The 144,179-nt window shown below is 45.9% G+C and overlaps 2 protein-coding genes across 12 annotated transcripts in view; both read left to right on the top strand.

The window, feature by feature from the left end:
* Positions 1-49,527, top strand: part of LOC146064651 (serotransferrin-B-like) — a 60,261-nt gene extending 10,734 nt beyond the window's left edge. Inside the window, exons 4-17 of the mRNA XM_083178409.1 lie at positions 11,022-11,213; positions 16,555-16,693; positions 19,545-19,597; positions 21,403-21,566; positions 22,704-22,857; positions 28,866-29,014; positions 30,062-30,155; positions 33,386-33,421; positions 34,520-34,678; positions 35,856-36,006; positions 38,660-38,724; positions 42,517-42,701; positions 42,800-42,986; positions 49,338-49,527. Coding sequence (XP_083034535.1) covers positions 11,022-11,213; positions 16,555-16,693; positions 19,545-19,597; positions 21,403-21,566; positions 22,704-22,857; positions 28,866-29,014; positions 30,062-30,155; positions 33,386-33,421; positions 34,520-34,678; positions 35,856-36,006; positions 38,660-38,724; positions 42,517-42,701; positions 42,800-42,986; positions 49,338-49,378 — 1,769 coding nt within the window. The 3' untranslated portion in view covers positions 49,379-49,527. The remainder of the gene's footprint in view (positions 1-11,021; positions 11,214-16,554; positions 16,694-19,544; positions 19,598-21,402; positions 21,567-22,703; positions 22,858-28,865; positions 29,015-30,061; positions 30,156-33,385; positions 33,422-34,519; positions 34,679-35,855; positions 36,007-38,659; positions 38,725-42,516; positions 42,702-42,799; positions 42,987-49,337) is intronic.
* Positions 49,528-61,767: 12,240 nt separating this feature from the next.
* On the top strand, positions 61,768-143,708 carry LOC146064649 (uncharacterized). 11 transcript variants are annotated; one of them, XM_083178398.1, is made up of 29 exons: positions 61,768-61,901; positions 65,498-65,661; positions 69,687-69,795; positions 72,260-72,475; positions 74,165-74,389; positions 77,517-77,738; positions 81,009-81,233; positions 84,674-84,898; positions 87,743-87,967; positions 93,281-93,505; positions 100,844-101,068; positions 104,297-104,521; positions 107,308-107,532; positions 109,280-109,504; positions 112,343-112,567; positions 113,039-113,230; positions 115,814-115,952; positions 117,402-117,457; positions 119,970-120,133; positions 121,969-122,119; positions 122,607-122,752; positions 123,695-123,791; positions 127,537-127,578; positions 129,555-129,719; positions 131,395-131,545; positions 132,768-132,832; positions 134,958-135,142; positions 139,326-139,518; positions 143,000-143,708. In XM_083178398.1, exons 1-29 carry the CDS (start codon positions 61,859-61,861, stop codon positions 143,032-143,034), a joined length of 4,785 nt encoding a protein of 1,594 aa, XP_083034524.1. In that variant the 5' UTR covers positions 61,768-61,858; the 3' UTR covers positions 143,035-143,708. The 11 variants fall into 11 exon arrangements, with proteins under 11 accessions (XP_083034524.1, XP_083034525.1, XP_083034527.1 ...); XM_083178399.1 differs by having other exon boundaries at positions 77,514-77,738; positions 84,677-84,898; XM_083178401.1 differs by having other exon boundaries at positions 77,514-77,738; positions 104,300-104,521.
* Positions 143,709-144,179: the final 471 nt, after the last annotated feature.

Here is a 144,179-nt window from a genome sequence, read left to right as displayed (position 1 = left end):
TTATTTGGGGGTCAGAGGCTGAGAGTCTTGCAATAGGTTTGCTAACTGAAAACAGTGCAAGGCCAACTCATTTAGGTGTTCTCAAATCCTTAGACAGGGCTTGGTTAATGCTGAATCCCACATTCAAAGCATGAAGGGGTTAAATGAAGTCTCTGCATTCACAGTCTACTGAGAGATCCTTTTATAAAGGTTACAGTCTTTTTAGGGCAGTCCTGTTATACTCTGCTGGGGGGTCTGACAGGGACCCACTTCTATAGCCAGGAGCTATCTTTTGCCTGAGTTCTCTGTGGATTCTTTCCTCTGTTAATACTGGAGTTGGGGTGAGTGGTGCAAACTTGGATCTAGTGGGGAGCACACTTTTACACAGGGGTGTTATAGTCAGACTCACGCTTTATTGGATGTTGCTGGTACAGGCTGTTACAGTGTCCTCCACTCTGCATGCTGTCCTGCTCTGCAGGGTCTCCTCTGAGCACATAGGGCTCTGTGTGTCTTTGCACCTTGCTGCTGCTGCTGTTAGCAGTTATTTCCACTGTGTCCCACTCAGTAGCCTGCACTTTTATTGCTAGCAGGGATGGCTGGCAGATTAGCTGGGGAGATTAAGAACTCTCTCTGTGTCACTCTCTTCACACCTCAGTTCCATTCAGCTCAGACACCATGCTGCTGCTGCTCTCTCTCTCTCTTCCACATGCATTGCTTCTTCCTGCTTCACCTCTTGACCCCACACTCTGTTAGCCAATACAGCTACCTTTTCTTCAAAGCTGTCAATCATCCTGCTGGGTTGATCCCGCCCCTGCTGGTAGCATTAAAGGGGCCTGCACTCAATTTACCCTCAGTGCTCCATACCTTAGGCAGATACTCACAATGTCAGTTTATAGTGATTAGCAACCCACTGGGGTGCTACATTCGCCCACGCTTTTTCATGTGCGTGTCCTCACGCATCAACAGCTAATGGCAACGGGAACCATCAATCCCCATAACTGGCGGGCAAGATATTCCTTGTGCTTCTGGCTGGTAGAAATTCCTTTTGGATCTTTTTTCTTTCTTTCTTGATGCCTGCTGTAACCACAAGGTGACCTCCTCCTTGCTTATCGTGTGGTACTCAACGTCGGGCCCATGCAATTCTGGGAAGAGCCATGTCACCTTCTCCTTAGCTGCACTAGGGGTTTGTTCCGGGGCCTTACACTCAGACATTGATACATCTGACTCTTTGCTATTGGTTTCCAAGGCTCTAGATCTCTCTGCCAGAACAAGTTGCCCCACAGCTTCAATGGCTCTTTCTCTGTGAGTTGCACTGGAATCTGTTGGTCTGGGGTTGGCTGTGCTGGAACCAGTGTGCTCTATCCTTTTTCTGCCCTCCCGTTCTCTTGGTTCTGGGGGAAATTGCCATCTGACTACATCCTGCAGCTTCGGTTGCATCTTGTTACCTCCCCGGGGTCTTTCCTCAACCAGCAGAACTTCACTTGGTTCCTCTCTACTTTTACTGTAATGGTAATCTTGCTGGCAGTAGCGTGAATGCTCTCTGAAAGGTGGACAGCGCCAATGCTGGCTGCCCTCTGCAGCATGCCTGTTGCCTTGCACCTGAGCCCCATTTAGACTGATCACGTGTACAGCCTTGATACCTTTCTTTCCATTTGCCAACTCAAATTCCACCATTTCGCCACTTCTCAGGCTCCGAAACCAGTTTCGGTTGGTTTTCTGAATGGCAGTAAAATGTACATACACGCTTTGTCTGGTGTCTGTTCTCTTGATGAACCCGTACCCACGTGGTACACTGAACCACACGACACGACCAGAGATCCTTCTTGGGTTGGTTAGCTCACCAGCCACAGCATTATGTACCCCAGACACTCTCATTTGGCTTTGGAATACTGCAGATGGGCCTGCATTTCTGGGTCGTCCTTCCCAGGGTGGTCCTCCTCGTGATGGTCTTCCTGAGGACTGTTGACAATGCCTCTCAATATGACCACTTTGTCTACATTGCCAACATATTGGCCTCCCTCGAGCATGAAACTGATTAGTCCCCCATCTTCCCATCTCCTGGGTAACGTCCCATCTGGATTGGTGCTTCACTCTGCGTTCTGAACGCCATTCCCAGTTTCTGTATACAGTCTGTTCTATTCTCTGGTTGGCTAGGGTCTTCCTCATCTCTGCAGTCATTTTGAGGAGTCCATCCAATGTTACAGACAATTCCCTAAAGGCTTTGTCATCTGCAGTGGGGTTGCCTTTATGCACTTCCATGTCCGATCCTGTTCGTGACACCATATGTGACACCCCCAAGGCCAGTGGTGGCCCGGTTTACCTGAACTGGGTGGAGTTCACACTGTGAGGTTACTTCAGTTCTTCTTTTCCAATTCGGTCAGGAGTCTTTCTGCTCACAATGAATGGACAAGTTGGTACAATTATAACGGTTTATTTTGTGACTCTTGGTGAGGGTATAAATGATCACCTTCAGTAATAACGGCAATTATGGTATCAAGCAAACAAAGCACTGCACACTTCTGTACACATCTTTAGCGGAAGAGTACAATATATCCAATCCGATGAACAATTCAATTCTTGTAACACAATCTGTGTCTCTGCAATATATGCAAACTTCTCTTCACAATACACTTACTATTATGTGCAATAGCTGCATACATTAACTAGACTCTGCTATATCATCCTACTACTGGGTACCCAGATACAACTCAAAAGTCACTATTCCTTGTAATGATCCTGCAGATCAAATGATGTGTAACAGTCTCTTCAGGTTGGCTCAGTCAGCAGTAAAGCACAGTCTTTATTTGGGGGTCAGAGGCTGAGAGTCTTGCAATAGGTTTGCTAACTGAAAACAGTGCAAGGCCAACTCATTTAGGTGTTCTCAAATCCTTAGACAGGGCTTGGTTAATGCTGAATCCCACATTCAAAGCATGAAGGGGTTAAATGAAGTCTCTGCATTCACAGTCTACTGAGAGATCCTTTTATAAAGGTTACAGTCTTTTTAGGGCAGTCCTGTTATACTCTGCTGGGGGGTCTGACAGGGACCCACTTCTATAGCCAGGAGCTATCTTTTGCCTGAGTTCTCTGTGGATTCTTTCCTCTGTTAATACTGGAGTTGGGGTGAGTGGTGCAAACTTGGATCTAGTGGGGAGCACACTTTTACACAGGGGTGTTATAGTCAGACTCACGCTTTATTGGATGTTGCTGGTACAGGCTGTTACAGTGTCCTCCACTCTGCATGCTGTCCTGCTCTGCAGGGTCTCCTCTGAGCACATAGGGCTCTGTGTGTCTTTGCTCCTTGCTGCTGCTGCTGCTGTTAGCAGTTATTTCCACTGTGTCCCACTCAGTAGCCTGCACTTTTATTGCTAGCAGGGATGGCTGGCAGATTAGCTGGGGAGATTAAGAACTCTCTCTGTGTCACTCTCTTCACACCTCAGTTCCATTCAGCTCAGACACCATGCTGCTGCTGCTCTCTCTCTCTTCCACATGCATTCAGTGTTGCCAACTCTGAAACGTAAAACAAGCAACTGATGACCAAAAAACAAGCCCAAAACAAGCCCAATCTAATCCTAAAAAGCCCCAAAACAAGCCCAACTTACATTTGACTATAGATAGGTAGATATTTTACGTATTATTTATACAATCTACATGTAATGTATTTACAATGATATTTTATCAGCACAAAACTGGCTTTTAAAGAATACTATAACACTTCCTGCTTCGCCTCATTGATGAGGCAAAGCAGGAAGGGACATCGACAAGATGTATTAACATCTTGTCTGCCGAAGTGGGCGAACACAAACTTGCGCGCTGACTCCTTCCCCATGGCCGGCTGTACTGGGCATGCGTGAGATCTCGCTACTCACGTGAGATCCCAGCGCAGCCCGAAGCCAGCAGCAGGGACAGTGATGTCACTGGTTTGGGTATAGGGCTTCGTCACCCTGCAGCTGTTGAAGCGGATAGCAGCAGGGGATGGAACAGTCAGCGCTGTGGACCGTTCATACATTTACCTTACATAGCGGCCTGTGCACACCGGCTCCTTCTTACATGGGGGAGAAGCGGTATCGGTGCACATAACATGCACTGATTTCCCCTTCTCCCCCATAGCGCGCCATCATACATCTGCCCCAATATGAGATCTTTTACTTTCATTTTTTTCTCTAAAGAAAAATCTCCAGTGAACATTGTCCTTTGTACGCACTGAGAAATATTTACCATACATGGTGCGACAGGCGATGTACGTTTTGTACTAGATCGCATGCGTTTTGAATGCGCTGCAATGCAATCTAGTGAGCACATACTTTTTGTGCTGTGCGATGTGAGCGGGATAAATTGTACCATGTGTGGACATCTTAAGAAAAGATAGAACAATCTTACTACAAGCATCATTGCTAAAATCAGATTAGCCCTAGAGAATACACACCAGCCGCAACATAGATAATGAGAGTCATTACCATTTCTATAAGCCTAGTTCTCACCTGTGTTTGTCCCTTATCTCTGTGCTGAATAACTGAATTACAGAGAAGCCCAAAATAAAACAAGCCCAAAACAAGCTACTAAAAAAAATTATAAGCCCAAAAACAAGCAACAAGCAACCATCAAAAAAAATAAGCGACTCACGAAAAAAACAAGCCCAAATCCGCTTGTTTCAAGCTGACTTGGCAACTATGCATGCATTGCTTCTTCCTGCTTCACCTCTTGACCCCACACTCTGTTAGCCAATACAGCTACCTTTTCTTCAAAGCTGTCAATCATCCTGCTGGGTTGATCCCGCCCCTGCTGGTAGCATTAAAGGGGCCTGCACTCAATTTACCCTCAGTGCTCCATACCTTAGGCAGATACTCACAATGTCAGTTTATAGTGATTAGCAACCCACTGGGGTGCTACAGTTGCCTCCCTAATTTCTCTCCCTTTTGAAAAAAAAAGTCGGTCTTGACTGACCTTTATTTATAAGATGGGGCGGGCGCTTACATCCTGTGACATCAGCCCACCCCAGGCATCGACCAAGGGAACACCCAGCATTTTCATGGGGACACCATTAAAAAGCTGGACATTGCCCTGCTACAGCCTTGTTTCCACCCCTGTCCATCCCCAGCCCTCCCTCGCCGCAACGAACTGCCCGGTGAGTGTGTAAAATAGGACCTTAATAATTGTAGTAAAGATACAGATATCTGGAAGTCTATAATTTCATGTACTGTACATTTTCTGATAAATCTTTTGCAAGGAGGTTGGGTATAATCGCACAAGACTGTATGTTTATGATTATGGAAACCCTATTCTTTATATTGCTGACACATTTTTATTATCAACTTCTTACTGCAGGACAAAACAATTCTTTGCAGTAAGAGTTTTTTTTTTTCAGGGACACTGACTTGAATATTATCAATAAAAAGGCTCATTGCCGATACACAGTGAACCAGTGTGCTGATTGTAAGCAATACTGTGAGAGATAAAGTATGCGATAAAGTCATAGTTCCCTTATGTATGTATGCTAATACTTATATAAAGATTGTGGTACTTGTGTAGTTTCACGGCGCCAGCATGGCCCCGTGCTACTTCCGGGTTCTACGCTCGCCACAAACTATGTAAAATAAAGTAACTTAACTCCATGCCAACATGGATAGTTCATACCTCCACTATCCATGTTGGCATGGAGTTGATTTTAAATAGCGTGGCGAGCGTAGCGAGCCACCGAGCCCGCAGCTTGGGCGAGCGAAGTGATCCCTGCAAGGGGACTCAGACTCACGGCCAGGGGCGAATTTAGGGGTCAGGCCGCCCCTAGGCACAACATTTTTGACTGCCCCCCCCCCCCCCTTTTTCTATTTTAACATAATTGTTAATAACAAATATGGGCAATGGTGACGTGGCAACATGGAGGGTGGGGAGGTGATGGGGGCAACAGAGAGGGTGGTGAGGTGATGGGGGCAAGATAGGGAGGGGGGTAAGGTGATAGGAGTGAAAGGGAGGGGGTTGTGAGGTGACGGGTGAGATTGAGAAGACAATTGAGAGAGGGGGCAGGTCTGCTCACCAGCATTGGCAGTCTCCTGCTCCCCAGCAGCGTGCTATGCTCTCCTGCTCCACGGCCACCAATCGCCTACTGCTCTCTGCCGTCTCCGGCCACCTGCTCCCTGGCTACCAGACGTCTCATGCTCCCTGGCTGATGACTGCCTGCTGCTCCCTGGGCAGTTCCTGCACTCGCTCCCGGCCCGCGAGCATCTTCTGATTTCCGGACGGCTCCTAAACCCCGACCACCAGACATCTGCTGCTCTACAGGCAGCCATTGCTGTTCTGCCGCCGGGCGGCTCTTCCACCCCGGCCGTCGGGCATCTACTGCTCCCCGGGAGACTACGGTTTGAGAGATTACTGGCTGAGGTCTAGTAAACTCAGCCTCAGCGGTGTTGTCAGCGCACGGCAGGTGGAAGACAAAAGGGCAGTGCGTATTTAATAGTTAATAAAACAGGAGTAGGGCATGGCGCGGCTTGTCACTCACCACTGATTGCTGTCTCCGCCGCTGCTGCTGCATGGTCATGTCAATCAGACTGGACTGGACTGGTGATAACTATTAACATAACATATCAGACTCACAGGCAGCCTGCCATGCCTCCCCTAATAGGTGCCGCCCCTAGGCCCGTGCCTCACTGGCCTAGTCACAAATCTGTCCCTGCTCACGGCGCCATGCTGGCGCCGTGAAACTACACAAGTACCAAGATTGTTATATCTAGAGGACTCTAATATAGGGTACACAACAGGACGATTAGGGCTCAATCCCATTAATCTGGATCCAATTCCAACCGATTGTATGTAGATTGTATGTAGATTGGGCATGTTTTTGCATGTTTAGGTCCAATTCCAATCCGATTCGCGTCCCGCCGTCGTTTGGTCGTTTTACAGATCCTACCTGCTGCTGGTTGGATCTGTGCAAGACCCATTCAACTAGATACAGACTCAGATTGGACTGGGATTGGATGTAGATAGTTAGAATATCGTTAGCAGATTGTGTGCTCCAACAGATCATGCGACCATTGCACAATCTGCTAACAATCTACTAACAATCAGGATCGTTCTGGTGTGTACCAGGCATTAGAGGCACTTGCTATACGTGCACTTTCGGGGGAAATTTACTAATATGAAAAACCTAGTTTTTCGTATTAGTATTTTCCCTACGACTGCATACGACTGTTTCAGTTGTATGCAAAGTCGTGTTCCGGAGGGGAAATTACAAAGCAGTCATATACGACTGCTTTGTAACCCTCCGATGTCGTATACATTCGTATTAGCGGCACATATATACGGCCGCTAATACAAATTTTTCTGGCAGTCTGCACGGATCAGTCAGATCCGTGCAGGCTGCAGTGTGTAAAAAAAAGGTACTCTTTACTTAGAAGGGCGCCCATCATGGCCATCTCGGGCATTGAATGCACTAAAAAATCGAGTGCGATGCGACCGACGAGATGCCCGAGATTTCCCATAGGGAACAATGTTAAATGTCTCAATTGACCAGATTTTCCTGTTCAATGCCTCAATTGACCCAATTTTTCCATAGGAAACAATGTTAAATGGGCCACAGAGGCCAAATAGGCACCCTGAAGTGTATAAAAGCCACCCGAATTGTTAACGCCACCCCACGATCAACGTCAACCCGAAGCGTGGCGAGCGCAGCGAGCCCGCGAGGGGCGGCGGTACGCGTCCTACGACCTTTTCATACCCCCACTATCGACGTCGGCGTGGAGTTGAGAATAGAAAGTGTGGCGAGCGCAGCGAGCCACCGAGCCCGAAGCGTGGCGAGCGCAGCGAGCCCCGCGAGGGGACGCGGATACCTTCACAGGTATCCGCGTCCCCTCGCGGGCTTCACAGCTGTCCGCGTCCCCTCGCCACGCTTCGGGCTCGGTGGCCCCCCCCTCCAGGACTTACCTGACCAGGCTGAAGCCTGGTGCTGTCCCCGGTGGCCCTGTGCGGTGGCCACTGGGCTGATCTTGGTGTAAAAAATAGAAATATAAACTATTGTTTTAAACTGTGGAACTATGAGTCCCAGCAAGCCTCCCCTGCAAGCTGGGACTTAATGAACCACAAGTCCCAGCCTGCGGGGCATTAAAGGGCCCGCGGGCCCCCTTATGCACCATACGGGGGCGATTATTGCAAATACCGCTGGAACTATGGTCGCTAAGCGACCATAATGCCAGCGATGGGATAAATTGCCGAGTGCGCGCTCCCGTTTTCAGCCCCTGAATGGTCGCTTTTCGGAGGAGCATGCTCCTCCGACCAGCAACTTCCACTGCCTCTTCTTCCGGCAGTGTGACATGGGACACTGAGCAATATGATTGCTGAGCAATATATTGCTTGCAATATATTGATAGCCCCGTGTGTACGCACCTTAACACCTACATTGACTGCTTTAACTTTCTTGAACACCAGCTTAATTGTCAAATCAAGAATTCGAAATTGATTTCATTTGGGTATCAATTTTCAAGTTAATTCAATGTTGTCTGAGCAGAAATAAAATGAAATAATGACCAACAGAACACGAGGACATGCACTGAAACTAGAGGGAGGAAGATTCAGGGGATATTTGAGGAAAAATTACTTCACAGTGGTGGATGAGTGGAATAGCCTACCATCAGAGGTGGTAGAGGCAAATACAGTAGAGCAATTTAAACATGCATGGGATAGGCATATTGATATCCTTACAAAGAAATAAGGATCAAATATGGTTTGAGGTAACATGTTTAAAAAAGGGGCAGACTAGATGGGCCAAGTGGTTCTTATCTGCCGTCAATATGTTTCTATGTTTCATGCAGGCCATTAAAGGTCCCGTTGGGACTTGTAGTTCCACAAAATGACAAATACAAGTACAATTCGCATTCTATTACATTTGCGATTTTGTCCAAAATTTGTGCGATTCTGGAACATGACTAAAAATCTCATTCTATTACATGCCACCCACAGTTTCTGCTGCCATTAAACCATACCTCCCAACTGTCCTGCTTATAGCGGGGCAGTCCCACTAATTGCAGTGTCCAGAGGGTGGCGGGAGAGCCGGAGGTCACCAGTGCTCTGCAGAGCAACCAGGGATCACTGAATAGATGCCCAGCTGCTTATGGAGCACTGAGCATGCCCATCAAACCAGTAAAATCCAATTTGAAACATTTATAAATGTTCAAGCATTAAGTATCACCTAGGAACTAGGAACATCTTGACATCATCGGGGTATCCAGACTCATGATAGAATGACTCTAGGTCGACAGTCATAAGGTCAACCACTATTGGCCGACAGTCAAAAGGTTTACAGGCTCAAAAGGTCAACAGGGTCCAAATGTCGACAGGGTCAAAGGGTCGACAGGCAAAAGGTTACAGGGCCAAAAGGTTAACATGGTCTAAGGTCGGCATGGTCAAAAGGTCGACACGAAAAAGGTCAACATTCATTTTTTTTTACAAATTTTTTATAGACGACATATGCCGACAGGCAGTATTTCATACCCTACCATCCACTACGACATGGAGGGATAATACAATAGTGTGCCGACAACAGCGAGGCACCGAGCCCAAAGCATGGCGAGTGTAGAGAGCCATGCGAGGGGACTCGGAACACTTAGACTGTGTCCATGTTGACCTATGTCGACATAGACACCCAAAAACCATGAAAAACACATGTCAACCTTTTGAATGTCGACCTTTTGACCATGTCCACCTTTTCACTGTCAACCTTTGGACCCTGTTGACCATTGGACCCTGTCAACCTTTTCACAGTCGACCTTTTCGACAGTTGACCGTTTGACCCTGTTGACCATTTGACAGTCGACGATTAGTGGTCGACCATATGACTGTAGACCTATAGATATAAAATTCCATAACCCATCATTGGTGCCCCCCCGGGCCGCTTTATCATTTAGTGCTGCGGGCTGCCTGGTGGTCCAGTGAGTATTGTCCACATCTTCTCTTGTTTGCAGCGCCGGCCACGGCTTTAATAACATGGCTGCGGCTTTATGAATATGGCCGCCGGCCTCCTGCACTGAGGAAATGTCTAGTGCAGGAGGCCACAGCCGCTACAGAGGTGCGTTCACCTTACTTCTCCCTAGTGCTGCAGCCTCACCGGTGTCGGTCCAACGGCATTGTCATCCTCGAGATCAGCCCCGGGTCATTGCATCTCATCTGTTCAGGGGGAGAATCCTGTGGTGTATTCTCAGTCCTGTTATTATACAGTGAGAGCAGCCTGTGGTGTCCTCTCAGTATTGTTATTATACAGGGGGAGCAGCCTGTGGTGTCCTGCTATTATGCAGGGGAGCAGCCTGTGGTGTCCTTTATTATTCAGAGGGAGCAGCCTGTGGTGTCCTCGTATTATCATACAGGGGGAACAGCCTGTGGTGTCCTGATAATATTATACAGGGGGAGCAGCCTGTGGTGACCTGTTGTTGTTATTATTATTATTATACAGGGAAAGCTGCATTTGGTGGTCTCTTATGATTATTATACAGGGGGAGCAGCCTATGGTGTCCTGTTATTATTGATATACAGGGGAAGCTGAGTGTTGTGCTCTGTTATGATTATACAGGAGGAGCAGCCTGTGGTGTCCTTCTGTTATTATTATTATTATTATTATTATTATTATTATTATTATTATTATTATACATTGGGATGGATTTTCATCATGTTGGGTCATGATTGTAGCTCAGTCCTCTTACTGAATTATTCTCCGCCTATTTGCAGCAATATTTTTTTTGTTTGGGGGGGGGGGGGGGGATCTTCAGGAATCTATGATGCACTGTTACTTATGGGCCAGTGCTCTGGACTTGCCCCCCAGGCTAAAAGTTGCCAGACAGCCCCTGGATGTCATACACCTCCGAGGTCACCAGAGGTGTGGGATGCTGACGGAACTCTGCCTTTATAAATTGTCCCCGTTCGGCCAGCATGCCACACAACCAGCGACCTGGAACTGTGTTCCATCCCGCCGCATGTCTCAGTTATGTCACTAGTTCCCAGCTAATTGAATAATGGCTAATAAGCAGCTATTGACTAACATTGTAATGCATTCATATCTTTTTTTGCAGAAATAGATACGTGCTACTATGTCGTGGCTCTCGTGAAATCATCAAGTAAATTTACGTTTGACGAACTCAAGGGCAAGAGATCCTGTCACACTGGGGTAAATAGAGCAGCCGGCTGGGTCAGTCCAATTGGAAACCTACTGGCATCGGGTCAGATACAATGGAAAGGACCTGAGGAACAGTCTATTGAGAAAGGTAAAATCTCATTCCTTAAGCTACACTTATAGGTTGGATACATTTCAGCGGCATAACAGCCCCCATTCACATTCAGAAAATTGCAGCAATGCCCAGATGCATCCAGCCACAAAGGCTTTACCATGCCCCTAAATCATAGCAGCCAACCCTCCTGAATTCTACAGCTGACTTCATAAAATAGCAGCAATCAAGGGCGTAACTACCATAGGTGCAAGCAGTGGCGTAACTTCAAAAATTGCGCCCCCCCACAAAGGTTTCTGGTGCGCCCTCCCAAATACCCCACCCACCCCCCCGCCCGCCACCCGCCACATATACATACATACTACATGTATACTTACATACTCAGGAGTCCGGCTGTCAGCAATGCGGGTGGGAGTCCGGCTGTCATCGGCGCGGGTGGGAGCTGGGATGCCTGTCAGCGCTACAGTGGTCCTGGCTCCCGTCCTGGCTTCATTCTGATATGAAGAACGGACCAGCACAAAATGTCCGCCTCCATACAGCAGACAGTTTCAGAGTCTGCTATAGTATCTGCTCTGGGGCTCATCTACATTTGGATGTACAGTAAGTCATTGATGACACGTCTCTCAGATGTAGCAGTACATGTCCACGCTTCTAGGTGTCACCTTCACAATCTGCCTGAAATATTTTTCAAACGTAGATTTTTAAGCCCTAAATTATAAGGACACTAGGTGATTCATCGCGCCCTAGGGGCGCTCTTCACACCGTCGTAAGGGGCTCTGCCCCATAACATGTGAACACCTTTATTGCGGAAAATATGGTTTGGGCTGGTGTGTTTGTATAGCAGGTGGTGTAGTTGAAGGTGTGTGTGTGTTGGGGGGGTGTTGTAGGTGTGTGAGGTGCTGGGGCGAGGGTGCTGTAGGTGGAAGAGTGGTGGTAGGGGTCGTGGGTGTCGGAGGTGTTGGAGGGGTGGGTGGGGGATTTTGGTGTGGCTTAGGGAAGGGGTTTGGTGTACTGTGGATGTGGTAAAGGTTGGTGTACTATTGGTGGTGGAGGGGTGGGTATGGGTGTACTGGGGGTGTGGGAGGTGCAGTTGCTGTGTTTGTGCAAGTGGATGCGCGGGTGGTGGAGGGGGGTTGCATGTGGGTGTGGTAGTGGTGTGGGTGGGTGAGGGTGGTGGGAGGGTGGAAAGGGTGTTTGGGTGGGCTTGTGTAAGGTGGAGGGATCCTGTGGGTGTGTTGGTTAGGTGCGTGGGTGGACTGGTTACGAACGGGCAGTGGCATGGATGCTTTGGGTGTGTGAAGCGTGGGGGTGGTGGTGGTGTGGGTGGGGGAAGGCTGGGTGCATATTCAGCGGTACCCCTGGTGCGCTGACCACAAACCTGTGGTGTGCTCTGCCGCTCCGCTGACCCATACAATCTTCACTGGCCAGCTCCCCGTGGCCTCTGATGTCCCCCCTGCCGCTGCCGAGCGCAGCGAGACCCCTGGTGAGCTGGCGGCTGTGTGCTCTGGTGCTCCACTCCGCTCTGCTGACAGAGTAAGGAAACTGGCGGCACTGGCCAGCTCCCCGTGGCCTCTCATGTACCCCTGCCGCTGCCGAGCGCAGCGGGACCCCTGGTGAGCTGGCGGCTGTGTGCTCTGGTGCAGTGGCGTAAGTTTGTCCATGTCACCTGGAGGCAAGCTAATAGTTGGTGCCCCCCATAGATAGATAGATAGATAGATAGATAGATAGATAGATAGAGAGAATGATAAAAAAGAGGTAGCGAGCAAGAGCGAGAATCATGGAGAAGAGAGAAAGAAGGGTGTCAGCGACAAAGAAAGAATGTCAGGGGATAAGGGAAAGTGAGGAAATTATAGGAATAGAGAGAAGGGGGTGAGAGAGGATTTAAGGGTAAGAGAGAGAGGGGTCAGGTACAAAGAGAGAGGGGAAGTCATGCAGAGAGAAGGGGGGTTATGACCGAGAGAGTGAGAATGGGGTCAGGCAGAGCGAGGGATGTGGTGAGAGGGGGGTTAGGCAGAGAGGGAGAGAGGGTTACGCAGAGAGAGGGGGGTCAGGTAAAGAGAGATGGGTTACAGAGGGGCCTGGCAGAGGGGGATTGGGTGGGTTTGGCAGAGAGAGAGGGGGGATTACATAAAGAGAGAGTGGGGGTTCATGCAAAGAGAGATGGGTGACAGTGGGGTCAGACAGAGAGAGAGAGAGAGGGGTCAAGCAAAGAGATGGGAGACAGTGAGGTCAGGCAGAGAGAGATGGGTGACAGTGGGGCCTGGAAGAGAAGGATTGGGTGGGAGGGGGGTTAGGCAGAGAGGGGGGGGGGGTCCAGGCAAAGAGATGAGTGACAGTGGGGTTAGGCAGAGAGAGAGGGGGGTCAGGCAATGAGAGATGGGTGACAGTGGGGCCTGAGGGGGGGGGGGAGAGGAGAGAGAGAGAGGGGGAGAGAGAGAGAGAGGGGGAAAGAGAGAGAGAGAGAGAAAGGGAAAGGTACCTTCTCCATTCTCCAGACGGTGGTGCAGGGCCTCAATCAGTCCTGCTTAGATCTGGGCTGCTGTAGTGGCCTCGGCAGGCCCTGCGCAGCGGCTGCAGGGTGGCGCTTTTCTGCAGGTGATAGCAGATTAGCTGCTGCTGCGGAGGTGGCCGGCGGCACGGATAATATTTGCACAGCGGACATTGATGGGGGAAGGTGTCATGGGGATGCTTCTCCCCGGAGAGCCCTCAATAGCGGCTGGTGACGGGAGGCGGGGCTGACACCCAGCAGAAGCTCACGCACACGCCGCTAGGTTACCGGACCTGTCTCTGCTGCCAGAAACTGCTGCGTTCAGGCAAGGTCAGATTTATGGAGCGGGGGTGACGGGGGGACGCCACCGCTGCATAGAAAAGGGTGTTTGTTTGCGCAAGGCAGATGATCCGTGCGGGTGTGGGGGGGTTGTTCCTTGGATGGGGTGTAGAGGCTGGGCTGAGTGCCTGGCATCTAGGGGCGGTGAGGGTGTCCGTCCGGAGAGCGAGGCTGGGGGGGGCGCGGTGTGTAGGCGTGGGGCGGGGTTTGGCCGTGGATGGGTGGGCATGGGGAGTGTTGGGAGGCTGTGTGTAGGAAGGGATGCGTGGGGGGGGAGCGGTGTGTAGCCGTGGGGCGGGCTTTGGGCGGTCATGGGGAGTGGCGACCGAGGAGGGGGCGGATAGTGTGGGAGCTGCTGTGTAGAATAAAATAGTGTGTAGAACGGAAGTGGCCAGGTTTTGCAGTGTGGCTAACGGTGGACGGGCCTGTCAATCACCCGTGGAAGCCCGCCCACCGTTACCTACACTGATTGTGAGTGACGGTTCTGGCTAAATATATAAGAGATTCCGTCACTGTCATGTAGATTTAGGACTGTTCAACAAATGAGGCATTAGGTAGATGTATGAAGCAGTGATAAGGGAGAAGAAGTGAGCCAGAGGAGAAGTGGCCCATGCCAACCAATCAGCACTGAAGTAACTATAGTAATTTGCATAATATAAATTGCATAGAGCAGCTGATTGGTTGCCATGGCCCACTTCTTCTCTGGATCACTTCTCCTCCCTTATCACTGATTCATGTATCTACTACCCCACTGTCAAATATTGGCCTAGCAGGTGAAAAATATGTACATAGGCATGGTATGCGGTTATTAAGTCGGCAGTCAAAAGGTCAACCACTAATGGTCGACATTCAAAAGGTCGACACATTAAAAAGGGAAACATGCATTAGGTGGACATGGTCAAAAGGTCGACAAGAGTTTTTCTTATTCATACTTTACCATCCAAGTGGATATAGCATAGACTTATAGTGTGTACACACTGTACTTTTTGCCTTCCGATGTTGACGATATAGTCAACATCGGATCGGAATCGGATGCAGATCGCAAGGGTTTTAACACTTGCGATCCCGATCTGATTCCGATGCGCGTTCACGTATCGCAAGGCAGAAAGTCTTGTCTGCCCTGACTATATAGTGCAGATCTGCACTATATAGTCAGACTTGTATGCAAATCGGATGTGCCTTGCGATCCGATCCGATCTGATCGGATCGTGGATCGCATCTTAAGGCACATCTGACCGTGTGTACATACCAATAGATTATTCAATTGTGCCGAGCGCAGAAATACACCGTGCCCAAAGCATGGCGAGCTGACACATACACTTATATGACAATGAGCATGTAGGTAAGCAGCAATTATGTGTCAAATATGTAATGGGCATTATGGTAATGGTCATCATGATGTGTGGCACACTGTGTAATGGGCATTACGGTGTGTGGTATAATGTGTAATACCACGCCCCTTTTTTGTGATGCCATGCCTCCATCCCATGAGGCCACGCCCCCTTTCTGAATGTGTACCGATTTCTGCCCTTCAAATTTTTGAGGGTATGTATTTACCAATAAATTTTATACATTGTCTGTATTTGTTTTTATTTGCTTATTTACCTTTCTATATACTGTTTATTATATAAATAACATTTTGTGGTACTTGTTTCCTAGCACGGCGCCCGTCGGGTTTGATCGCATGCCTTAAGTTAAGGTACTTAAGGCATGTGATGGACGCTATTTTCTGTCAATTACCAGCTTTAATTGCCGGTAAAGAGAAAATAGCGTTGATCGCGTCCATCGCGGCCCATTATAATGGGCCGTGATGCGACCGACGCGATCAACGTGATCTTCCCATAGAGAACAATGTTAAATGAGTTTTAAAGTTAAAATCGCGTTGATCGCATCGGTCGCATGACATTATAATGGCATGCGATGCGATCGACGTGATTTTACATAGGGAACAATGGGAAAAGGGTCAATATGGCCAATTTCTCATTGTATATGCCCCCTCATGGGTATTAAGTATGGTTAATGCCCCCCCCCCCTTCCATTGTTAACGCCACCCCACTATTGACGCCAACCCGAAGCGTGGCGAGGGGCCGCGTATACCTGTGAAGTTATGCGCGTCCCCTCATATATATATATATATATATATATATATATATATATATATATATATATATCCAAGGAGAAGGTCCGGCACTCAGGACTTTGGTATAGCCCAAAACGAAAATAGCCACCCAATGGAGCTTTGCAGCCCCTAGTATGCAGTGACTGGAGAAGAAGGGCACTTAGGGACTCGCAGAGCAGGTGAAGGAAGGACAAATTTATATATATATACACACACACAAGTATATTTTTTGGTAATTGTTTATATCTTTTCTTTATTTATCTATTTCTAATTGAGCAACTTGCTGATTGCCATTGGGAGCATCCTTTGATAATTTAATAGAACTAATAGAATTAATGGAACATATATATTTATTTTTTGCACCCGATAGTTTTTTTGTCACTGTAGATACATACTGTAGCTTCTAATTTTTATATTGCATTTCTTCTATTCAGTTGTTTCAGGATATTTCTCAGGTGCCTGCGCTCCCGGCGCCAGTGAGGCCACCTTGTGCAAGAACTGCGCAGGGCAGGGGGAAAATAAGTGCAAAGCAAATGACAAGGAGCCGTATTATGGCTACAGCGGAGCACGAAAGTGAGTATGAGGAACCGCCTGCCATCCTATGAATTACCTTACTGTACTAGGTATGAGACTTAAGGTTTTACTCTCTAACTAGGGGCCTGATTCAGGGATTGGAAGTATTCAATCCGGGATTCCGACTGTTGGAGCATCCCGACACTCAGAATTCCGGGCAGTTTTTGTCAGATCCAACAGTACATTGACAGTTGGAGTTCAATGTTTCGAGTGTCGGAAAGTCCGTGGATCAGTGAAAACAGCCTCGGATTGACGAAAAGTGGACGTGGATACGACAATCTGATTGCCACTATTTCCACCGTTGAAAATAGTGGCACAGATTGAATACCCTCCTGGATCCCTAACATGTGAATTGATAATCAATTGATTATCGAATGATCGCTCGCTAAGGGGAAATAGCGACAGAAATAGCGCTTGGATTGAAATCACAATCCCCCTGTGATTTGACTGACAGTAAGCTGGCCTTTGGAATGGACACCTGCTGTTTTCTGGGAGTGCCAGGAAAATCGCCAGGCATTTTCAGGAAGGGTCTGTGCGTCAGCCTGCCTCAGGCGCAGATGACCAGTAGGGTCAGACTAAAGGTGCCCCTACACATACTGGGTGCGATGAGATGCACTGCGCATGCTGCACATACATTTTGTACTAGATCTCATCTAGTACAAAATATATAGTAAATAGTTCCCCCGGCTGTGGCATTACCCTGCTGGCTGTTTGTGCCCAGTGCTGGTTCTCAAAATATGGGGGACCCCTAGTCATTTTGTCCCTCATGTTTTGGGAACCAGGACCGGCCTTTGAGCCTGGTGCTCGGTTTAGAAATGATGGGGATCTCCTATTTGGTTTGAACCATGAATTTCTGCAACCAGGACCGGCTCTTTAACCCCGGAGCTGCAGGGACTGATCCATGGAGGCTTCTGCCATATACGGCTGGAAAATGAGGAATACGAATACCCCTGGAACACAAACTCAAACTTGCCTCCGGGCAACTGGGATGAACTTACGCACCTGCCATAAAAAGGATTATTCTGAAAACTAGAATGTTGGGATGTCTCATATTCAATTTCAAAGTGGTGCAAAGTTTTAAACTTTTTTGCAGTGTTGAAATGACTAGTTTATCAATAGCCTTAAAAATGGACCCACTGCCCCCTTTGCTCTACGGATTTATGTGCTCAGTGCAAACACAGTCAGTCCAAAAAGGCCTCAGTGATAAGCTCAGGAAGCTCCTTTGAACTGTGCTGAACAAACAACAGGTGCATGTCTAAACACCAAATCATCATAGCCAAGTTCCATGCATTACTGCACATCCATCCAAATGAGTGAATCAGATAAATAAAAAACAGCATATCAAAACTCAGTAACTAATTTCACTTCTCTCTCACCGGTAGCCCTTGAGATGTTGTATGGCCCCCCTGCTCTATTCTGTTCCCTTATTTTGGGAAAAAAAACACATTTATGTTATAGATGTAGCAAACTGTGGGCCTAATTCATCTTCCCTTACAGATCCTCGAAAATGGCAAATTGATCTGTGTATGCGTTGCGACCTCAGTTTAAGTAGCAATGGAGTGCTGCAGAGACTCAACTTTTGCGGGGCAGGACTGTCGGGGTACCAGCATCCTCATAGATATGGCATTCTGGCGCAGGTTTTCTGGCTGTCAGGGAGTGCTGGGCATAGCCCCAAATTAACGATAACAGGGCTATGGCGCTAAGCCATGCTCCCTATGCCAGAAGTCCCACCCATGGGGCTTAAACCCCTTTTTCAGGCTGGCTGCATCTTGGGCGTGGCAGGTCCCAACTTCCAAACTAACGTTGGGAGGTATGTTATGCTGCTTTCACATAGCAAAATGCCAGTTCACACTGGGACTTTGAAATGGGTCAGTCCTGGCGCGAACCTTCATTTTGGGATGTTCACGTCCCCATAGTGAACCGGCAATAATGCCGGTTTGCTGATGTCATCAGGGGCGCAGCGGGGAGTCGGCGCATCATTGGGGTCGGGGAAGGAGGCAGCGCTTAGAGCTGCCGCTGCTCCAAGCGCTGCCTCCTGCATTGAGTGAACGGGAAACGGGTCACTCGAACCGTTTAACCCATTCACACCACCAAGCAACACAGCAACAAACTGGTAAGAACTCTGCTTTCCTATCTGTTCAAACCGCTGTGTTGCTACCCATTTTAGGGACAGCATAACCACTTTCACATTGCACTAATTACCGGGTCAAAACGGCTTGTACCCGGTTATTAGTTTCGATGTGAATATGGTATTACGGATGGTGTAATGGTTAGCATTACTGCCTCACAGCACTGAGGTCATGGGTTCGATTTCCACCATAGCCCTAACTGTGCGGAGTTTGTATATTCTCCCCGGACTTGCGTGGGTTTCCTCTGGGTACTCCGGTTTCCTCCCACAAAAATATACTGATAGGTTAATTGGCTCCCAACAAATTAACCCTAGAATGTCTGTGTGTACATGTGGTCTGTAATATAGATTGTAAGCTCCACTGGGGCAGGGACAAATATTCTCTGTAAAGTGCTGCGTAATATGTATGCGCTATATAAGAAACTGTTAATAAATAATAAATAAATAATAGTTCTATTGTATGTATAAGGGGAAGGGTTCCAACGGATTTACTTTTTATTGTTTGTGTTGGTTTGTGCATAAATTGCAGTTCTGTATCTTCAGTTTTCTGCAAGTCTGCATTAAAGAAACATGCAACAGCCATGGTGTCCTGATTACTAACAGACTTATTGAAAGTCTGACACATAAGTCATGTTCAAATAACAAAAGACACAAAACCTAACTTTCATTGTCACAGCGATCAGCCCAATTTTCACCCAAGTATTATGTGTTTTATTTGTGTAGGTGTTTGAAAGACGATAAGGGAGATGTGGCCTTCGGAAAGCACATTATTCCAGGTAAATAAAATATGTAAATGTTCTCTTTTTATGATATAACACCGACATGATCTAAAGGAAAACAAACCCCACATTGCTTTCATAGCGCAGATACTTATACCTAAATCATATAAACACTCATTCCCAAGATGGGAGCTTGCAGAATCCACACTCTTCTTGCATTACATTAGAATTACTCCGATCAGGGGGTATATTTACTAAAAGTCAATTTCATCAATTTAGATTCCCTGAGCTGGCGCTGGCTGGCGGAGAGGCCCTCCATCTGAAGGGGATGCGTGAGCCTCTCACACACTTGCGCATCCCAGTCACTCGGCGGCAGGGATCAGATTCCCTGCCCGTCTCCGCTTCAGGGAGACGGGCAGGGTTAGTGGAGTCTCCGGCCGGTGATGGGGGAGTGACGGGGAGCGGGTGGAGGGCGGTGGCGGGCTCCGTCAGAATGGGGCACCTGAGCGTCTCGTGCCCACATGGCAGCAATTGGCGATAGAATTGTAGGAACTAATGAATTAATCTGAAAAAGCCAACAGAGATCAGACAGTTGCAGACATAATGGGCCAGATGCTCTAAGCTTCAAACAGGGAAAATGTGGAGAGTGATAAACTGCCAGCCAACCAGCTCCTACTGTAGCTGTCTTTGTTAAACCCAGCCTGTAACTTGGTAGTTAAGAACCGGTCTCTTGGTACTTTGGGAGTGATTCAGATCCACTCGGTGCGGGCTGAATTCGCCAATCCGGCCGATTGTTGGGGTTTGCGCATGCATGAATATGCCCCCGCAGCGAACACCTTTCGGTGAGTTTCACACTCGCTGGGGCGTTCGCTCCAGGATGGGTGTGCAGGGGGCGGACACAGGGGACCACCCGGTGTTTTATGATTATGCCCACAGAATATGGTGGGCATACCCATGGACCAGCTAGACGTGCCCCTGCAAATGTGTCACATGAATGAAAAAAATTATTTGATGTGTACGTCAATGCATCCGTTCGCATGCTAGTGAGGGTATTTGGGCGGCGGGTGGGCGGCCATTCGGTGGAGATGCGTTAACCTACTCGCTAGGCAGTGAATATATGCAGCATAGCGAGCAGGTCTGAATAGGGCCCTTTATCACCAGTTTGTACATTCACAACACCTAAAGCTATACCTATCCTATAGGGCTAGATGTACTAAGCCATGGAGAGAGATAAGGTGGACAGAGGTAAAGTACCAGCCAATCAGCTCCTAACTTCTGTGTTACAGGCTGTGCTTGAAAAATACCAGTTAGGAGATGATTAGCTAATACTTTGACTCCATCCACTTTAGCTCTCTCCAAAGCTTAATACACCTGCCCCATATATTTGCAATGTATGCATGACTATGGGGGTTATTCAGGCCTGCTCGATGCTCTGCTAAGTTACAGAGCCCTGCGATCAGAGTGAAACCCCACCCTGTGAAAGCCAGAGAATTGCTGACCATGGCTGGTGAACGGGAGCTGGATCTGTGATTCCCTGCAAATCCATTTGCAAACCCGGTCACCATGAAATGATTATTTGAATGATTGTGTGCAGTCTGTGCGTAGCCCAGGACAGACTCGGCGGCTGCAATATATACAGGCTATTCGGGGCCACAGCTGACGTGACATGACTTCCTTTCTAGGGAACACCTGCATGCACAGTCAATCAATAATCGGATGGCCTGCGAATTTGCAGCCGTCCGATCAGGTCTGAATAACCCCCTATGTTATTACTGTAGCCATTACACAAGCAATATGAATACAGCTATGCATAGAATGAGATAATATACTGCCTTCATTATTGGTTCACCGTTGTCCCTCAGATGAATTTAATAAGGGTTATGAGCTGCTGTGCTTAAACAATACAAGAAGTCCAATCAAAGAGTATAAGGATTGTTATTGGGATAAGATACCAGCTCACGCTGTGATGTCCAGAGCCGATGAGAACATCATTCAAGTGATTACTGAATTTCTCCAAAACGCTCAGGTACAACTAGACTAATACCTATGTTAGGGGCAGATTTATCATTTTCCACATCTCAGATGCGGATGTGATGTGATAAAATCACCCCTATCCACAATCCAATCATTTATTACATTGCATGGATGTACGAACTATCACATGTAGGAACAGACCCAGCGATTATACTAACCAGAACCAGGGACCAAGGGCCAGTGATGCCATTCATTAGATCCTGTTTTGCTGCTGTGACCTTCAATAAATGTATAGAAGACAATCTTGTTATTTTAGTAACAGCAGCAAAGTTGCGGGGGGGCAACAAGTGTCTAGTGATGACACTGATAAGACATTACCAGGGCGTGAGACATTGAGAGAGTGGTATAAAGAGAGGAGGAGCGTTAGGAAGAGAGAGGGTAAAAAGAGAGAGCAGGAGAGACGCTACCCAACTATAAGACAGGATGGGGCGGCGGCATAGATGGACAGATCACTTTATAATGCCATAGTTCGACGGAAGAGAACTGGCATAGAGAGACAGATGGATGGACGGGAGGTGACATAGATGTACAGATGGGAGGGGACTTATACAGACAAATGGATGGAAAGAGCACCATATGGGGGTATAGATAGACAACATAGATGGACAAACAGATGGATAGAGTACCATGTGGGGTATAGATGGATAGGAGGGAGCACAGTCGAATGCAGAAATGGATAACATGGGCATGGGTGGACAGACGGACGTATAGAGCACCATATGGGGTATAGACAGATGTTGCTGGCATTGATAGACAGATGGACAGAGCACCAAATGGGGCATAGATGGACTGACAGGTAGATGGGAGGAGGCATAGACAGACAGTCAGGAGGGGGCATGTACACGGAGACAAAAGGGGGCATATTTCCAGAAACAGGGGCGTGTCCATCCCATTTTTCCGGAGTAGCCAAGCCAAAGACTGCTAATCTCCTGCGAGCAGCTTATCATACTGTATACTAACTGAATTAAGCCCATAAACTATTATTCTTGTGTAATGTGTGAGGGAGAAAAAGATGTAGTGTCACTCGCTGCCAACAGAAGGCAGTGTTTCGAAGTCACACGGACACTAGACATATATATAGATGTTACTGTTCATTCCTTATGTAATATTAATGTTCTGTTTCTTTCAGAAAAAAACAGAGTGTAAACTGTTTGGTTCCTCTAATGGAAAAGATTTGCTCTTCAAAGATTCTGCGAAGGATCTCCGCCTTCTGCCCAAAAAAATGGATGCGTTTATGTACTTGGGAGCGAAGCTTAAAAAAACCCTTGATGCACTGACCAAAGGTACAAGCTGCAGCTTTATTTGTAGATGCCAATATATCCTTACCTCAACTAACATGAATACTACATTTCCATTTGTTACCTGTTGTAATTTAGTACGTACTGTATGTATGTACTTACTAAGTATGTACTTTAGCAGTTGAGAGAGTTATGAAAACTGATTCAAAGTTGGGCACAGTTGCAGCCATGGCTGTTTCTTTTTACACAGCCACTGCCATGTCTATGCTACTGCTGCACCCGATTGGCTTCCTACTAAGATGCCCATGGACTATGGTGCTAATACACCCAGAGGCAGGGGCGGATCCAGGATAAAATGACAGGGGGGGCACATGATAAAAGAGGGTTTAGGTGGGGGAGGGGCAGTGTTAGTGGTGCCAGTGTACATGCTAAGAGAGCAGCAGATAGAGGGTAGGAGTGGGATTAAAAATAGGCCCTGGCATTTAAAGTATGCAGGCCCACCATGGCGACAAAAGCGAAGGATGTAGTTGTACGCGCGCCGAAGGCGCTCTCCGGAAAAGGGGTGTGGTCACTCAACAGAGGTGTGTCCTTGAGTGTAGTCTACAACACCATATACAACTTCTACACATTATGCAACAAAATACTAGACCCCTTTATACTTCCCCCTTACACATGATGCCAAATGAAATGAAACTAAATTCACATAATTCCACATGGATTGAGCCAAATTTCAAATAATGCCACATGGATTGTGTCAAAATTCACATAATGCCACACGGATTAAGCCAAAATTTACATAATAACACACGGATTTAGCCAAAATTCACATAATGCCACACAGATTGAGACAAAATTCACATAATGCCACACAGATTGAGACAAAATTCACATAATGCCACACGGATTGAGCCAAAATTTACATAATAACACACGGATTGAGACAAAATTCCATAATGCCACATGGATTGAGCCAAAATTCACATACTGCCACACGAATTGAGCCAAAATTCACATAATGCCACATGGATTGAGCCAAAATTCACATAATGCAACATGGATTGAGCCAAAATTCACATAATGCCACATGGAGTGAGACAAAATTCACATAATGCCACACGGATTGAGCCAAAATTCACATAATGCCACATATATTGAGCCAAAATTCACATAATGCCACATGGATTGAGCCAGAATTCACATAATGCCACACAGATTAAGCCAAAATTCACAATACACTTCATAAACAGGGACATTGTCCATCAAAGGCATGCATTAAACATTTACACCATAATGGCCATTACACGTTAAGTTACACGCCATTATGTCCATTATGTATTATGCCAAGCACCATAATGCCTATTAAAAATTATGCTACATAAGTGATGCTTATCTACATGCTCATTGCCAAGGGTTCCATGCTCATTGCCAGAGGTTCCATGCTCGTTGCCATGTGGGATTACATGTTCATTGCCAAGGGGGAATACATGCTCGCGGTAAATGGGGGACAGCCGCCACCAGAAGTGATAGCCACTGACAGTGGCAGAGCCTGGCTGTATTCAGAGCACTGCAGGTACCGGCTATTTGAAATAATACCCCTTTCACACCAGAAAATGCATTCCCAGTTTGGCCCCTTTTACACCAGCCTAGTCCCTGCATTTTCTGGTGTGAGGGGGAGAGAAAACCACACCTCCCCCCCCCCCCCTTTAAACCAGTTATCTCATTTAACCGGCTATATCTTTGGAACCAACTGACCCATTTACATGAGACAAGTATCATATTGAAGAACTTTTGAGTGGGCTTTGAATGATTTTGGTCCAGTGAAACTGGAACGTTTGGTTCCAGAGTAATCTGCCCTCAAAGAACATGAACAGCCATGAAATGACATAAAAAAAAAAATTGGTTTACATGCAATATCTCTGGAACCGATTGACCGATATGGACCAGCCTGGTATCATATTGAAGGCCCAGCGATTTGGAATCGAATGAGATCAAGCACAAGCTTCTCTGATGCCAGAGCGGGAACTGGGAGCTGTCGAAACTGGGTGGGGGTCGGAATTGACGGGTCCCATATTATCCTATGGGGAAAAAACGTTACAGCTTTGCCAGGCGATATCTCCGGTTCCCCGGGGGCTAGAGACACGAGGCTGGGCTCGTTGGAAAGCCCTGGTCCTCAGCTACAAAATGAAATGACAGGGGGGGCACATGCCCGGGTGCCCCCCCCCCTGAATCCGCCACTGCCAAGAGGCGTTACTAGCAGTGCAATTGTGCAGGGCGCCGTGCCTCCTGCTGTTCAGTTGTACAATTCATGCACTGACTGCTGACTACTATTGCCGCCAGACCACCAGATCCACGCCCACCCACAGGTTCCATCCTCATTGCCCGCCAGTGTGGCTGACTTCATGCTGCCAGCCAGAGCCGGCCCTAGCCTAAATGATGCCCTAGGCAAGATTTTGGCTGGTGCCCCCTAGCACCGCCACTAGTTCCGCCTCTGTCCCTGCTCCCCTTTCCCAGCACAATCAACCCTCATCATAGCAGTCATCATTTTGGTGCTCCTACCCGCAATATTTAAATAGAAACAGTGCACACATTCGGTGCGCAGCCCAAACTGGAGTGTGTTCTTGCTGGGAAGGGGCCTGGCCACCCAATAGTACCCCCAATTCAAATTATGCCACACAGTAGTGCAACTTTATTCACATTATATCATGCGATGGTGTCCCTTATTCACGTTACATCACACAGTAGTACCACTTTACCTTATGTACATTACTCCTCACATTATTCACATTATACCCTTAGAAAAAAATCCTGAGAAAATATTGTATTTTAAGCACCTCCATGGCCACACTGCAACCCAGCACAAAGCAGTGTGTGCTGGGCAGAGGAGAAGAGCTGCAGCTGCTGCTGTCACTTAAGGGGAGGGGGCCCGGGCCCCCACTGGGCCCTTCCATCAGACTTTGGCCTGGGTAGTTTGTACCCCCTACCCCTTTCTCTCGGCACCCCTGATAATACTACACAGTAATGCCCCGTACACATGACACATTATTAATGTCCTTATAACCATAATGCCCCTTACACATTATGCCAACCTTTATTAATGCCCTTCATACACATAATGACACACATAATGCCCCTTACACATATGTTGCACATTATTAATGCCCTTATACACATGACACACATGATGCCCATTACACATGTTGCACATTATTAATGCCCTTATACAAATGACACACATAATGCCTGTTACACATATGTCGCACATTATTAATGCATTTATCCATGACACACATAATGCCCCTTACACATATGCCAAACACTATTCCACAACCAACCCACCCGCAGACAGCACTCACACAGCCGCGAACACTGTGACCTCTGCCTCTGCTTGGATACATATGTGTCCTCATACATCTTGCCTCAATAGTCCATGCAGCTCCTGGCCAGTTCTGCTAACGTTGGGTGCCTTTTTTGCTGAAAATTCATCTTATTTGCATTGTTATGACCAACACACAAGGAGATTCTGATGATTAAAATGATATGTGGCATGCCTATATTCTGTGTGCGACTGTGGCTGTACCTGCATATGGAATGCTATGTTACAGTGATTTCCATGAATACACTATTTCATATGCAGATACAGCCTCACTCACACACAGAATATAGGCATGCTGCATATCATTTTAATCAGCAGAAGCTGCTGATGCCCCTAGGCATTCCAAATGCCCTAGGCAATTGCCTAGTTTGCCTATGCCTAAGGCCGGCTCTGCTGCCAGCGGTTTTGGGTGCTCCTTCAAGTCAGAGAAGAAAAAAGTATATAAGCCTGGCCACCTAGATGGCTATGCTTATGTAGGGTGCTTAAAGAGATGAGTATGGCTTTCCAAGCTGCTCACACCTGGGGGTGGTAAGGCCCCTATATAGTTGGAGTGGAAGAAAAAGAACGGTTGGTGGAGCGCTAGCTAGTAAATGGATGACCGACCAATTAGGTATTACATTCAGCAAATAGTCGTTTTAATATAATTAAACATGAATAAATGAATACAGATAAAACACAAATAAAAAACAGTATTAAAATTTGCAAAAAATGACAATAATCACCCCTGTGAGGACCTTGAGATAAAGTGCACTTTATGCATGCATGTGTTAGGATGCAGAAGAGTCATTTAGAGTAACTCCACCTACTGAGCGGAGTACTACTGTAGGTCCGACTCCGGATAGTAGGCGCACTGCACAAGTGATATCCTGCTCATGTGCATGGCTGCAAAAGTGTACGCAGCCATGAACACAGGCGGGGTAATCCATTCGATCCAAGCGACGAGTAACTCTGGACTTTCTTGTGCTGCGAAGGCCATGGGGAGAAGGAGCCCTCTGATGACGTCATTGGCCCTCCCTCCCAATGGCGTTTTCTGGGGTACTCTCTTTCCAATCACCGTGCGTACAGACAGAGAAGGCTAGCCTTTGCTGTTCCATTCGTACAGATGGCTAGCGCATTCTTACAGCATACCATGTGCATGCGTGGCCTCCGATAATCAGCAGTGCTGCAAAGTTTACATATAAAGCGCCATAAGTTCCTTTATGCCATAAGGAACATATAAATCCATGAACATAAAAGTCATTGCATGTCAAAACAGGATGTATGTACAGTAAATGATTTTCTGACTACCAAGTCCAATGATAACATCTCCCTACTCATTTTCTGTGATCTGTCTGCTGCCTTTGACACTGGGGATCACTCTCACTCTCCACTAATTAGGTCTATGACTGTGTCCTGACCTCTTACCTCACTCTGTATATTCCTCTTACTCCATCCCCCATTCGATGTAACCAAGGGTCTGTTCTTATGCCCATCTCTTCTCCATTAAACCTCCACAACAGAAAGTCTCATTAGATCATTCTTTGTCCACTTCCACCTTTAGGCTATTGACACAATTAGGTTTTATACCATACCTTTCCCTTTAATCTAACTTGTGTCACTAAATGTATCTGATATATCCTCTTGGATGTCCCAATGCTTTAAGAAATTCAATATGTCCAAATCCAAATTTATTGTTTTCTCCCATGAAGGGCCCTCATCCCTTTCTGGGGTGGTGGGCATAGCCCCGGGTTTCAGCCCTGGCCCTTTGATTCCCTGGAGGGAGGGCACCTTTATTGCAGGGCACCCACGGAATCCCAGCCAGGCCTAACTTGTTAGGGGTAATGCTATGGCCACAGGGACCAGTATAAATATGGGCCCCTGGCTGTGGCATTACCTCCTTGGCTAGTAAAATACCAGGGACCCTAACGTCCTTTTTGCCCTATGTTTTTAGAAACGGGACCAGTTCAAGAGCCGGTGCTAAATACAGGGGGAGCTCACATATTTCCCCCACCCCCCATACACACACACACACACACACACACACCCCTCCTTAATTTTTAGAACCAAGACTGGTTCAAAGTGCCCGGGGCTAGTTAGGCTTAGGAGGGGGGATTCCATGTTTGGTTTTAATAAAATGTACTGTAAAACTCTTTAATTAGCCTTTACATGAAAATAAACTGGATGGATCTGAGTGATCCATGCGTGCTTCTCCAAACACGCTGCCCAAAAGGTGAATTTGAAAAGTGGTCTGATTCACAACTGCAGAAACAAACCTTGGTAAATGTGCTTGTTGGATATGTTTGTAAATGTCTGTTCTACCATGTTTTTCAGTTCTATTTGAGCAAACACTGCCTAGTTTTGTGTTTAGAAAATTACCAAGATGAAAAATACAGCCGTATTTGCAAACTTGAATGAACAAAGTGCTTAGTAAATATACCTTTATGGGGTGGGGTGGGGGGGGGGGGGGGTATTCATGCTGGCCAATATTTCCACCAGGAAATATTGTCCGTTTTCAACAAGAAAAGATAGATCTCATATTCAGCCTATTCAGTGTTGGTTCAGTTTTTCCAATTGTTGAAATAGATTCCGACAGTCGGAAAGTCTGCACATCGGCAAAAACGGCCACCAATTAGGGAACACAATGGTGGATGTACTATTGGGCTGTACACATTTTACATTTATTTTTCAATTTGTGGCATAGCAACGGAACCTCAGTCAGATGACAAGATACGCTGGTGCACACAAAGCAATGAGGAGAAAAGGAAATGCGATGACTGGAGTATTTTCAGTAATGGAGCCATTGAATGCGTTGAAGCATCTCTTGCAGAAGAATGTATTACAAAGATTTTGGTAAGTTAGAAATTCTTATACCCCTTTCAAATTGCAAAAGCCGAGTCGGAACCGGGAATTGCGAATCACGTTCCCTGATCTGACCCGGCTCCAGTGCTTTCACACTAGACCCATTATACAGGGGTTGACCTGGGTTTAACCCCTCTTATAACCCAGGTCGAATTGCTAGGTTGCTTGACCCCAGATATAAGGTTTGGTACTTTCACATTGCACCATTATCCAGATCGTTATGTCAGAAACCTCCAAAAGCTCAGAAAGCTCCACATTAAATATATTTTGCTACAAAATTGTTACAGAATAAATATGTAAAATGTGTGTTAAATATTTTTGCTGTGAGACATACATTTTGTACCTTTTTGCATGTTTTAGAGTTGTTGATGATGATAGATTATCATTAAGATGCAGGCAACCTGCACATAGAATAGTGTATTACATCTATATGAAGAAGGCATTGCAAGATGGGCCTATCTATTCTGCTGTAGCAGGTGTACATCATACAACCACACACCAAGATACACTTGCACCCAACCAGAAGATAAAAGCAAGGCGATTTTGTTAACATTTGGTGTGATAAACAGCAATGATGCGTAGGCACTGCTAATAATACAGTAGATGTATTTTTTTTAAATATACTAATATAATATAAGCATGATCAATGAGGAAAATATCTATTATTGGCATATCCTACAATGGTGGTAGGGGGCAGCTGTGTATGGTGGAGGGCAGTACATATGGCAGATCAACTTAATTAGGGATTGGTTCCTTAACCCGTGAAATCAGGTATAGATCAACACAGGGTTAACAGCGTGCAACAGCAGATAACATGGTACTGATATTTCCCCAGCCAGGAGCATTTATGGGTATGCTGAGCATTGTGGTGCACCTGTCCTCACTTACTGTATATACTCATGGTTATGTCCGTACACTGGGATGGATAAGGTGAAAAACTACAACATGGAAGTCACTAAACTTATGGAAGTCAAATGACTATTTACTCATTGTATTTCATGCTTGGAGAAATGACTGTTGCCTGTTTTGTTTCTGCAGAAAGGTGAAGCTGATGCAGTCACACTGGACGGAGGATACCTGTATACAGCAGGAGAGTGCGGACTGGTCCCAGCAATGGGGGAGATTTATGATGGTAAGACCTTGTTTCCTTGGGAGCAGATGCAGGCAGGTGAAAGCAAATTATACCGCTTAATTACATATGCACATATTAATTATCAAAAAATAATAAAAATCGATCCTCAAAACATAAACAGATACAACTTTAGCATGCAGCATCTTTTGTCCTTTCTGCAGCAGAGTAGATGAGGAGATGGGCTAATACCAAGTACACTCATCTTTATCTCTATCTCTATCATTATCCTGTTTCTTAGCCATTGCTTTTATATACAGTAGAAACGCATGTTCTCCTGAGTTCTCTTACCACACACAACTAGCAGTAGAGAAACGCACGTCCTCCTGTGTGTTCTCTAACCACACACAACCAGCAGTAAAGAAACGCATGTTCTCCTGAGTGTTCTCTTACCACACACAACCAGCAGTAAAGAAACGCACGTTCTCCTGAGTGTTCTCTTACCACACACAACCAGCAGTAAAGAAACGCACGTTCTCCTGAGTTCTCTTACCACACAACTAGCAGTAAAGAAATGCATGTTCTCTTGTGTGTTCTCTAACCACACACAACTAGCAGTAAAGAAGCGCACGTTCTCCTGTGTGTTCTCTAACCACACACAAATAGCAGTAAAGAAATGCACGTTCTCCTGTGTGTTCTCTAACCACACACAAATAGCAGTAAAGAAATGCACGTTCTCCTGTGTGTTCTCTAACCACACACAACCAGCAGTAAAGAAACGCACGTTCTCCTGAGTTCTCTAACCACACACAACTAGCAGTAAAGAAACGCATGTTCTCTTGTGTTTTCTCTAACCACACACAACCAGCAGTAAAGAAACGCATGTTCTCCTGAGTGTTCTCTTACCACACACAACCAGCAGTAAAGAAACGCATGTTCTCCTGAGTGTTCTCTTACCACACACAACCAGCAGTAAAGAAACGCACGTTCTCCTGAGTGTTCTCTTACCACACACAACTAGCAGTAAAGAAACGCACGTTCTCCTGAGTGTTCTCTTACCACACACAACTAGCAGTAAAGAATCGCATGTTCTCCTGAGTGTTCTCTTACCACACACAACTAACAGCAAAGAAATGCACGTTCTCCTGTGTGTTCTCTAACCACACACAACCAGCAGTAAAGAAACGCACGTTCTCCTGAGTTCTCTAACCACACACAACTAGCAGTAAAGAAACGCATGTTCTCCTGTGTGTTCTCTAACCACACACAACCAGCAGTAAAGAAACGCATGTTCTCCTGAGTGTTCTCTTACCACACACAACGAGCAGTAAAGAAACGCACGTTCTCCTGAGTGTTCTCTTACCACACACAACTAGCAGTAAAGAAACGCATGTTCTCCTGAGTGTTCTCTTACCACACACAACTAACAGCAAAGAAATGCACATTCTCCTGTGTGTTCTTTTACCACACACAACTAGCAGTAAAGAAACACACGTTATCCTCTGACCACACACAACTAGCATTAATGAAACTTGGGATGCCAATCCAGGGGGACTTTTTCAATCCCAGGATTGAAAAATGATCAATCCTGGGATTCCCGGGATTGGCGGCAGCCCCACAGAGAGCAGCAGTACTGCGGGTCCAGTGCCTCGAGGTGGATGGCAGCATCAGCAATATCAACATGGCAGGAGGTACAGGGGCTTTAGACTGTGCATGCACAGTGTAATCCCAAAATCCCGGGATTGGATTGAAATTCCAGACATTTTGGGGCCAAATCCCGGGATCCCGGGATTGGCCACCCTAAATGAAATGCACGTTCTCCAGAGTGTTCTCTTACCACATGAAACTAAAATGATAGAAATGCACATTCTCCTGAGTGTTCTCTTACCACACACAACTAGCATTAAGGAAACGTATGTTCTCCTGAGTGTTCTCTTACCACACACAAATAGCATTAATGAAACGCACATTCTCCTGAGTGGTCTCTTACCACACACAACTAGCATTAATGAAACGCACATTCTCCTGAGTGTTCTCTTACCACACACAAATAGCATTAATGAAACGCACATTCTCCTATGTGTGCCTCTGGTGCTGCCCATGTCAGGATACTACATTTTCCAGAGTGACTTTCAGTCCCCGATCTGCCCCTGAGTAAGGGGCATGTGTACCCAAATGTGGCACTGCAGACCTCATTTACAAATGTCACTGGTTTGAGGTGTATCTTTTACATCAACTATAGGGTTGGTTGTACAGGTTGTGTATCCTTTATCCGAAATGCCTGGGACCACGAGCATTTTGGTTAAGGGATTTTTCCGGATTTTGGAATATTTTTTCCCCCACACTTACCTGGTCCCCTGGTGGTGCCCCGATGGTCACCCAATGTCCACGGTGTCCCCCGGAGTCCACCAGGATCCTATAGAGCGGCATCTCCGGTCCCAGGGGTGCATTGCGCGCCTGCACCGTGGACATCAGGGGACGAGGTAACCCCCCCCCCTAAAAAAAAAATGGTTTTAGGAATATTGCATTTTTTGGAATACATAGATAAGGGAGACCCGACCTGTACTAAAGAATCTCTGTTTTGTTTTTTTACTTTCAAATGTACTAAGCCCTAGACTATGGGTGACATAGAGGGAAATAGGGTAATACCAGCTTTTAAAGGCTTTCTACATTCCTAGCTAAGAGGGGTCCAATCAGATCCTTCCCAGCATCCCCCACAGCCACTATGTCCATCTGCACATGCGCAGGCAGATAGGCTCCAGGGTCATAAACCTGGAAGTCCAGACACCAGCACTGAAAGCAAAGGGTAGCTCTGGATGGAACATGCTGCTCTGTTTTATTTTATTTCTTTTTTTCATAGAGACACTATAAACTTTTATGTGTCTTTATTCATTTTGTGTTTAACTCAAGGTACTGTAAATGCATTCTGCCATATTAATTATTAGATAAATGTATTCTGCCATAATAACTATTAGATAGATGACTTCTGCCATATTATCTATTACTCATTTATAGATGAGCTATATTTAAAAATAGTGTTGCTCATGTTTATTTGTGTTTTAAAAGGGAAACCAGCCAAGACCCCTATTTGGAACAGCTGATCTTTATTTATTTCTGTTCTTAATATTTTGTAGACATCTGCTTTACTTAGCACCAGGGGATTGTTTACATCTGCCCCACCTGCAGTGCAACATGTTTTTGTCCATTTGAGAAAGATTTGGCTTTTGCGATCAACTTTGAATCTATGTTACATTTTCATTTCATTTCATTTTCTTTTTTTCTATTTTTGACAGCTGAAGAGTGCAAAAGAGATAGATCAGATACTCCAGGTACAGACAACATGTGTTCTATATACTCATCGGTTATGTATGATTATTGCATGGAATCAAAGGCTGTCATATAATTATCATCTAAGTCTTGTCTAGATGTTCATCACACTTATTCTCACCAATAAGTAATATGCAAATATTGATTACTACAGTATATAACGATAATCTAGTATTAAAAGAATAACAATTCAACCAATAATAATAGGATTGTTATGGTTGGTGACCATCGAATGATTTCTCTTTCCTTCAGCTGCCCGCGAGCCGCCTTCCCTGTACCAGTCCCCGCTATCTCCCGTACTCCACCTTGCCTCACAGCCTCCTCCACAGCCGGCATTGGCTAGGTCCTGGTGTGATTGCCGTAGCTCCCCTCCATCAGTCCCCAGATATAGTAAACTTTGTCCTGCAGGAGGGTGTCGACTGCTGGGCTCGGGCTATTCACATGTGAGCGTCTGCATCGTTCCTGGCTCCTGCTCCTCTCCCCAGTGGCCAGCGCCAATAGACAAATGCCTTAAGCTGCCTAGCGGTGGCGCCGGTCCTACATAAGGTCTGAATCCAGCCCATAATTTCCACCTTGCTTTGTGTAAAATGTAAAAGGCAAGGACTAGATGGCTTTTAGTCTGGCACCTAGGGCCTAGTACATGTTTGTATTCAATGGCCGATTATCATGCAACGGAGCAATTATCGGCCAGGACAGTAGGTAAGAAATTCTACAGGGACCCTGCACTAGAGAAGACACACAGAGCATTCTGCACAACAAAATACAGTAATTGATGTTATGGGCAAGAGAGTAAATAATATCATAGTCCCATGTGATTATGTGCGGTTTATACAATTGGGCAGTGCCGGCTTTGGACCCACATGTCTACTTCCACCTCTGGTCTGGTTATAAAGACATTTTCTATTTAAATAAAACATTGGCATGCTAGAATATTATATCTGTCTAGATACCATGTAGTACCACAAAACAGTTCTAGTTTTTTATATATATTAATTTTATATTAAACTCAACAAATTATTTTATGTCTAGAAGTCCCTGTTAATAAATACTATTGAAAATTATGTAGGAATTATATTTTCCCTCTTCTATATGTAATCAAGGCTCATATTATGCTGTTGTCGTGGCAAAGAAAAGTGACAAAGACATCTCATGGAACAACCTGAAAGACAAGAAGTCATGTCATACGGCCGTAGGGCGCACTGCTGGCTGGATTGTTCCCGTTGGTTTAATTCATAAAAAAACTGGCACTTGTGATATGGGTGAGTTTTCAGTAAAATGCTATTTGTCTGCTAAAATTACCCCCTTCTTCCTAAAATCACCAAAAATATGTACAGTAGTTCTTCCAAGTATACAGTAGATGTGCCAAATTCAGTATGTGTATTGTAGTCAGGAGAGTCCTGCGGGGAGGTGTTGGTTTGGGGGATGGTTACAAAGAGTCCAGTGCCTCGGTCAATCCAGGAACCTTGGGGGTTATTCTGATTCACTCGGAAAGGCACAATCACTCTCTAATGGACAAACCCATGTGCACTGCAGGTGGGGCTGATGTAACCTGTGCAGAGAGAGTTCGATTTGGGTGTTTTATTGTTTCTGTGCAGGGTAAATACTGGCTGCTTTATTTTTACGCTGTAATACAGATATCAGTTTGAAGTACACCCCCCACCCAAATCTAATTCTCTCTGCACATGTTACATCAGCCCCACCTGCAGTGAACATGGTTTTGTCTATTAGAGAGTGATTCTGCCTTAATCTGGGACAAATTCATCCCCATCCCCGATGTTCGCGGTTTGCCCATGTGCAAACATACGTATGCCCAAACACAGGGAGCAGACGGCTTTGCCGAGTTTCACACTCGCTGGGCTGTTTGCTCCAGGAGGGGCAGGAAGGGGGCGAGCAGGGGCCATCAGCAGGGAAATGCCCAGGGTTTTATGGTGTCTCCATAAAAACACTGGGGGCCCCACTGCTAACACAGGCGTGTCGATGCCTGCTTGGGGTGTGTGGCTGACGTCTCATGACTCGATTTCGGAGAACAGTGTGTAAATTAACACAGACTGACTTCTCTACAAGCAGCAGAAACATCATTTGATGGTGAGCGACCACTGAATGGTTTTGTGGCCGTTCAGCCACAAGCAAAAGGATGTGTTAGCGTACATCGCATGCTAGCAAGGGGGGGGATGGGCATTCAGCCGGGTGACGTTTACCTGTTCGCAAGGCTGCAAACATACGCAGCATAGCGAACAGGTCTGAATTAGTCCTAACATATGGATGAGGATGTTTCATGGTGATGCGTAGATCAATTTACACTAAACAGAGAGAAGCATGGCCAGCATCAGCCTCAAAGGTGTTGTAGAATAGTGTATAGGTGATACGGCATAATTATATGAGTATACAGTGCAGTATATGAACAATATATTTACTCATCTTTATCTATTTTGGCAGCAACATTCTTCAAAGCGAGCTGTGCCCCGGGAGCTGACGTGAATTCTAACCTCTGCAAACTTTGTGTCGGTGACCCACAGGTTAAACTGGACAACACTAAATGCTCTGCAAATAATAAAGAGTCATATTATGGTTACACAGGAGCGATCAGGTAATGGAATATGGACTCAGAGTATTGACATTGTTGGTTGAATGTCATGGAGTTGGGCTACAAAATTCTGTTCTCAGGTTAGGGAACGTACCCTTACATTGACCATAACCAGGGCTATTTTTCAGCAGGCTCCAGCAGGAACTGAGGCCCTTATTCTAGTTCATTCTTTCTGACAAAATATCTAAGAAATATTTTGTCAGAAAGAGTGAACTAGAATAAGGGCCTCAGTTCCTGCTGGAGCCTGCTAAAAAATAGCCCTGACCATAATGGTGTCTGCGTCCGCATAAAAAAAAAATACTAACAATAATCAAGGTTGGGAATTACAAGGACAAGGAATGTAAATGACTGCTATAGTACATATTATAGAGGGGGCGATTTATTGGAAAGAGACTAACCAATCAGCTTTTGTCATGCTACAGGCTGCGGTTGAAATATGAGTTAGGAGTTCACTGGTTGGAGCTGCTGAGCGAATCGGCAGTCGCCAGTGATCAGGTGGATGCCGCCCACTATAGTGAAATCCCGCTGTGTGAATTAATGCACTCGCTAGCGAAGAATTCACAGCCAATCAAAATTGTCTGAATCTCGTCACAAGCTGATCACCATCTAATGATTTTTCCACTGGGCACCATTCATCACAATGCTGCGTAGCCCTGGACTTACTCGGAAGCTTCAATGAATACAGGCATATCCGGCCTGGAGCTGGTGTCACACATTCTCCCCTAAAATGCATGGCCACGCCTAGCGTTTTTGTGGCTTGCCTGCGTTTTTCTTAGCACTCCCATTAAACAGCAGGTTAGCACCCCAAAGTAATGCTTCCTGTTAATGACTTTGTCAACTGTTAACGAAGGAAAAAAGTAGCAGGATTCCTTCACTAGCAGGTGTCGCACGCGCGCATTGCGGCCCATACGCATGCACAGTTCATCGATAATTGGCTACTGCGCAAATTCGCTCAGCAGCTATCAGGTCTGAATCAGGACCCTTATCTCCATCCACTTTATACTGTATCTTCCCAAGCCTTGTAAAATCTCCCCCAGTGAGAGCTATAAGGAGGCAGCATACAGGATAATCATATACAGATGGAGCGCACCAGCATCCCATCTCGGCGTATCACTCACCGTAGCTAATGGGACATGCGTGCATGTGAGACGCACCACCATCTCGGCAAATGGCACACCAAGACAGGTCGCTAGGTAAGTGCGGCTCCATCTGTATAATCAGTAAAAACTTATTTAGCTATAAAGGAGAAATGGAATGGTACAGAAAATAATAAGAATGTAATGTTACTTCTTTGGGGCTATTTATCATGTGCCCCTGCCGAGACAGCTCCTCCAGTAAGCAGCCTTCCTAATTAATCTGAAGAGGTATTTTGCCCAGCTCCATGCCGCCCCTGCCCCTAGACTTGTGACATGAGTATGTTACGCCTAGAGGGCAATGCCACTGGCTCTGGGAACTAGATCTCTGCCCAGAGTGTCCTACAATCTGAGCAGCTCCACAGGCTGCAGGGTGTCTGCTGCAGCATCTTTTGGGTGGCTCTACAATAGCCCTACTGGCTGGGTTCAAGGCACCCTGTAAGCCACATCCAGGTGACGTAGAGATGTGATGGTGCTACCTCCAGTGCCCTGCGCCTTATGCTATGGCACCCAGTGCCCTAACTAGACATTTTGGTGCCCTGTGTCAGAAAGTCAATTGACCCCCCCATATTTAAAAAGCAAAAGTGCATGCCAGAGGCGCGTGCCAAAAATGTAGGAGCGTATGTTCACTGTGAACGGGTGTGGTCACATAAAAGGACTAATAATGCCCACAGGAGTATCGCTGCTTCTACACACAATGCCCACAGGAGTAGCGTCCCCCTTCCCCTCTAGAGTCAGCCCTGTCCACCCCCCCCCCCCCCAGTGTCAGCCCTGTCCCCCTTCCCCTCCAGTGTCAGCCCTGTCCCCCTTAAACCATTTCACATACCATATTTTTGAGGCTGCCAGTGCCCACTGCTGCTCCTTTACGACCTCCCTCCTCCACACCAGCATAGCACATCCCCTCTGCACTGCGCTGTGTTCCCCAGCCGGCTGCTCCCATCCTCAGTCAGTCATTGCGCCACCTGCCAAGCAGAGAGCCAAGTCTAGGACACATAGGGGGAGCTCCGATCAGCTTCCTCTCTGTGTTTTAGACTCGGCTCTCTGTTCGGCAGGCGGCACCGTGATTGACAGAGAACCCGCCGGCTGGGGAGCACAGAGTAGCGCGGAGGGGACACATCACTTTCTGTAGCCGGGAGAGTCAGGGGACAAGGAAGGTTATTCTGGTTGACACAGCTTAGCAAATGATTTAAATGCGGGCCTGCATGAACGCCCACCCCTCCACCTCACACGCTGATTTCCCTGCGTGTATGCGAATGGATGTTTAGCATAAACATCCATTCGCAGTCTTGTGTGCAGGGGCAATATCATTCTATGGTCGCCAACCATCAAACGATTTTGCAGTCGCTCGCAGATCTAAAACACCGCTCTGGTGTCTTAGATCTGCGAGAGCGAAATCATCCGATGGTTTGCAGGGTACAGAACAGTTACAAACATGGTGCAGTTAATAATAGTGTAAAATACCTTAGTATATGATGAATGTAAAGATGAAGACTTGATAAATGACGTCTCTTTTACTGTCTCAGGTGCCTCCTAGAGAAAGGCGATGTCGCGTTTGTAAAGCACACAACTGTACCTGAGATCTTCAAAGGTGAGTAAAGTTTTCTGAAAAGTATTCTCTACGAAGGAAAGATAATTAATCCATGCAAACATCATGTAGGTCAGTGGTTCTCAAACTTTTTCAAATCACGGCACCCTTGAGTTTCAAAAAGTTTTTCCTGACACCCTCGAGGCCAAAAGTTTTTTATTGAGTACTGTTTATATGTTATCCTTATAATCAGTTATGTGGTGAGGGACTGCATTTGCTTCTGGTTGTCCACATATTTTATGATTGGAAGCCACAAACCCTGGTTTTGCCAATTGCATTGACCATGGCACACAGTTTGGGAACCACTGATGTAGGTAAATTATATTGTTAATCATATTTTTAATATTAACCCCTTCATGATAGGAGACAATTTTGACTTTAATGAGTAAACTCATTTTTGTGTTCTTCTGCTTTGTTGATTTTTCTAAAACTATGTATTCGAAGTATGCTAATTTTTTATAAACCATGATTTAAATAGCAAAAGTAAATCATAAAAGAACTATTCCAAAAAGTACTCTTTAACAAATAATTTTTTTTAGGGGGGGGAGGAAGGGGAGTGGTTTAGAGGAAAACATGAAGGAGGGTAGTTGTGCTGGAAACATTGACTAATTAGTGAGTACACACAGTGAGATATGTGAAAAAAAACCGAAATCGAATTGAAATCAAATGCACATCGAATGTGGAAATGGAATAGAAAAAAAGTCTTGGAAAGCTATCCAGTGGAAATCTAATTTGTTCACTGCTGCATTCGATTCAGTCTAGAGTCGATTTCAATCTCATGCCTGAAGAATCAGCAACACTGTGAGATCGAAGTGTGGGCCCCTGGGCAAAGCAATGCACTGGGGCCCTTACCCATTCTTCCCTCCTAGGGGAGGGGGGTGCTATCAGCAGCAGCTTTGATGTCCCACGGGTGGCAGGGGGTGCTCTATCTTCCATTCAACATGTAGGACCTGGACCAGTAACTTCTGCTAATTGCTCCTTTACTGCACAGGTGGTGGGAAAGAGAAAGGGGGAGCACTGAGCTGAATGATGGGTCCCTTGTAAATGACTTCCAGGGAGGAAAGGGGTGTTTTATATGCAGGGGAGGGTTGGACTATGGAGTGAACTTAATATTTGACATTTTCCTGTGGAAGGGCAGCTTGTTTGACTGCAGATATCGCCATTATCTGGAAATAGATGTCTTAGCCTTCAATAGTATAAAAACCTAGAGTCCCAACTTTCAGGAGGTGCTGGGAACTTGGGGATCAGAGATCAGGAGCCAGAGCAATTGATTGACAAAAATATAAAACTGTACACCAGACTTTTGGAGCTGGAGCAGGGACCGGCTGCTGGAAGGCTGATATCTCTGGTTCTGGGCATGATAGAGACAAGTCGCTAGTGTCGACAGAAAGGGGAGAGTCCCAGCTTTTGGAATATATCTCTAAGTCAGAGAGAATACACAAGTACCGTGATAATACACACAAGTACCAAAAAATAAAAAAATAAAAGGATTTTTGGTACTCCTATCCTTTTGATCCTAGTAGGCCAGCCCCCTATTTAAATGAAGCTCCAATCATACAATCATGCAGCAGCTGGATTGTATGACGTATTTTATGACAGATTGTGTGTGCAAAAACCACCAAGGACTGCCGGGAGTTGAAGGGTAATTGGACACAATCATGATTGTAATACCGGTCTTTCTGATGTATGGCCACCTTTAGGCCCTTATTCAGATTTGATCGGAGTACAAATTTGTTCTCAAAATGGGCAAAACCATGTGCACTGCAGGTGGGGCAGATGTAACATGGGTACTTGTGGAGTATCACGGCTCCCACGACCTTCATCGTATGCTGATTGTATGCTAAAATCGCATCGCATCGCATGCGATCAAATCGCATGCGATGCGATGCGATCGCACCCGATTTTGCACTGAAATGCATCAGAATGCATTGAAATGTGTATTAAACTTGTGAAATGCTCCCAAATGCCATTTTTCATAGTGCACCTCCCCCACTATCAACGTGAACCCGAAGCGTGGCGAGCGCAGCGAGCCCGCGAGGGGCGGCGGTACGCGTCCTACGACCTTTTCATACCCCCACTATCCACGTCGGCGTGGAGTTGAGAACAGAATAGTGTGGCGAGCGCAGCGAGCCACCGAGCCCGAAGCGTGGCGAGCGCAGCGAGCCCCGCGCGGGGACGCGGATACCTTCACAGCTATACGCGTCCCCTCGCGGGCTTCACAGGTATCCGCGTCCGCTCGCCACGCTTCGGGCTCGGTGGCTCGCTGCGCTCGCCACACTATTCTATTCTCAACTCCACGCCAACGTGGATAGTGGGGGTATGAAAAGGTCGTAGGACGCGTACCGCCGCCCCTCGCAGGCTCGCTGCGCTTGCCACGCTTCGGGTTGATGTTGATAGTGGGGGGGGTGCACTATGAAAAATGGCATTTGGGGGCATTTCACTACTTTAATACACATTTCAATGCATTCTGATGCATTTCAGTGCAAAATCGGGTGCCATCGCATCGCATCGGATGCCATCGTATGGCATCCGATGCGATCGCATACGATTTCTGAGCTAAAATGCTCAAAAATCGGTAAAACATCGTATCGCATCGTATGCCATCGTTTGCCACTACATATGGCATACGATGCCATGCAAAGGCATACGATTTTTGAGCAAAAATGCTCAAAAATCGGTAAAACATTGCATCGCATCGTATGCCATCGTATGCCACTACATATGGCATACGATGCCATACGATGGGAGCCGTGATACTCCACAAGTACCGTAACATGTATAGAGATAGTTAGATTTGGGTGAGTTATTTTGTTTCTATGCAGGGTAAATACTGGCTGCTTTATTTTTACACTGCAATTTAGATTTCAGTTTCAACACACCCGCCCAAAATTAACTCTCTCTGCACATGTTACATCTGCCCCACCTGCAGTGCACATGGTTTTACCCATTTTGAGAACAAATTTGCACTCCAATCAGATCTGAATAAGGGCCTTAATGTGTGATTACACCTGTGGTGAAACACCCTTCTTTCAATGAACCTGTTCAACACAGGTGATGGCAATCATACATTAAGGAGGAAGTCCAGAAGCAGAGCATTGTGTCCCTCCTGACATGGGTCATGTATGAGATACAGTTGGCAGATTTGCATTTCCGGGAGGAGACGATATTACCTTAATATTGTGTGTTTTAACTAACATGCAATGGCGGTTTTACCTATGGGCTGCAGGGCTGCAGCCCACCCAGGTAAAATCCGCCACTGTAGTGAAGCCAGATGCAGTCTTCACTGTGACTGGCACTGACTTCCAATTGGAAGTCCGACCTGCCAGTCACAAAGGCAGTCCCATTGGGAGGTGTTCCCTCCCTCTGGGATGCCTTTGTGTGGGCTCCCGTGTAAAAACGGGGATTGGGCATGCGCAGTACCTATATCGGTACTGCGCACACGTTGGACCCGGTGCCTGTCATTTGTATTGTACAGGTGCCGGGACCAAGATTGCTTCTATGGGCTGTTGCCCAAGCAACCCATAGAAGCTAGCCGCATGCGCAGTACAGATGTTTGCACTGCGCATGTGCCAGTCCTGGCGCCTGTCATCAAAGCACGGGTGCAAGGGACGGGAGGAGAGGAGGCAGCATTGGCATTGAAAGGGGGAGGGGTGCCTTAATCGCGGTACCCCCGCTGCCGCCAGAGACAGCCCTCCTCCCCCAATGAGGTACGAGCCACAACTGCTAACATGTGAAGCAAGTTAAATGTGTAACAGAATCTAAGAGTTATTGAAGCCTTCTCCCCCTCCCCTCTAGGTTCAAATACTCCTGATTGGGCAAAAGGTGCGAGTTTGGACCAGTTCGAGTTATTGTGTCTAGACGGCTCTCGCAAACCTGTCACTGAGTACAAAAGCTGCCACCTTGCCCAGGTCCCAGCTCATGCTGTTGTAACTACTTCAGAAAAGAGGTCGGCAGTTTTAAAGATTCTTGAAGAACAGCAGGTAAGATCAATGCTCATGAGGGACCCTCACCTGCTGCCTCATATTTTCCAGCTGTAAAGTAGAGAAGAGATAACATTCCATTGTTTCTTCTATTGTAGGCCCTGTTTGGAAGAGGTAAGGAAAGAAGTGCCCAGTGGCAAATGTTCACTTCAGAAGGCCGTGCAGATCAGCTCTTCAAGGATTCCACACAGTGCCTGCGTGCAACTACAGGTTTTACCATGAGAGACTACTTGGGAAAGGAATACGTTGATGCTTTAGATTCTATTAATCAGTGTTCACAATCAGGTAATGAACCTGTCTGATTCTTTATATTCTTCAGAGGTGCAGGTGAAATCTTTTCCCCTCGCGAACTGTGTTTCCAGTATAATGTGAATTCTTGTCTTGTTTGTTTTTTTCTTTATTGTATTTATTTTATTTTCGTCTTGTTGTTTTATTTTATTTTTTGAACACAATTCAATTAGGGTAATTGGAACCTGCTCAGACTCTTCTGGTTCAACACCAATAATATATTAAGTTACAATACAACTTCTGTATTCCTCTTAAGTTTGATTTTATCCAAAAAATATTTTGGTACTTGTTTCCTAGCACGGCCACACCGATCAGAATCGCGCTCATCGGGGGTAAAATCGGGGCCATCGCGGGCATCGCGGCCGCTAAAAAAATCGGGTGCGATGGCCAGACGCGATGCCCGCGATTTCCCCATAGAGAACAATGTTAAATGCCTCAATTTACCCGCGATGACCACGATTTCCCATAGGAAACAATGTGAAATGGCTCAATTTAGCCAAATTATCATAGGGAACAATGGTAAATGGCCCCAAAACACCCCTGAACATTGAAATGTCCCCCCAAAAGTTATTGATGCCACCCCGCCATCAACGTGAACCCGAAGCGTGGCGAGCGCAGCGAGCCCGCGAGGGGCGGCGGTACGCGTCCTCCGACCTTTTCATGCCCTACTATCCACTAGGGCGTGGAGTGAGAATAGAATAGTGTGGCGAGCGCAGCGAGCCACCGAGCCCGAAGCGTGGCGAGCGGACACCTGGGAAGCCCGCGAAGGGACGCGTTTACCTGTGAAGGTATCCGCGTCCCCTCGCCACGCTTCGGGCTCGGTGGCTCGCTGCGCTCGCCACACTATTCTATTCTCACTCCACGCCCTAGTGGATAGTAGGGCATGAAAAGGTCGGAGGACGCGTACCGCCGCCCCTCGCGGGCTCGCTGCGCTCGCCACGCTTCGGGTTCACGTTGATGGCGGGGTGGCGTCAACTACTTTTGGGGGGACATTTCAATGTTCAGGGGTCTTTTTGGCCCATTTACTATTGTTCCTATGCTGATTTGGGTAAATTGATCCATTTAACATTGTTTCCTATGGGAAATCGTGGTCATCGCGGGTAAATTGAGGCATTTAACATTGTTCCCTATGGGGAAATCGGGGGCATCGCGTCTGGACCATTTAAGCATTTTTAGCTGCACACGACGCGACCGACCCGATTTTTCACTGTTTTCAATGCATTTCAATGGAAAAATCGGGGGCATCGCGTCGGTCGCGTCGCAGGCCACTCAAATTACCCCCGATGGCCAAGATATGTGGCCGTGCTAGGAAACAAGTACCAATATTTTGTGTTTAAAGATAGTTATAGTCACATATCAATATAATCTGCTTACGTTTGCAAGAGAACCCTTTAACCCTTTCATTTCCAATGTCTAGTCAGCCCTAGCACAAGTAGCAGATCCAATGGGGAGCCATTTTAAAATAAGAACATTACCATCATTCAACATTCAATGTAGACCAGTTTTGAATTAAAAAAAATGTATTAATTAATTTAAACATTTAACCCCTTCCCGACATTTGACGTACATTTACGTCATGGTCGGGAAGTACTTCCCGACACATGGCATAAATGTACGTCATGGGTTAAAACTGTCACCGCGTCTATAGACGCGGTGACAGTTTGGAGATGTCTGCTGTCCCTGACAGCAGACATCCCCCCTCGCCGCCCGGGGGGGGCAGGGATGCCCCCCCCGGTCGGCGATCGCTGTGATTGGCTGTTCAAATGTGAACAGCCAATCACAGCTATTTCTGTGTTACCGGCGGCTATGCCGCTCGGTAACACAGAAAACGGTGGTGATCGGTACAGCACCGATCACCACCGATCCGCGGACACCCCCTCCCTCCCACCCGGCAGCACTGTGTGCTTACCCGGCACCCGGCAGCCGCTCTCCTCCCTCTGTATGCGCCGCAGCGCTGCCTCCCCCCTCCCTCCCTCCCCCCGCCAGCAGCAGCAGCAGCACTAGGGAAAAAAATGAAATGAAATGAAATGATTATATATATATATATATATATATATATATATATATATATATATATATATATATATATATATATGTATATACACACACACACATATATATATATATGTGTGTGTGTATGTGTGTATACACACACACACATATATATATATATATGTGTGTATATACACACATATATATATATATATATATATATATATATATGTGTGTACATATACATATATATATATATATATATATATATATATATATATATATATATATATATATATACAGATAGATATTCCCGACCGAAGACGTATATATACGTCATGGTCGGGAGGTACTTCCCGACCGAAGACGTATATATACGTCATGGTTTTAAACTGTCACCGCGTCCATAGACGCGGTGACAGTTTGGAGATGTCTGCTGTCCCTGAGCCCCGGTCGGCGATCGCTGCGATTGGCTGTTCAAATGTGAACAGCCAATTGCAGCGTTTTCTGTGTTACCGGCGGCTAAGCCGCTCGGTAACACAGTGATCGGTGGTGATCGGTGCTGTTAAGTACAGCACCGATCACCACCGATCGCCAGCCCCCCCATCCCACCCGGCAGCCCCCCCTCCCTCCCACCCACCCGGCTGCCGCAGCGCCAGCACCCCTCCCAACCCCCCACCAGCCGCAGCGCCAGCCCCCCTCCCAAAGCTGTGGACCAAAATGGGGTCACTTGTGGGGGGGTTCCACTGTATTGGTGCTTCGGGGGTCTTGCTAATGCGACATAGCACCCACCATTCATTCCACCACCAAAAATCACTCCTTCCCTTCTGAGTCCTGCCATGCACCCAACTGGTATTTTTTGGTCACATGTGAGGCATTGCCGTACTCGGGAGAAATTGGGGCACAGATTTTGGGGTGCTTTGTATCCTTCATTCCTTGTGAAAATGAAAAATTTTGAGCCAGAACTGCATTTTTCTGTAAAAAATTACATTTTTTTACACAAAAATGCAGATCTGGCTCAAAATTTTTCATTTTCACAAGGAATGAAGGATACAAAGCACCCCAAAATCTGTGCCCCAATTTCTCCCGAGTACGGCAATGCCTCACATGTGACCAAAAAATACCAGTTGGGTGCATGGCAGGACTCAGAAGGGAAGGAGTGATTTTTGGATTTTGCAGCACAGATTTTGGTGGAATGAATGGTGGGTGCTATGTTGCACCAATACAGTGGAACCCCCCCACAAGTCACCCCATTTTGCAAACTACACCCTTCAGGGAATTCATCAAGGGGTATAGTGTACATTTCAAACCCCCAGGGGTTTCACCAATTTTGATACAACTGAGCTGTGAAAATGAAAAATTATTTTTTTTTATTTTCACTGCCCAGTTGTACCACAATTGGTGAAACCCCTGGGGGTTTGAAATGTACACTATACCCCTAGATGAATTCCCTGAGGGGTGTAGTTTGCAAAATGGGGTCACTTGTGGGGGGGTTCCTAACTTTTAGCATCTTATGGTGCCTAGAAACCTACATGGTGCCTAAAAAATAATCTCATAAAAAGGAGGCTCCAAAATCAAGTAGGTGCTCCTTCTATTATGAAGCCTGTGGTTTGGTCACCGTGCACACTAGGGCCACATATAGGATATTTTTGAAAACAAAAGAATTGGGGGAATCAATTTTTAGTCACATTTCTCTAGTAAAATCTACTGTATTCGTTAGAAAAATGTATTAAAATTGAAACTCTGCAAAAAAAATGAAATTTTGAAATTTCACCTACACTTTGTTTTAATTCCTGTGAAACACCTAAAGGGTTAACAAACTTCCAAAATGCTGTTTTGAATACTGTGAGGGGTGCAGTTTTTGAAATGGCATCATTTATGGGGGTGTCTCACATACAAGTCCCTCAAAGTCACATCAGAACTGAACTGGTCCCTAAAAAAATCAGTGTTTGAAATTTTCTTGAAAATTTGAGAATTTGCTATTCATATTGTAAGCCTCCTAGTGTCCAAAAAAATTAAAAGGAAGTTGAAATAATGATGGAAACATAAAGTAGACATATGGTCTATGTTAGTTATTAACTATTTTGAGTGGTATGATTATTTGTCTCACAAGCAGAAAATTTAACATTTTGAAAATCGCTAAATTTTCCATTTTTTCACGACATTTTGGTATTTTTCACAAAAAAACACAGACTGTATCGACCCAAATTTACCACTAATTTGAAGTACAATGTGTCACGAAAAAACAATCTCAAAATCACTGGGATAAGTAAAAGCAAAAAAAAGTTATCCCCACTTAAGTGAGACATGTCAGATTTGAAAAAAATGGCTCTGTCAGGAACGCAAAAACTAGCTCTGTCAGGAAGGGGTTAAACCAGACTGCTTGAATTGCAAAAAAAAAAAAAAAGTGGGTACTTGTGTAGTTTAACAGCGGCAGTTACTTAGTTAGTGTAGCGTCCTTGCTAGAATCTGCGTAGTGTTCCCGTGGCCAGCGTCGGCAGCGTCCCTGTCAATATCAGTGTAGTGTTCCCGCCCGTTCGCGGCTAGCCGGAGCTTACATAGTGAGCGTAGTCAGTCAGGCGTCCCTGTCAATATCAGTGTTGTGTTCCCGCCCATTCGCGGCCAGCCGGAGCTTACGTAGTGAGCATAGTCAGTCAGGCGTCCCTGTCAGTATCAGTGTTGTGTTCCCGCCCATTCGCGGCCAGCCGGAGCTTACACAGTTAGCGTAGTCAGTCAGCTTCACGCAGTTAGCGTACTCAGCGCTTATTACATTGTGTGGGAACCATTGACCATTTTTACCTGCCAGACATGACAGGTGTGAATTTGTTCCTGAAACACCTCCACTATCCACGCCAGCCCGAAGCATGGCGAGCGGACGCGGTACGTGTTCTCCCGACCTGTTCATACCCCCACTATCCACGTCGGCGTGGAATTGATGTTATAAAGTGTGGCGAGCGCAGCGAGTCACTAAGCCCGAAGCGTGGCGAAGCTGCACTCGCCATGCTTCGGGCTTACACTGGCACTGGCTAAGTTGCCATCAAGGCTTTTCTCATCCCAGTGCTGAACCTATTTTTTGTGTTTTTAAGGCTGGTCACATTCAAACTTCAGTATCAATATCTGTAATATCTGTGTCATTTTGCATGTGCAACCCCACTGCTTCTAAGGTCTGCATTGGCTAATGCCCATAGGAGCCAGCTAGGGTTGACCATCAGGTAGGGAGTGGCTTCCTGTGGGAAGCCAGCTCTCTGCTAACCACAGCCCTGACTGGCAGTTCCAAAGGGAAGACACTCCTCCCAATGGGACTGCCTGTACTGCTGGTGACTGGTGGGTAGCTCTTCCAATGGGACGTTACTCCCAGTCACAGCCATCGGAAAAAATAAATACATTTTATAATATTTCATCAATTTGAAAACTGGAGCCAATTCAGCTATAGCATCTAATGCAAAAATAGGCTGCTTCACTTTATAGAATCAACGTAGTGATGCTTTTTTAACAACTACCTTCTTTCAACAATAAAAGTAACAGAACAGTGACAGAGTTCAGAGATCTTGGTTACATATATTTGCGCAAATGTAGGAATAAGCCCCCAAGCAATCGTCAAGGCTTCTCTGTGTATTGGGGATCACTAGCGCTATATTTAGGTGCAGGGTGTAGCATTTGTGCAAATATTTGTAATTAAGATCTCTGAATTCTGCTACTATATAGGATTTATAGTGTTACTGGTGTCATTCACGGGGCTGGGGAAAACAAAAAGTGTTTTTCTTACTTAGGTAGTATAGTACGGGCAATGATACTTACCTTTGAGTAATAGAGTCAATACCTTGAGCCAATAGAGTCTGCAGGGTCCATTTATACTAGAAGACACCCCAGAACCAAATAGTAAATTTAGCAGATGCTGGCACTCTAGTATAATGTTACTAAACATGGCTTTTGCAATCACCCTTCAAAAATGTCAGTATTTACAATGTTGATGTCCGTACTCAAGCATCTTAGGATGACTACTATATACCAGTGGTGTAGCTACTGTAAGGCAGACCCCGCTGCCGCTTGGGGGAGCGAGCATCAGCTGGGTCTGCTCGGGCGGCACAATCAGTGCAAAAATCAGGGTGGCACTAAGCCTAGGCTTTGCCCCAGCTTTGCCCCAGATGACAGAAGCACTTGCGTCACCTGTTACTATGGTGTGTCTGTATATAGAATCACCCAGGGAAATGAGTATCTTTTGCAATGGACCAGCAAGGTTGAAGGTGAAGTAATGTAAAATTCTGTTTAAAAAAACTGCTACTAACATGTTATTAATTTTATGCTGACAGAGACATCATGGCCTTATCCCTCACTGTTGTTTTATCTTATACACAGATCTGCTCAGTGCCTGCACCTTCCACACCTGCAAGATCTAACAAAGGAGTCACCCCCAGCATTGTCTGCTAGATTTCTCCATTTATCTGCTTGTTTCTTCCCAAAAATATCTGCTTGTTTCTTCCCAAAAAACAGTATTGCTCATTTTGTCTTTCATCTCTCAATAAATCGGTACAATATTGCTACTCCACTTTTGGGGATTTTGTTCTTATTTAGAGGCTTATATATATAGAGGCCAGTATCCTCATGCATTATAGTGAGGCCCTATTGACAGAGCGGGAATACAGAAGAGATGATGATTTCTATGCTTAACACAACAAGTTTCATCTTGGCTGCAACACCTACTGTATACCCCTTTCGCATCGTATAGTGAGATCGGAATCAGGATCTGGATCCCAGGTCTGACCCAGATCCAGCGCTTTCAGATTAAAAACTCAGGTTGAATTGCTGGGTTGGTTGACTCACACTCTTTCACACTGCACCTCGACCCGGGTCAACAGGTCACCGACCCTTGCAGTAACCCGGGTCCGAGGTGCGGTGTGAAAGGGGTACTAGAGGAAAAGCATGTATTATATATGTTCTATCAAAGATCTGGATGTGAGTAATAGATTTTTGAAAAATAATAGAGTCATTAATTAATCTCATTAAACAATGCAAACTCAGTATGGACTCTGGCCAAATAGACATGACCCATTTCCCCCAAAAAGTATCAGAATGTTTACTAACGTGATGTATTACTTATATGAGGCTTGCTAGACCAATCTTCTGACACTAAGGGACATGGTTGGTCTTTATGTTAAAATGCCTAATAATAGCTTGAACCTCCAGGTTGTCCCTTCTATTGGATGGTTGGACACTCTATGAGGCTACATGACACAAAAAGTTCATATTATGTAAAGCTCACACTAAATATACAACCTACCTGTCATAGGTGAGGCATGGATAGGACGGAGCGCGCAGCTACTGAAATCATTCCCTCTATTTTCCTAGGCCATAGCTACATAACGCCCAATGCCTGGTGTGAATTCCCACCATTCCACCCTGTCATGTCCACTGCAACATATCTGGCCTCATAAAACTCAGAAGTTATAGCATAGCAGCACCATGGCTTTAGTGGCTCCTGATCCTCACCATGGATCGCCGGATGCAGTTTCCTCTGTTTCAAACTGGAACTCTCTCTGGACAGCATTACAAGAGGATGGACTGCCACCTGAAAGCCTCCAGAGTCTCTGGCCCAACTGCAGCTATATAACAAAATATAGGTGAGACTGCACTACAAAACAAAAGGCAATAAATTAACATATTTCAATTTAATGTAAAAAAAAACAATATAAAAAATTAATATATATATATATAAGAACAAATAAGACTATGGTGTGCACTTTTGTTTAAATGATAAATAAGAAGGTATTTAGACGGATAGTCACCCACTCGGTCCCCCAGTACTGGGGAGATTAATGGTGTTTCCTCACAATGATGTATTTGGTAAGTAGTAATGGGTATCCTCATCCACTTGAAAATCAGTATGCCAGGCCTTTAATGTAGTCTTCCTTCCCACAGTAACGTGGATAGCGTCTGGACTCCCAAGGATATGATACTCCTGCAAGCTGGTTTCCTTGCCTGTGTTGGAAGCATGCGGTTCTAGGTGGTAGGGGAGCAACAACAGCGGGCTTTCAGTGGTACTCCTCAAATGTTAAGAAAAAATGAGGGGAGGGGAAAAGAGGGAACATCAGTCGCACAGGATTATCAGATAATAATTTTATAGAGAACCCCTCAATGAATATTACATTACGTGGTCTATTTGGACCTACAGAGTAAGGGTGTGCTACCACTGGACACAAGACAGTTAATTGTCAGGGGAAAGGAAAGTATGTCACTGTGTGATGCACTATAGAACAGATTAAGATAAAATGTAACCTTTATTGGATATATTTTAAAATGTTGCGAAATATAGACACACAGTGATACACATAAAACACAGTGTATTTAAAAAGGATAAGAAATTCTCATTCAGTGAGGCCCAGCCCAGTAAGGTTCCCTAGTAAATATAATTGTATTGTATTAGCCAGGGAATCAGTTCATTTAATATGTTCTCACAAATCAGAGCAGTATGCTGTGTAACTAAATCCATACCTACAGTAGAGTCCCAAAGATTGACCAATCAGTAATTAAGCATGCGTTTACGCACACACCCATTCACGGCATCTCTCATGAATATTGATGAGGTTGCAGGTACTTAATGAGCTTCCTGTGGCTTGCCAGGTTGGTCCTGACGAAGCTCCTTTGCGAAGCGTACACTGACCATACACTCTCAGTATGCGCCCTCCCATCTTCCCTTTCCCATTGAAATTATATTTTGATCTGTATTAGCTTAAATTCACTGGGTCCGCTCGGTCAGAGGCGTGGCGTGTGACGTCCACACCGTGACTCTCTGACCCCCAGGTTGACGGAGGACAGACAGCGTTGTTACACACCCGCCGCAGCTCCACCATCCTGTACGTGGCAGTTACCGCTGGACGCGGCTCTCCCTCCCAGCAACGGTATAGTGCACTGGTATAGAAGTGGCAGTTCTCACCAGGCACATACCGACTGAGAAGTGATCCGTCCCGCAGCGTTCGGTCAGTACCGTGTAATCATACCACACGATACCCACACCATTTTACCTTAAAGTAACACTGGGTTGTTTCTATTTATTGTTTACAGACCTACAGGCGACCTTATTTGTATACTGTCAGTTTCAAACATCATTTATAAAAGATTACGTGACTATTTGTGATGAACTGATTCCCTGGCTAATACAATAAAATTACATTTACTAGGGAACCTTACGGGGCTGGGCCACACTGAGTGAGCATTTCTTATCCTTTTTAAATACATTGTCTGTGTTTTATGTTTATCACTGTGTGTCTATATTTTGCAACATTTAAAAATATATCCAATAAAGGTTAAATTTTATCTTAAGCTGTTCTTTAGTGCATCACACAGAGACACAATTTCCTTTCCCCTGCCACTCCTCAAATGTTGTAAACAACTCCTGGTAGAAACAAAGTGTAGACAATCCAGGGCAAAAGCTGTGTGGCAAACCTGCAGGGACACCTTATGCGTTTTGCTGCTATCTGCAGCTCTTTGTGAAACACCAACACAGGACTTGCACTCCAAACACTCCCTGGGTTCCCAGAGCTTTAGCACCTGATAGATTTTATCCATCCACAATACCATGGCCTTTGCAATCCAGGGCCTCACCTGATCTGTTGGACCTGTGAGATACAGTTTTGGGGAGAATTTGCTGCCTTACAACTGATGACAAAACTGAAAGAACAAACTGGGTAAAGCAGACAGATATAGACGTTGGAGGGCCCTGCTCCAAGCTTACAATCTATAGGGAAATGGGAGGGAAAAACAAGGACAGGTACCAGTAATATCATAGCAGTCCCACCAAGTTGCAAGTCCAGAAGGGAAGCTACAGTATATAATATATGAGTGCCTCTGATGGTTATTTGGGTGGTACCTAGATTTCATAGGCTTGCCTGAAGAGGTGAGTTTTCAGGGAATGCTTGAAAGCTAGGCGGCTTGATGAGAGTCTAATTGTGCACGGGATAGGGTGGGAGCAGCCCAGTGAAAGTCCTGTAATAGTGAATGGGAACTGGTGATCCATGCAGAAGAGAGGCACAGATCTTGTGCAGAGCGGAGTGGTCGAGATGGGAGATATTTTGAGATAAGTGTGGAGATATAGGTTGGTGTGGTTTGGTTAATATGTGAGTAGAAGTATCTTGTATTGAATATGGTAGAATATGGGCAACCAATGGAGGGACTGGCAGAGCGGATCAGTGATTTTGCTCCAGCCTGCACTTTTTTATCGTCCCGTTCACCATATGTCTCTCACTACTGTGCTTCATTCCTTGGGGCTTTCTAACGGCTGTTCCTGCATGTGAGCTATAGCCAATCTCTTGTTCGCATACCCCCTAGTCATCTTCACTGGGGAAATAGGTGACAAAATACCCTCCCCACAGCCTAACCTTGTCATTGTTGGTGATATCTTCATCACAATGTTAGTCTTGTGGGGGAAACACTAACTTTAATGCAATTCTTCATTGTCTGCACTAATAACCCTAAAAAAAAAATAATTAAAATAAATGTGGTTCTAAAGCAACAGCTGCAGGATGTGTGTGCAGATGTTAATATTGCAGAGTCATATAGGCACACAACAGTGAATGGATCATACTATGGATAGCCCAGTTGCTTGACCAGTGGTTTATTGATAGCAGGTATGTCCATACTCACTGTTGCATTGGTGATGGTGCAAACCTAAATAGGGTTTTATACAGCTCACCAGTTGGTAAGTGTATGTAGGTACCAAATAGCAGTGTATTGATACTGCAGCGGATTAATAGCAGTTATTAACCAAGTCTCTTTCACCATGTCACAGTACACTTTAAATGCAAGATGACCACTGCACATGCTCAGTGGAGATTTTGGTGGCTATCTTGGGATAGGGCATGAAACCTTCCTGGGTAACAGGAAAACTGGATTTGGAGCAGTAGCACACTCCTTTTATAACTAGAGGAATCTAAAGACACTGGGCCTTATTCTGGTTGGTGCGGCCGGCCCGTACGCGTACGTTCCGGGGTTTTTAATGACCTGCGCATGCGTACCATCTCCAATGCGCAGGCGCGAACACTCCACAACGCTTACGGACGGGTCTCTCCGTGCGAAAAAACCTGTACGCGAGAGTACGGGCATTGGGGGCGGCATAGGGGCGTGATGAGGGGAGCGGCCGAAATAATGAGGGAAAATGGGCGTAAATATGGGCGTACACGGGGGTGTGCACCAAAAATGAACGGTGCTACTACCGCACGATCGGCTAAAGCACCGTTCATTTCGGACACAAAACAGGCGGCCGCCAACCGCCACCTCAGACCACCCCTACAGATACCGCATGACAGCGTGCGCCTGGGTTTGCTAATTTACGCTGATTACTACTCAAACACATACACCTGAATGTAATAAGCAATGCTGCAGTCTATTAAGTCCAAACCATGATTTCACTACCTGCAAGCCTACACACAGCACTCAAACACATTGAAAGCTTATCTTTCTATACTTCTCTACATTTAAAGGTTTGTTTAATTTAAGGTAAGAATCTTTTTAAGACCTGCTTATTTATGCTAAGGTAGGTATTTGTTAAACAGTTATACACATTCACTACGTGCTTTCATAGACTTTACACAGTAGCACACTCAATCTACACAAGTCGACATGTGTCAACAATAATTGAATAACAATTAGAATAATTAATTAATTGTCAGAATTATAGTTGAAAGGCAAGATTTGCAGGTCCATATATGTGAAGGGTATGCCAGCTGGCACGGACGTACGCTCACTCTCACGAGCGGTGACATAAGCTGAGTTTTCCATTGAAAACAATAGGGACCCGTCCGTGCAAGCTGGCGTACGCTCAGATAGCCGCAAGAAGTCGGTGGGAAGACGGACGAGAGACGTCCGTAAACGGTGGCGTACGCTCTGTTGTACGCCAGTTGTCGGAGTCTAAGGGCTGATCCGTCCGTGTACGCCACTCCCCTTTGACGTTGTTTCTGACCGTACGTCTGCGCCTGATCTGTGGGTGGACTTAACCTCAACGGCCGCGTACGGAGAGCGTACGTTAATATGGAACGTACGCACGTTTGGCCGCACCGATCAGAATAACCTCCTCTGTTAAGATCTATCATTCTTGACTCTAAGAGATACATTGCTTTAAGAATCCCCAAGAGGCTGTATTATAGAATGGATGACCTTTAAAACTGTGGACAGAGAAATAACTGACTTTTATTACAAGATTTTATTGAAGAGAATGAGATTACGTAGGACACTTTAGGTGATATCCTCACTAGGCTCTACTACCATACTGACGGTAAATAGTAAGTATGGCAACACCCCATTCAACATTGACCTTTTAGCTGTAGCGTGGAGATCTACCAGGACCTGCCCTGGCACATTTTTGTAACAGCAGTCATTCCTATGAACACTGATTGATGAATTATGGAAATGTAATGTGAAAAACAGAAGGGGAGTTTCATGTGAGACCTATGATGTTCATAATAGTAAATGACCCTCTCTCTGGGAACCTGAATGTCAGGACAGACTGTGATGGGCCACTGGAAAGTGCTGGAAACTCAGAGGTTTTATGAAACTGGAGTACATACAATGGAATGGACTGGTATGGTAGACACAAGGGCACACCTGGGACAGGGAGTCAGCGAATATGCATAGCAGAGGTGTGAGGGCTGACCCGCCAACGGTCTTCTCCCCCCCCCTGTGACCCCCCCTCCCATGATTCGGGCACCCCCCTCCCATGATTCACGGCCAAACCCCCCCGCGACCCCCCCTCCCGCGATTTGCGGCAACGTCGCTCCCGCGACCCCCTCCTCCCGCGATTCACGGCACCCACCCCCCCACGACCCCCCCTCCCGCAATTCACGGCACACACCTCCGCGACCCCCCATCCTGCGATTCGCGGTACCCCCCCACCCCGTGACCCCCCCTCCCGCAAATTGCGGCAACCCCCTCGCGACCTCCCACGATTCGCGGCAACCCCCACCCCCGCGACCCCCCCTTCCACGATTCCCAGCACCCCCCCTGTATGCTCACACACCCCTATCACTACCCAGCTTCCTGCTCTCCTGAACCTTAACTTCCACCACTGGGGATTCTCTGACGCTGTGTTGCCCACATACCCCTATCATGCCTCATAGACCAGCCTCCTGCTCTCATGCACCCTAACTCCCACCCAGTAGGAGGAGACACTGACTCAGGGCCACCATCCTGTACTCCTGTACTGCCACGCTGGACCCTCACCCACTGGCACAAGCTGCACAGTGTCTCCCACCCTCCTCTTTAGTCCCCCTTATGCCCACACACCCCTATCACTACCCAGCCTCCTGTTTTCCTGTGTTGTGACCAATGTTCCCTCTAATTTTATGAAGGCTGTGTACGGCAAAAGATTTTGGCTGTGCAACTTTTGAAGGAAATTTAAATTTTTGTGCGTCACTTATATATAACTGAAAAATTACGTTCAGCATTTGTGTTAACTTTGCTTCAAAATGATATTAAACATTTAAACATTCAAAACACAGCACACAATGTAGTTAATGGGTGAAACACACATTAATTGAGTCCACAACTGCAAAAAGGGACCACTACTGCTTTGTGCGCTCTGTTGTCATGTCTGTGCGCATGTTCGTCGAGTTGTGTGCGCGCGCACGTGCGCACAGCTTAGAGGGAACACTGGTCGTGACCTCCGCCAGTGGGGAGCCGCTGACTCAAAACACCCTACTATACTATTGCACACACACACACCTAAACAACACGCACACACAGCCCAACCCAACCCCCACAAATGTCACTGTACCATCCACACTATCAATGTACATCTTACTCTGTAACCGCTTTTTAATTAAACAAAGCAATACCCACCCCCTTCCACATCATATGCTCTCTATTTAACACATTTCACCTATAACTCAAGCTGCAATACAATTCTAACCATATTTCTCATATACAAACGTTCACAAATTAAGGGGGGTGAATCACCTAATATATATATATATATATACAAATGGTCAGGCTGGAACCCAATGACGATGGTTATATATTAGAATCAAATGGTTGGTCTGGAAACTGAAGGTGATAGTTATCGGTCTGAAATCCGATGGTCAGTCTGCTCTGGGAACTGATGAGTAATGCGGGGTACACACCAGGACGACCCGCTCACGATGCACATCGTGAGCGGGTCGTCAGTGTCTCGTCCGACCCGCTCACGATGACGCGGGGGGGCACGACCCGCTCACGATGTGCACCGTGAGCGGGTCCGATCCGATGGCGACCCGCACCCGGCTGTATGGTCGTCATTGAGATCCTACCTGCAGCAGGTAGGATCTCAATAACGACCGACCGACCCGCGGGACCGCGCATCGGATCGGTATCGGTCCACACCAGGTCAGAAAAGGGCCCAATCAGCACACAATCTACATCCAATTGATCGGAATTGGATCTAGATTGTGGGGATCGGGCCCTAGTCGTCCTGGTGTGTACCCAGCATAAGAGTAAGCACCAGTAAGAGGTGCATGCGTGTACCAGGATTATTTACTGGTTAAACCATATAGAGATTTGTATTACCGCTTTTTCCAAGAAAGGGGAGACTGGCAGATGAGTAGAGGTCACATATCTTGACTTGATGTCACCGGAGCTGCTCCTCCTTTAAATAGTGATAGACTTGAGTTCTTTTGTTACCTGTGTCAAAAATGAGATAAAAGGGCAGTTCCAAATGGCATTCAATCTCGGTGACCTATAGAGAAATATCAGGTTTCCCAATTTACAGTATTCCCAGGTGGATAGAGCCAAAAGTACTCCCAGCACGGAGAAGTGTATAAACCTATATAAACTTATCTATGGCACTTTAGCCATGAATACTGTGGTTCATAAATTTGATTGGGCTCCAGAATATTGGAGCAGTTCCTCAATAGAACTTTTTGTAGACAAGTTCTGGGTCTATAAATTTTAGCCATGTATTAAATCATAGACGCATTGGTATATTTGTAACGGCTTATGTCTGTACCCGCTGACCCCAATTATGTATGACCGTATAATATTTTTGTAACAGTAGTAATCACAATGTTATGCATAAGGTTTATACATAAATGGGTATTCAGGATAGAGATAAAGAACAGCGTGTTTGACCCAACTCTTTCTGCTCCCTACCATCTTCAGTAGAGTGGACGGGAGGTGAGAGAAGAGCTGGACGCATAGACAGGAATAGATGCAGTGTGTGCAGAGGACACTTCTGTGTGCAGTGTTAGGTCAGCACTGGTGCAAAAAGCCTTGCAGGACTGAGGTGTGCCACCAGAAGGTCTCTCTAGGCACAGAAAAAGGATTTATAGATACAGTACATACATTTGTTAAATAGCATTAGTGTAATAGTTGTTCAAAAATATCTGGTAACATTGTTGCATTCTGCTTGTGCAATGATCTGCCAGCCAAATGTCTCCCTCTGCATTCAAGGCAAAGTATTATCAGAGGTAATCTACTTTAGTAATAAGCATATGCCTTGTTGTGCAATAGGCAGTATTCAAAATAGACCGGAAACCGTTCAGCGTGATGAGTCCTGGGAACTGCCTCTCGTCTTCAGAATGGGCGGGCAGGAGGTGAGAGTAGAGCCAGGCACGCTGGGGAGAAGACAGTAGCGTGTATAGAGGACACCAACTGTATACGGCGTTAGGTCAGACCTGATGACGGGACATTGCAGGGCCGAGATGTGCCACCAGCAGGTCTCCCTGCACAACAGTAAAAAGAAAACACTACCTGAATAGAACAGCAGGTGCACAGGAAACTTCTTGGGAAGTCAGCTGTCAGTTCCCCCTGCAGAGCTGCCTTCAGAGCACATTTCACCATGTGGGCTTGTTCATCTAGAAACCGCCATGCATGTGCCATCCACGCAATTTCCAGTACAATGAGTAGTACAATTTCTAGTGCAATGAGTAGCACAGTTTCCAATACCATGAGTCGCACAATTTCCAATACAATAAGTCGCACAATTTCTAATCCAATGTCGCAGTTTTAACTAGCAGTTGCTATATCTCAGATTGTATTCTTTTGCTATTCAACATGCGCTAATGTGGATTTGGGTATGTTATGCAACAGTTTTCCAAACGTTATGCTTGTGCGTTTACAGTTTAATAATCAAATGATTATTTCTTGCCAACCCAGGGTGGTTGGGCACACATTCAAAAAGGTAAAGACAAATTGCTTGTGGTAATACACTCAGGGGGGAAAAACAATTTATTGAGGTAAATCGCCAGCCAACTTGTTGTATATCAAATCTTACAGTTGCACAACCACCAATAAGGTTGCTATATTCCAAAGCCAAGATTTGTAAGTTTATGCAGTCACAACTAAGGTTGTGATTTGTGCTAGGCACTGTATATTTACAGAGCACATTCGCAGTTCTCATCAAACTGATTGTGATAGTTGGCAGATCGCCACACAATTTCTTATGTGCCAGACAGTGTATGTCCACTCTATCTTAATTAAAACAAATTAAAAGTTAAGTTTTAATACAATTCAGATACAAGAGTGCCCCACAAAAAGAGTCCACTTTCCCCTCTCCCCCACTTTAGATGTGTAGAGGTCACATATTTTGACTGAATGCCAAATGAGCTGCTCCTGCTTTAAATATAGAGTGACTTGAGTTATTTTGTTTCCTGTGTAAAAATAATATAAAAGGGCAGTTCCAACGGGTGCTCTATCTCGGCGACCTATGGAAAAATTCAGTTTTCCAAATTTATAGTATTCCCAGGTGCATAGAACAAAAAAAAGCAGAAAGTACTCCCAGCACTGTGAAGTGTATAAACCTATAGAAAGTTATCTGTGCCACTTCAGCCATGAATACTGTGGTTCATACATTTGATTGATTTAAATGGACCCAAATATAGGTCTGTCCTGCTTTATTATCAGAACTGAATGCTGAGAGCAAACACGGAAACTGTGGGTTGATTCAGGTTGGTTTGCAATCCACATTTGGTTTGCTAATGGAAAAAAACATGCGCACTGCAGGTGGGGCTGAGGTAACGTGCAGGGAGATTTGGGTGAGGTGTGTACTTCAAACTGATATCTACTGTATATTGCAATGCACAGAAACAAAATAACTCACCCAAATCTAACTCTCTCTGCACATATTACATCTACCCCACCAGCAGTGCACATAGTTTTGTCCTTAGCAAACCAAATGTGCTTTGCAAACCAGCCTGGAATCTCCCCATGTGTTCCATATCTTTCTACTGTACACACACACACACATATACACACACACACACACACACACACATTATACTATAACTTGCCAGGATTTGTCATATAGAACATTACTGTGGTGCCAAGTCTGGTTTGCCATCGAAAATGCAAGTCTAGTTCATGTGTGTCATTGGCATGCTGTTCCCATATGTTTGTCTAACCCCTGTATTATGGTGCAGAAACACATTACACCATTCAGAGTTGGACATAACAAGATTAGACAGTACTTTGTACCCAGAACTAGGGCAATCATCTCTACTGTATACAAATATAACAGAAAGCCATTAATATGTCACCTATCACAGCTCTGTTACAGCTTTCCATTGTCTCAGTATAATATATAAGTAAAAATTAAGTATACCATAACGTTTTTTTTTTTTATCACAAAACACTAAAACATAACTAGAAATTACAAAAATACAAATGAAACATGAGGAAATCAATGGTAGCATTCTCCTTGTATCTGTGCCCCCATTAATCTAATGCAATAATCCCAAAAATCACTTTAATGGGTGATTCGCCTTGGGGTTTTTTCCATGCCACCTGGCACTGTCCTGCTCCATGAGTCTGAGGTCGATGCTGCACTTTTTTTACTGTGAATAACAGAATAACAGATAATTTCCCATTTTTAAGAGGCAGGGAGCAGTTTAAATGGCCATAACATAGAGGACCAATTGCACTAAGCTTCAAAAGTGATAAAATGGAGAGTGATCAACAACCAACCAATCCTGTAGGAGCTGATTGGCTGGCAGTTTATCACTTTTGAAGCTTAGTGCATCTGGCTCACAGAGAGGGTAGATGGACAACGTACACTGTGGGCCATATTATAGTTCACTCTTAGAGGCAAATTCCTTCTTAGCTGGACAAAACCATGTGCACTGCAGGGGGGCAGATGTAACATGTGCAGAGAGATTTAGCTTTAGGTGAGTTATTTTGTTTCTGTGCAGGGTAAATACTGACTGCTTTATTTTTACACTGCAATATAGATCTTTGAAGTAAAACCCCACCCAAATCTAATTCTCTCTGCACATGTTAAATCTGCCCCACCTGCAGTGCACATGGTTGTGTCCACCCAACACACCCTATTAAATGTGTGATTTTGGAAAACGTGCAAAATCAGCTGTTTTTGACCAAAAATTGCACGTCTAAAAAATCGCACCCTATTGCATTTCACCCAAATAGTGCTCTCAAAACAAGCAGCACACACATCCCCAAAATATGTGTTCTTGCATTCAGAGAGGCACTATTTGTTCTCAGGTGAATATATTATGTTCAGTAGTGAATGCTTATTATTATTACAGACTATCATCCATTTGTACAGTTATTTCGACACTTAAGGATCTATATTTTTACAAATTGAAGGTCGTCCTGTATGGGCTGAAATTCTGGCAGTGTATTTAATCTGTGTTTCTCAGTACTGGTCAGTTTATTGCACAAGGTCCCATCAAGGGTAAAATAAAAAAAATGATTTGTGCCAATATGCTGTTATATCAACAGTAATGGATTAGACAGAGGTTTATGGGTAATATTGAGAAACACTTTTGTTAAGTAATACAAGGACAGCAAATATGCCCCCACTGTCTCCTATCTTATTTAAAAAAAAAAAAAAAACATTTCAAAAAGATATGAAAAGGCAGAGAGGTCTGTAGAGGACAGTCACTGTGTGCAGGTCTGACAGGATGACTCCTACGTTCCGAGTGGCCCTGTGCTTCTGTGTGCTGGGTAAGTAAAGGAGTAGTCATTCATTCAGGTAAAGAAACAACTGTAAGTGTTACACACTGGACGAGATGCAGTAAGCTAAAAAATGTGACCAGTTTTCTGAGGTCTGGCCACAGCCCACATATGCACCAAGCCCTGAATGCGGTACATTCTGGGACCTGGATGCGGTGGCATTGCCCATAGAAGCCGATGGGCTTCTTTTGTGCTCCCCTGCTGTTAGGGTTCCAACCACATCCCTCCCAGCATCCCTGGTGGCACGCTCACTATTTGACACATGCGCAAATAGGACTTAGGGTGCAGAACCCGGAAGTCCTATCACCGCAAAGTATGGCTCTTCCCACAAGAGCTGTCCTTGGCATTATGCATATGGCATTAGTAAATGCTGGTATGCATGCGGAGGCTGGGGGTAAGCATCCCAATCTTTTGCAATGCTTGCTGCATCTCGCCCTTTATGCGGGCAACATAATTCTAATTCTTCACCATATATCGCCACATGCGCAAAATACCGCTTAATGTAAGGAGAAATGACTGAAGGTATTTAACCTCCAAGAGCCTTCATACCTGTTCCAGTAATACATTGCAGAGAATGTCCTTACCCTCTGCAGGGTAAATTACTAAAGTGGGAATGTTGCCCGTAGCAACCAATCAGAGTCTGTCTATTATTTATCTATTGCATCCTAGAAACTGATAGGTTGCTATGGGCAACAACACCTTTTTTTCGTTGTAATAGTATTGATTATTTATATGGCGCCATAAGGGTTCCGCAGCGCCTGACAATACATGGATGAGCGAAAAACAAGAAATGAACGAATTACAGTACAATGCAATTTAAGACAAGTACATGGTAAATAAAGATATCAGGGGACAGGACACTGACGCAGTTATCAGGGTGGCAGATATATACAGATTCTAAGAACAGCACTTAATGAGAGAGGGCCCTGCTCATTAGAGCCTACTTTAGTAAATACTGTATAGCCTTACAGTATATGTCTATGTGCGTAAATCAGTTCGGCATACGTGGTCTGATAATAGTCTTACAAAGTTATAATAGTCCGCTGGGTTTGTGGGTTGTCCAGAACAGGAACTTTTGTTCCTAAATATAACATTTAATGCAGGTAAATGTAGGGTTATGTAGTGTAGTCATTCATAATAAGAATAATACAATCAGGGGGATGCAGTCAAAATCCTAAGGTCAAAATTCCGACAAGGTCAAAATACCGACATTTAAAATCCCGACAAGGTCAAAATCCCGACATTTAAAATACCGACAAGGTCAAAATCCTGACAAGGTCAAAATACCAACATATAGACATGTAGACAGGTGAAAAAGTCGACATGATTTTCGGTCGACAAGTCACGAGGTCGACATGGGTTTTGTCACTGTTTTTTTACATGTGCCAACAGGCGGTATTTCATGCCCCACCATCCACTAGGGCGTGGTGGAAGAATAAAATAGTGTGCCGAGCATAGCTATATGTCAGGATTTTGACCTTGTTCGGATTTTAAATGGCGGTATTTTGAACTTGTCTGTATTTTGACCTTGTCGGGATTTTGACCTTGTTGGGATTTTAAATGTCGGGATTTTGAACTTGTCTGTATTTTGACCTTGTCGGGATTTTAAATGTCAGTATTTTGACCATGTCGGGATTTTGACCTTGCCGGGATTTTGACCGTCGGTCAATAGCTGTTGGTATTTTGACCGTCTGGATTGCATACCGAATCCCAAACGGGCCATACAAAGATAGTAAAGGCCTACTGTAGTAATTTTAGGTGACATAGAGATGAGTAGCAGCACACACTAGTACCTGGCAGCAGCTGCATAGATGGGAAACACAAACTGGACGATGTACACATGTTGTGTAAAAAAAGCATTATAATTAGAGCTATCATTACTTAAATCACTAGTAAGAATTCTAGGATTCCTAGGTTGACAAAAAGCTCTTTAAGTGGCCTATTTAATATGTATAAATTTAGTTAGGATAATACAACAGCAAACATGAGAAAATGACAGTTAATAAAGGGGGGTGCCATTGTGTGATCAAGTTTCCAAAAAAAGGGAATGCTGTACCCTGTGGGGAAAAGAGACATTATTTCTATGTGGTACTAATAGCGCGTGCCAAAAGTGTGCATGGTCACATGTTGTGAGATGGTGTGGTCATGTGGCTACATATGACTACATATGACAATAGGGGCATAACCACATTATGCCACACGCCGTATTGAATCTTACACATTATGCCACAACCCGTAATGCCCATTACACATTATGCCACATGCAATTATGACCATTACACAATATGCCACATGCCATAATGCCCATTACACATTATGCCACACACCGTGATGCCCATTGCACATAATACCGCACACTGTAATGAATCTTACACATCGTGCCACACACCATTATGCCCATTATACATTATGCCACACACCTTAATGACCATTAATTATGCCACATGCCATACTGCGCATTACACATTTTGGCACACACCATATTGACCATTACACATTATGCCACACGCCATAATGCCCATTACATATTATGTCACACACCACAATGCTCATTACACATTATGCCACACACCGTAATGCCCATTACACATTATGCCACACACTGTAATGCCCACTACACATTATGCCACACATTGTAATGCCCTCTACATGTTATGGCACACTCCGTAATGCCCACTACACATCCTAGTCCTCACGGTCGCAGTCAGACATGTCACATGAATGATTGCAGGCAGGGAGCTCTGCTCTCCAAATAAAACTTGCAGCTGAGATCTTCCCCCAAGATAACAGGCATCATCCTCATCCATACTGACATCCTCACCAGTGTCACTGTGCACTGCTGGCCAGTGCTGCGGCTCCCGGTTCCGCCTGCCTCCTCACGGCACCATCAGTTCTTCCCTCCATGCCGGCATCACTGGGAGGATGTTGAAAAACCCTGGGCCCGGCTACAAAAGATTCATAAATAATGAAAAAAAAAATGGTAACAAAAAATAAAAATTACTCTGATTATGAACAATTGAACATGCACTGTGTGCATACACGAGCTGTCCGCCTGAACATACATGTTCACGTTTGCAGCGTGTAGGGGGGGAGGGTGCATTCAGTGGGGTGGCGGCTACCTGCATGCTGGTCTACAAACACTTGCACCCCAGGGAGAAGGACTGGATCAGGCCCAATATGCAACAGGCTGCAAGTTGCAGGAACCAGGATGAATGCAGTTATATTAGCCTGCAAATTTAAAGTGGCAATATAGCAATATTTATAAGGTAAAACCAACCTGATTTTGTCATTTAAATTATTTCCTCGTTACATCTATGGGCTAAGTTGCCCGAATCACACGATTCCTGCACCATGCAGACTGTCACACATGGGCTATGGTATCCATAGCTGTACAGTACATTGCTGAATTTCTTATGATGAACAATCACATTTATAATTTATGACACTAATGATCTTTTGACATTTCTCCACCTTACTATGTTCTATTATACGAATTGCAATCATTTTGCAAAACCATTTATATTCCTGTAATCATTCTATAGTCGCCTTTATCTCTGGTTTACTGTTTCTTTTCTACCTTTGACTAGGACTGTGCTTTGCAGCCCCCAAAACACGGAGCGTCCGCTGGTGTGTGACATCAGAGAGTGAAGAGAAGAAGTGCAATGATATAGTGAATTCTTGTAACCTCCAGGATATTGTGCCTACTTGTGTGAAACGCTCCAGCACGGAGGACTGTATGAAAGCAATCAGTGTAAGTACATATTATACAGGGAGGCCACAGCTCATCAAGTTATATTGGAGACCAGGCACAACACAGAATGACAATTCCTCAACCAGGAAAAAGGACTGCACTCACATCCTGAGGGCCTAATTCAGGTTGGCTCACAAAAACAGAATCTCTTTCTAATGTGCAAAACCATGTGCAATGCAAGGGGGTAGATGCAACATGTGCAGAGAGAGTTAGATTTGGGTGGGTTATTTTGTTTTTGTGCAGGGTATATACTGGCTGCTTTATTTTTACACTGAAATATAGGTATCAATTTGAAGTACACACTCCACCCAATCTACATCACCCCCACCTGCAGTGCACATTGTTTTGTCCATTAAAGAAAGCAACAGTGGAACGGCCATCTAAACCTGTCCCACACACGCTGCACGTAACCATGCAGGCATCAGCCGCACCAGGTCTGGAACTCGCTGAGTTCCCCGCTCCCCTGAGTGCACAGAACGCTGCAGAGCGATATCTGAATCTATTAATAGAAGGAAACAGTGGTGACCCCATTGTCAATGCTCCCATTCATTACCTCTGGGCAATCCACCAGCCCACATAATTCTGGTCCCTTTCCCCCACTTTGGATCGCTCATTCCCCACCTATACCTCTGGCAAGTGGGCAAAAGTAGTGTCCAGCAGTGTGGGGACAGGTCACCACTAATTCAATCTCCAATTCACTTTCAGGGGCAGGGCACTCTCATGAGGGCCTCTTTATGTGACTTCCCTGTACTGACCTACAGATAATAAGGTATTCACATGCACTAGCCAGGAAAGTAGAAGCCCGAGTGAGGGGGCTTCTACTTTCCTGGCTAGTGCATAGGTGACATAAATTTGCATGCACTCGCTCACTTGCAATATTAGCAGCAGCAGTTACAGTAAATGTATTAATCAGGAGATTTTCTATCTAAATTCTCTAGATACAGTATTTATTTGGGTCACTGCTGGTCTTCTGCATAAAGTACATACACATTAAACTGCGCATTTCAATTTTATTGGGCACAAATGGAGTGTTTTATACACTATAAATTATATCAGCGATAGTCCTATTTATCATTCCGCGCTCTGGTTTAATTGAGGGAGCCTTTAATTATTACTCTCTCCCTTTCCCATTAGCAAGCTAATTAAACTCACACTTATCTGTAGCAGGAAGAATACTGTATCTTGCATATGTTCCAGAGACATTGTTTATTCAAGATTTGGTTGTTACAAATAAAAACAAAAAAGTGTGTATATACATTAAGGATCACATTTACAATGCGATGTGGGTGGAACGTTACCACCCAGGATCGCATTGTAAAATGCGATCCCATCGGAGGTATGTATCATGGGGACAGGGATCCGAAAAGAGCCCATCCCTGCGATGTCCGGAGCCAGAAGCCGGGGGTTCTGCGCATGCACGGTTAGTGATGACCCCCCGCCGAGTCCGCTGACCACAAGGCCACTGGAGCAGTGCAATCCAGTAGCCATAGGCTACAATGGGCTATCGCCATATCAGAATGGCGATAGCCCAGGGATGCAAAGCCGGGCTGCCCAAGGTTGATACATCGGGCAGCTTTGCATCCACCATAGAAACCTATGAGGGATGCGGCCGGTGGTGGTGAAGGGGGGTATCACAGCAGGGATTGGGATCTCCCTTTGGTACATTTGGGGTCTACTTAATATTAGCAGCTGACCCCCGAAAACTGGTATTTTGGGGGATTTAGCTGCAAATATTCTTTGATAAATGTACCCCATAGTCTTCACCCTCTTTTTTTACATTCTTATGATAGAAGAATTACAGGTGCCTAATGATTGATAGAAGAATTACAGGTGCCTAATGATTGATAGAAGAATTACAGGTGACTAATGATTGATAGAAGAATTACAGGTGCCTAATGATTGATAGAAGAATTACAGGTGCCTAATGATTGATAGAAGAATTACAGGTGCCTAAAACTGAATTTCAGTGATACTGTGTGATACTGTACATGCTGATCTATAAAATTACATATCTTGATTAAACACTTCTGTGTTTAAACAGGAAACAATTGTTGCAGTTCGTTATCCAATCACAGTATCTGCTATACAAGCACCACTGTAACCTGTCTATTGTATCAGTTCTTGTTTCACTCTGTTTCCGAAGCAGGGACCAGGAGTGAATACAACTAATAGCTGAACTTCATTCATGAGACTTTATTGACAGTACTGTATGTACTATATTAATTTAAGATATTTTCGCTAGTCCGCAATCAGCATTTTATATAGCCCTAACTATTATTGATATTTGAGTCTCTTGATAATGGGCTTTTTTCGCCGTATGTATATTTATGTGTGTTAATGTCCTGTTAATCGGTTCTACATTTTTTTTATATATTCACATTAAATAAAAGTTAAGTTTTTAAAAAAAATAACAGCAATAAATTAAGTCATGGCCCAAAAAAAGAGAGAGTACTTTTTCTCTTTCTCCTGTCCTGTAAAGAAAGAATTTGCTTTTGCTAGCCAACCTGATCATAGGACACAATTGTTCTCAAATCGACAAAACCATGCTGCACTGCAGGTGGGGCTGATGTAACGTGCAGAGAGAGTAAAGATTTCAGTGAATTATTTTGTTTCTGTGCATAGTAAATACTGTCAGCTTTACACTGCAAATTAGAGTTTGTACACACCTCATCCAAATCTAACTCTCTCTGCTCGTTACATCTGCCCCACCTGCGGTGCACATGGTTTTGTCCATTTTGAGACAAATTTGAATAGTGATCAGGACTGAATTAAGCCCTTGGAAAATGGCAAATGCAGAATTTTGTGATGGGGGAACATTGTAGCAAGTGCAGGGATCTGGGGAAGTAGTAGATTAACCTAGTACTGGCCCTAGGATAAAGTATATGTATGCACTGGTCTTTCCATACACAGAATATATAGATGGTCTACAGCAGGCTTTCCCAACCATGGTCCTCAAGGCACACCAACAGTGCAGGTTTTAGTGATATCCAGGCTTCAGCACAGATGGTTTAATCAGAATCACTCAGGTACAAATTAAGTCACCTGTGCTCAAGCCTGGATATCTACAAAACCTGCACTGTTGGTGTGACTTGAGGACCGTGGTTGGGAAAGCCTGGTCTATAGTATAGACCTGGGGTAGCCATCCCTAGTCCTCGAGAGCTACCAACAGAGCATGTTTTGCAGGTCTCCTCACAGAATCACAAGTGAGCTAATTAGCTCCATCTGTGTATCTTTTAAAATGTGTCAGTGATTAATGAGTGCAGCTGTGCAGCAGCTAGGTTGTCTGGAAAATGTGAACTGTTGGTAGCTCTCGAGGGCTAGGGTTGGCTACCACTGGTATAGACTGTATTACATATATTTAATATAAATAACAAATGGTCAGGAAAAGGTTTTAATATTCAATAATATATATAATTACACGCAGATAATAGAAATTGTAGGAGACAGAACTGCACTTTATAAGCAGACATTCTATTCTCACACCTCATTGTAAGACTCCTGTCTCTTTTACCTGACATCTGCTCTCTGGTCCAGTGCACTGATTGAGCCCTCAGATCCACACACACACAGCAAACTTGGTAGAAGTTGCTACCACTGGGCATGTGCAGCAGCTCTGCTCTGTCCCTTAACTTGGGTACACACAATACGATTTTAATAAAAGATATGCTTGATAACGATATTGTTAACATATCGTGCAGAAATACTAATGCTATTGATTTTTAACAACTTTCTAGTCCTAGCTCACTCAGCGCTGCAAGCAGGGGGAAATCATTCGATGGTGAATGATTTTCCCCCATTGTGTACAGCAGCGTATGCATTCACAGCCGTGCACAGGAGAAGGGAGGTGCGTAGGGGCATGCGTTTGGCGAGGTGGCAGCTACCTGCTTACTGGACTCTGAACACTCGCAGCCCAGCAAGCAGGTGTGAATGGGGCCCAATGTACGGTATAACTCAGGTAACGTGAGTTTAATAATGCCCATATAGGTAGGCACAGATGTACAGTACTAACGCATATTGTTTTTCAGGCTGGAGACGCAGATGCCATTAGTATAGATGGTGGAAATGTTTTCAAAGCCTCCCTTGACCCTTATCACTTGAAGCCCATCATGAAAGAAAGTCATGGGATACAAAAAGGTGAGTACATATGGATTCTATACTCATACAGTGTACACTGGTACTACGCTGCTGTAGTGATAAATCTATTTCATTCATGATATATCTACAGTAGATGGATGTCTAGTAATTTGCTCTGCATTATATACACATGTCTCTGCTGTGCATGCGCACTGAAACATCCTCCTGTCTAGGTGTTTGCGTAGGGTTTGACTGTCCCACAAGAACATGGGGCAGTGTCAGCCTGGGACATGAAGGGCCCACTGGGGGAATGCCGTGGTTGGGGACCATGCTTAGAAGCTCGGTTAACAATGAAAGGGTACATGGTCTGGGCCCCTTCTAATAGGGATGAGTGGTTCGGATTCTGTGGAATACGAACACTGGGGATCCGAGTCCAGTCTGTTCCCACCAGACTCGAATCCCACTTCAAGGCCCAATGCCATCCTCCCGGTGTCAGATTCTTGTGGGACTTGCGTCCTATATTAGGCACTATGGCTGCGGCTTAGAGCTATTTGATGGCAATGCAAGCAGTTGTATGATGTGCTATACTTTGCTGAACCATACCCCACTGTGTATGCAAGTACTGTGACTCTGCTGGCCATACCCCATGGTGCATACAAGTAATGTGACTCTGCTGGCCATATCCCACTGTGTATACATGTCCTGTGACTCTGCTGGCACACTCCACTGTGTATACAAGTACTGTGACTGCTGGCCATACCCCACTGTGTATGTAAGTACTGTGACTCTGCTGGCCATACCCCACTGTACATTTGAGGACCTATTCGAAAACTACATATCCAAAGGGAAGTAATATTTCATTTTACTAGCGCCAGTACATCTCTGTCTGACATTTCTATTTTGTGTATGCGCAGCCATGTCCTCTCCTAGCTCTGTTATGTCTAATGCTGCCCATACACTTGTGCAATCGGATTCGATGCGACATCAAAGTGCGATGTCCATCGAATCTGATCGCATCTTGTGGTGCTAAAGTGCACCTTTGACAGCACCCGATGTCGCATGCCATCTTGAGATGGCACATCGGATGCTGGAAGAGGGCGGGCAGAAGGCGGCGTTGTGTAGTGCAAGAAGTAGCACTAGTGGGCGGCAGGGGTCAGTCAGTGGTGGCGGCAGAAGTGTTTAAAACACTGGGCAGCCCTCTGATTGGCTGAGCTATCTCAGCCAATCAGAGGGCTGCCCAGTGTTTAAACAATTCTGCAGACACAGTAGCGCTAGCGGGCGGCGGAGGTCATTGGTGGCGGCAGAAGTGTTTAAACACTGGGCAGCCCTCTGATTGGCTGAGCTATTTCAGCCAATCAGAGGGCTGCCCAGTGTTTCAAACACTTCTGCCGCCACCTCTGACTGACCCCCGCCGCCTGCTACCGCTACAGATGCGCCAACCTCTGCCCGCTGTCTTCCACGCCGTCAGCGGTCCCTCCGGCTCCCTCTCCCCATCCCCACGCCGCTGAAAAAGTGTTCCCTCCGCCCACCACCAGCGGATTGCTTTTGAGCATCCCATGTGGTTAAAAACCACATGCGATTGCTCCTGCAATTCGATAAATATTATGTGCAGCACATAAGACCTTGAGACCTGACATTCGACTGGCATGTCCGTGCATTGCGTCGAATGGTACACATTTTGTGCATACAATCATTTGATTTATCGGCCAGATGTTGTCGAAATTGAATGATTGCATGCAATATCTCACAAGTGTATGGGCAGCATTAGTGAGTTAATTGCAAATAACTCACTAAGACATAACAGAGCTAGGAAAGGACATTGCTGTGCATAAGCCCAACAGGCTCCTCCCACTCTGCCTCATTGAAGCAAGACTTTTAACCTAACTTATTAAAAATTTTCACTGCAATTCATTAAGGGAGACCGTAGACCCCAGGGAAAAGGGACCTACGGGAGTGTAAAGGAATCCTTAGCGGACTACCTGAACCCCGATCGGGAATCTCCCTATAGTGACACTGTACTGAAAATCCCCAATTGAGGGACCCCAAAAAAGGTGTAACCAAACACCAAGTAAGCCCATATCCGAAACCCAAAACCATTTTGACCTCTTGATTTATAAACCAATAAATTGATACTTACTATTCTGCATAGAATCTTCTCTTCTTTTCTAAACATACAATCACACAAAGATGTGATTTTTTAAATCTGATTATTGACCTGTCAGCGGCCCTGTGTACAGGCATTGGACAGTTCTCACACCAATGTCCTGCTGTTGTTACCTAGGCAACAACCAGTAGTCACCCTTTTGTCCCATGTATTTGCACCTCAGATGATCCCTATTTGTTAAAAACTCAACCTCCAAAGGACAGCAGTATGAACATTATCACCTTAGTTACAACACTATGGTTCCAGGCTTTACTCCTGTTTGTATAAACCTGGTAAATGCTCTTCAATACGCATAGTGGGAAGGCAATAGTATGTTAAGATTATGGGAAACCTGTCTGAACTTGTATTTCATTCATGTAGATACAACCCCCTGCTTGATGGATCGTAAACGAATCTTGGCACAGAAGCCGACCCTACGGGGAAATTATATGCCCGAATGTGATGAAAAAGGCGCCTACAGTCCAGTGCAGTGTCGCGGTAACCCCAGTTACTGCTGGTGTGTTCACGCAGATGGTGAAGAGATTGCTGGTACAAAGACAGAACCTGGCAAACCTCGCCCGAAATGTAATGTTCCAGGTAAGACTAATGGGGCCCACACATTGGTGTGATTATCACGTGCGGTGTGAACTTTTTGGTTCAATAAAAATTCAGAACAATTTTTTTTTGTGGAAAACATTACCAGATTCAGTTACTTCAGCTTTCGACATTTACAGTGCTCAAAAACTGATTTAGCCCCAATTTTTCAAGTTCTTAGATTACACAGAAAATTGTAAAAAATAGAACTGCACAATAACAGGAATAGATTTGATCAATAATATGACATTTATTTATATTTGCCTCTAATGGATGGCACAATATCCCAAAATCACATCAGACATCTACATAAAACAAATAAAAGAAAAAAGGAAAGAAAAAAAAATCACAACCTGTTGTGACCACATATAACACTTAAAAAGACATACTAATTAAGAATAAAATATGTTAATTAAGCATGCATTTTCCCTACGGCTGGTGGTTAATCAATGGGCAAGTTGGATTTACTTAACTGTAGCAGCTGGTTAGTAAACAGTTCTATATCGCAAGCTTGACAACTTTAGTTATAGATGTTTGTTATTATCATTGATTTGACTTTTCAGAATTTTCAGTCATTAATTGATGTGATAAGAGAATTTGGAACTGTCCAGTTTAGTATGTCTGCCCAGACATTATAGCAGGGTACCTTACAGATGTCACCTTTCCGCTTCTCAGACCACTTCTCCGGCCTCCCAGTCGATGTCACCTTTCCGCTTCTCAGACCACTTCTCCGGCCTCCCAGTCATTGGTGCTGAATAACCTTTAGAACAACTTTATCCGGAGTGGCTTTTAGATGCGTGACATATTTTTACTGCATTCAGTAGTGGTACCCCTCTTATGCATTCACCGATGAAACCTCTTCTTATGGATTCACCGAGGTGTCCCAAAACCTGAGGGAAGATAGTGCGGGCGGGTACAGCACCCGCTCACCCACCCAAATGGATCCCACTCTGGGAAGTGAGTCAAAATCAGCATCCCGGCCTACAACCACCACCACCGGGTTATTGATAGATAGATGATAACTGCCTGGCGGCAATAACAAAGACATTTTGCAGATGCCAGGTAAATTGGTACTGGATCACTGACCAGCGGCATCAATTTATTAAATGCTTGTCAGGCCCTGCCCCCCTAAAAAGTGGGCTTGATCAAAAATCACCTGAGCGATGCGATTAGTTGCATATCCATTCGCAATCACTCACAATTGAATGATTTTTCTAGTGTATGTATGTATGTATATATATATATATATATATATAGATAGATAGATATGTATATAACATTTCTGTACTACTGTATATTAATAACATATTCCTATTATTTAATCAAAGTCTTAATGTGGACAGATGCATGAGTTCCTTATACAGACATTCCTCACTTAACAAACAGGTTCCGTTCCTACGACCTGGTCGTTAAGCGAATTGGTCGTTAAACGAACCTACTATATATAAAACCCCTTAATACAAGTAAAGTAAACTTCTGAGACGCAGGTCGCTAAACAGGCTGGGCGGGTCGTAAGTGCAAGTGGGTAGGTGGGCGGGTCGTAAGTCCGAGCAGTCGCAGCGCAGGCGCTAAACAAAGGCCAGGTCGTATGTCCGGGTGGTCGATAAACAGGTAGATCGTTAAGTTTGGAATGTCTGTACTTTTTTATTAACTTATCTTAAAATGTCACATAAGCTTTTGTCTCTATTTTAGTTGCTGACCAAGCCTGCCTAAAGGAACGACAGAGACTACAGACTCTACATGGAGGCAAATTCCCATTGGGACTTTATGTACCTCGATGTGATGAAAAGGGCCACTACCAACCAAAGCAGTGCCACGGCAGCACCGGTCACTGTTGGTGTGTTACCTCAAATGGAGAAGAGATTGCCAATACAAAGGCCGCACCTGGCCAGACTCCCCCAACATGTGGTGTTCCAGGTAAGACTCATTGGGGCTGGTACGGGGTTGGTGGTAAAGTCAGAACTTTGAGTCAGCAGCATTCCTATGCCCTATGACACCCAAGTCCCCCTGAGCACGTCTTTGTTGGATGGCAGCAAAAAAGAGTATGGTCTTGCATGTGGGGAGTGGCCTACCAGCTCAAACCCCAGTGTCATTGATCCACCAGTCAGGGACAGGCTGGGCTGCCCCTGAACACTGTTGTGGCTGCACTACTGGCTCCCAGAAGATGAGGGGTGCACATAATGTTACAATGCGCTGTCACTGAGGAGGAGCTACCGTTTTGTTGTCACATCTCGGAGGGTGATACCTGGCATGCTGTTATGATTTGATGACATTTGGACTGCACCCCTTTCTGTAAAATTTCTGTATTCGAAAAATACATCTCCCAGCCGTTGGGAGGGAAGCTGACTTCAGCAGTGGCCATGATCTCCCTATGGCCATCCCAGCACAGACTAAGTCTTGGCTTATGCGGCAGCTACACGTGGGGGTTAAAGCCATTCTCTCACATTTGCAGCCATATAATATGGACAGGATTACACTGTGACAAGGCGGCGGCTAACTGATCATTGCGCTGCATAAAGTTGAAATCCATCAATCATGTCTGAATTGGGCCCTATTTTCCTAGACACTCTTGTATCGCAAGGCATGTACCGGGGTTCCTGGAATGGTTGTCCAGGACCAAATAAAATTATATATGATCGAAGCAATAGGCAAATCCAGTTCTGTAATTGCCAGTCATAAAATATATGGGCAAACCGTAGGACCAATGTACACCACCACATGATGACCGGTAGGAACAATTTAATAAAAATAAAAATTCTAAAGTTATCCAAAAAAAAGGTTTTTCGGTACTCCTTACCTAGCACGGCGCCCACGATTTTGATCGTGGGCATTGCAGGTAAAAAAAATTGCGGCCATCGCGGGCATTGAATGCACTAAAAATCGGGTGCGACGCGACCGACGCGATGCCCGCGATTTCCCATAGGGAACAATGTTAAATGTCTCAATTGACCCGATTTTACTGTTCAATGCCTCAATTGACCCGATTTTTCCAATGTTAAATGGCCCACAGAGGCCAAATAGCCACCCTGAAGTGTGAAATGGCCCCCACAATTGTTAACGCCACCCCACGATCAACGTCAACTCGAAGCGTGGCGAGCGCAGCGAGCCCGCGAGGGGCGGCGGTACGCGTCCTACGACCTTTTCATACCCCCACTATCCACGTCGGCGTGGAGTTGAGAATAGAATAGTGTGGCGAGCGTAGGGAGGTGACGCGGATACCTTCACAGGTAAACGCGTCCCTTCGCGGGCTTCACAGGTATCCGCGTCCGCTCGCCACGCTTCGAGCTCGGTGGCTCGCTGCGCTCGCCACACTATTCTATTCTCAACTCCACGCCGACGTGGATAGTGGGGGTATGAAAAGGTCGTGGGACGCGTACCGCCGACCCTCGCGGGCTCGCTGCGCTCGCTACGCATCGGGTTCACGTTGATCGTGGGGTGGCGTTAACAATTGTGGGGGCCATTTCACACTTCAGGGTGCCTATTTGGCCTCTGTGGGCCATTTAACATTGTTTCCTATGGAAAAATCGGGTCAATTGAGGCATTGAACAGGAAAATCGGGTCAATTGAGACATTTAACATTGTTCCCTATGGGAAATCGCGGGCATCGCGTCGGTCGCGTCACACCCGATTTTTTAGTGCATTCAATGCCCGCGATGGCCGCGATGGGCGCCGTGCTAAGTAAAGAGTACTGGTTTTTCTCATGGGGTGCCATAAAAAATGCAGATACTCTAGGGCACCATGGTCATGGGCGTTACTCCCGGAGGCATCGGAGTCCCCTGCCTTACTGGAATCATTATGTCATGATTCGATAAAAATATGTATCCTTTCTGTCGAATCTGATTTTAATCCTCTTTGCAGTCTAGTTCATTGGATCGAACGGACAGCTGCAAATTCATACACAACTCACTTACCATCAAATGATTTTGCAGAAGTAACACCACCACCCCCCACCCCCTCAATAGCACCCAAGGGCCAGGACTGAAGTCCGAGGCTGTCCCTGGCACCCCTGGGTGTGGGTGCAGATTTGATAGCTTTTTGGTACAAAACACAGGCTCTCAAACTTTACTTACTGAGGACCCCATACGGTGCATGTTTTGCAGGTCTCCACACAGAATCATAAGTGAAATAATTAGCTCCACTTGTGGATCTTTTAAAATGTGTCACTTAGTAATGATTGCACCTATGAACTACAGTATGTAGGGTAATGAGGACCAAGTTTGAGTACCCCTGGTGTCAAATATATGAATCAATATTGTGTTTGGCTGTGGAACTAAAAAGTCACACAAAGCCTCCCTTGCATGTTGGTACTTGGAACACCAAAAGTACCAGCATGTGGGACATTAAAGTGTCCGCTGACACTTGTAGTTCTACAGCCAAACCAATATAAATAAAAAACATGCACAAACCACAGTAAAAGTAGAATTTGAATAAATATACACGCACACTTGTCTGGTAGTAAGCCAACAGGGTAACCTCTTAGGAAACAAATACTCACCTAAATCCTTTGCAGATCATGTCCTCTTCTGTCTTTGTAGGCATCCAGGTTAGGAGATGCATTACTACCAACCAGGACGCATTACCACCAGGAGATGCATTACCACCAACCAGTAGGCATTGTACATGCCTGTACAGCAGAGTATATATATTCGCATAGCGAGCACCTTAACGCCACCCTTCTGAACTGCCACTCCCCGGTGCCCGAATCCCTTTAATAGCGTGCGAGGTCATGTGTTCGCTTACCCATGCCCTCGCATGTGGCCGCTAGCAGGAGAAATCATTCGATGGTCACTCCCATCATCAGTCTGAACTGACTTTTATTACAGCTGCTATCCACCAAAAAAGAAGATAGGCGCTGAAGTCATGTGACATCAGCCACTTGCCCAAGCAGGCATCAGCCCCGTGTTTGGCCCATTCCGAGCAAGCCTGAAGCAGGCTGTATATAAAGAACATATTCCTATTATTTAAGCCTTTATGTGAACAGATGCAGGAGTTCCTTATACTTTTGTATTAACTAATCTTAAAGTGCAACATCTCTTTTTAGTAGTTGACCCACCCTGCATGAAAGAACGACAGAGACTACAGAGTCTACATGGAGAAAGATTCCCATTGGGACTTTATGTACCTGAGTGTGATGAAAAGGGCCACTACCAACCACAGCAGTGCCACGGCAGCACAGGTTACTGTTGGTGTGTTACCTCAAATGGAAAAGAGATTGCCAACACAAAGACTGGACCTGGACAGAAACCCCAAACATGTGGCGTTCCAGGTAAGACTCATTGGGCTGGTGCAAAGTTGGTCGTAGAGCCAGAGCTTTGGGGAAGCAGCACCATCCCCTGTGACACCAAGTGTACTGTAAGCCCCCCGCCTCCCCCCATCCCCCTACACCCATTTTCATTGCTCCGTTGGTCAGGGACATGCTGGGCTGCAGCACTGACTACAAGGAGAGGAGGGCTGCACATAATGTTACAATGAAGTACCCAGCTCCTGTCACTGAGGAGGAGCTGGCAGCCTGGCACCAGCCCATCCCCTGCATTGATGCCACTGCTATTAGATGGTTATTTTTCCTGAAATTTTTTTCCTGGCATTGGTCCTCAGCTTGTTTTCAAAGACTTCAGGGGCAGTGTTCTCTCACATATTATTATGCGTTATAGTTGCTTGTGCAACAGTTCATATAGGCCCTAATTCAACACTGCTCGCTAAGCAGAGGTCCTTTGCTGCTTAACGGGCTTCTTAACAATATCTGTCCAAATATCCGCCCCCACTACAGATGGAGGGCCATAGTTTGATATCAGGAGGAGTGATAAACTGGAACCGGTGATGAAAAAGAATCAAACTTGTACCGGTGGTAATGTATAATTAGGGGGATATGCTCAACATGGGGGGATATGCTCAACATGTATAAATATATTAGGGGCCAATATAAGGAACTGTCAAACACCCTTTTTTCTACTAGAAAGGAATCTAGGACGCAAGGGCACGAATTTAGATTAGAAGAAAAAAGATTTTGTTCATCTATAAGAAAAAATTTCTTTACAGTCAGAGTAGTCAAACTTTGGAACTCTCTTCCTGGAGAAGTGGTGTTGGCAGACACTATAAATATGTTTAAAATAAGGTTAAACATAAGGATAAGGATAAACATTTATTGGTTAAAAACATTCATGGGTACGAATAAGCAACATAATCTGTCTTTAAAATATCGGTACTTGTTTCCTAGCACGGCGCCAGTGATTTTAATTGTAGGCATCGGGTCGGAAAAATCGGGTCGATCGCATCGCATGCAACCAAATCGCATGCGATGCGATGCGACGCGACCGACCTGATTTTTACATTGAAACCAATGTAAAATGGTCCCTTAGACCCTATTTTACATTGGGGACAATGTTAAATGCCCCCCAGACCCCAATTTTCATTGTATACCCACCCTGATGGGTGAAATGCCCCCTCCCATTGTTAACGCCACCCCACGATGAGCGTCAACCCGAAGCGTGGTGAGCGCCGGCGGTACGCGTCCTCCGACCTTTTCATACCCCCCCCTATCCACGTCGGCACGGAGTTGATTTTATATAATGTGGCGAACGCAGCGAGCCACCGAGCCCGAAGCGTGGCAAGCGCAGCGAGCCCCCCTCGCCAACGCTTCGGGCTCGGTGGCTTGCTGCGCTCGCTACACTGTATAAAATCAACTCCACGCCGACGTGGATAGTGGGGGTATGAAAAGTATACAATGAAAAATCGGGTATGGTGGGCCATTTAACATTGGTTCCTATGTAAAATCGGGTCCATCGCATTGGTCGCATTGTATGCCATTATAATGGCATACAATGGACCCAATTTTAGATAGGAATTTAACATTGATTACAATGCTTACAATGTAAAATCGTGTCGGTCGCGTCGGACCCGATTTTACATTTGTCAGGAAACCTTAAAAAAAGCCCGAAATCGGGTTGGTCGGGTCCCATCGCATAGCTTAACTTAAGGTATGCGATGGGACCCGATGGGCGCCGTGCTAGGAAACAAGTACCAAAATATCAGAACATACTATACAACAAGGGATAAGCTACTATAAACATAGGTTGAACTAGATGGACGCAAGTCTTTATTTAGCCTCACCTACTATGTTACTGTAAATTATTGGACTGGAACCAATGCAGAGGTATTATTGGTCTGGAACAGATGGTATTATCGGACTGGAACCAATGGTGAGTATTATCAGACTGAACCCAATGAACAAATGTTACCAGACTGGAACCAATGGTGATCTGCAATGGAACTGTAGTGCTGACTGGTCTAAATCCAGAATGATGTCACTAGAATGCTGTCTGGGTTGAATCTGGAATGAGGACACTGGAGTACTGATCAAGCTGGATCTGATATGATGACACTAGAGTGCTGACCAGACTGGATCCAGACTGATGACCCTAGATGATTACCAGGAAGGGAAGAAGGTATAGCAGAAGCAAGTAGAGAACTCAGAGAACACAGGTACTAAGCAATAACTGGATAACAGATAGATAATGGGGCCATCTCTTAACAACCCAAGAGACTGTGACAGCAAACCCTTCTGTTTCAAATGGCCACTGGACACCTCTTGCGCTTGTGAGGAGACTTATGATGGAAATCTCATACCAGTCTTGGATAAGAAAAGAGTTTGGAAGTCAGAGGAAAGATGGGAACCTGAGCTTCACAGCCACGGGATTAAGAACATTCTCCACAGGAAAAGGCCCAATGTATCAAGAAGCATATGTCATAGTATGCAGAAGAAAACTTTAACATTACATGTAAAGCTGAACACGGAGCTCTCCAAAACCTGGCGATGTACCCCCTTATTAAGGATCATTTCTTCAGGGAACACGTCACAAATTAAAAGGACTGCTAAAGTTGGAACAGATGGTAACCCATGACATGGAAAAGTGTATCACAACTTATTCTAAAGTCTGATGAGGTATTAGTTCTTCTTTGTAATAGTCTTGCCGGAACGACATATTGGCACAACCAACATGTTACGGTATTTGAAAGGATGCTTTTTTTTTTTTTACAAGGAGGTGATGTGGGTCCTTCATTACTAGAGATCTAAGCCGTGTTACTTCTCCATTTATCCTGTATTCATCATGGCAAATCACTGTATGCTTCATTTTGTTACACTATACTGACAGTATACTAAAATATAGGGATCATGGTATCGCTAGGAATAACCTTTGAATAGAAATCAGCCACACACTTTAGTTATTTAAACACCAATCATGCTGCAGTTTAGGTTTTCCCAATGAGTCCAGTGCTACTTTTACTGAAACAAAGAGATACTTACAGTACTGCCTGGGCGGCTTCAAATCATTGTTTTATGAAAACCAACATAGAACGTGAAATTAAGAGGTTTTTTTTATATTAATAATAACATGTACTATACTGTACTATATTAATAACATATTCCTATTTACTGTATTTAATGAACGTCTTTATGTGGGCAGATGCATGAGTTCCATATAGTTTTGCCTTAACTAATTTTAAAATGTCACATAATCATTTGTCTCTTTTTTTTTAGTGGCTGACCAACCCTGCCTAAAGGAACGACAGAGACTACAGACTCTACATGGAAACAGTTTCCCATTGGGACTTCATGTACCTGAGTGTGATGAAAAGGGCAACTACCAACCAAAGCAGTGCCATGGCAGCACCGGTCACTGTTGGTGTGTAACCTCAAATGGAGAAGAGATTGCCAATACAAAGACCGCACCTGGCCAGAATCCCCCAACATGTGGTGTTCCAGGTAAGAGTCATTGGGTCTGGTGCAGAGTTGGTGGTATAGCCAGAGCTTAGAGGCAGCGGCATTGCCCTGGCCTGTGACACCCAGTGCTCTGTAAGTCCCTTCTATCGATGCTTTTGGCAGATGGCTTTAAAAGAGAGCATGGCGTTGCTGTGGGGGCTACACATGCAGTATCCAACTCCTGTGACTGAGGAGGAGCTGGCATTTTGTTGTCACCCATCTGAGGGTGACACCTGGCAGTGCCCCCCTTACCCATAGTAACACCACTGCTTTGAGGTTGTTATATGTTTAATTACTTCCTCTTGCCTTCATTGACGGGTGCCGGACGGCTCCCCGACAGTCGGGATTCCGACAGTCATTCCTCCGACGTCAGAATCCCAACTGCTCCCTTGTGGGGGTCCACGACCCCCATAGAGGGAGAGTAAAATAGGTGGCGAGCGCAGCGTGGCGAGAGAAGCGAGCCCGCAAGGTGCTTCATTGCGCTCCCCCCGCTGTGCAGTCGGGATTCCGATGTCTGAGTAATAACTGTCGGAATCCCTACTGTCGGGGAAATATACCACACCCTCAGTGACAGTGTTCTTTCACATTATATTATTCAGGATAGTCTGTTGTGCAACTGTTCAAAAACCTCAACTTCCATGAGCAACCGTCTCTGCCATCCAAATAGGAAGACATAGACAATGGGATACTTCTTAGCAGCATCCCTGGAACTGTGACAGTGTAGTTATACTGTATCTTCAGCATCGATGTAAGAGGATATGGACCACTACATCGCTGCCAGGGCACCAGATCAGAATTGTCATTGATAGCCAGGGAACAGACACTGATGGCACATTTTCATGGGAAGCTACTATGTCAGTGCTAGCCCATTTGGTTGTAGTTGAGCCCATGCAGCCGTACCAGGTCAATAGTTAATAAACATCAGTAACAAGATACTGTAGATAATCATTCAGTGTTTTATTTTTGTATTGGCTGAGTTATTTTAAAAGTCCTTCTTTGTATTTCATTGTTTCACAAAGGATTTGGAACTAATAATTTTATTGGTACTTGTTTCTTATCACGGCCACAATCGCGGGCATCGTGGGGCAGATGTATTAAGCCGGGCGAAGAGATAAACTGGAGATAAAGTGGAAGGAGATAACCCACCAGCCAATCAGCTGTGTTCGAAATCTGACAGTTGGGAGTTGATTGGCTGGTGCGTCATCTCCTTCTACTTTATCTCCAGTTTATCTCTTCGCCCGGCTTAATACATCTGCCCCCGTGTGCCTTAACATTGAGGCAAACGATGCCCGGGATTCCTTTGAAAAAAGCAGTACTCGGGTACATCGCGTCGGTCGTGTGCCTTAAGAAGGCACACGACGCGACCGACGCGATGCCCACGATTTCTCCATAGGCTTCAATGTTAAAATATTTAACATTGAAGCCTATGCGATGGACCCGATTTGTCCATAGGCTTCAATGTTAAATTATTTTAACATTGAAACTGACTCCATTTAACATAGTAAAAAATGGGAAAAGGCCGAATAAGGGCCATTTCTCATTGGCTATGGCCCCGTCATGTGTGTAAAAAATAATGGCCCCCCATTGTGGCCGCCACCCCCACGATTAACGCGAACCCGAAGCGTGGCGAGCGCAGCGAGCCCGCGAGGGGCGGCGGTGCGCGTCCTCCGACCTTTTCATTCCCCTACTATCCACGTCGGCGTGGAGTTGAGAATAGATTAGAGCCCGAAGCGTGGCGAGCGGACGCTGATACCTGTGAAGCCCGCGAGGGGACGCAGGGATCTGTGAAGGTATCAGCGTCCGCTCGCCACGCTTCGGGCTCGGTGGCTCGCTGCGCTCGCCACACTAATCTATTCTCAACTCCACGCCGACGTGGATAGTAGGGGAATGAAAAGGTCAGAGGACGCGCACCGCCGCCCCTCGCGGGCTCGCTGCGCTCGCCACTCTTCGGGTTCGCGTCAATCGTGGGGGTGGCGGCCACAATGGGGGCCATTATTTATTACACACATGATGGGGCCATACCCAATGAGAAATGGCCCATATTGGCCCTTTTACCATTTTTTACTATGTTAAATGGACTCAGTTTCAATGTTAAAAAAATTTAACATTGAAGCCTATGGACACGATGGACCCGATTTCTCCGTAGGCTTCAATGTTAAAATAATTTAACATTGAAGCCTATGGACACGATGTACCCGATTTCTCCATAGGCTTCAATGTTAAATTATTTTAACATTGAAGCCTATGGAGAAATCGGGTACATCGCGTCGGTCGCGTCGTGTGCGCCCGACGCGACCGACGCGATTTTTTCCGACACGACCACCACGATAGAAATCGTGGTGGCCGTGCTAGGAAACGAGTACCATTTTATTTCTCACATAGAGCAGCACCATTTTGACAAGTGTGTTCCCAAGCAGTAGTCCATAGGCTCTTTAGAGTCCATGGTGCATTTCATAGTAAAAAAAATGATGCAAGTAGCTTCAAATAGTTCATCAGATCGATGAAAGCTATTTTATCCTCAATATTTATGGGAATATAAACATGGACAAAGGTTCTGTATGTTGGGAAGACCAAGGGCAGCATTCAGAGTTATGAAAGTTTCTGCTTTTTTATGCTTCAGTTTTTAGTAGAGAGGAGCAGACTGGATTGCCTTAAATCCAAACCCGCCTGAACTGCCAGTATCGAGTCACAGCTGTCAGGAGGCGTCTTATCGTCCTCCGCTGCCGTCGCTGTCCCTGAGTTCCATTCCTGGGACTTGCGCTGGAGGCTCAGGGATGAGGAGTGATGGCGGCCATCTTTTTCCGGCGACTGCCGGGCAGGCTGGGCAGAAGAGTCTGGAATGTTGCTAGGCAACGCCATGAACTTCCACCACAGACGCTGCAGCAGGGGGAGACTTTTGCCGGGCACACCCAGCGTCACTTCCACTGGGGGTAGGCAGGAGATTTGAATAAAATCCAGCCAGCCTTTCCCGCGATCCACAAGTTATAGTGTGTTCCTGTGACAGCTTGCCTGTGTTTGGTCCTGCATGTTCCCGTTCCCAGTCAGCTTTCCTGCCAGTGTTTTGCCTGTCAGTGACATCAGCCGCCTGCCCTAGCAGGCATTGGAAAACCCAGCATTATATGGGGATGCCCATAAAACACTGGGCATTCCCCTTATGCCTCTCCATGCCCAACCCTCCCTTCCTTAGCCTTCCAAATGCCTCAGCGAGTGTGATACTCACCAAAGGCGCTTGCACAGGGGCTCTGCACATACACAAATATGCATATGTGCAGAACCCCCATCATCGGAAGGGGCCAAATTTTGGCCCCTTCCCAGCAAGCCTGAATCATGCTGCATATAAGTGACATATTCCTATTATTTAAGTCTTTGTGTGGGCAGATGCATGGGTTCCTTATACTTTTGTATTAATTAATCTTAAGGTGAAACCTTTATCTCCTTTTTAGTAGTTGACCCACCCTGCTTAAAAGAACGACAGAGACTACAGAGTCTACATGGAGAAAGATTCCCATTGGGACTTTATGTACCTGAGTGTGATGAAAAGGGCCACTACCAACCACAGCAGTGCCACGGCAGCACCGGTTACTGTTGGTGTGTTGCCTCAAATGGAAAAGAGATTGCCAATACAAAGACCGGACCTGGACAGAAACCCCAAATATGTGGCGTTCCAGGTAAGACTCATTGGGGCTGGTGCAAAGTTGGTAGCAGGGCCGGATTAAGGTCTGTGGGGGCCCTGGACAACAAATTTGTGGGGACCCACCACAGATCATGCCGACGATGCCCCCCCCCCCCAGTAAAGTTAGCTACCCTCCCCCAGTCAGCCCATGCCTCCCTCGTGCCGCCTTACCCCTCCACTCAGCAGGGACCTGCAGATCTTATCTGTGCTGTCCCAGCTCCCCTCCTGCTTCTGCTATGTAAATGGTCCATCACAAAATGTCCGCCCCCATACAGCAGACAGTTTCACAGAACTGTCTGCTGTATGGGGCGGAAATTTTATGATAGTCCATTTCCAAAGCAGCTTTAGGCAAGGGGGGAGCCTGGACCGTTCCACAGAGAAGATGTGCGGGTCCCTGCTAAGCGTAGTGGTAAGGTGGCCGAGGCACCAGGGGAGCATGGGCAAATTGGGGGGGGGGCGCTGCCGATGTGGGTCCTGTCTGTGCGGCAGCCTTACAATAGCCCTGCAGACCCCCGGCGCCCACACTTGCACAGCACCTCCCCGCGACCGCGGGGTCTGCGGAGCAATTGTTACTCAACTGGCTGCCCGCCATCATTTGACAGCGGCACAGTGAGTGTGGGGGCCCCTGATGTGTGGGGGCCCCGGGGCAACCACCCCTATCGCCCCTGCTTTAATCCGTCACTGGTTGGTAGTATAGCATGGTTGCCTACCTGACCCTCTCCTTCAGGAAGAAAATGCTCTGTTCCTGGACTTCCCTGGTAATGTATGATTGCCATCACCTGTGGAGAGCTAGGTAATTGATAAGGTGTTTCACCACAGGTGATGGCAATCATACATTACCAGGGAAGTCTGGGAACAGAGCATTTCCTCCCTGAAGGAGAGGGTCAGGTAGGCAACAATATAGTATAGCCAGAGCTTTGAGGAGGCAGCTCCATCCCTATGCCCTATGACACCAAGCGTACTGTAAGTCCCCCACCTCCCCCATCCCCCAACACCCATTTTCATTGCTCCATTGGTCAGGGACATGCTGGGCGGCAGCACTGACTACCAGGAGAGGAGGGCTGCACATAATGTTACAATGAAGTACCCAGCTGCTGTCACGGAGGAGGAGCTGGCAGCCTGGCACCTGGCAGCAGCCCATCCCCTACATTATGCTCTGCTTAAAGATGGTCATTTTTCCTGACATTTTTTTCCTGGCATTGGTCTCAGCTTGTTTTCAACGACTTTCTCTTGTCTTCAGGGACAGTGTTCTCTCACATATTATTATGCGTTATAGTTGCTTGTGCAACAGTTCATATAGGCCCTAACTCAACACTGTTCGCTAAGCAGAGGTCCTTTGCTGCTTAACGGGCGTCTTAACAATGTCTGTCCAAATGTCTGCGCCCACTACAGATGGAGGGCCATAGTTTGATATCAGGAGGAGTGATAAACTGGAACCGGTGATGAAAAATAATCGAACTGGTACCGGTGGTAATGTATTATTGGACTGGAACCAATGCAGAGGTATTATTGGTCTGGAACAGATGGTGTTATCGGACTGGAACCAAGGGTCAGTATTATCAGACTGAACCCAATGAACAAATATTACCAGACTGGAACCAATGGTGATCTGCAATGGAACTGTCGTGCTGACTGGTCTAAATCCAGAATGATGTCACTAGAATGCTGTCTGGGTTGAATCTGGAATGAGGACACTGGAGTACTGATCAAGCTGGATCTGATATGATGACACTAGAGTGCTGACCAGACTGGATCCAGACTGATGACACTAGATGATTACCAGGAAGGGCAGAAGGTATAGCAGAAGCAAGTAGAGATCTCAGAAAACACAGGTACTAAGCAATAACTGGATAACAGATAACAGACTGGGGCCATCTCTTAACAACCCAAGAGACTGTGACAGCAAACCCTTCTGTTTCAAATGGCCACTGGAAACCTCTTGCGCTTGTGAGGAGACTTATGATGGAAAGCTCATACCAGTCGTGGGATAAGAAAAGAGTTTGGAATTCAGAGGAAAAATGGGAACCAGAGCTTCACAGCCACGGGATTAAGAACATTCTCCACAGGAAAAGGCCCAATGTATCAAGAAGCATATGTCATAGTATGCAGAAGAAAACTTTAACATTACATGTAAAGCTGAACACGGAGCTCTCCAAAACCTGACGATGTACCCCCTTATTAAGGATGATTTCTACAGGGAGCCCGTGGAGTCTGAACATGTCACAAATGAAAAGGACTTCTAAAGTTGGAACAGATGGTAACCCATGACATGGAAAAGTGTATCACATCTTACTCTAAAGTCTGATGAGGTATTAGTTCTTCTTTGTAATTTTCTTGCCGGGCCGACATATCGGCACAACCAAGACGACACTTGGTATTTCAAAGGATGCTTTTTTTTTTTTACAAGGAAGTGATGTGGGTCCTTCATTACTATAGAGATCTAAGCCGCATTACTGCTCCACTTATCCTGTGTTTATCATGGCAAATCACTGTATGCTTACACTATACGGTCGGTATACTAAAATATAGGCATCATGGTATCGCAAGAAATAACCTTTGCATGCAAATCGGCCACACACTTTAGTTGTCCAATGCTACTTTTATTGAAACAAAGAGATACTTACTGCCCGGCCTGCTTCAAATCATTGTTTTATGAAAACCAACATAGAACTTGAAATGAAGAAATTTTTTTATATTAATAACATTTCTGTAATATATTAATAACATATTCCTATTTATTTAATGAAAGTCTTTATGTGGGCAGATGCATGAGTTCCATATACTTTGGCGTTAACTAATCTTAAAATGTCACATAATCATTTGTCTCTTTTTTTTTTAGTGGCTGACCAACCCTGCCTAAAGGAACGACAGAGACTACAGACTCTACATGGAAACAGTTTCCCATTGGGACTTCATGTACCTGAGTGTGATGAAAAGGGCAACTACCAACCAAAGCAGTGCCAAGGCAGCACCGGTCACTGTTGGTGTGTTACCTCGAATGGAGAAGAGATTGCCAATACAAAGACTGCACCTGGCCAGAATCCCCCAACATGTGGTGTTCCAGGTAAGAGTCATTGGGTCTGGTGCAGAGTTGCTGGTATAGCCAGAGTTTAGAGGCAGTGGCGTTGCCCTGGCCTGTGACACCCAGTGCTTTGTAAGTCCCTTCTGTCTATGCTTTTGGCAGATGGCTTTAAAAGAGAGCATGGCCTTGCTGTGTCTGCACTATTGATCCTAGGAGCTAAGGGCTGCACATGCAGTATCCAACTCCTGTGACTGAGGAGGAGCTGGCATTTTGTTGTCACCCATCTGAGGGTGACACCTGGCAGTGCCCCCCTTACCCATAGTAACACCACTGCTTTGAGGTTGTTATATGTTTAATTACTTCCTCTTGCCTTCAGTGACGGGTGCCGGACGGCTCCCCAACAGTCGGGATTCCGACAGTCATTCCTCCGACGTCGGAATCCCGACTGCTCCCTTGTGGGGGTCCACGGCCCCCATAGAGGGAGAATAAAATAGGTGGCGAGTGCAGCGTGGCGAGCGCAGCGAGCCCACAAGGGGCTTCATTGCGCTCCCCCCGCTGTGCAGTCGGGATTCCGACATCTGAGTAATAACTGTCGGAATCCCGACTGTCGGGAAAATATACCACACCCTCAGTGACAGTGTTCTTTCACATTATATTATGCAGGATAGTCTGTTGTGCAACTGTTCAAATACCTCAACTTCCATGAGCAACCGTCTCTGCCATCCAAATAGGAAGACATAGACAATGGGGATACTTCTTAGCAGCATCCCTGGAACTTTGACAGTGTAGTTATACTGTATCTTCAGCATTGATGTAAGAGGATATGGACCACTACATCGCTGCCAGGGCACCAGATCAGAATTGTCATTGATAGCCAGGGAACAAACACTATTAGCACATTTTCATGGGAAGCTACTATGTCAGTGCTAGCCCATTTGGTTGTAGTTGTGCCCACACAGCTGTGCCAGGCCAATGGTTAATAAACATCAGTAACAAGCAGGGGCGGATTGGGGACTAAAAGTGGCCCTGGAATATTTCTGGAAGTGGCCTCATGTGGGCGGCAACAAATCAATAATGGGCGGAGCCAACATAACAGTAGGCTGGATTACCACATCACTATACTTTGACAGGCAAAACTAAAGCATCAATAATGTCTGAATATCAGATTGATTAATATTAACTCCTCCGCTCCGAAAAAGGGGGTGGGGCCACTCAAAAGGGGGTGTGATCTTGAGTGTAGTGTACCACACCATATACCACTTCTACACATTATGCAACAAAATAGTAGACCTCATTATACCTGACACTTACACATGATGCAACACAGATTGAGCCAAAATTCACATAATGCTACAGAGATTATGCCAATACTGTATTCACAACATGCTCCATAAATAGGGACATTGCGTCAAAAATGTGCACCATTACACATTAAGCCACACATCATAATGTCCATTACGTATAATGCCAAACACCATAATGCCAATTACAAATTATGCTACATAAGTGCTGCTTACCTTCATGCTCGTTGCCAGGGGTTCCATGCTCATTGCCATGTGGGAATTTTTTTTTTGTGTCCAATGATGCTTATGCAGAAAGAAATAGTGGGTCCTGGACTCCTGGTGAGTGTGTGTGCGGTGCGGGGTTGGGCGCATTGGCACCCAGTATTGGTGCAGCATAGCGGGCACAGGGGCTGAGAACGGATGGATTGCTGGATCAGTGCTGTTAGCAGTGAATAGCTGGAGTAGCCACAAGTGCCCCTTTGTTCCCTGCTGCTGCAGGTGGGTGGCTTATAGCTAAACGTTATCTTTCCCCCGCAGAGATGTCCGGCTCCATTAGAGGCTGCACAGTGCAATGCCCCAGCAGGTGTCACATTATAATGGTGTGACTATACAGCCATGTTTCATATGATCGCCTACATGGTGTACAGGCATAACGGACCCCACAGAGGAACCTAGTTCTATTGTCAATGCATGCATAGGTCATGTTGCTCTAGCACATACATGTGCAGTATATAGTGCGGGTGCAGAGTATAGGGGTGCAGGGTGTGGGGGGCGCAGGGTGTGGGGAGTGAGGGGTGTGGAGGTGCAGGGTGTGGGCAGTGAGAGGTGTGGAGGGCAGGGTGTGGGGAGTGAGGGGTGTAAGGGGCACAGTGTGTGGGGAGTTAGGGGTGTGGAGGTTGTGGGGGCGCAGGGTGTGGGGAGTGAGGGGTGTGGAGGTGCAGGGTGTGGGGAGTGAGGGGTGTGGAGGGCAGGGTGTGGGGAGTGAGGGGCACAGTGTGTGGGCAGTTAGGGGTGTGGAGGTTGTGGGGGTGAGGGGTGTGGAGGTGCAGGGTGTGGGCAGTGAGAGGTGTGGAGGGCAGGGTGTGGGGAGTGAGGGGTGTAAGGGGCACAGTGTGTGGGGAGTTAGGGGTGTGGAGGTTGTGGGGGCGCAGGGTGTGGGGAGTGAGGGGTGTGGAGGTGCAGGGTGTGGGGAGTGAGGGGTGTGGAGGGCAGGGTGTGGGGAGTGAGGGGCACAGTGTGTGGGCAGTTAGGGGTGTGGAAGTTGTGGGGGTGAGGGGTGTGGAGGTGCAGGGTGTGAGGGGTGTGGAGGGCAGGGTGTGGGGAGTGAGGGGCACAGTGTGTGGGCAGTTAGGGGTGTGGAGGTTGTGGGGGTGAGGGGTGTGGAGGTGCAGGGTGTGGGGAGTGAGAGGTGTGGAGGGCAGGGTGTGGGGAGTGAGGGGTGTAAGGGGCACAGTGTGTGGGGAGTTAGGGGGGCGCAGGGTGTGGGGAGTGAGGGGTGTGGAGGTGCAGGGTGTGGGGAGTGAGGGGTGTGGAGGGCAGGGTGTGGGGAGTTAGGGGCACAGTGTGTGGGCAGTTAGGGGTGTGGAAGTTGTGGGGGTGAGGGGTGTGGAGGTGCAGGGTGTGGGGAGTGAGGGGTGTGGAGGGCAGGGTGTGGGGAGTGAGGGGCACAGTGTGTGGGCAGTTAGGGGTGTGGAGGTTGTGGGGGTGAGGGGTGTGGAGGTGCAGGGTGTGGGGAGTGAGGGGTGTGAAGGTGCAGGGAGTGAGAGGTGTGGAGGGCAGGGTGTGGGGAGTGTAAGGGGCACAGTGTGTGGGCAGTTAGGGGTGTGGAGGTTGTGGGGTTCAGGCTGTGGGGTGATGCAGGGACCGCGCACAGAATTTTTGCTACAAAATCTTCCTAGTGTCTTCACAGCCGGGCAGAGAGCAGATAGCTGCCCGGCTGTATTGTCAGGACACTGTGACTGCAGCAGCCCTAGGTTCACTTCCGACTCCCGGTTATTTTAAAACTTGCGCTGCTGCAGCTGCCTGCCGGGTCCGCAAGCCAATCGGAGCTCGCTTGCGGTCCGACAGCCAATCAGGAGTGGTGTCTCCTGATTGGCTGCCGGACCGCGAACGAGGTCCGATTGGCTTGCAGACCTGGCAGGCTGCTGCAGCAGCGCAAGATTGATTTAAAATAGCCGGGAGTCGGGAGCTAGGGCTGCTGCAGTGACTGTCCTGACAATACAGCCGGGCAGCTATCTGCTCTCTGCCCGGCTGTAAATTGTTTCCGGCGGCGGGCGGGAGCTGATAGTAAAATAAAAATATGAGTCTAATCCCGGGTCGCCAATCAGCGGCCGCCGCCGCACCCAGTGCCCTGCCACTAGATGTGGCCTCGCCTCCTCCTGCTCACTGTTCTCTGAGTCCCGGCGTACAGTATTAGTGCGGCGTCGGCGGCCGCTGATCAGGGAACCCGGCGGGACTGGACTCATATTTTTATTTTATTGTGGCCGATGGCTGGTCGGCGCAGAGGATCCAGGAGGCGGGGCAATGGACGCCAGTCACAATAGGTAGACTAGCGCCGCTGCCCGCTGGCTCAATCTCTCATAGGAGAACAGTGGGCAGGAGGAGGCGGGGCCGGGCCACTATGTCTGACTGCACTGCAGCCAGTGACAGTCAGGGTCGGAGCGGAGGCCACCCGGCCGGGGACTTCACTGGGCTGACCCTGATACTGACGCCGCCTACTGCTGAGCGGCCTGAGCCAGGTGAGCTGGCGGCCTCCTGCCTGAGGCTGTAGCGCTGGCTCTGCTTAGCAGCCTGTATATGTTTGCAAATTGTGCAGCGTGCTCTGTGCTGCCCCTGCTGGCTGCTGCATAATTCGGCCTCAGTAGCAGCGGCCTCCCGGGAAAGTTCCCGGTAAATAGAATGGCCAATCCGCCTCTGGTAACAAGATATTGTAGATAATCATTCAGTGTTTTATTTTTGTATTGGCTGAGTTATTTTAAAAGTCCTTCAGGGTATTTCATTGTTTCACAAAGGATTTGGAACTAATAATTTTATTTTTCACATAGAGCAGCACCATTTTGACAAGTGTGTTCCCAAGCAGTAGTCCATAGGCTCTTTAGAGTCCATGGTGCATTTCATAGTAAAAAAAAACATGCAAGTACTGTAGCTTCAAATAGTTCATCAGATCGAACGTGGACAAAGGTTCTGTATGTTGGGAAGACCAAGGGCAGCATTCAGAGTTATGAAAGTTTCTGCTTTTTTATGCTTCAGTTTTTAGTAGAGAGGAGCAGACTGGATTGCCTTAAATCCAAACCCGCCTGAACTGCCAGTATCGAGTCACAGCTGTCAGGAGGCGTCTTATCGTCCTCCGCTGCCGTCGCTGTCCCTGAGTTCCATTCCTGGGATTTGCGCTGGAGGCTCAGAGATGAGGATTGATGGCGGCCATCTTTTTCCGGCGACTGCCGGGCAGGCTGGGCAGAAGAGTCTGGGATGTTGCTAGGCAACGCCATGAACTTCCACCACAGATGCTGCAGCAGGGGGAGACTATTGCCGGGCACACCCGGCGTCACTTCCGCCGGGGGTAGGCAGGAGATTTGAATAAAATCCAGCCAGCCTTTCCCACGATCCGCCAGTTATAGTGTGTTCCTGTGACAGCTTGCCTGTGTTTGGTCCAGCATGTTGCCGTTCCCAGTCGGCTTTCCTGCCAGTGTTTTGTCTGTCAGTGACATCAGCCGCCTGCCCTAGCAGGCATTGGAAAACACAGCATTATATGGGGATGCCCATAAAACACTGGGCATTCCCCTTATGCCGCTCCATGCCCAACCCTCCCTTCCTTAGCCTTCCAAATGCCTCAGCGAGTGTGATACTCACCAAAGGCGCTTGCACAGGGGCTCTGCACATACACAAATATGCATATGTGCAGACCCCCCATCATCGGAAGGGGCCAAATTTTGGCCCCTTCCAAGCAAGCCTGAATCATGCTGCATATAAATAACATATTCCTATTATGTAAGTCTTTGTGTGGGCAGATGCATGGGTTCCTTATACTTTTGTATTAACTAATCTTAAGGTGAAACCTTTATCTCCTTTTTAGTAGTTGACCCACCCTGCTCAAAAGAACGACAGAGACTACAGGGTCTACATGGAGAAAGATTCCCATTGGGACTTTATGTACCTGAGTGTGATGAAAAGGGCCACTACCAACCACAGCAGTGCCACGGCAGCACCGGTTACTGTTGGTGTGTTACCTCAAATGGAAAAGAGATTGCCAATACAAAGACCGGACCTGGACAGAAACCCCAAACATGTGGCGTTCCAGGTAAGACTCATTGGGGCTGGTGCAAAGTTGGTAGCAGAGCAGGATTAAGGTCTGTGGGCGCCCTGGGCAACAAATTTGTGGGGAACCCCCACAGATCATGCCGACGATGCCCCCCCCCCCCCCAGTAAAGTTAGCTACCCTCCCCCAGTCAGCCCATGCCTCCCTCGTGCCACCTTACCCCTCCGCTCAGCAGGGACCTGCAGATCTTCTCTGTGCTGTATCGGCTCCTGCTTCTGCTATGTAAATGGTCCATCACAAAATGTCCGCCCCCGTAGAGCAGACAGTTTCACAGAACTGTCTGCTGTACGGGGCGGAAATTTTATGATAGTCCATTTCCAAAGCAGCTGTATGCAAGGGGTGTTGGCAAATGAGTTTCACCCAAGCTTCATTCAGAAGGCACACACTGGAAAGGTCTTTGTGGTATGATTGGTTTTATATAAACTGGAACTGGTCATAACATGAACTTGTAATGAGAACAAGGTAAATATACATGAATAACTTTCACTGCATGCTGCATCTCTCTTTCTCATTCATGTAACCTTCAGACACAGGAAACAACAACCAACAAGTATATACATACATCACAGACTGTAAGACACACAAACACAAATGTGACAGCACCGCCTGCTGTCCCTCCAGTGTAATTGCAACTTAAGTCTCATCTGATGTAGTTTTCTCAACACCCCTTCTCAACAGATGAGGTTTGATCCACGAGACCCATCTTTCTGGATAGTCTGTGATGTCTTTCTCCAACCAATGGCTTGGTGAGAATGTCCGCAGTCATCTCTTCTGTTGGGCAATATTCCAAGTTAAGAAGACCTTGTTCCTGTAGATCCTTTTAGAAATGGTATTTCACATCGATGTGCTTGGTCCTTGGATTTACCCATTCTGTTTGAGCTAATGCGAGACATCCTTGATTATCTTCAAAGATTTTTGTAGATTCTACTTGTTTCTGTCCCAAATCAGCTAACAATTGTCTTAGCCATATTAGCTCTTGACTTGCTTGAGCTGCTGAAACATACTCTGCTTCTGTTGAAGAAAGTGCAACGCATGATTGCTTCCTACTTGTCCAACTGATTGGTCCTTCACCAAGTAGAAATAGGTGTCCACTTGTAGACTTTCTGTCGTTAGAGTCTCCAGCCCATAGTTGGTTTCCATGGGAGTACTTGCCGGTTTTGCATCTTGCATCCCAAACTCTTCAATGGCTTCCTGTATCTTTTGTTTCTGGTTTAAGGTAACGTCGACAATTTCTTCTATTGATATTTGAATACCTAAATAGTGTGTTATATATCCTAGGTCTTTTGTTTCAAATTCCTTATTCAGGATCTGCAGTAATTCCACTTTATCCCCTTCTTGCTCGAAACATACTACAAGATCGTCCACATAGATTAACAGGTAGATCCACCTGTCAGTTATCTTCTTGACATATAGGCAGGGATCTGCTTTGCTTCTCACAAAGTCTTCCTGTATGAGGATTTCATTTAATTTTGTGTTCCAGGCTCTTGCCGCCTGCTTCAGACTATATATATACTTTTCTGGAGCTTGCACACTAGGTCTGGTCTTTCAGGGTCTTTGAAACCTGGTGGCTGCTCCATGTAAATATCCTCTCTTAGCTCACCATGTAAGAATGCTGTCTTTACATCGAAGTGTCTTACTTGCATATCCTTTGGGGCTGCTACTGTAAGCAATGTCCTGATGGTTGTGTGCTTTTCTACTGGAGCAAATGTCTCATCATAGTCCTCTCCATATTTTTGCGAGTATCCTTTAGCTACTAGTCTGGCCTTGTATCGCTCCACTTTTCCATCTGTGTTGTATTTAACTTTGTCCATTTGCTGCCTATGGTTTTCCTTCCTGATGGCAGTTCTGTTAGTATCCATGTCTGATTGTCGTGCATGGATTTAATTTCTTCTTTTGCTGCTTCTATCCATTTTTCAGCTTCCCTTTCTGGTAAGTTAGATATTTCTTCCCAGGATGTGGGTTCACATATACTAGTGGTACTAGCTTTATATGAGAGACGCACTGGTGGTTTGCCTTTGTTCTCTCTGCTCGAGCGCCTTACTTCACCTGTTGTGCACTCTTCCATACCTTTAGTAATTGGTTCCAGACTGACTTCAACCTCTTTGATGGTATCTGTTGTGATGGTGTCACTAGAGTCAGCGTTGTCTTCTTTATCCAGATCGGCTGGAATCATTACTTCATTTCTTAGTTCCTCCACAAAGGTCACGCTGTTGCTTATGGTTATCTTATCTGTCTTTGGGTTCAGAATTCTGTATCCTTTGGAAAATTCACTGTATCCAACGAAGATTCCTTCTACTGCGCGATTCTGCAGTTTACTTCGTTTTTCTGCTGGAATGTACATAAATGCTTTACATCCAAAGACTCTTATGTGTTTCACATTTGGTTTCTTGCCATGCCACAACTCATATGGTGTTTTCTCCACTGTTCTTGAGAATAATCTGTTTTGTAAGTACGTGGCTGTCATTACGGCTTCACCCCAGTATTTGTCAGGTAGTCCTGAATCTGTTAACATGCATCTAATCATTTCTGTCAGAGTCCTATTCTTCCTTTCGGCTACCCCATTCTGTTCCGGTGAATAGGGTACTTTCTTATGGTTCTCTTTACCGAGCTGTCTCAGGAAGTGTTCTATTCTGTGACTTGTGAATTCACCTCCATTGTCGCTACGAAACACTAGTGGATTTCTTTGAAATGTATTTGTAGCCATTGTTATATAATCCTTTAACTTGTCCAGTACTTCATCTTTGCTTTTGATCAGATAAGTAATTGTGTATCTGGAGTAGTCATCAGTGAAAGTCACTATATATCTGTTACCGCTTGGTGTATGTACATGCATTGGGCCACACACGTTGCTGTGTATGAGATCTAGAGGTCTCTGGGCTCTGTTTTCACTTTGTTTTGAAACTGTCATTCTTGTGGCTTTGGCTTTTATACAGCATTCACGCCTCATGGTTGTTGAACGGTCTGATACTGTGAGGTCCTTTGTTAGGCCTCTCTTTTGTAGTTCCTTAATGCTGTCTGGATGCCTGTGTCCTAGTCGCCTGTGCAACATATGAATACAGTCAGTGTGTTCGTGTGTGGTTAATCTCACCTGTTGTACTGTCGTGTCTAGGCGATACAGGTGTTTCTCTGCTTTGGCTGTGGCTACTGTTTCTGTTCCATTCTGGATAAGACACATCTTATCTTGAAATTTAACAGTAAGTCCTTTATCCGTTAAGAACTTTACAGATATTAATCCGCCTTCCAATCTGGGAACATATAGTACATCTTTGATTGGTATTGTTTTGTCACTTCCATTAGTACTGGGGCATATAAAGCATACCATGCCCTTTACCTTCTGCAGTGATATTGGTACCATCTGCAAGATAGATTGCTTCTCTATGACTTGTGTCAATCTCTGTAAGTCTAAGATCTGTGCTGCTTGCCATCTCTTTCTGTTTATCTGCTATTCCCCTTGTGTTATACTGTAATACTGGGTTTACTCACAGTTGCTGTGCAGATCTCTCAGAGATGTTTCTTGTGCCTTAATCCTTGTAACTTTGATCCTCTTGTCTGTGTCTGGGCCCATAACCTGTTGGCAAATGAGTTTTACCCACGCAGTCAGGATAACCTTCAGTATCAAGCTTCATTCAGTAGACACACACTGGAAAGGTCTTTGTGGTATGATTGGTTTTATATAAACTGGAACTGGTCATAACATGAACTTGTAATGAGAACAAGGTAACTGTACATGAATAACTTTCACTGCATGCTGCATCTCTCTTTCTCCTTCATGTAACCTTCAGACACAGCAAACAACAACCAACAAGTATATACATACATCACAGACTGTAAGACACACAAACACAAATGTGACAGCACCGCCTGCTGTCCCTCCAGTGTAATTGCAACTTAAGTCTCATCTGATGTAGTTTTCTTAACAAGGGGGGAGCCTGGACCGTTCCACAGAGAAGATGTGCGGGTCCCTGCTAAGCGGAGGGGTAAGGTGGCCGAGGCACGAGGGGGGCATGGGCAAATTGGGGGGGCCGCTGCTGACGCGGGTCCTGTCTGTGCAGCAGTCTTACAATAGCCCTGCAGACCCCCGGCGCCCACACTTACACAGCACCTCACCACGACCGCGGGGTCTGCGGGGCAATTGTTACTCAACTGGCTGCCCGCCATCATTTGGAAGCGGCACTGTGAGTGTGGGGGCTCCTGATGTGTGGGGGCCCCGGGGCGACCGCCCCTATCACCCCTGCTTTAATCCATCACTGGTTGGTAGTATAGCATGGTTGCCTACCTGACCCTCTCCTTCAGGGAGAAAATGCTCTGTTCCTGGACTTCCCTGGTAATGTATGATTGCCATCACCTGTGGAGAGCTAGGTAATTGATAAGAAAGGTGTTTCACCACAGGTGATGGCAATCATACAATACCAGGGAAGTCTGGGAACAGAGCATTTCCTCCCTGAAGGAGAGGGTCAGGTAGGCAACCATATAGTATAGCCAGAGCTTTGAGGAGGCAGCACCATCCCTATGCCCTAGGACACCAAGCGTACTGTAAGTCCCCGCCTCCCCATCCCCAACACCCATTTTCATTGCTCCATTGGTCAGGGACATGCTGGGCTGCAGCACTGACTACCAGGAGAGGAGGGCTGCACATAATGTCACAATGAAGTACCCAGCTGCTGTCACGGAGGAGGAGCTGGCAGCCTGGCACCTGGCAGCAGCCCATCCCCTACATTATGCTCTGCTTTAAGATGGTCATTTTTCCTGACATTTTTTTCCTGGCATTGGTCTCAGCTTGTTTTCAATGACTTCCTCTTGTGTGTTCTCTCATATATTATTATGCATTATAGTTGCTTGTACAACAGTTCATTTAGGCCCTAATTCAACACTGTTGCAGAGGTCCTTTGCTGCTTACTGGGCGTCTTAACGATGTCTGTTCAAATGTCCGCCCCCACTACAGATGGAGGGCCATAGTTTGATATCAGGAGGAGTGATAAACTGGAACCGGTGATGAAAAATAATCGAACTGGTACCGGTGGTAATGTATTATTGGACTGGAACCAATGCAGAGGTATTATTGGTCTAGAACAGATGGTGTTACCAGACTGGAACCAATGGTGATCTGCAATGGAACTGTCGTGCTAACTGGTCTAAATCCAGAATGATGTCACTAGAATGCTGTCTGGGTTGAATCTGGAATGAGGACACTGGAGTGCTGGTCAAGCTGGATCTGATATGATGACACTAGAATGCTGACCAGACTGGATCCAGACTGATGACACTAGATGATTACCAGGAAGTGCAGAAGGTATAGCAGAAGCAAGTAGAGATCTCAGAGAACACAGGTACTAAGCAGGGGCAAACGCAGGATTTTCGGATCGGAGCAAAGCAAGGAGATAGACACTTAGGTGACCCAGTATATGCCGGATCAGTTAAAGTATATACATATACATACATATATATATATATACATACATATATATATATATATATATATACACGGGCGTCAACAGCAGTGTAGACCCCTGGGCATAACAATGTATTGGGGCCCCTACCGATCCTCCAGCGGTAGGGCTGGGGGAAACTTTAATGTCCCGCGGGTGGTAGGGGGTTCTATATCAACCGCTCAGCATGTAGGGACTGAATCAGTAATTTCCACTAATTACCCCTTTACTTCACAGATGGTGGGAGAAGGGGGCATTCAGCTGAATGAAGGGGCCCTGATACATAACTTCCTAGGGTGGTAGAGGATTTTTAATATGCAGAAGAGGGGTGTATAGTGGAGTGGGCTTATTATTCATAATTTTCTGGTGGGTGAACAACTTGCTTGACTACAGATATCTCCAGTTCCTGGAAATAAATTTCTTAGATTTTAATGGAATTAAAAACTAGAGAATCCCACCTACCAAATTGTATTGGGAACTAGGGGATCAGAGTTCAGAAGGCAGAGCAATCTGCCAACGAGTATATAAAACTACATACCAGGTGTGTGGAGCTGGAGCAGTAACCAGCTGCTTGAAGGCTGATATCTCTGGTTCTGGGAAGAGTAGAGTCAAGCTACTTGTGTCCATCAAAGGGGGGGAGGGCCAGCTTTAGGAATATACCCTCAGAAAAACTATGTCATAAAGAACCTGAAATATCTGATTTGGAATAGCAATTAACATGCTTGGATGGGGACCACTGCTTTGAAGTCAGATATCTCCGATTCCCAAGGACCAATTTTTACAATTCTTGCACCCATGGAAAGAGGGGACCCTCAGCTTTCAGCCTAGGACCCTTAGACTCTTGGGGGTTTTCTGGGTACTCAGAAACCCTCCCTGCGTGCGCTACTGCTAAGCAATAACCGGATAACAGATAGATAATGGGGCCACCTCTTAACAACCCAAGAGACTGTGACAACAAACCCTACGCTTTTCAAATGGCCACTGGACACCTCTTAGGCTTGTGAGGAGACTTATAAGAAAAGAGTTTGGAATTCAGGGGAAAGTTGGGAACCTGATCTTAACAGCCACAGGATTAAGAACATTCTCCACAGGAAAAGGCCCAATGTACCAAGAAGCATATGTCATAGTATGCAGAAGCAAACTTTAAAATTGCATGTAAAGCTGAACATGGAGCTCTCCAAAACCTGGCGATGATCTGTTCCCCCTTATTAAGGATGAATTCTACAGGGAGCCCGTGGAGTCTGAACATGTCTCAAATGAAAAGGACTGCTAAAGTTGGAACAGATGGTAACCCATGACAAGGAAAAGTGTATCACAACTTACTCTAAAATCTGATGAGGTATTAGTTCTTCTTTGTAACATTCTTACCGGGCCCACATATCAACACAACCAACACGGCACTTGGTATTTTAAGGGATGCTCTTTTTCTTTACAAGGAAGTGATGTGGGTCCTTCATTACTATCGAGATCTAAGCTGTGTTACTGCTCCACTTATCCTGTATTTATCATGGCAAATCACTGTATGCTTACACTATACTGTCAGTATACTAAAATATAGGGATCATGGTATCGCAAGGAATAACCTTTGCATGCAAATCGGCCACACACTTTAGTTATTTAAACATCAATCACACTGCAGTTTCGGTTTTCCCAATGAGTCCAGTGCTACTTTTACTGAAACAAAGAGATACTTACTGCCTGGGCGTCTTCAAATCATTGTTTTATGAAAACCAACATAGAACCTGAAATTAAGAATTTTCTATAATATATTAATACCTTTTTCCTATTTATTTAATGAACGTCTTTATGTGGGCAGATGCATGAGTTCCATAAACTTTGGCCTTAACTAATCTTAAAATGTCACATAATCATTTGTCTCTTTTTTTTTTTTTAGTGGCTGACCAACCCTGCCTTAAGGAACGACAGAGACTACAGACTGTACATGGAAACAGTTTCCCATTGGGACTTCATGTACCTGAGTGTGATGAAAAGGGCAACTACCAACCAAAGCAGTGCCATGGCAGCACCGGTCACTGTTGGTGTGTAACCTCAAATGGAGAAGAGATTGCCAATACAAAGACCGCACCTGGCCAGAATCCCCCAACATGTGGTGTTCCAGGTAAGAGTCATTGGGTCTGGTGCAGAGTTGGTGGTATAGCCAGAGCTTAGAGGCAGTGGCGTTGCCCTGGCCTGTGACACCCAGTGCTCTGTAAGTCCCTTCTGTCTATGCTTTTGGCAGATGGCTTTAAAAGAGAGCATGGCCTTGCTGTGTCTGCACTATTGATCCTAGAAGCTGGGGGCTGCACATGCAGTATCCAACTCCTGTGACTGAGGAGGAGCTGGCATTTTGTTGTCACCCATCTGAGGGTGACACCTGGCAGTGCCCCCCTTACCCATAGTAACACCACTGCTTTGAGGTTGTTATATGTTTAATTACTTCCTCTTGCCTTCATTGACGGGTGCCGGATGGCTCCCCGACAGTCGGGATTCCGACAGTCATTCCTCCGAGGTCGGAATCCCGACTGCTCCCTTGTGGGGGTCCACGACCCCCATAGAGGGAGAATAAAATAGGTGGCGAGCGCAGCGTGGCGAGTGCAGCGAGCCCGCAAGGGGCTTCATTGCGCTCCCCCCGCTGTGCAGTCGGGATTCCGATGTCTGAGTAATAACTGTCGGAATCCCGACTGTCGGGGAAATATATCACACCCTCGGTGACAGTGTTCTTTCACATTATATTATGCAGGATAGTCTGTTGTGCAACTGTCCAAAAAGTTCAAAAACCTCAACTTCCATGACCAACCGTCTCTGCCATCCAAATAGGAAGACATAGAAAATGGGGATACTTCTTAGCAGCATTCCTGGAACTGTGACAGTGTAGTTATACTGTATCTTCAGCATTGATGTAAGAGGATATGGACCACTACATCGCAGCCAGGGCACCAGATCAGAATTGTCATTGATAGCCAGGGAACAGACACTGATGTCACATTTTCATGGGAAGCTACTATGTCAGTGCTAGCCCATTTGGCTGTAGTTGATCCCATGCAGCCGTGCCAGGCCAATGGTTAATAAACATCAGTAACAAGATACTGTAGATAATCATTCAGTGTTTTATTTTTGTATTGGCTGAGTTATTTTAAAAGTCCTTCAGGGTATTTCATTGTTTTACAAAGGATTTGGAACTAATAATTTTATTTTTCACATAGAGCAGCACCATTTTGACAAGTGTGTTCCCAAGCCGTAGTCCATAGGCTCTTTAGAGTCCATGGTGCATTTCATAGTAAAAAAAACCATGCAAGTAGCTTCAAATAGTTCATCAGATCGATGAAAACTATTTTATCCTCAATATTTATGGGAATATAAACGTGGACAAAGGTTCTGTATGTTGGGAAGACCAAGGGGAGCATTCAGAGTTATGAAAGTTTCTGCTTTTTTATGCTTCAGTTTTTAGTAGAGTGGAGCAGCTGTCAGGAGGCGTCTTATCATCCTCCTCTGCCGTCGCTGTCCCTGAGTTCCATTCCTGGGACTTGCGCTGGAGGCTCAGGGATGAGGAGTGATGGCGGCCATCTTTTTCCGGCGACTGCCGTGCAGGCTGGGCAGAAGAGTCTGGGCTGTTGCTAGGCAATGCCATGAACTTCCACCACAGACACTGCAGCAGGGGGAGACTTTTGCTGGGCACACCCGGCGTCACTTCCGCCGGGGGTAGGCAGGAGATTTGAATAAAATCCAGCCAGCCTTTCCCGCGATCCGCCAGTTATAGTGTGTTCCTGTGACAGCTTGCCTGTGTTTGGTCCAGCATGTTCCCGTTCCCAGTCAGCTTTCCTGCCAGTGTTGTGCCTGTCAGTGACATCAGCCGCCTGCCCTAGCAGGCATTGGAAAACCCAGCATTATATGGGGATGTCCATAAAACACTGGGCATTCCCCTTATGCCGCTCCATGCCCAACCCTCCCTTCCTTAAGCTGGGTACACATAAGTACAATTTCATTTTTCTTGCGACCGTTCGATCGACCGAATACACGTTCGGCCGTCCGAAACATACGACCGATCTGCGCGTACACATATGTACAATTTTACTTGCGACGTCCGATGTACACCCGTCCAAACAATCGCAAGAAAAAGATTGTACCACCGTACACACTCTCCCGTTCTGGCTATTGGCACGATAAAAATGCACACAACATTATCATAATGGGCTGGATTAAAAGAGCATACCAAAACGAGGCGTGATCACGGAACAAAGAATCGTTCGTGTAGTACAGTGAATAGAGCCGTGACTATTCAGATCATTGCTAGCTGTACAGGATATACGTACGTACGTTTGTCTATCGGTGCATTTGGGCCTTTTGGATGTTCCCATGTGATGCGTTGCTGCCGTGGGACCGCTTTCCACTACATACACCACCATGTTCAAATGTGTTTTATGTTTTTTGGGTGGGTGGGCGTTCCTGCTACACCTTCACGTGGCACTTATGTCATGGCAAGCACCTCACTCTGTTCAGGTCCGACCACCGTTTTACCTCAAATAAACAAAGTGTTCACAGTATTTTTTGTCAGTATTTCTTAATAAATGTTCAGTGTTTATGCAGAACAATGAACATCACATATCTATCTATCTATCGATCTATCTATCTATCTATCTTCTATAACTATATCTGTCAGGAATGCACACACAACGATTATTTATTTCAAAAGGAATGCACACACAACGAATATTCTTTAACAGCATGGGGCGGAAAGTACGGGGGAGAAGACTTCCTGTTGTTTACATGCTGCGCTGATGGAGGGATGACGCAGCTAGTCAACACCCACATGGGCGTGCTGCTTTTGGGAGGAATGATCGCAGGAACGGGCTGCATATCGATCGAATGTGCGTACACATGTCACTTTTCTTTCGATATGGAGCCGTCCTGTCGGAAGAATATTAAGCAGCAAAGAACCTGCGACCGACCGTGGACGGCCAAGAGCGTTTTTGGCCGTTTATCGATCGCAACGAAGGGATCGGGACAGCGTACACATATATACAATCGAACGGCCGTTCGTCCGCAGATCGGAAGAACGGCCCGACGATTGTACATATGTGTACCCAGCTTTAGCCTTCCAAATGCCTCAGCGAGTGTGATACTCACCAAAGGCGCTTGCACAGGGGCTCTGCACATACACAAATATGCATATGTGCAGACCCCCCATCATCGGAAGGGGCCAAATTTTGGCCCCTTTTGAGCAAGCCTGAATCATGCTGCATATAAATAACATATTCCTATTATGTAAGTCTTTGTGTGGGCAGATGCATGGGTTTCTTATACTTTTGTATTAACTAATCTTAAGGTGAAACCTTTATCTCCTTTTTAGTAGTTGACCCACCCTGCTCAAAAGAACGACAGAGACTACAGAGTCTACATGGAGAAAGATTCCCATTGGGACTTTATGTACCTGAGTGTGATGAAAAGGGCCACTACCAACCACAGCAGTGCCACGGCAGCACCGGTTACTGTTGGTGTGTTGCCTCAAATGGAAAAGAGATTGCCAATACAAAGACCGGACCTGGACAGAAACCCCAAACATGTGGCGTTCCAGGTAAGACTCATTGGGGCTGGTGCGAAGTTGGTAGCAGGGCCGGATTAAGGTCTGTGGGGGCCCTGGACAACAAATTTGTGGGGACCCCCCACAGATCATGCCGACGATGCCCCCCCCCCCAGTAAACTTAGCTACCCTCCCCCAGTCAGCCCATGCCTCCCTCGTGCCGCCTTACCCCTCCGCTCAGCAGGGACCTGCAGATCTTCTCTGTGCTGTCCCGGCTCCCCTTCTGCTTCTGTTATGTAAATGGTCCATCACAAAATGTCCGCCCCCTTACAGCAGACAGTTTCACAGAACTGTCTGCTGTATGGGGCGGAAAATTTTATGATAGTCCATTTCCAAAGCAGCTGTGGGCAAGGGGGTAGCCTGGACCGTTTCACAGAGAAGATGTGTGGGTCCCTGCTAAGCGGAGGGGTAAGGTGGCCGAGGCACGAGGGGGGCATGGGCAAATTGGGGGGGGGGCGCTGCCGACGCTGGTCCTGTCTGTGCGGCAGCCTTACAATAACCCTGCAGACCCCTGGCGCCCACACTTACACAGCACCTCCCCGCGACCGCGGGGTCTGCGGGGCAATTGTTACTCAACTGGCTGCCCGTCATCATTTGGCAGCGGCACAGTGAGTGTGGGGGCCCCTGATGTGTGGGGGCCCCGAGGCGACCGACCCTATCGCCCCTGCTTTAATCCGTCACTGGTTGGTAGTATAGCATGGTTGCCTACCTGACCCTCTCCTTCAGGGAGAAAATGCTCTGTTCCTGGACTTCCCTGGTAATGTATGATTGCCATCACCTGTGGAGAGCTAGGTAATTGATAAGAAAGGTGTTTCACCACAGGTGATGGCAATCATACATTACCAGGGAAGTCTGGGAACAGAACATTTCCTCCCTGAAGGAGAGGGTCAGGTAGGCAACCATATAGTATAGCCAGAGCTTTGAGGAGGCAGCGACATCCCTATGCCCTATGACACCAAGCGTACTGTAAGTCCCACACCTCCCCCATCCCCCAACACCCATTTTCATTGCTCCATTGGTCAGGGACATACTGGGCTGCAGCACTGACTACCAGGAGAGGAGGGCTGCACATAATGTTACAATGAAGTACCCAGCTGCTGTCACGGGGGAGGAGCTGTCAGCCTGGCACCTGGCAGCAGCCCATCCCCTACATTATGCTCTGCTTAAAGATGGTCATTTTTCCTGACATTTTTTTCCAGGCATTGGTCTCAGCTTGTTTTCAACGACTTCCTCTTGTCTTCAGGGACAGTGTTCTCTCACATATTATTATGCATTATAGTTGCTTGTGCAACAGTTCATATAGGCCCTAATTCAACACTGTTCGCTAAGCAGAGGTCCTTTGCTGCTTAACGGGCGTCTTAACAATGTCTGTCCAAATGTCCGCCCCCACTACAGATGGAGGGCCATAGTTTGATATCAGGAGGAGTGATAAACTGGAACCGGTGATGAAAAATAATCGAACTGGTACCGGTGGTAATGTATTATTGGACTGGAACCAATGCAGAGGTATTATTGGTCTAGAACAGATGGTGTTACCAGACTGGAACCAATGGTGATCTGCAATGGAACTGTAGTGCTGACTGGTCTAAATCCAGAATGATGTCACTAGAATGCTGTCTGGGTTGAATCTGGAATGAGGACACTGGAGTACTGATCAAGCTGGATCTGATATGATGACACTAGAGTGCTGACCAGACTGGATCCAGACTGATGACACTAGATGATTACCAGGAAGGGCAGAAGGTATAGCAGAAGCAAGTAGAGATCTCAGAGAACACAGGTACTAAGCAATAACTGGATAACAGATAGATAATGGGGCCATCTCTTAACAACCCAAGAGACTGTGACAGCAAACCCTCCGCTTTTCAAATGACCACTGGACACCTCTTGCGCTTGTGAGGAGACTTATGATGGAAAGCTCATACCAGTCGTGGGATAAGAAAAGAGTTTGGAATTCAGAGGAAAGATGGGAACCTGAGCTTCACAGCCACGGGATTAAGAACATTCTCCACAGGAAAAGGCCCAATGTATCAAGAAGCATATGTCATAGTATGCAGAAGAAAACTTTATCAATACATGTAAAGCTGAACACGGAGCTCTCCAAAACCTGGCGATGTACCCCCTTATTAAGGATGATTTATACAGGGAGCCCGTGGAGTCTGAACATGTCACAAATGAAAAGGACTTCTAAAGTTGGAACAGATGGTAACCCATGACATGGAAAAGTGTATCACAACTTACTCTAAAGTCTGATGAGGTATTAGTTCTTCTTTGTAATTTTCTTGCCGGGCCGACATATCGGCACAACCAACACGACACTTGGTATTTCAAAGGATGCTTTTTTTTTTTTTTTACAAGGAAGTGATGTGGGTCCTTCATTACTATAGAGATCTAAGCCGCGTTACTGCTCCACTTATCCTGTGTTTATCATGGCCAATCACTGTATGCTTACACTATACGGTCGGTATACTAAAATATAGGCATCATGGTATCGCAAGAAATAACCTTTGCATGCAAATCGGCCACACACTTTAGTTGTCCAATGCTACTTTTATTGAAACAAAGAGATACTTACTGCCCGGCCTGCTTCAAATCATTGTTTTATGAAAACCAACATAGAACTTGAAATGAAGATTTTTTTTATATTAATAACATTTCTGTAATATATTAATAACATATTCCTATTTATTTAATGAACGTCTTTATGTGGGCAGAGTTCCATATACTTTGGCCTTAACTAATCTTAAAATGTCACATAATTATTTGTCTCTTTTTTTTAGTGGCTGACCAACCCTGCCTAAAGGAACGACAGAGACTACAGACTCTACATGGAAACAGTTTCCCATTGGGACTTCATGTACCTGAGTGTGATGAAAAGGGCAACTACCAACCAAAGCAGTGCCACGGCAGCACCGGTCACTGTTGGTGTGTTACCTCAAATGGAGAAGAGATTGCCAATACAAAGACCGCACCTGGCCAGAATCCCCCAACATGTGGTGTTCCAGGTAAGAGTCATTGGGTCTGGTGCAGAGTTGCTGGTATAGCCAGAGCTTAGAGGCAGTGGCGTTGCCCTGGCCTGTGACACCCAGTGCTCTCTAAGTCCCTTCTATAGATGCTTTTGGCAGATGGCTTTAAAAGAGAGCATAGCGTTGCTGTGGGGGCTACACATGCAGTATCCAACTCCTGTGACTGAGGAGGAGCTGGCATTTTGTTGTCACCCATCTGAGGGTGACACCTGGCAGTGCCCCCCTTACCCATAGTAACACCACTGCTTTGAGGTTGTTATATGTTTAATTACTTCCTCTTGCCTTCATTGACAGGTGCCGGACGGCTCCCCGACAGTCGGGATTCCGACAGTCATTCCTCCGACGTCAGAATCCCAACTGCTCCCTTGTGGGGGTCCATGACCCCCATAGAGGGAGAATAAAATAGGTGGCGAGCGCAGCGTGGCGAGCGTAGCGAGCCCGCAAGGGGCTTTATTGCGCTCCCCCCACTGTGCAGTCGGGATTCCGATGTCTGAGTAATAACTGTCGGAATCCCGACTGTCGGGGAAATATACCACACCCTCAGTGACAGTGTTCTTTCACATTATATTATGCAGGATAGTCTGTTGTGCAACTGTTCAAATACCTCAACTTCCATGAGCAACCGTCTCTGCCATCCAAATAGGAAGACATAGACAATGGGGATACTTCTTAGCAGCATCCCTGGAACTGTGACAGTGTAGTTATACTGTATCTTCAGCATTGATGTAAGAGGATATGGACCACTACATCGCTGCCAGGGCACCAGATCAGAATTGTCATTGATAGCCAGGGAACAGACACTGATGGCACATTTTCATGGGAAGCTACTATGTCAGTGCTAGCCCATTTGGTTGTAGTTGATCCCATGCAGCCGTACCAGGCCAATGGTTAATAAACATCAGTAACAAGATACTGTAGATAATCATTCAGTGTTTTATTTTTGTATTGGCTGAGTTATTTTAAAAGTCCTTCTGGGTATTTCATTGTTTCACAAAGGATTTTGAAACTAATAATTTTATTTTTCACATAGAGCAGCACCATTTTGATAAGTGTGTTCCCAAGCAGTAGTCCATAGGCTCTTTAGAGTCCATGGTACATTTCATAGTCAAAAAAATAATGCAAGTAGCTTCAAATAGTTCATCGGATCGATGAAAGCTATTTTATCCTCAATATTTATGGGAATATAAACGTGGATAAAGGTTCTGTATGTTGGGAAGACCAAGGGCAGCATTCAGAGTTATGAAAGTTTCTGCTTTTTTATGCTTCAGTTTTTAGTAGAGAGGAGCAGCTGTCAGGAGGCGTCTTATCATCCTCCTCTGCCGTCGCTGTCCCTGAGTTCCATTCCTGGGACTTGCGCTGGAGGCTCAGGGATGAGGAGTGATGGCGGCCATCTTTTTCCGGCGACTGCCGTGCCGGCTGGGCAGAAGAGTCTGGGATGTTGCTAGGCAATGCCATGAACTTCCACCACAGACGCTGCAGCAGGGGGAGACTTTTGCCGGGCACACCCGGCGTCACTTCCGCCGGGGGTAGGCAGGAGATTTGAATAAAATCCAGCCAGCCTTTCCCGCGATCCGCCAGTTATAGTGTGTTCCTGTGACAGCTTGCCTGTGTTTGGTCCAGCATGTTCCCGTTCCCAGTCGGCTTTCCTGCCAGTGTTCTGCCTGCATGGGTTCCTTATACTTTTGTATTAACTAATCTTAAGGTGAAACCTTTATCTCCTTTTTAGTAGTTGACCCACCCTGCTCAAAAGAACGACAGAGACTACAGAGTCTACATGGAGAAAGATTCCCATTGGGACTTTATGTACCTGAGTGTGATGAAAAGGGCCACTACCAACCACAGCAGTGCCACGGCAGCACCGGTTACTGTTGGTGTGTTGCCTCAAATGGAAAAGAGATTGCCAATACAAAGACCGGACCTGGACAGAAACCCCAAACATGTGGCGTTCCAGGTAAGACTTATTGGGGCTGGTGCAAAGTTGGTAGCAGGGCCGGATTAAGGTCTGTGGGGGCCCTGGACAACAAATTTGTGAGGACCCCCCACAGATCATGCCGACGATGCCCCCCCCCCCAGTAAAGTTAGCTACCCTCCCCCAGTCAGCCCATGCCTCCCTCGTGCCGCCTTACCCCTCCGCTCAGCATGGACCTGCAGATCTTCTCTGTGCTGTCCCGGCTCCCCTTCTGCTTCTGTTATGTAAATGGTCCATCACAAAATGTCCGCCCCCGTACAGCAGACAGTTTCACAGAACTGTCTGCTGTATGGGGCGAAAATTTTATGATAGTCCATTTCCAAAGCAGCTGTGGGCAAGGGGGGAGCCTGGACCGTTCCACAGAGAAGACGTGCGGGTCCCTGCTAAGCGGAGGGGTAAGGTGGCCGAGGCACGAGGGGGGCATGGGCAAATTGTGGGGGCGCTGCCGACGCGGGTCCTGTCTGTGCGGCAGCCTTACAATAACCCTGCAGACCCCTGGCGCCCACACTTACACAGCACCTCCCCACGACCGCGGGGTCTGCGGGGCAATTGTTACTCAACTGGCTGCCCGCCATCATTTGGCTTCGGCACCGTGAGTGTGGGGGCTCCTGATGTGTGGGGGACCCGGGGCGACCGCCCCTATCGCCCGTGATTTAATCCGTCACTGGTTGGTAGTATAGCATGGTTGCCTACCTGACCCTCTCCTTCAGGGAGAAAATGCTCTGTTCCTGGACTGCCCTGGTAATGTATGATTGCCATCACCTGTGGAGAGCTAGGTAATTGATAAGAAAGGTGTTTCACCACAGATGATGGCAATCATACATTGCCAGGGAAGTCTGGAAACAGAGCATTTCCTCCCTGAAGGAGAGGGTCAGGTAGGCAACCATATAGTATAGCCAGAGCTTTGAGGAGGCAGCTCCATCCCTATGCCCTATGACACCAAGCGTACTGTAAGTCCCCGCCTCCCCCATCACCCATTTTCATTGCTCCATTGGTCAGGGACATGCTGGGCTGCAGCACTGACTACCAGGGCTGCACATAATATGTTACAATGAAGTACCCAGCTGCTGTCATGGAGGAGGAGCTGGCAGCCTGGCACCTGGCAGCAGCCCATCCCCTACATTATGCTCTGCTTAAAGATGGTCATTTTTCCTGACATTTTTTTCCTGGCATTGGTCTCAGCTTGTTTTCAATGACTTCCTCTTGTCTTCAGGGACAGTGTTCTCTCACATATTATTATGCATTATAGTTGCTTGTGCAACAGTTCATATAGGCCCTAATTCAACACTGTTCGCTAAGCAGAGGTCCTTTGCTGCTTAACAGGCGTCTTAACGATGTCTGTCCAAATGTCCGCCCCTACTACAGATGGAGGGCCATAGTTTGATAGCAGGAGGAGTGATAAACTGGAATCGGTGATGAAAAATAATCAAACTGGTACCGGTGGTAATGTATTATTGGACTGGAACCAATGCAGAGGTATTATTGGTCTGGAACAGATGGTGTTATCGGACTGGAACCAATGGTCAGTATTATCAGACTGAACCCAATGAACAAATATTACCAGACTGGAACCAATGGTGATCTGCAATGGAACTGTCGTGCTGACTGGTCTAAATCCAGAATGATGTCACTAGAATGCTGTCTGGGTTGAATCTGGAATGAGGACACTGGAGTGCTGATCAAGCTGGATCTGATATAATGACACTAGAGTGCTGACCAGACTGGATCCAGACTGATGACACTAGATGATTACCAGGAAGTGCAGAAGGTATAGCAGAAGCAAGTAGAGATCTCAGAGAACACAGGTACTAAGCAATAACTGGATAACAGATAGATAATGGGGCCATCTCCCTCTGCTTTTCAAATGGCCACTGGACACCTCTTGCGCTTGTGAGGAGACTTATGATGGAAAGCTCATACCAGTCGTGGGATAAGAAAAGAGTTTGGAATTCAGAGGAAAGATGGGAACCTGAGCTTCATAGCCACGGGATTAAGAACATTCTCCACAGGAAAAGTCCCAATGTACCAAGAAGCATATGTCATAGTATGCAGAAGAAAACTTTAACATTACATGTAAAGCTGAACACGGAGCTCTCCAAAACCTGGCGATGTACCCCCTTATTAAGGATGATTTATACAGGGAGCCCGTGGAGTCTGAACATGTCACAAATGAAAAGGACTTCTAAAGTTGGAACAGATGGTAACCCATGACATGGAAAAGTGTATCACAACTTACTCTAAAGTCTGATGAGGTATTAGTTCTTTGTAATTTTCTTGCCGGGCCGACATATCGGCACAACCAACACGACACTTGGTATTTCAAAGAATGCTTTTTTTTTTTATACAAGGAAGTGATGTGGGTCCTTCATTACTATAGAGAACTAAGCCGCGTTACTGCTCCACTTATCCTGTGTTTATCATGGCAAATCACTCTATACTTCATTTTGTTACACTATACTGTCAGTATACTAAAATATAGGGATCATGTTATCGCAAGTTATAACCTTTGCATGCAAATCGGCCACACACTTTAGTTGTTTAAACACCAATCACACTGCAGTTTAGACCAATGAGTCCAGTGCTACTTTTACTGAAACAAAGAGATACTTACTGCCTGGGCGGCTTCAAATCATTGTTTTATGAAAACCAACATAGAACTTGAAATGAAGATTTTTTTTTTTATATTAATAAAATTTCTGTACTATATTAATAACATTCATATTATGTAATGAACGTCTTTATGTGGGAGGATGCATGAGTTCCAAATACATTTGCATTAACTAATCTTAAAATGTCACAATAATTTTTCTCTATTTTTAGTGGCTGACCAACCCTGCCTAAAGGAACGACAGAGACTACAGACTCTACATGGAGACAGTTTGCCATTGGGACTTCATGTGCCTGAGTGTGATGAAAAGGGCCACTACCAACCAAAGCAGTGCCATGGCAGCACCGGTCACTGTTGGTGTGTAACCTCAAATGGAAAAGAGATTGCCAATACAAAGACCGCTCCTGGCCAGAAACCCCCAACATGTGGTGTTCTAGGTAAGAGACATTGGGGCTGGTAAAGAGTTGGTGGCAGGGCTGGCAACAGAAATCTTGTGGCCCTGTACAATGATATTTCTGTGGCCCAACCCCAGGCATTCGGCGGGGCGGCACTAACCTGTTCGCTAGGCTGCGAGTATATGCAGCCTAGTGAATAGGTCTGAGTCAGACCCTTAGTGCTAAAAAAAATAACAACAAGCAGTCCAGCATCAGCTAGATCCCTTCTCTTAGCTAGATCCCAGCACCTGCCATCTCCTCTGCCAACACCTTCAGCCTCAGTATCCACAGTAATGATCAGAGGTGCAAGTGCACAAAACACAATATAATTTAAAAAAACACACAAGTTAAAACAGGAAGCGTACCAGGAGAAGTGGGTGTACAGAATACAGGTCTGCCCTTGTAAAATGTATTATTAAGAAATGTATTTTGTTTTTAATAATAATATATGTATTAAATCTTATTATCTTACAGATTCAGACACTTATCATTATGCAGTTGTTGTGGTTAAAAAATCTAGCAAATTTCAATTCAATGACCTGAAGAACAAGAGGTCCTGCCATTCTGAACTAGGACAGCTAGCCGGCTGGGTCGCCCCTATAACAGTACTTCTTAAGAAGAAATTGCTGCAGTGGGAAGGACCTGAAAAGGAACCCATTGCGAAAGGTACACATATTATACACAGACAAGGAGAATTAACCACAAAGTGTATTTGTTGGTCATTACTGAATGATTCATCGTAATTAAATTTTAAAATGTCAGACATGAAGCTACATGTTACATTCTCAAAAGGATAAAACCAAATGCAATATAAATGCAGCACTGATAACCCCAGGAATATTTTGATTAATGTCAAGATCCTCTTGTGTTACTTGATGGTCATGTTTTTTTTTCGAGGATGACAGTCACAGTAGACTAATGTAGATGTCACTTTTCTCACCTCTTTTTAGCACTGATTTTAATATTAAACTGATTTGTGATGGTCTTCAAGGAAGAAAAAGCAGCAGCCACCAAAATAAAGGAGAATAAATAAAAAAGAATATTCTTTTTGGTACTTGTGTAGTTTCACAGCGCCAGCATGGCGCCGTGCGTCTAAGTCCCCTTGAGGGGCTCGCTTCGCTCGCCCACGCTGCGGGCTCGGTGGCTCGCTGCGCTCGCCACGCTATTTAAAATCAACTCCATGCTAACATGGATAGTGGAGGTATGAACTATCCATGTTGGCATGGAGTTAAGTTACTTTTTTTAACATAGTTTGTGGCGAGCGTAGAACCCGGAAGTAGCACGGCGCCATGCTGGCGCCGTGAAACTACACAAGTACCTTCTTTTTGGGGGTCTGTAGGCATACCTCCCATCTTTTTACACTTTCTGATTGGGGCTTCTGCACGCAATCCTGCCATGCAGTCCTGAAAAGGGGCGTGGCCTAAAGTAAAGGAGGTGTGGATATGCAGCAATGCGGAAATCGCGATCCACAAACCATGATTTGCATCACTTTGGGGCATGGCATTTGCATCACTTTTGGGGCATGGCTTTTTGAGCTGCTGGCATACCCACAGTCCCTTTGCCTCCCTGAATAGCTTATAGATCTTAACCTTTATAAAAAATATGTATAATTTATAAGGCATCTGCAGCACATTACAAAGTAAATAAACAGAAACAGTGTGAACGAAATAAGAAAAAGTGACTTCCAGTACATAACATGGACATGCATCTTACTCAAATAAGAAGCACAGAGGTAGAACCCAACGGTTAGGCAGTGGAGAGGAGATTATCATGGAGATGATAATATAAATGATGGAAGGAAAAGCTCATGAAGGAAGAGGACCCTGCTCATGATAGCTAACAGTCTAAAGGGGGATGTGGTCAAAATACCAGCAGTAGGGATTCCAATGGTTACAATGCTGATCAGGAGGCATCAGTAAGTAAGTACAAGGGTTAGGATTAGGCAATAGGGAAAGGCTTAGGCTGCAGAGGTGGGTGAGGATAGTGTTAGACTGCAGAAGGGCAATGTTGGGGTTAGGCTCCATGAGGGGTAGATTAGGGGTAGGATTAGGGGATGGTATTGGGAGAAAATACATACTGGGATGTGTTGGGACTGTATCAGTCGGGATCCCCCTCCGGAATGCGGGGTTTTCATACTCAACCGCTAAAGGGGCAGGCAGGGAGTGGTAGACAGACAGTGGTTATATTTAGTGCTAGGGTTAGACTGTGGTTAAGGTTAGATTTAGGAATAGGCAGGGCTATTTTTCAGCAGGCTCCAGCAGGAACTGAGGCCCTTATTCTAATCACTCTTTCTGACAAAATATTTCTTAGATGGACAAAACCATGTGCACTGCAGGTGAGGCAGGTGTAAAACCCCACCCAAATCTAATTATCTCTGCACAAGTAACACCTGCCTCACCTGCAGTGCACATGGTTTTGGCCATCTAAGAAATATTTTGTCAGAAAGAGTGAACTAGAATAAGGGCCTCAGTTCCTGCTGGAGCCTGCTGAAAAATAGCCCTGGGAATAGGGTTATGGTTATATTTATGGATATGGTTAAGATGGGGGTTAGGGTTTGATTTAGTAAGATTGAAGACTAGGGTTAGGCTGTGGTTAGGGTTAGATTGAAGACTAGGGTTAGGCTGTGGTTAGGGTTAGATTGAAGACTAGGGTTAGGCTGTGGTTAGGGTTAGATTGAAGACTAGGGTTCAGCTGTGGTAAGAGTTAGATTGAAGACTAGGGTTAGGCTGTGGTTAGGGTTAGATTGAAGACTAGGGTTCAGCTGTGGTAAGAGTTAGATTGAAGACTAGGGTTCAGCTGTGGTAAGAGTTAGATTGAAGACTAGGGTTTGGCTGTGGTTAGGGTTAGATTGAAGACTAGGGTTAGGCTGTGGTTAGGGTTACATTGAAGACTAGGGTTCAGCTGTGGTAAGAGTTAGATTGAAGACACGGGTTAGGCAGCGGCTGTGGTTAGGGTTACATTGAAGACTAGGGTTCGGCTGTGTTAGGGGTTAGCTAAGATGTCTATAGAAAACTGAACAGTTTGCATGCCATCTATCATCCTTCTGCTAATGACCTCCCAACAGTGTTTACATTCTGATCATGTCAACAATCAGAATGTTAACAAAATGAACGTTTTTATTTTTTATAAAATAATAATATGAGAAGCGCACTAATATAACAAATACAAAATGTATTCTGTACCAACTATGTTGCTTATGTTCCTAAAATTCATAAAATTAGTTTCTGATATTGTATTTGTGCTGTGCAGCGGTTTCACGGTTCTTCTCAGCGAGCTGCATCCCAGGAATCAAGGAGCAAAACCTGTGTAAACAGTGTGCAGGAATGGGAGATGCCAAGTGCAAGCACAGTCATGCTGAGCCTTACTATGGGGACGATGGGGCTTTTAGGTGAGTAGGAATGGACTTTACCTAATATTTGTAAAGAATGCACCCACCTCTAGAGCTTGCACCCGATTTCACCAGGCCTTACTCTATATATGTATGTAGTACAGGTTTCTCTAGAAGCTGGTTTAATTATAAATATAATGAAGACTGAATCCTAAGTAGTGATCATCTTCTGAGCAGGCATCTGCTAAGATGAAACCAAACGAAGTACAGTATAGTCACAAATATATACAGTATAGTCACAAATATATATCAGAGGTGAGGGCAGGCAGCTAACAGAATAGCAGGACTGCAAGCTGAGGTCAGGGCTAGTGGCATACAAACATGAATAGTAATGGGCGAAAGTCTGGCTGGGCGGCAGACATGTATAAGTAGAAGCTGATGTGTATGACGGACAGAGTAGGCAAGATTAGTAATAATGACAGGATAAGGGCAAAGGAGAGAATAGGAAAAAAGTTAAGAAAACTAAATCATAGAGGAAAACGAGAAGGTCCAAAAATAAAAATGTGATTAAGGGCTAGATTTACTAAAGGGAAAATGCCGTAAAACCCCCGTTTTACGGCATTTTCCTATGTATCAATCCCCGTCCGCCCCGTTTTCGCAAGGCTGGGTATCGCCCTGGGTGGCGATACCCTATAGAAGCCTATGGGCTTCTTTCGCCTCCCGCCGTACGACGTCCGCGCGCCCCCTCCCTCCCGTCCTCCAAAATCTCCTCCTCCCCCTGGTGTGACAGCCGGCAGGACATCCGGCTTCAGGGGGGAGGAGACGCAGGGGGACGCTGCCAGCCGCCGGGAGGTGATGGATTCCCCCGCAGCCCACATCACAGGTATCGCAGGGGTCTCCGTCACCGCAACCCGATGCTGGCCGCATATGTTAGTACATATGCGGCAGCATCGCGGCGGCTGCATTACGAAGGGCGGCGATGTATGTTAATACATCCCGCCCTTAGGGGGTTATTCTGGTTGATTAGCTCGGATGCAAATTCGCATCCTTGCGAGTCAACCTAAACCCGCCTTGCGAAAAGTGGTACGCCGCCAGCCCACAATTCACAAGTCGCATACGTTCGCAAATGGCTGAGAATGGATGTTTTACCTCCAAGCCTGCGGGGCGACCATCGAATGGTGTGGAATGTGCACGCATATGTAAGGTTGCTTTGAGCATATGTGTGTACGTTCAGAAGGAAGTGGGCAGGCAGCTGACATTCAGAGATGTCAGCTGCCCACCCCCTGCACCCACGCCATGGTCTCATTAGCATGAGAATGGCCAGCGCCCACGCCACGCCCCTCTCCACCCCCCAGTACCCTGTACGCACCCTGCGTATGCACTTGAGCAGAAATGCATACAGAAAAACCATCGGACCCCGAGCAAACGCAGGTAGTCTGCAAAGGGACCTGAATAAGGGCCTTAGTGCATTGACACAGAAGTAATTGTATATTTTTGTTATTTTTGCAGATGTTTGAGAGATGATAAGGGAGATGTAGCGTTTGTGGATAGCACAGCTTTGTCAGGTAAAGTAATACACAAATCGAAACCTTTCAATGATTTGCTGCTACTTAATACGGTATATTCAGGGTTTTTTTTGCAGGCTGTTATACACACAGCAGACATACTAATATACTTTAGGACAGTTCTTCAATCAGCCTGGAGCAGTGATTTTCAAACTTTTTACCTTGCGGCACACTAAATAAGATTTAAAAATTGCCAAGGCACACCATGAGATCCCCACAGGGCAAAACACATTGGCCCCCACAGAAAAAAAAACAAAACTATTGCCTATTGCAACCGACCCCCCCCCCCCCCCCCAAATAAAAAAAACAACCACACTTGTCCCCACAGGTAAAAAAAATAAAAATAAATACATTGGCCCCTCACATGAAAAGAAGAGACCATTAAATAACAGTTTTACCTGCAGCCTCCCAGGTAAAATCCACCACTAAAGTGAAGCCAGATGCAGTCTGTGAGACTGCACTGGCTTCACTGTGACTGGCAGTGACTTCCTATTGGAAGTCCCATTGGGAGGTGTTCCCTCCCTCCGGGACCCCTTTCTGCGGGCTGCCATGCTCAGTGCCTGTCATCTGTATTATTCAGGCGCCGGGACCATGATTCCCTTCTATGGGCTGCTGCTGACGCAGCCCATAGAAGCTGGCCACATATGCAGTGCAGATGTTTGTACAGCGCATGCACCAGTCCCGGCGCCTGTGATCATTCATTGCAGAGGTGCAGGGTACTTTCTACAGCAAGGACCGGGAGCAGCAGCAGCGGTGGCGACAGGGGGGGTGCCTTCATTGCGGTACCCCTGCGGCGGCTGAGGCAGCCCCCCTCCCCAGAACAGGTACAGGCCGCCACTGAAAACAACCCCTGAAACCTGGACTGTAAAGGCAGAGTCTGGGATTGCGGCATTACAGCAATACTTAATTAGGACATGGGCATGTGCAAATACTAATTATGACAGAAAAGGATCATTAGCATCAGAAGTTTTATGTTTCTGGCCAGATAAATGCTTTAGTGAGAGTTCTCTCTTGGATAGATGCTTTTAAGCGAGCAGGGCCCTCGTACCTTTGACTGTCTGTAAATAGCCAGTTTGTTGTATTACTGTCTCCTTTGTAAAGCGCAACAGAATACGCTGCGCTATATAAGAAACTTAATAAATAAAATAAATTAATTACAATTTGAGGCTGACACACTCAGGGGGCCGTGTGATGCTGATCTCCAGAGTTAGTAACACCACAGCTTATGTAAAAGATCCAATTGCCCAGTGACACTTCTTCCACTGGTTTCAGTAATAACCAGACAAGGAGGCAGCAGGTCTGGTTTTCAGCTGCACTTGTTCAGTGTGCCCCAGCCTGCGGTCACAGTGCGATGAATATATGCTAGCCGTGTGGAAACAGTCCTTGCGGCAAAGATCTACAGTAGCGTCAGTCATAGGTGTGCGCAGCACATTTTATTAGGGGGTGCACCATCAAAGGGGTGTGCCTAGCACCGCCTATTGGGAGTGTCTTACATCGTCCATTGGGTGTGTTTAACACCACCAATCAGGTGTGCCTACCATCATCTATTGGCACTCACTACAATATAAAATGTCTCAGCCACAACATAATCTCCTGCCTATTTCAGTGCTAAACATATATGGATGACACAGGTATGTAGTGATATGACAATGGTCTAGTACAATTAACAATGCAAAACACACAAAATTGATTGATGGGCGCTTCTTTTAATGGAATACAGTTCTAAAAAGCAAAAGTCTTTGGTAAAAAGTATTGCTGTTATTGCTAGTGGCAGGGAGGTGTTCATAAGGGTGTGCACAGCATTAGGGGGTGCCTCTGCACACCTAACACTCAATGTGCGCACACCTATGGCGTCAGTGGCAGCTGTGCTCTGCTGCTCACACTTCCCCAGTAGTTGTTGGCCATCTAATGTTAGAATCAATTCTCCTACACGGAGACCGATGGCGGGACACAGACCCTGACTGACCGGCTGACTTGGAAAAGGCAATGGGGTCTATTCAATGTGGGGGGCAAGCGGCTGATGGTGAGCTATACAGCAAGTAGTGACGATAGCTCACCGTCAGAACATTCACTGAGGTGAGGTGGAAATGGCGAGTGCAGCCATCAAAACAGCGAGGTTCGCCGCTATATGCAGTGGACGCCCTGCAATTGCAGCGAACCTCGCCGTTTCTGGGAATCCTCGCCACCCTCTGATGGTGAGGATTACCCGGGACATAGAAAACAGTGAGCGACCGACGAGAGGGCTGGACAGAAAAGGATTACTTTTCCTCGCTAAGAACATACAAACCCCCCTCACCGCCACTCACCCCTCCCCAACCCAAAGCGCGCATTGAATACCGCCCAATATGTATAAAGTAGGTAATGCAGCACTCAGCTAGGGTGGGCAAAGTGCTACCTAACCTAACTAGTTTCAACTTTGTTGATCATACAATTTTGTCAGAGGGATGCCTCCTCCTGTGTATTGTATATCTTACATCTGTTCCCTGGATAAATGCACACTTTTATTCTTCAGGCGAGTATTCTGAGAATTATGAGCTGCTGTGTCCAGACAACACTAGGAGGCCATTAGATGGACCTAAAGATTGCAATTTAGGAAAACTCCCAGCTAATGCTGTGGTGACCAGGAGCGCTGGAGACAAAACTGCCGATATCACTGATTTTCTTCTAGAAGCTCAGGTAAGCAATAATGCATATAGTATAGTCAGGGTTATTTTTGGTCTGAAACGCCGTTCTTAAAGCTCTTTTGCTTTTTTGCAAAATTACATCATCAGGAACGGCGTTCTGGGACCTCTGCGGCCTGCCCTTCTGTCTGTCTCCTCCGCCACTGCTGAACCACGTCGCCACTGCCCTTCGGAGGAGAGGAGAGTGCATCACACGTCTCTCCTTCCCCTCACCGTGTCTCTGTGCCTGGGCCGTCAGTCAACCAGAGGTTGCGGGCCGGCTCCTGACTGGCTGCCAGCCTGCGAGCCACTGCACATAGCATAAACTACCTATCATCACATGCCCTATTGTGCCATTTACCCCTTTTAAAATGCACTTGAATATGATCTATAACTTAACAAAAACCTTATCTAAAATAAAGACACACACAAGAATTTTGACATTTCAAATTTGTCAGTTCTTTACTAGAAACCACCAAAAAAAAAAAAAAAACCTTAAATAGGCAATATGGCAAAGAGAAAGAAGGACATATGACCAGTGGCCAACAAGCCACTTAGCTAGGTCTCCACAAAGCTAAACTTGCAGGGCCAATTGCCCTTACACAGGAAGTGTAGTTTACCAGCCCCAACTCCCAAGACAATGCTGACAGCCAGGCAGTCAATGCCACTTATCCCAGATGGGTTGAAATAAACAAGTTCCATGCATTACTAGGGAGCGCACCCAAATGAACAGAACTTTAAATCAAACACTGGGTTGTCGTTCCTTCCCAATACAAAAGGAATGAGATAAAGTGATCACAGATAAGTCAATAATAGACTTCCCGAGTAACCCTACGGCTGTACAGAATGGTCAGCGGAACTAAGATGATGCCTGGTGCCATTTTGTGCATACTGTACAGGATCCAAGTTGTAGGCCGAGACACCCTAAATGTGAGACTCTGCATATTTGCTGCCACTCACCTCCCTAAAAACTAAAAAGTAATTTTTCAAACACGGCCTGTAACATGGTAGTAAGGAGTGATTGGCTGGTACTGTATCCATACCTCCCAACATTTTGAAATGTCTCAGTAGGACCCCCATGTGCTTCCAGAATTAGGGCGTGTCCTCCGACAAGGGTCCACGCCCTTGTTTTCTTCACTGTTGGGGGCATGGAGGGAATCCCCATTTCCCCATCACCAGACACTATCGGACACAAATAGCAAAGGCTTCCATGATTCCCAGCTACCCTAAATGTATACCCTCCAACATGGCCCATTCCATTAGGTACAAAATGCTCTGTTTCTGGACTTCCCTGCCAGTGGCAGTTGCAGAGGTGAGGCTGCAGCACAGTCCAATATTCAAAAAGGGGAGCCACACCTAATGCCACTCCAAACATCACTGTCCTGGACTCACTGGCAGTTAATGTGACCCCCCTCTTTGAATTTTGCTCTGTGCTGGAGTCCAACCTCTGTAACTGCCACTGGCAGGGAAGTCCAGGAACAGAGCATTTTGTACCTAATGGAATGTATCATGTTGGAGGGTATGTAAATGCTTCCTCCTCATATATCACTTTGATTTTAACCTGATGAATGTTCTGTATGTTTGTCATAGAGTAATCGCCGCTAGAGATTTCCATTCCTTGCAAAGAACAATAACTAGACTAAAAAGTGGTGGCGTTCCCATAGAAGCCAATCACATTCTATCTATCATCTCTATATTGCTTTCTTGTATGTTGTAGACAGAATCTGATTGGTTGTTATGGGCCATACCACCACGTGTCTGTTTTAGAAGCTTTAGTTAATTATCTACCATAGTGTAGATTGGGTGCAGTACGATTAATTGTCTTTCTGTTTATGTATTCACTGATCATAGAAAAAGCAATGTAACCTGTTTGGCTCCCAATATGGGAAACACCTGCTCTTCGAAGACAGCACCAAAAGTTTGATTCCTCTTCCATCAAAAATGGATGCTTTCCTGTTTTTGGGGGTAGATTGGATTCATGACATGAAAGCACTGACAGTGGGTGAGTAACACATCTGTAAATGAATTCCCCCACTTGTGTATGTATGTACAGTAAAATACTATGGGCCTCATTCAAATATTATTGCTGCCGACAGCCACTAGAGGGCGCCCAACAGAGCTATTCAAATGTAGCTCCATTGTGGCGCACCTGGCTGCCTGTGTTGGCACTTCAGCTCGCGTCCCCTTGGGGAGGAGAGCTGAATTGCATAAAAATTCCCCATTTAAAAGCTCATATGGGACATTTCGTTGCACACCAATTAGTTTGGTGGGGTTTAGCCAAAATGTGCGGCTAACCCAACCTCAATCAACATCAACAGCAACAAAAAAAAATCAATTGAGTTGCTTTATACAGGAGATAGGGAAGCATTATATCAATTGAATATCAATTGAATATGGCCCTATACTGTATACCGTATACTGTATGAAATAGATATTCATAGAGAAACAAACTGTACTCATTTTAACTCTTTTATACTTTTTTTTTAAAGTGCATCACTACTCCAACAATACAGTGCGCTGGTGTACGCAAAGCAAAGCGGAGAAGAAGAAGTGTGATGACTGGTCTGCTGTCAGCGGTGGGGCCATTAAATGCACAGTGGCGTCCTCCGCACACCAGTGTATTATACAGATTATGGTGAGTACATTACTGCATCACAGCGCTGTGGTCACGGGTTGCAATCCCACCACGGCCCTAATTGTGTGGAGTTTGTATATTCTCCCCATGCTTGCGTGGGTTTCCTCTGGGTCCACCAGTTTCCTCGCACAATCCAAAAATATACTGGCATAATTTATCGTCATTCAAAATACCGACAAGCATTGGCAGACAGTCAAAATGCTGACATGGTCAAAATGCCAACATTTGAAAAGTCAACATGTCAAAAAGTTGAGATGGACACTGTATAAGTGTACTGCATCCGCTGGCATGGCTTGCTGCACTCGCCATGCTTCGGCACCGTGCCTCATTGTACTCGGCACACTATTATAATCTATCTCTATCCCACTTGGATCGTGAAGTAAGAAAAAGACAGTTTCAAAGAAAAAAATCATGAAAAACTCATGTTGACATTGTAAATGTTGACATTTTGGCTGTGTCAGCATAATGAATGTCGGGATTTTCATCATATTTTGAGTGTCTGACAATGGTTGTCGGTATTTTGACCGTCGTTTTTTGACTGTTGGTGAATTGAATGCATGTCACTGGTAGGTTAATTGGCTAGAGACAAAAATGACCCCTAGTGTATAAGTGTGTGCGTGTACATGGCAAGACTGGATGGATCAGTTGGTTCTTATCTGCTATAAAATTCTATAGGCCAAATGTAATAGGGTGTGAGAATGAGAAAGTTGGAGAGTTTTCCCTTTTGTTTTTTAAATCAGCAATCATTTACACTGGAAAACAACTTTGATTTTGTCATGTGATAGATTGCCGCTTTAAAAAAATGGGAAAACTCTCCTAAAATCTCCCAATTTCTGATTCTCACACCCTATTACGTTTGGCCCTATATTTCTATGTTTAAGAATCAGCTCTTGGTGTTCTATTATGATATAACGGGAGACTAGTGGCTCCTTCTCTCCACAGAAAGGAGAAGCTGATGCAGTCAGGCTGGAATCAGATCACATGGAGGCAGCACTGAACTGTGGACTGACGGTAGTAGCAGAAGAGTATAACAACCAGGGTAAGACTGTGGACACTTTCAAGAACTCGTATAGCCCCATTATTCATTGCCATGTTGTCAGCCATTTTGAATTCTCTGGGTGACATTTAATAGGATGCGTTTTTTTTCGCACTTTCAAAATCGCCCATTATCGCACTTTTTTAAAATCGCATTTTTGCCATGGATTTGCATACATACACATACACACATCTCACTTTTACACCAACATACTCACCAATCCAGGATCCAGCACTGTCCACCCTCCTGCATAGCCGGCTCAGCCTGCACTGACAGCGGGCTGAACCGCCTTTCTCCGGTGCAGATAACAGCCTCTGTCGCGCTGTCCCTGAGCTACAGAGGCTGAGAGCATCTTGGGCTTATGCATCTCCATGGAGACGCATCGGCCAATCACGCAATCAGCCTGTGTAGCGCTGGGACAGCGCGACAGAGGCTGTTATCTGCACCGGAGAAAGCCGGTTCAGCCCGCTGTCAGTGCAGGCTGAGCCGGCTATACAGGAGGTTGGACAGCGCTGGATCCTGGATTGGTGAGTATGTTGGTGTAAAAGTGAGGTGTGTGTATGTGTATGTAATAAAGTTATACTTCTCTGTGTGTGTGTTTTCTTTTAACATTCTTTTTACAGGTGGACTACAAGTCCCAGCGGGCCCATTAATGCTCTGCATGCTGGGACTTGTGGTTCTCCTGTATAAAGCAATGTTAGGTATGTCAGATTTAACCCTATCAGGCCGGCGTCCACTGGCCACGGACACTGGTGACAGCCCCGGGCTTCAGCCCTGGACGGGTGAAGCCTGGGGGGGACCCCTTTATTTGGGGGGTCCCCACTCCTCCAGGTACCCCGTCCAAGGCTGACCAGCCACGGTGCTCATGTTTCGGCCGGGGGACCTTATGTAAAAAGTGTCCCCCGGCTGTGGCATGACACCGCGGGCTGTTGGAGCCCAGTGCTGGTTTCAAAATACAGGGGACCACCAGATTTTTTGTCCCCATATTTTTGGAACCAGGACCGGTCCAAGAGTCCGGGGCTGGTTATGCTCAGGAGGGGGACCCCACGCCATTTTTTTCCCAAAAAACACTTTAACACATTTTTTACCACAGGACCATGCACAGATCTCAATGATCTGTGCAGGGTTCTGGCCAATTCTCATATCAGAACCTGATCGTATTTTTTGGCGTTTTTAAGACACATTTCCCAAATTCGCATCTCTTTAAATATGCGAATTGTATACTTTTCAATGGGAAAACATCTGGATGCGAGTTACGGCGCTAGTAAAAATCGCACTTTCAGAAAGTGCGATTTCCCAGCAAAATCTGCTATTGTTGCCATTTTTCGCATCTCATTAAATATGCGAATTCGGGATTTCAGCCGTTTTTGGCGAAAATATCGCAAAAGTCACATTTTCGCAGCTCATTAAATGTCACCCTCTGTCTCTAAATAACACATTAAAAAAACACAATGTCACCTATTTACACAAGATGTACCAAACCATGTGTTGGTTTGGAGTGTGAATGTGAAAATTAAAAGTCTTCATTTTATAGCGTACAGAAACTGGGACAGTGCGGATGGTGTAATGGTTAACATTACTGCCTCACAGCACTGAGGTCATGGATTTAATTCCCACCTTGGCCCTAACTGTGTGGAGTTTCTATGTTCTCCCCATGCTTGCGTTGCGGGTACTCCGGTTTCCTCCCACAATCCAAAAATATACTGGTAGATTCATCTAACCCAACAATGAATCTGTGTGTGTGGGGCAGATTTATTAAGCTTGGTGAAGTGATAAAGTGTCCGTTTTTTATCAACGGCCAATCAGCTCCTAATTGTGAAGTTACAGGCTTGGTTTGAAAAATGACAGGTTGGAGCTGATTGGTCGGTGATAAAAACCATACACTTTATCACTTCACTGAGCTTAATAAATCTACCCCTCAGTGTGTGTGTGTGTGTGTGTGTGTGTGTGTGTGTGTGTGTGTGTGTGTGTGTGTATGTGGTAGGGAATATAGATTGTAAGCTCCACTGGGGTAGGGATTGATGTGAATGTTCTAATATTATCTGTAAAGCGCTGAGAAATATGTGTGCACTATAAATTTGCTGTTAATAACTATGAAGGGAAGGGACAGACCCCCTAATTATTATTAAAACTTAGTCAGCTTCAGGAACAGGTAAATGTGGCTATGTGCCTGTTCCCGAAGCTGGCTTAGTTCTGCTTGGTTTGACTTGATTTACATCGTCCTCCGCCAGTACATTCTGCAGAGGGAGATCAAGGATTATAGGTGTAGCAGCTTGCCAATGGAAATTGTTGTTATGCTTTTATATTCGTCTCAAATTTGTAAGTGCAAAGATGAATTAAAACCTTTTGTTTTATCAAAAGTGCTGCACTCTTATTTTATGTTTTATGGTCTTATTTGATTCCCTGTGGAGGGAATAAAGACCATTATCATTTCAGAGCCTGTATGACATCAATTTGATCCTCAGTATCATCAAAGGGAACAAGTCTATGTACTTAGTCATTTTTTTTACAACTATGGTCACATACAGTAGATATTTAAGGCATACTTGCATACCTCCCAACTTTGGAGGAGCCTGAGGAGGGACGAAGCTGCTGCGCGCCGCAGGCGTGTCGAAAAAATTTGCCCCCATATTGACGCCCCCATTTTGACGCTATGGGGGCATGACCCAGAGGCTCTGTGAGCCTCTAGCCATGCCCCCAGCCCCCTGGTTATGGGAATAGATGCTGTGCGCATGCGCACAGCGTTTATTCCCCGCTGCTTAGCAGCCGACAGGGGGGACTCCCAACAGCCCCCCCTTACCGCGGGACACTGTCGACCGCGGGAGGGACAGCGGGACAGGCCCTGATAATCGGGACTGTCCCGCTAAAATCGGGACTGTTGGGAGGTATGTACCTGCCTACTTTAGAAAACTAGTTTCAGGGAGATTATAGTTGGTAGTAGAATTTTGCACAGCGCCCCATTGAGGGGGCGTGTCATGCTCCACCCAAAGGGTGTCTCTAGTTCCATATACTGTATGGAGAGATTGTGAAAAGATATTGTGAATGTGGCACCTAGAAGCGTGGGTGTGCACTGCTACATCTGAGAGGAATCTTTTAAAATTACTTATATACAAATGTAGATGAGCCCCAAAGCCGTTGGTAAGAGCTACTATACCTGGTAAAGTGCTGGAAAATAGCACTGATGATTCAATGTAAATGTATCTGTCTCGTATTCCTTATTTTCACCAAAAATTGAACAGTGTAATGTGGGCTAAGTGACATGAGGGAGATTGCTAGAATAATGAGGGAGAGAGGGAGATTGCTGCTATATCAGGGAGTCTCCTGTAGAATGCATGAGGGGAGGTAACTATTTTAAGGGCACTACAAGGATGTGCAGGCTCTGATTTACTCTGATTTCAAAGCAGGATCTTATTGGCTATCAACTGTCAACAACTGTCATGTGATTTGGGATAGCCAATAAGATCCTGCTTTGAAATCAGAGTAAATCAGAACCTGCACATCTCTACTACAGGGAGAGTGCCATTTTATTCACACTATCCCAATTGTATCTGTATGCAGTACTCTATGACAACCTTTTGCCTACTTTAGCTAATAGGAAAGTTAATGAAATGAGTTAGAGAACAGAACACCTTATAGCAGGCATGCCCAAACTGTGGCCCTCCAGCTGTTAAACTGTGAAACTACACATCAGAGCATGCCTTGTACAAATAAAAGTTGTAACTTATTCATTCTGCTCTATTTTTTGCAGAGGACTTCACCCCATGCAGAACGCATGTATCACCCATAAAAGGTATGTACGCTGTGTGAAGCAATATTGTAGAAAATGTATTGTTGTTCAAAGAGAGGGTATGCTGGGAAGGATCCATGACGGATCCCTCACATAGCGCTGCGGTACGAAGCCCATACGCTTCTGGATTAGCTGGTGATTCCCTCCGCAGCGCTGCCACTAAGGAGGGGCAATAGAGACTACAGAAATGCGGTAAGACCCCCGATAACAAGTTTTTACCGCATTTCTAGTTTAGAGCACCCCGCCCAAAGTGAGGACAGATTTTACTTTCATTGCAAAGTGCTGCTGCTGTTGTCCCAGCAGGCTGGCTCCATATCTCCAGTCCCCATGATGCTAGGAAGAGGCATGAGGATATTCCATTCTCAACAGACTCATCAGGCCATGTCCTCCCAGTATCCATGAGGTCTGGAGAGGCAGAGCAGGCCCCTGTGACAGCAGATGTGTTTGCAGGGGTGTAACTACCATAGGTGCAAGGGGTGCAGCTGCTATGGGGCCCAGAGCTGAAGGGGGCCCATCTTTACTCTCCAAGTAATATGTTTTACATACATTTATCACCATCAGTTGGTAAATGGGGCCCTTACAAACTTTTGCTATGGGGCCTACTGATATATTCGAGTTAAGCCCCTGTGTGTTCGCATCAGTAAACTGCAAAGAAAGACAAAGCCACCCAGGGGACTGAGAAGGTGAGCATCCACCCCTACACTTAGTAGTACATGTCAGGGTGTGAGGGGTGGGACCACCGGACCATGCCCACCCACCCACCCACTTACCCTTAGGCCTACTCCCACCTCCAGGTCCATCACCCCACCCCTAGGTCTATAGTAGCATTTAAGGTTAGAACAAGTTGGATGGAATTGGGCAAAATCGGATAAGTGTATGGCCAGCTTCTCAAGTCTAAGGAAATACAATAATTGTTAGGACCCAAATCACTATTCTAGTGCAGGGGTTCTTAAACTCGGTTCTCAGGAACCCACAAAGTTCACATTTTCCAGGTCACCTGGCAGGTGCACAGGTGCATTCATTATTCATTGGCACATTTTAAATGATCCACAGGTGGAGCTAAAAATTTCACCTGTGATTCTGTGAGGAGACCTGCAAAACATGCACTGTGTGGGGTCCTGAGGAATGAGTTTGAGAACCTGTGCCATAATGTACCACTTCAGTATGGATCCAGCTTTTAGAAAATAAGTTGAAGCTAAATTAACCTAGAGCTACAGTATACTGTACATACAATATATATAAACTAAAGGTGGCCATACACACGCAGATTTATCTTCAGATCTGGCTGGTTGGAACAAAAACATGGTTATGGATGAGAGCAAATTACAGTTGACCATTTGCTTGGAAATGCTGGAAAACTGACAAACTGTCACACATCCATAACCATGTTTTTGTTCCAACCAGCCAGATCTGAAGATAAATCTTACTAGTGTATGGGCACCTTAACTCCTACTGCATACCCTCCAACTGCACCTTTTTGGCTGGCACAGTACCATTTATTTGGCCTGGACCAGCTTTGTACCGGGTTTCTGAGTATCCAACTATCTTTTGAAAGTGTAGGAAAGGGACATGACCACACCCCCTTTACCCGTGGCCATGCACCCTTTCTAAATTTGTACCGGTCTCTGCCCTAAAGATGTTAGGGATATGCTAGTGCCCAGAGTCTGCAGTTTGAGTGGAGGGGCTTGATGGAATCTGTGCACGGGCCTCCTCATCTCTTGATGCACCCCTGACCGCAGATATATTGTTCATTAATATTCCAAAAATAAGATATGGGCTTCAAAACAGAATGCCTCAACATGACGCAGCCCAAAACTTAAGGCGGAAAGAAAATCAATACTCCAAAACTAAGATGTGGTCTAGAACAAACCTATCTTTCTAGTGTGTATCCTACTTAAGACTAGAACACTGGTTTATATGACTTCGCAATTGTTTCATGTGCCTAGAGATAGAATATAATTATTGTTCTTGTGTTCTAGATTACGGCTCAGACTATGTTGTAGCCTTGGTTAAAAAAAGCAACAAAAATATTTCGTGGAATACCCTTAAAGGCAAGAAGTCCTGCCACACGGATGTAGATCACATCTATAGCTGGAGTGTGCCAGCCAGTCTGATCAGTAAGCAGACGGGCAACTGTGATATTGGTGAGTGCTAACATATACTGTCGGCATCTTCCACAACGAGTGGAAACAGCTACTGCAGTAACCATCAGAGGAGTCAGAGGCGTAAGTCCTAGAAGCTATGGAGACCCCTGCTCCTGGGCTCCAAGCCCTGAAGCACCTGAGTGGTTCACAGCGGGATCCAACTACTCTTCCAAGGGAATGCTGCGGTGCACTCACTGTTGATTTATACCAGCGGTGGGGAACCTCCTGCCCGCGGGCCGTATACGGCCCCCGCAGCCGGTCTGTCTGGCCCGCCGACCCACCCGCCCAGCGGCTACGGAGGGAGTCAAGTACAGGGGAAATCTCGCGAGAACTACCGACCTCTTGCGAGATTTCCCCTATACTTCACTCCCTGCACAGCCGTCGGACCACACAGACGGGCAATTCTTAAACTGCGGCAGCTGCCGGGGCTTTGTTGCGCTCACCATGCTGTCTGAGTAAGGGCAGTCGGGATCCCGACGTCAGGATGATTGTCGGGATCCTTACTGTCAATACCCTATACCACACCGGTTGCTATATGGCAACCAATCAGCATCTACTTACTTATTTAGCACATTCTAGAAGATAATAGATAGTAGCTGATTGGTGTCTCATAGCAACAACCCATCTGAAATTGAACTACTATCTTAGTAAATTTCCCCCTGTGAGTCTTATGGGGCCTACACACGGGGTGATTTGCTGATCGCTCAGAACGCTGTGTTCTGAGAGACCTGTCACGGTCAGTGTTCTCCGGTGAGCGCATCACTATAGCCCCTACACACGGAGCGATATAGGGGCATTTTCTAAGCAATCTAGTTAGATCGCATACAAAATACCCTGAAATCACTCCGTGTGTAGGGGCCATTACCCTGAGCTACTGGCGAGGTCACTATGCAATCCTGGAGCCCCGCCCATTAACTGCAGGCTCCAGTCCCTATAGACCAGCTGATCTAAATAATTCTGTAAGTCATGCGTGTATCTATACACAAGTACATACACATCCACACACCATGGGGGGGATTCTGATTGATTCAATAAGCAGCGAAAAAGTGCTGCTTAGGAAGCCTTCTAATGCCACCCGTTGCCCGCCACCCCTGTGAGAACGCCATGGCAACTATGCAAGTCAATGAAGGCGTCCTCACAGTAGCCCTGCACATGTGAATATGCATTGCAAATTCGCCAGGGACCTAATAAACCAAAATGAAGGCCCATTTTTTTTTTGGGGGGGGGGGGGGTTGCTGGGGGGCACACAACTCCAACTCCGGGCTACTGGGATGAACATACACAACTGTTTCATGATTTCGGCTGCTTCTCTAGACCCTGGCACAGAATTCTTGCCTACCCTCCTCCTGGCCCCTCGGAAAAGGGGGCAAGTCTCCCGAAACGCTGGGAGTTGCCATGGGCACGTCCACCTGCCGCCACCCTATGCCCCCCACCGATACTGGTGGGTGCGAACCGGTTGCCGAACTTGCAGTTCACCGTCCCGTTCACACCCAGCGCATGTACATGTGCAGAAATGTGCATTAGGAGAACAACGGTCCCCTGTGCAAATGCGTGGGGGACTGTGCAAATTAGTATCCGGACTATATTTGTTTTGGGAAAACAGAAATTGTAACACATAGCTAGTGAGTCCAGGGGAATTACAGTGATAATACTGTCATTTATCTGTCCTATACAGGTTCCTTCTTCAGCCAGAGTTGTGCTCCTGGATCGCCTATTGACTCCAACCTTTGCAAACTGTGTATTGGTGACCCAGGGAACCCCAGTGCAAATACAAAATGTTCTCAGAATGACAAGGAGGCTTATTACGGCAAAGCAGGTGCATTCAGGTACTGTGCATCCCAATATTTTCTGGAGCGTTCTTGAAATATTCTCAGGCAGTAAGTTCCACGCCTTTACTGCCCTTACCGCAAAGAACCCCTTTCCTTCTAACGGTATGACATCTCTTCTAGTTTATGTAAATGCCCTATTGACTTGGTCACTGAGTTTAGGGTAAAAAGGGTGCTTGATAGTTCCCTATATTGCCCTTTAATATATTTATACATGTTACGTGTTTCTCCTCTTAAATGTCTTTTTTGCTTAGTTTCCCCTTGTTAAACCTTTTCCAGTTCAATAATGTCGTCATATGTTTAGGGGGTGGAGCCTGCAAAGGGCAGTGTGCCTCTGCTGGCTCTACCCCTAAACATGTGATGTCATGACATGCACCTAGTGGGTGGAGCTGCTTGCTTTGAGAAGTAGAGCTAGAGTTCTAAGCTCCATGGGCTGTAGGGTGCCTGCCTGGAGCATCCCTTGGATACGCTGTGTGGCTCTGTAATTTTGCTACTGGCTGCAGCTCCCATTTTGGGGGCAGTACCATCCCCCACTCACACAACCCTATTTACAACCTTGATATTCCTTTACTCCTGTATATTTCAGTGAGTGGTGCTATTACACATGGCACAGGCCCTTAGAAAGTGGCTGACATTTTAGGTCAGTTGTGGGAAACCCATTATATATTATGTACTGAAATGTGCCCTTTCAGAGGATCCAGTTTCCAAATTTGTTTACTTTGTTTAAACAAATAATTATGAATTTGCCAGCTGTAAACTGCCAGAAATAATACATAAGCATTCTGCAATTGATATGTCATGAACAATTTGGACTCTGGATCCTCCAATGGGGCAGATTTCAGTACATAATATATATAATGGGTTTCCCACCACTGACCTACAATATCAGTCTCTTCTAAATGGTTACACTGCATGCCAAACTAAACTGCTTTGTATAGTATGATCTCTTGTGGGGGTCCTCTTGCCTGTTGGATCAGGATATATACAGTACAGGTTGATGTATTAAGCAGTGAAAAGATTGGACAAAGTGGAGAAGTTGCTAAGTAACCAATCAGTATCTCTCTTTTTATCGCATGCTACCTTGAAGCTGGGCTCCAGTCTTTCCCTGCTTGACACATCAATATCTTTATATGATACAAATCATATTTACACTATGTATATCTCTATTGATATATAGAAGTGGACATTAGGTCTCTTACATGACTTGTACTTTTGGTTTCAGGTGTCTAGTGGAAGCGGGAGATGTGGCTTTTCTATCACACAATGTTGTTTTTCAGAACACAGATGGTAAGTAACACAGATGCCTCATAGAATGCTAATTATTTGCAGCGCCCATAGCCCTGGTGCGTAGTTATGTGCTGATATTGATCTTCTTCAATGTCTATATTTACTAATTAAAAATATATATTTTTGTAATGGTAAAACTCTCTACCTAAATGAAGATACAATCACCAGTGCTGCAGTTTGGAATGCTAACACTAAGCACCTGCCCCACCTGTAAGACACAGCAAGCCCTACCAGGATGTGCACTGTAGCAGAGACCTGCAATCTGCGATTCCACTGTTATAATGCAATACCAGCCCCAGCCTGGTCAGCAACTTGTCCTATCACCCTATGTTTGGTTGATGGCTAGTGAGACCCATGAAAAATACAACTGAATCCCCCTCTTGCGCAGCAGCTGCCACACAATCTCAACACCAAAAAAGGGTCACCAGCCGTGAAGAACTAGACAATAGAAAGATGATCCAGTACGGGTTTTCCGAAGATGTGAATCACTGTCTGCTAATTAACAACACCTTTTACTTCCTGTTAAATGTTTGTTCAGAGAATAAGGATAGTCTTCCTAATGCCTTTTAATGGCTGGGTGATAGGCTGGGAAATGTGGGGATTATGTCAGGATTCTCTGGAGTGTACCCTTATTGTGAAGCATATGTGTTGCCTGCTGAAATCTGCCTTTGCTGTAACCTAAGAATTGGCAAGCTGCCTACCTGCTACAAATAAAGAACCAGAGTATTATATATATATATATATATATATATATATATATATATATATATATATATATATATATATATATATAATATACTCTGGTTCCTTATTTGTAGCAGGTAGGCAGCTTGCTATATATATTGTTCAGTTCTTATTAATGTCTGTCTCTACTCTGGTGACTATGGGCCTGATTCAGACCTGCTTGCTAGGCTGCGCATATTCGCTGCCTAGCGAGCACGCAAATGCCTCACTGCCGAACGCACGATCCTCCCCCAACCCCCAATTGCGTATGCTTACACATCCACTCGCATGCGGACGCACATAGGAAAATTCATTCAGTGGTCACTCACCATCAAATGATTTTTTCCTCTCTTCGTGGACAAAAAAGTCTATACTTACTTTTATCCTGGCCAAAATGGGGTGGGCACTGCGGTCATGTGATGTCAGCCACCCACCCCAACCAGGCATGGACACTCCTGCACCCAGTGGGGTAGATTTATGTACCGGCGATCAGGGGAATCTGCGCTATTCCCCGTGCGTTATAGCAGGGGATAGCGCTTCCCCTGATCTATCACACCCGCCGAGCGTTTACTCTAACGCCGGCGGTGTGGGGCAGGAGGCATAGCGCAGGGGCGATATTTTGCACTGCGCCCCTACCTCCTGCCAGATTTTTGAACGGTCAGCATCGCTGACCGTTCCGCCGCCTGCAGCTGTCGACTTCGCCAGCTGCAGGCGGCGATGCCCTATACCTAACAGCAGGGACAGCTCTGTCCCTGCTGCTGGCACTGAGCTGCGCTGGGATCTCGCGAGACTAGCGAGATCCCGCGCATGTGCAGTGAGCCGGCCGGGGGGAAAGGAGATGGCGCATCAGTAATAACTGATGCGCTGTCTCCAGGAGGGACATCGCCGGAGGGGGGAGTTAGCGCTCCCCCACTCCGGCGGCAAGATCTTAATAGATCTTGTCGGTGTCCCCTCCTGCTTCGCCTCGCTAATGAGGCGAAGCAGGAACTGTTATAGCGGCGCGATAGGCGCCCCTATAATAAATCTACCCCAGTGTTTCTATGGGCGTGCCATGCCCACCCCTTCCCACCCACTATTAAGCAAATGCCCCAGCGAGTGTGAAACTCGTCAAAGGCGTTCACTCCGAGAGTTTGCGCATGTATAAACCCCAAACATCGGCCAGGGTAGCAAATTTAGACCAGAGCGATCAGAATCACCCCTTATATTTGATGTGTATATGGCCTACTCAAACAAGAACATGAGCAGGCTATCAGCCAAGACCATACGCCAGGCATCTGCCATTGTGGCCCTGGCTTCAGAATCCCATTTCAAATACTAAGAGAATGATCTGTGACCAAAGCAATAAACCTTTAAAGTCAATTTTCTAATGCACTAATGGAATAAGTTATTTCTTCTTTACTAGGTAAGAACCCTGCAGTTTGGGCAAAAAATTTGAAATCAGATGATTTTGAGTTGTTATGTCTTGATGGTTCTCGTGCCTCAGTCCACGACTTCAAAAACTGCAGCATTGCAAGAAACTCGTTTTTTGCCATTGTATCTCGTGAGGAGAGTGTCGATGATGTTGAAAGGATTGTGCGTAATCAGCAAGTAAGTGTCTGATGATATTAGGCCTAATACCAATTTGACATAAAGCAAATAAGCACTATGCTCCTGGGAAAAACCATGTAGCCAGGGAGAGGAGGAGGTCATGTGCAGTCTCCGTCCAGGCCTCCTCCTCTGTACTCTGGGCACTCAGGTCGGAAGTAGACCCTAGCGCTGTCCCACAGTTAATGTGCATGTGCAAATCCCTGGGAAAATGGCATAGTATCCATTTTCCAGATGGTATTTGCAGTGCTGCTTATTGAGTCTACTGTATCAGCCTTGCATGTCTACCAACTGGACCGGCTCTACCACTAGGGTGCCAGGATCTAGGGGGCGCCACCGAGTCTGATCCCTGGGATAGAGCCAGGTAACTATGTGCGTGCACCACAGAGCTCCAGTGAAAGAGCAGCGGTCACACTTGGATCACAATGTGAACCGCACCGGTGCTGCTGTACATGCAGGTGTCCCTTTAGTGCTGTTAGTCCAGAGGCAGGCGTCTCTATTGCCTCTGGGAGTTACACCCCTGGGGCACTAGGTGGATGTTTTGCCTAGGGTGTTGAGAAACCTTAAATCGGCCCTGTCTACTATTATCAGCTCAGATTGTGTCTGTAATAGTAGCAGTTTGGAGGCAAATGCCCTCCTGCCTCACTAGCCAGTCCTCTCCTGGACCCTGTGGGACTATTATTATGGTAACCTGGAACTGCAGCCCCATCTGACCCAAGAGAAGTGGTTAATAAGCATGCATAAACGGTATCCGGACTGGTCATGGACAAACACATCATAGACAGTCATATGGTCGACCACTAATGGTCAACAGGGTCAAAACATCGACAGGCAAAATGTCGACATACAATAGGTGGACATGGTCTAAAGGTCAACATGGAAAAGGTTGACAGGCAAAAGGTCGACAGGGTTTAAAGGTCGACAGAGTTTAAAGGTCGGTAGGCAATAGGTTGATATGGTCAAAAGGTCGACATGGAAATGTCGACATGAAAAAGGTCGACATGCATTTTTTTACAACATTTTCAGCCGACATGTGCCGACAGGCGGTATTTCATGCCCTACCATCCACTAGGGCGTGGTAAGAGAACAAAATAGTGTGCAGAGCGCAGCAAGGCACAGGGCCCAAAACATGGTGAGCCATGCGAGGGGATGCGGTATAGACAGTGTCCATGTCGACCTATGTCGACATAGACACCCTAAAAACATTAAAAACTCATGCCGACCTTTTTCCATGTTGACCATTTTAATGTCGACCTTTTGACGATGTCAACCATTAGTGGTCGACCATATGACTGTCTATGATAAGTCTGTCTATCATCCATACCATAACCGCATAAACAGTCACTCAAACAGACCAGCATGCAGATGCAAATCTCCTGTCTAGAAGCATATGTCTTGCATGGGTGTAGAGAGCTGTGGTGAGTTCAGGTCATTTTCATGGGAGGCATGGCCAGGCCACTTATGCAAATGTAATGTATGTTTAAAAAATTATTTTTAACATTGCAAAGACTTAGGGGAACACTATCATGCCCCTCAGCCAGTGTGATTGCCCCACTACCTTTCCACACAGGCAGAGGAGATGTGGCAGTGCATGTCAGTAGCGTAGCTATAGCACCGCAGATCCTGGGGAGGCGCTGAGAGAAAGTGTGGGTGCCAGGGGTCTGCGGGGCTATGGTTACCCTGCTGCAGTGTCTGTGTCCAGGACTCACTGTTACTGGTCTGTGTGGTCCCGGCTCTCCTTGTCGCCTCTGCTGCAGTGAAAACTGACCTTCCCAAAATGGCTGCCCCCATACATACTGTAAGACATTTTTTTAGGATGCTAGAAGAGGCGGCGGTGGCCTCCTCTAGCATCCTTAAAAACGGTTTGCCATTTTGGGAGGGTCCGTTTTCATTAGGAGAAGAGGAGCGCCAGACCGCGGCACAGTTCCAGCCAAAGAATGCGGCGGCAGCAAGCGTCATGCGGAGGGGTAAGGAGAGGGATGGTAACTTTACTCGGGGGGGGGGGGGGGGGGGCACCACTGCGGAAAACGGTGGGGGGGGGCACAGTTTTATTAGTTACGTCACTGGTGCATGTGTTATAGGTGCAGGAGGGATGGATTTCAATACGCAGTTATGATAACTATCAGTAGCACTATCTAGCCATTTCTGATTGGCTGCTTGAATATAAAACACTTAAGCTGATAGATCTTAAATCATTACATTCATGAATGTAGCTTTAGTGGGTGCCAGGGCTCCATCACTATGGGGTCGATGGGCCTCATACACAGGTTATATAGTTTAGAAAGACACACAAAAAATATCCCATGACTGGAGATCTTTACACTGCACGATAACAGCGCCCAATATGGGCCATATGCAGTGCACACAAAACATGGCCCAGAGTGATTTACCAGACTCCTCCAGCAGCAATACCATATTTAAGCATTGATCATGCTTCCATTCCACTGTCTCTGCCTAAAATGAAGCCAGATGCAGTCTGTGAGGCTGCTCTGGCTTCAATGTGACTGGCAGTGACTTCCTATTGGAAGCCTGACCTGACAGTCACTCAAGGCAGTCCTATTGGGAGGTGTTCCCTCCCTCTGGGATGCCTCTCTCTGCGCAAGTGCAAGGCAGTCCCCAAAATGGGTTCTGCACATGCGCAGTACTGTGGACCACGCTGTGCATGCGCCGGACCCAACAACCTGCAAAGGCAGCCCATGGAGGCTTGGGCAGCGCATGCACAGTATGTATAAAGGTACTGCGCATGCACTGCCCCGTGCAGGGGACCGGCGGCCGGCGAGCGCGGCAGTGGGGGGGGTGCATTGCAGCAGCCCCCCTCCTCCAAAACGATAAGAGCCGCCACTGCTTCCATTATTATGTCACCCAATGATTTTATTATTGCATCAATCCTTTAATAATCTTAACATCATAAACTAAACAAATAGATTCTAAGTGGTAAATAGCGAGCCAGAAGTGTGGCAAAAGAGGTCACAGCTGTGATTTATTGACCCAAAAAGGTCTTCCGGGATTGAAAAAAATACCCCGGGATTGGCATCCCTAAGTGCAACCTTAGCCACAGCCAGATAAAATAGTTAGATTCATTGGTGCTGCACTCACCCCAGTGCAAACGAGATTGGATAGTACCCAGGGGTTAAAGTGAGGGGGAACAGGGTGGAACTGAGTTCCACCACCTCTAATGGTGAGGTGGAACATTTTAACCTCCACATTGGCCCTGCACAGTAATTCTTACAGGAAAGCATTCTAGTTTGCAGGGGGGATGCCATAAACCCTACCACTGACACTGTCTCTGCCTAATGGGGGAAGGTGAGGGGGTATAATTACAGTAGGTGGCATAAAGAAATGAGTTCCCCCACCTCTGCATGACCACTTTATGCCCTGATAGTACCACTTCCCTTCAACTGGCATAGCACTGACACCTCACTGAGATGGAGACCAGATCCTCCCCTGAGGTAGAGACAAAATGTACAGGTCTCAAAGGGGTCAAAGAGGAAATGCCACTTAACCAGCCTTGCATTACATAACACCAGAGAGGTGCAATGCTTTCCACCGAACTGCTATTCTGTACATTTCAACAAAAATAAGAGACCTACAAACAAACAAGTGGGTGGTCGGTTGAGTGGGCATCTCAAAACTGTGAGAAGAAAAATAGCATATAAATGTTGCATCATCACTAGTGTTTAGAATGTATTAATGTTTATCATTTTTATTTTTTATTTTTTTTATTTATTACAATAAATATTGTTATATTACTGTAATGTAAACCAAATTGATCACTTTTTTTAACCTAATTTAAATATTTATTATTACATTTGACCATTAGTGTACTATCGCTCCACCTTCTTTTTTTCTTTTCCTTCTTTACCAATTGCTAGGGAACTGGCCTTCCCTTTGTGTGAGCAGCTGGCCTAGCACCCCAATTGTAGGTGCCCACCTTCCCTTCTTTTGAAGGAAAGAAATACCCTTTTTTCCAATTTAAATTGTTATGTCATTATAACGGTGCTTAGGCTAAAGTGCACATTATAACGAGATGTTATCAGTCAATTAACTATTTGATTTTTACAGAATTTGCACTAGATATTTTAATAGTACATGATAAATATACCTTAACACTGAGAAGGTAATGATGCAATGAAATGATTGTTAGTTTTCTATCACACGCCTGACACCAGCTTACGTTCCTTTGCAGTCCCTGTATGGACGGAATGGGTTTCAGAAAGACATATTTCAGCTGTTTTCGTCACCGAAAGGCCAGAATCTCCTGTTCAGTGCGCACACACAATGCGTGCTCGACTTTGATTATATCCCTGAAAAAAATATTTATGTTGATTATTTTGGTAAACCCTCTTATGACATCCTGAAACGATGCCCAGCGAAGACAGGTACGTTTTCCAATCTTTATTTCTCATCATGGTAAAGATTGTTTCCAGTTTAGTATAAAGCCATCATTCCATTCAGATTAAGGGGTCGATCCTATTAGTGCCGAAGGGTGTTAGTTGCCGTTCGGGTGCCGTTTAAACGCTGAAAACAGCACCCGAATGAAGCCGATCTCGCTCCCTTCGCCGAATTCACTTAAAATTGCTCCCACCCCTAAGGAGGTGCGAGCACTTTGTAAGCAAATTCAGTCTGCCGTAAAGCGTGCCCGCTGACGTGAGGATTCGCGAGTGCAAATTATCCGCACCTAATAGGATCGACCCCTTAGAATAAAACTGCAGGATTTATTAAGCTAATCGTATTTCACTTTATATGATTCAAGTCTAGACAGGATGATTTGTAACACGCCCTTAGCCATTTCTTGACCAGTATGAGTAGTATTAGGCATTAAAGGGCCTTATTTTGGTTCATTCTTTCTGACAAAATCCTTCTTAGATGGGCAAAACCATGTGCACTGCAGGTGGGGCAGATGTAACATGTGCAGAGAGAATTAGATTTGGGTGGGGTTTTACTTCAAAGTGAGATCTATATTGCAGTGTAAAAATAAAGCAGTCAGTATTTTCCCTGCACAGAAACAAAATTACTCACCCAAATCTAATTCTCTCTGCACATGTTACATCTGCCCCCCTGCAGTGCACATGGTTTTGTCCATCTAAGAAGGATTTTGTCAGAAAGAATGAACCAAAATAAGGCCCTAAAGTGATCACAGTGGGCAGATATTCTGTTGGCCAAAGCAGCAGTTATGAGAATCCGGGTCGGCTTTCCCGCTAGGTAACCTAGGTACCCGCCTAGAGCTCAATGGGTATCAAGGGTCCGTGGATGGGCCCCAGAAAATCCAACCCCCCAAACAGGCTTTCCCAGAAGTTGAGTATCCCTTATCCAAAATGCTCAGGACTAGAAGCATTTTGGATAACAGATTAGTCCATATTTTTAAATATTTTTATATTTGAATGAGATATCTTGAGGTATCTTGTATTTATATTCTATAAGCACATCAAACACATGAAATACACACAAGTATATTGTATTTGTTCATGAAACATTGGGCCTTATTCTGATCGGTGCGACCGGATCCGATTATGCGGCCAGGACCGTGCGTGCGAAACCCCGACTTCCATACGGATCGCCAACTCCGTCCGTACGCGGTAAGAAGCTGGCCGAACGGACCGCACGTGTATTTTTCACGGAATACGCCTCCTCCATCTAAGGGAACCTCCCCCATCATTCGATGGTCGCAGGACCGAGTGCTCCACCAGCTCCCGCAACCTCAGACCACATGGACATTTTTCCGTGCAAAAGCAGGGATCTGGGCGGGCAGCTGACATCCGGCGATGTCATATGTCCGCCCCCTACACGTGCGTCACGGCCGCATTACCATACGTACGCCCAGCGTTTGCATGGGAACGCCCATGAAACGCGGGGCGTATGCATATGGTAATGAGCCCAAATAGCCCTTCACGCCCCTCTCCACCCCCCTGTTTGGAGTGTTCACATATCATGCGGGATTCGGCCGTACGCCCCGCTCGCACATGCGCAGAGACGCCTCTGCACATGCGCAGACACAAAACATCGGCGGGCCGAACGCACGCGGATATATCCGCACCGACCAGAATAATGGCCCAAGTTTTAAAACATAAAACAAAGTTTGTGTACTATCTCAGGTCCCCAGTAGTGCCAGTTACATATCATGTCCCCAGTAGTGCCAGTTACATATCATGTCCCCAGTAGTGCCAGTTACATATCATGTCCCCAGTAGTGCCAGTTACATATCATGTCCCCAGTAGTGCCAGTTACATATCATGGCCCCAGAAGTGCCAGTTACATGTCATGGCCCCAGTAGTGCCAGTTACATATCATGCCCCCAGTAGTGCCAGTTACATTTCATGTACCCAGTAGTGCCAGTTACATATCATGTCCCCAGTAGTGCCAGTTACATATCATGTCCCCAGTAGTGCCAATTACATATCATGTCCCCAGTAGTGCCAGTTACATATCATGGCCCCAGAAGTGCCAGTTACATGTCATGGCCCCAGTAGTGCCAGTTACATATCATGCCCCCAGTAGTTCCAGTTACATATCATGTCCCCAGTAGTGCCAGTTACATATCATGTCCCCAGTAGTGCCAGTTACATATGATATCCCCAGTAGGTTTTTAGCACACAAAAAAACTACATTTTGGAAATTATTGTTTTCGGAAGTATTTGGATAAGGGATACCCAACCTGTAATAGATTCTTGAAATTTGATTATGCTTGCAACATGTCTGCCTGCACGGTGCACAATGCAAAATACAAATGAAACAAGGGCTACATTAAAGTGTAGAAGCTGCAGTGGTTCAAATTAAAGAAATAATGTTGAGCTTACTGCAGCTGATTGCATTGACTGAAGCAATATAAAAAGAGAAGTGTGCAAGTGCCCATCAGCGGAGTATTCACACACTTCCTCTAAATACCAGTAACCTGGCTAATAGGTGCGTTTTGCAGGTAAAATATTTTCAGGGGTCTACACTCCTTATGTTAATAATTTTAAGAGAATATACCAGATCTTAGTTCTGCTACCTCAATATTAACATTGGAGCATCTTCTAGTTTTATTTTGGTGTCACCGTGTAAAGGAATCTCAGAGACCATGACATTTTTTTCTACCATAATGTAGAGTAGTGTTACACAAGCAATACTTAATATAATGTTCTTTAGCCTGTAAGCACAAGGTACATGGGGGGGGGGGAATGCCGAGGTGGAGATGCATGTCTAGGGGTGTGGCCAGATTCCAGAGGGGGTGTGGCCAGCCAACACAGAGGCTTGGCTAACCATTAGAGAGTGTATGGTCTTGGCCCAATTATAAAAATATTCCATGCATGATAAATTAGCAGATTAATACACTGTAGAACATACACTATAGTCCAGTGCAGTATAATGTATAATTCAAATGCACACACTTGAGTCTGATCTGATGGTTGTATTTCCATAGCTAGTAACTGGAATCCCATAGAAACCGCATCATTTTACACTTTTGACTTCAGGAGGTGAGATATGTAGCCACAGACAAATGGATATTATAACATGTTTATTCTGACCAGATGACACAGGGGAGCATCTAGAGAGGAGGAGGTCCATGTGCAGTCTCTGTCCAGACATCCTCCTCTTTAGCCAGCAGAGCAAGAGAATGGGGGCACTAGAGTCAATGGGAGATTCTAGCGCTGTAACAAGTCTAGTGCAGGTCTCTAGGAAAATGGCATGGCTGCCATTTTCCCAGTGAATTTCCTACTGCGCCACGCACTGATGCAGAGCTCAGGAGGGTAAGTATCAAAAAAATGGGGCCCACACATACTGTATTTATTACAGATACACCATTGGATGAAAGATATTATCAAAAGTCTATTTTAGTTCTTATGTGATTCGCTCATCATCTTACTCTGCTTCCCTCTACAGGACTGGCCTACGCTTGCGCATTTGACAGATATTGATCAGAAGACTTAGTCCTGCGGATTTGTGCATCATTGTGCTTCCATCTTGTCCCATTCCTCTATTTGTACCTCATAATTTCAGTCTCACAGACCTTGGTATCCTTGTTCTTTCTTGTTCAAAATGGTCTTTTTGTCCCAGTGTGATATCTGTGCTATTCCTTTTTGTATCCAATTGCAGGACAATGTCACCTCTAATGTTAAATCCCTTCCCTCCACCCCCATCCAAGCAGGAGTAACTATCAGAATTTTGCTGATTAAAGTATACCATGCTAAAGTAGGCAGCATATGTGAATAATGGTTCTAGATAGGTAGTGTTTAATTTGCATATCTGGTCTGTTATTTTTCATTAAATGCATTAATGTCCAGGCATTAATACTAGTTTGCAAAAATATATTGATTGTTCCCGTTTGCTCTTTCAGCCATATAATTACCTGTATCGCCAGCCACAGTTTTGTTTTTTTTGTTTTGTTCCTGGTTAGTTTGCCCCAGAGAAGGTCTGGGTCCTATCCTGGGGCAATAAATATAAATGACTGTCAGCTGAAATACATTTCTACATATCACAGAATCAAGCAAGTATTCACTTCAACCATGTACAACCACTTATTTCAATTGTAAGGCGCCACCGAATGTTCAGTAGCTATATAAGTAATAAAATAAAGTGGAAAATTCCTTTATTATTTTATATTTTATTGAAAATAAATGTGGCATAATTAGGCTTAAATACATTTTTTTTGTTTGGGTCCCGCACTGGATACTCCTCTATGTTGACTTGAAATCCATCAATTTCTTAAGTGGAGTGAATAATTCAATCTAAGTCCAAGGGGGAGATTCTCTAAGCAAGAAATGCGGTAAAAACCCCGTTACCCTGTAAGCATCCCCCGCTGGGTTAACGCGGCGGGGGGCATCGCCAGAAAAATCTGGCGATGCCCCAGAGAAGTCAATGGGCTTCTACCGCATCCCACCGCCGCCCGGCAAAGACCCCTCGCACGGACCCCCGCCGCCCCCTCACCTGTGTCCGGGCAGCACAGCGCAGTGCTGCCCGGACCTGTGACCTCCTCCCTGCACTGATCCTCTTCCGGGTGCAGGGAGGAGGAGAGCTGCCGAGACCTGCTGGGACCCGGCGACTCTCACCGCAAAGGACGGCT

This window comes from Crinia signifera, chromosome 3 (genome assembly GCF_055691185.1).
Source record: "Crinia signifera chromosome 3, ASM5569118v1, whole genome shotgun sequence".
Classification (NCBI taxonomy): domain Eukaryota; kingdom Metazoa; phylum Chordata; class Amphibia; order Anura; family Myobatrachidae; genus Crinia; species Crinia signifera.
The sequence above is the reverse complement of the archived record's forward strand: the minus strand, read 5'-3'. Positions and strand labels throughout refer to the sequence as shown.

Coding starts and splice junctions, on each gene's coding strand:
- LOC146064649 (XM_083178397.1), top strand. CDS start 61,859: ATGACTCCTACGTTCCGAGTGGCCCTGTGCTTCTGTGTGCTGG. Junction 61,902..65,497: donor CCTGTGCTTCTGTGTGCTGG/GTAAGTAAAGGA, acceptor ACCTTTGACTAG/GACTGTGCTTTGCAGCCCCC. Junction 115,953..117,401: donor GGGGACGATGGGGCTTTTAG/GTGAGTAGGAAT, acceptor TTATTTTTGCAG/ATGTTTGAGAGATGATAAGG.